Source organism: Telopea speciosissima, chromosome 11, assembly GCF_018873765.1.
Source record: "Telopea speciosissima isolate NSW1024214 ecotype Mountain lineage chromosome 11, Tspe_v1, whole genome shotgun sequence".
Taxonomy (NCBI): domain Eukaryota; kingdom Viridiplantae; phylum Streptophyta; class Magnoliopsida; order Proteales; family Proteaceae; genus Telopea; species Telopea speciosissima.
The window spans coordinates 50,027,933-50,147,304 of record NC_057926.1 but is presented as its reverse complement, the minus strand read 5'-3'; the positions used below and the strand labels follow the sequence as shown (position 1 = coordinate 50,147,304).

General features: G+C 38.0%; 5 protein-coding genes, 1 long non-coding RNA gene, 4 other non-coding genes and 1 pseudogene across 14 annotated transcripts; 8 read left to right on the top strand and 3 right to left on the bottom strand.

Moving 5' to 3' along the window:
- The first annotated feature begins 3,018 nt into the window (after positions 1 to 3,018).
- LOC122646359 (N-alpha-acetyltransferase 40) lies at positions 3,019 to 26,063 on the top strand. Of its 5 annotated transcripts, none has more exons than XR_006330600.1 (9): positions 3,019 to 3,227; positions 3,805 to 3,907; positions 4,663 to 4,742; positions 4,865 to 5,191; positions 5,477 to 5,553; positions 5,654 to 5,696; positions 5,837 to 5,905; positions 7,088 to 7,228; positions 25,972 to 26,063. XR_006330600.1 is itself a non-coding variant. In XM_043839906.1 (8 exons), exons 1-8 carry the CDS (start codon positions 3,165 to 3,167, stop codon positions 7,761 to 7,763), a joined length of 774 nt encoding a protein of 257 aa, XP_043695841.1. In that variant the 5' UTR covers positions 3,019 to 3,164; the 3' UTR covers positions 7,764 to 7,778. The 5 variants fall into 5 exon arrangements, 3 of the variants coding, with proteins under 3 accessions (XP_043695841.1, XP_043695842.1, XP_043695840.1); XR_006330601.1 differs by having other exon boundaries at positions 26,039 to 26,053; XM_043839906.1 differs by lacking the exons at positions 7,088 to 7,228; positions 25,972 to 26,063 and adding an exon at positions 7,752 to 7,778.
- A 5,757-nt stretch (positions 26,064 to 31,820) lies between these two features.
- LOC122645285 lies at positions 31,821 to 34,768 on the bottom strand (annotated as a pseudogene).
- A 7,749-nt stretch (positions 34,769 to 42,517) lies between these two features.
- Positions 42,518 to 42,589, top strand: TRNAC-GCA. Its single transcript has one exon. It is a non-coding gene; the product is annotated as a tRNA-Cys (tRNA).
- A 20-nt stretch (positions 42,590 to 42,609) lies between these two features.
- On the top strand, positions 42,610 to 42,691 carry TRNAS-AGA. Its single transcript has one exon. It is a non-coding gene; the product is annotated as a tRNA-Ser (tRNA).
- Positions 42,692 to 42,912: 221 nt separating this feature from the next.
- On the top strand, positions 42,913 to 43,365 carry LOC122645284. Its single transcript, XM_043838607.1, has one exon. It carries the CDS (start codon positions 42,913 to 42,915, stop codon positions 43,363 to 43,365), a length of 453 nt encoding a protein of 150 aa, XP_043694542.1.
- A 1,671-nt stretch (positions 43,366 to 45,036) lies between these two features.
- On the top strand, positions 45,037 to 45,108 carry TRNAC-GCA. Its single transcript has one exon. It is a non-coding gene; the product is annotated as a tRNA-Cys (tRNA).
- Positions 45,109 to 45,127: 19 nt separating this feature from the next.
- Positions 45,128 to 45,209, top strand: TRNAS-AGA. Its single transcript has one exon. It is a non-coding gene; the product is annotated as a tRNA-Ser (tRNA).
- A 3,500-nt stretch (positions 45,210 to 48,709) lies between these two features.
- On the bottom strand, positions 48,710 to 57,444 carry LOC122646307 (monoacylglycerol lipase-like). The gene is made up of 7 exons (XM_043839837.1): positions 56,434 to 57,444; positions 51,109 to 51,147; positions 50,959 to 51,029; positions 49,687 to 49,751; positions 49,518 to 49,607; positions 49,285 to 49,377; positions 48,710 to 49,160 (listed from the first exon to the last, which is right to left on the bottom strand). The coding sequence occupies exons 1-7, from the start codon at positions 57,126 to 57,128 to the stop codon at positions 48,753 to 48,755; spliced, it is 1,461 nt and encodes a 486-aa protein (XP_043695772.1). The 5' UTR covers positions 57,129 to 57,444; the 3' UTR covers positions 48,710 to 48,752.
- LOC122646308 lies at positions 53,635 to 53,906 on the top strand. Its single transcript, XR_006330590.1, has 2 exons — positions 53,635 to 53,712; positions 53,773 to 53,906. It is a non-coding gene; the product is annotated as an uncharacterized LOC122646308 (long non-coding RNA).
- A 5,105-nt stretch (positions 57,445 to 62,549) lies between the features above and the next one.
- LOC122646477 (annexin D5) lies at positions 62,550 to 92,795 on the top strand. The gene is made up of 7 exons (XM_043840042.1): positions 62,550 to 62,563; positions 66,947 to 67,088; positions 77,194 to 77,339; positions 78,053 to 78,268; positions 91,705 to 91,920; positions 91,990 to 92,079; positions 92,278 to 92,795. The coding sequence occupies exons 2-7, from the start codon at positions 67,013 to 67,015 to the stop codon at positions 92,479 to 92,481; spliced, it is 948 nt and encodes a 315-aa protein (XP_043695977.1). The 5' UTR covers positions 62,550 to 62,563; positions 66,947 to 67,012; the 3' UTR covers positions 92,482 to 92,795.
- Positions 92,796 to 94,574: 1,779 nt separating this feature from the next.
- Positions 94,575 to 95,250, bottom strand: LOC122646430. Its single transcript, XM_043839979.1, has one exon. It carries the CDS (start codon positions 95,063 to 95,065, stop codon positions 94,733 to 94,735), a length of 333 nt encoding a protein of 110 aa, XP_043695914.1. The 5' UTR covers positions 95,066 to 95,250; the 3' UTR covers positions 94,575 to 94,732.
- Positions 95,251 to 119,372: the final 24,122 nt, after the last annotated feature.

The window sequence follows — 119,372 nt, the reverse complement described above, 5'->3', positions numbered from 1 at the left end:
AGCCCGGCTGCCTGGATGTACAAGAGCCAGATCCAATATGTGTTGGGAGGTACGATGTCTTATATTCTGTATAGGGTGTCTCTATAAATATGTAGCGAGTGTTCTTTTTCTATAATGAAATCTGAGAGAAGTGTGAGGACGAGCAGCTGTAACACTAATCTCCATTGATAGTGAAATAGATTTTAACTCATCGTGGACATAGACAATCTTGTCGAACCACGTAAATCCTTGTGTTCATTGTGTGATTGTTATTTGTGATTTCCATTATTTTCTGCATTGTGTTAGGATTCGTTTTCAACAAATATGAGTATGCTATGTGGTACAACACATTCATGGGAATAAATATTTGAAACATTTGATGGTCCTTATTTTAGATCTTGCCTCAAACTTCGATAGATAATCAATCCACTCTATCTTCAATCTATCCCTATCCGCTAGAATTTCATTTAAGGGATGAAAATTTAAAAGGATGGTGGGTCATACAATTAAGATAAGCCGCAATATTTGACATATAACAAATTGAATTAGTGTTGGAAGTGTGTCCATGAATTTGATAATCAAATTGGTTTGCATGATGTTAATGGATTGTTGGTTCTCTTTAGGTGCTAATCTAAAAGATGTTCACAATTTGGGACAAAATTGGGTTTTCTATTTATATGATTGTCATTTAGTGTGTTCTTAGGAATGAAGATTCTAAGATACAAGTGTGAGTATACATGTTGTGCATATATTGAAACGGATTACTTGATAATATTAAATAGACTAATGTCGGAACTCTTAATACTAAGATTCTCATTAGTAGATTGCAATTGGTCCCTTATCCAGAGAGGTCTCTATCGTTGCTATTAGACAATGTGGAATTTGGTGTACCAATGGATGATATATATAATGCGCTAGATCCATGATGTTTGATTGTGAATAAGAGACACTCAACATGGAATCCACTTCTTGTATGGGTTCATATTAAAGAGAGAGAACATCTAATCATATGATTGGACAGAATTCCAAATCCTACGGTAAGCTTTGTAAATAGTTTACAAAAGGTTTAAGATGTTATTAGAATATCATGATTATTTTCTACAATGTTGGAAACTGTATTAGTATCCAACAATGGTTAAGGATCACTGCATAAAGCATTCCACTGGATTATGGTGATGACAATAATTATTTTCATATTTGGAGGTCCATTATGAATTATTGCAAAGTGATCTATGAGGGGAGGTAGCACGTACAACTACAAGAGAGTGAGGAAGTGGGGAAAAAGAATTCAGTTCTGAAATAAAGATCCTATGTCCAAACACAAGATGGGACAAAATGATCACCCGACAGCTATGAAAGGTAAAAATTCCATCTTAGTTGATACTTAGGCACACACTTCCATTGCTGGCACAGGGGGTCACGCTTGTTAGGAAATAACGATGCAGTAGAATAACGATTTGCAAAAGAAGAAGAGAAAGAGAAAACACACACACAAGACATCGATTTACGTGGTTCACCCCCAAGAAGGTAGGCTACATCCACTGTAGAGCAATAGATTCAAATCCACTATTTCTATGAAGAAATTACAAAACCTCTATCACACCCTCACATCTCTCAAAGCGATAACAATTATATATAGTTGCAATATAGAGAAAACCCTAACCCACAAAAGTACAAAACTGCAGTATGGTTCGGATTATGAACCAACATAGGGCGAATAATATACCAAAAGCACGTTTTGAAGGCGAAACAACACGCCAAAGTATCACAGTACCTTTTGGATTAAAACTGGGATCAGGCTTCACCAATAACAATGCTCCCAAACAAAAAAATTGTTCCCTTATTTGTGTTTTAGAAGGTTATTTGATTGTCAACATTGTTGATGGGTTTGGGCCAAAGATTTACTTTGTTAGATTGTCCAAATAGTCTAACTTTTTTCCAACTCAAAGTCCAAAAGTCCGGATCTAGTCCCCACATGGGGATGGGATGGGGATAGATCTCACTCTCTATGAAGTGTAGGATCCACACGGAGGGTGTGAGATCTATCCCCACTCGTTTCCAAGTGAGGACTGGAGTCCATATCATCTTAATTATGACAGGGTGAATGCCACATGCCACTTGGGAACATGTAGGAAACATTGAAAGGAAAAAAGAAAACTTATTCGTCAGTAATTAAGCCTTTCTGGGCACGTGTAAGACTTGGATCCTCTCCAATGCAGGAGGGTTCCCAATGCACATCATATCCGATAGATAGGCTGGCGTGATCCACGTAGGGATGTGTGCTGGACATTGTTCCATGCTGGAGAGGAGCTACGTCTGTGTAGGTATCGATGGCTCTCCTGGATTCCTGGTTTGCTATTTCGCCAACCCTATTAGGCCCTGTTTGTTTAAATGGGAAGGTAAGGTGGGATTGTTCGAAAGATGTGACCCACATGTTGGTGGGGTTTTGTTGGGGGTGAAAACGTTGAAGTAAAGTTATTTTCTCATAAATAGTAATTAAAGTGGGATTTTAGATCGAATAAGGATAAATAGTAACCTAGTGGAACTTTAGAGAAGATAGTGGTGAGATTTTAAAGTATCATATCAACAGACAAAACATTTAATAATGTTCTCAAACTTTTTGAAAATTTACGATCCAAGATAACCAATCAAAATTGAAATAGAATTTTCAAATTTCAAATGTCAAATGAACATTTTTCCACTGCACCAAAATCCCCTCTGAACAAACGGGTTATAAGGGAGAAAAGCATGACCATCAACCTACACTATCAACGAAGGATGTCACTTTTCTGCCGTTAGATTCGTGACGAAGGGATTTCTTCCCATTACAAATTGCTATTAAAATGCACTAAGGCATTGATTCCAATTTAACGTTGACAAGTGTCCTCTTCACATTCCCGTCACAAGTGGGATCCACTCATTTAATCAAATTCACAGGTGCGAGTGGGAGGCAAAATGATGTATGTGTCATTGTGACTTGTGGCCCCTGGTACGATTTTGTTGTGCGCGCTTCTTTATAAGTCTTTTACACTGGAAGGACTGAATCCACTCTGAGAACTCCTCGCAAGCGTGCTTTGCTCTTTCTCGTTCACCATTTCGATTGTTGTGTCTCCTTAGTTTTCGTTATTGAAGAGCGTGAACGGAGTTTGACCTCAGAAGGCTACAGAGTGATCGGAGTTGCAGCGATGGAGACGAAGAAACTTCACGGCAGCAGCAACAACAAAGACAAGAAGCTGAAACGAAAAGAGGTTTATTTTTCTCTTCCATTTACTCTTCGTTGCCTATTGGTTTGACCTTCGTGTTATTGACTCAGAATTCCGACGATTTAAGCCGAACAGGTTGAAATTGCTTTTTTTTTTTTGGTTTCTCTTCTTTTAATTATTGTGAACTCTTCTTTGCGTGATGCCTAATGATCTGCAACTTTTATTCTGTAAGATTTATTGATGTGTTTGAGGATGTGTGTTTGACTTCTAAATTCTTAGTACTGCTCCTCTTAGGGCTGGTAGATATATAAGAAGCCATATTTACGTTGGTTTTTCTTAGAAAGGTTAATTTTTCTCTTTCTATGGCTTGTGTTACGCTACATTCATAGTTAAATGAAAGCGAAGAAGCTTAGAACTACGTAAATTGATTAATAGGATTACTTCTGTGTCTACCATAATTATGTTTTCTTTAGACGTTTTGGAGGTCTCTTTGTTCCCTCTTTTGTCACTGTTACTCAATGATTTTAGTTGTGTACATTGAACTTGGGGATATATGCATAACAGCTTTTAAGATTTGTTGGATGTTCATGGAGCGAAGTTGTGCTTGCTGTGTTTGGTATAGGTGCTAGAGAAGAAGAGAGTTATTGATGAAATTATAAAATCTGCGTATGCTGAGAAGGATCATCTGGTTTCATTTCAACCCTTTCGGCAGTATGATCGAAACGGTATTGTAGTAGTACCCCATTCTTGTGTAGTTTGAACAAAAGCAGAAACTGATTTTCTTTTTCACTGCACAAATACACTCTTATTGATGAACAATCGTTCGCGCTTTATTGATGAGCAATCATTCGTAGTTTCTCATATGTTTGTTTGTAAACACCCCCCCCCCCCCCAGGGGAAAAAAAAGAAATTCCATATGAATATCAGATGCTGGCCAATTATGTATTTACTATTGTAAAATCAGGATCCTGTCCTTTTTTCTCATGGCTATACAAATTTTTTTTTTTTGTGGGTGGGAGGGGGGGGAGAGCAGGGCCTTATGATTTTCTTCATACTTTTCTTATGCAATTTGATTTTAACAGACAAGTTTTCTTTCTCCAATTTTAATGTTCTAGCAGAAAAAATGAATGTGATAGAATTTCTTTTGATATATGTAGAAGGAACATGCAGTACTGCATTTGGATTGTGGCCACAGAAAGAATTTATCTGTTTATCATCTAATGATCAACGTCTCATAGTACTAAATTCATTGATGTCCACTGAAGAATGGCAATATGAATGTCAAGTGTCACAGAACCTGTCTTGAATTTAAAATAAGAAAAGAACTTTCTTCTGTTTGTCATCTCATGATCAATGTTATGTGTTTTTGTCCATTCCTCTAAGTCTCTAACAAGCTTTGTAGCTCTTCCACATAAAATAATGCACCCTTATAATTTGAAAACAGAATCATTTTCTTAATATTCATTTTTACTGTTACCAGGTCTGTCTGTATACTTGGAATCAGGATCCGGGGAGCACCTATCCTCACACATGAAGCGATATATTCAAAACCTTCTTAAGGTAGATGGAGGCTACTCTGTCTGCTTGTTTCATTGTCCCCTCTTCTTTCCTGGACAATATATGACATTTTCTTCTGTAGTGGCATGCATTATGATACTAATCTGTTAATATAAAATTTGTAGGTCAATATGGAGGGACCATATGGACCAGAATGGCCTACGGAAGAGAAGGTAAAACGCAGGGAAATGGTTGCTCCAGAGGCATGCTATATTTTTGTGCGAGCTCCAAATGTGTGTGCTAGTGAGATACCTCGAAGAGGAGATATGGGAGTAACTAGTACCCATTATATAGGGGAGGGGGACCCTGTTGTAGGTTTTGTACAATACCGCTTTATTGTGGAGGAGGAAGTACCTGTTCTTTATGTTTTTGAACTGCAGCTGGAGCCTCAGGTGCAAGGGAGGGGGTTAGGGAAGTTTTTAATGCAACTGATTGAGCTAATTGCTCGCAAGGTGGTGAATTTTATTTCATTTTTTTTTTTCATTCTTGATTATTAAGTAAATTTAATGAAATTAAATTAGTCTATTCTCTTCACAGTCTCTTCCTTTGGTTGGTGTCATTTCTATAGACTCATTGCTATGATGTGAGATTAATCTATCGTGCTATTTTAGTATGGCCTATTCATAACTCTTTTCTGTATATCAAACATATTCTTAGACATTTCTTCGATTAAAAACTATGATAGTTTCAATGAATGGTGTTTTTTTGTTGGATCTAATGCTTTACATCTATTGTAGAACCACATGGGTGCTGTGATGTTAACTGTACAAAAGGCAAATTCTTTAGCTATGAATTTCTACATGAGTAAGCTAAGGTAAATGCTCAATTAGAAGAAGTAAGCTAAAGTAATGTTTGACTGGGTCTTTGCATATGTACTATTCCTTTGTGGTTGGTTGATGTTCTTGTTAATGCAGATATATTATCTCAACAATTTCACCATCAAGAGTTGATCCACTGGTATGTATCATGTAATTCTTAGCCATACTTTCCACAATATTTGAGTTTGAACATTGTTTCAGCTTATGGTACTGTTGTGTGTGTCTGTGGTGATTTTTTACTTTTTCCTGTTCTGAGCGAGGTCTATTATTTCATTACAGATTGGAGCTGAAAAGAGTTATGAGATTCTTTGTAAAGCATTTGATCATGAAGCCAAAGCCAAATTAGAGGTATTCTTCTGTTCAGTTAGTATTGTATATGCTATATTTCTTAATTTGAGTTTAATTTATGGTAATCTCTTCAATATTTCGGATGTGCATGCACTAAATGCATACAAACACTGGTGCATATATAATGCTGTGGCGTAAGATAGATATTAACTTTTTCTCCCGAAATTGATAAGAGAACCATTGCCTGCTTTTGGATTGTTTCTTAGATATTGCATCTTATTTAGCTCTAACTGTACTCATTCAATGTCAATTTGGTAAAAAAGTTTGCACAATGGAAGGTGCTTCTCCATAATGTGTGATGTCTTAAACAGTGGATATCTTAAACAATGGGATCTTAAACTTTTCATGCTCATGACTTCAGCTTCTTACTCAGACACATTGTCTTGTAGACTAGAGTATTCTATTATTTATATTTAAACTTTAATTTCTTATTTGGTTTTTTGGTGTCCTGGTTACAATGTTAAAACAATTAATGGTACCTCCAAATCTTTATCTGGGCAGAAGTTTCCACAAGGGTTCCTTTTCCACAGGACTCATTGATGGATTCCACCTGGGAAACAAAGCTTATCTTAATCCAATCCTAACCTTTTTACTGTTGCATTTAAATTGATGAAATGGCAAACTATTTTCATCTAAATTTGGTTGTTTCATACCAGAGGCTGCAGCTGCTAGAACCTGTCAAATAGTTTGTCCAGAACTATCTTTCATTATGTTTATAAGAAGGATGTCTTGTCCAATTCAATTGTTTCAGATTTGGTTTCTTTTGAAACATAGTGAACAGTTGCAACCCAGAATGAAATTTATGCACAGGTTCTATGACCCACATAAGCAATGGGTACGATGACATAATGAATCTACCATAGAACAACAGCTGATCACTAATGGAGAGAGGCAGAGACATGACTAATCGTTCACCAAGAAGCTACTCTAAAGATAATCGTTAGAAGATGCAAAGGCAATCTAAGGTAAAAAAGCGGTTGGGAAGCAATGGGTGTCTCCCTGCCAAGCATCATTAGAAAGTGGGCATGTTCTGTTCGGGAGGGTATAGCCTCGTTAGCAGCCATTTGTTTTTGACTCCTAAGTGCTATTTGTATATTCATTTCCTCCTTTAGATAAAGAATAAATATTGAATTATAAACTTGCAACAACTTGCACCTTGAATGCATTGTACTTGGTTAACAGGATTAACAGGCTAATGGTTAATCACACCCAGAAAAGCGACTGTTTTGGAGAATAACGATTATTCTGCTTAATCTTGGAGTTTCACAAGGCTTGCTTTTCACAATACTACTTGATTATATCAACATGGGGCAACTGCTGGTGGTAGTATCTGAAACTTAAAAGCAGATCTAGTTAATTTTTTTCTTCGTGTTCATGATATATTAATTTTTACAGGTGTTTTCTCAGCCTCCCTTTTAAATTTGGAAGGTATAAAATTTTCAGGAAGTAGTCCTTTTATTGCAACATTGGTCCTCTTTGTTTATCTGTTGCTTGTATAAATTCAAACATGTCAGTGTAACCTGTACGGTTTTCTGAGTAGTTCAGGCTTTAATCTCAGAACTGCTTATCTATGTGTTTTATTTTGTTTATTAGAGCTTAACCAAAAAAAAAAAAAAAAAAATTTGTTTATTAGAGGATTTTCATGCAATACTTCTGACCTTGACAGAAGTAACAGAATCAGTTAGTTCATTCCTGAGTAACTTGTGAGATGACTTAAACTATTCTAGTTTAGTAGTTATGGTGTCCAAGGGACCACATGTGGGCTGCGTGTCAATATGTGCACTGGAGCTATCTTTGTTCTAACTTCTAACTGGGGGAGAAAAATAACAAAACTTACCATTATCAGCCTGATTTGTAGCCTTTGGAGGTGGTGCTGTTTGTAGATTGGAGAATCCTCATACCCTCCTTCTGGGCATGGTTGAAAATCTCGCGAAATTTCATATATCTCGACTTGTCCGAGATACGAAACCAATCCGAAACAAAAAAATACAATATTTCGTCGATATATCGTGAGATATCGACGAAATATCGTGGACCTCAAGATATATCGCGAGATATTGAAAAAGTGACAAATAGTGTCACGTGAGGGGCCATTTATATCATATTTCGCAGTTCTTGGTCGATATTTTGACCGCGAGCTGCTGAAACTCTATTTTTTTCTCTTCTTCCTCATTTTTTGCTCTTCTTCTTCCCTTCCAAGCATCATTCAAGCATTGTTGAAGCTCCTTGTAGCCGGGAAGACGTCGGAGGGTCATCTAAGCTCATCATCTAAGCCTATTTTCACTATTTAAGGTAAATTCTATTTCTCTAAAACTATTTTTTTTAAAAATACTTTGTACAAATGTTGTTGGATGTTGATGATATTAATATATGTTAGACATCGGAGGCCGATTTACAGCTTCACAGTGTCGAAATTTTTTTCCCATATGTATTTTTTTTTTTTGGATTTAAAAATTCATTTTCCTACAACTAAAATAGGAAATAATTAGGGGTAATATGACTTAGATGGTAATGAATTAAAAATATGTTAGACACCAATGGACGATCTACGGCTTCACAGTGTCGGATTTATTTTTCTGCTCTTAAATAATTATTTTAATTTTCGAAAATTAAGAAAAATATATAAAAAATTAAAAAAACAGAAATAAATAAGGAAAAATATGAGTTTTAAGTTTAAAAAATAATGAAAAAATATGAAAGTTATTTCTATATGTTTTGAAATGCATTACATGTATATTATGTTTACTAATTTTTGGTTTTGTTGTGTTAGGTCAATACTTATATTAACATTATATATAAAAAATTGGTTTTACTAATGTGAAAAATATAAGGTTTAGGGGAAAAATATTAAATAACTATACAAGTGTATTAGTAATCTAAAAGTGTCAATTGAAGGACATCTACATTAAGTTTTTTAATTATTTGTGTTACTTACATTGCAGTAAACAAGTATCATTATGGCGGATCGTGATAGACAATGTGCGAAGGGCAAGCAAAAGGTGGGGGAAAGTAGTCAACAAAGGTGGCGGAGGGAACAAAGAGAACAGAGGGAACAAGAGAGACCAGCTAGCTAGCATAGGGGTGACATTGCATGGTTACATGGCACTCCCATTGATGGGGATAAGAGAAAATCTATATGTAACTATTGTCACATGCAATTTATGGGAGGTGAGTCTAGTAGACTTAAACAACATCTGACTGGAGGATCCAAAGATGTTGTAGGTTGTCATATGGTCCCTACTGAAGTAGCCAGGGAGATTGGTGATAGTTTGAGGGGAAAGAAGAAGAGGAAGGCTGACAAGCAAAGGATAAGAGAACAACTTAAGGATACAGTGAGGAGTTCGATGGGAGGAGGAAGACGATACAATGATGATGACTCCTCTTCCTCCTCCTCCTCTGATGATGATGATGACATTGCAGTACCTGATGACATACAAACAACAGAGGAGGTTAGGGATTTTAGGTGGACTGTTTCAAGGAGTAGAGCAAGTTTTCAAGATGATCAGCAGAGACAAAGAGTAGGGGGTAGTGGAGGAGCTGGCAGTTTTGGAGGTCCTAGATCTTTAAATCCTTTTAGAAGATCACAAAGTGTGAGGGCAGCCCCAACATCTCCACCAGTACTAGTACCACCATCAACATCTGATCCTAAATTGCATAAGAAGAAAGGAAGCAGTCAACCCAGAATCAAAGGAGCATGGAAGGGGATGAAGGGATTGGTTAAAGAATCAATAGCTAAGTGGATGCTATACCATACCATCCCAGCAAACACTGCACAAGGCCCCCATTATGATACCATGATAGATACCATTGCAGAGGCTGACCCAGGATTCAAGGGCCCCACCCCATATGAGATAATGAATGTTTATCTACCTGAACAAAAGAGTGAGATTGATGAGTACATTAGTGAGATGAGGAATATGTGGGAGACATATGGGGTGACTATAATGGCAGATGGATGGACTGGGCCTACAAGAAAGTCCATCATCAATTTCATGGTTTATTGTGATGGGAGGACAGTGTTCCTCAAATTTGTGGATGCATCCAAAGAGATAAAGGATGCAAAATATATTTACAGATTGTTAAAGGAAGTAGTGGAAAAAAATGTGGGTATTGAGAATATTGTCCGTTATAACAGACAATGGAAGTAACTTTAAGTTGGCGGTGAGAAGATGATGAACAATAGTAAGTACCGGCTCTTCCGGACTCCTGTGCAGCCCATTGCATTGACTTAATGCTAAAAGATATGGGAAAGTTAAAGTTGGTGAAGACGTGGTTGAAAGTGCAAGACAAGTCACCAACTTTGTATACAACCACTCCTATGCACTCAATCTATTGAGGAAAAAATGTGGGGGTGACTTGGTTAGGCCTGGTATCACAAGAATTGCCACCAACTACATTGCCCTCAAAAGCATTAAGACAAAGAAGACCGGGTTGAGAAGCATGTTTGCTTCTGAGGAGTGGTTTGAATGGAAGGGTTCCAAGACTGCAAATGGGAGGGAAGCACAAGCAACGATGTCATTTAAGGACTTCTGGACCAAACTAAGCAAAGTGGTAAAAGTTTTGGAGCCAGTAGTTAAAGTTCTACATGTTGCTGACTCCGCTCTGAAGGGCCCAACCATGCCAGTCCTATATGCTGTAATAGACTTGATGAAAGATAGTGTCTATAGTGTGGCTCCTCGCAGTAGCAAACACTTCTTAGATATCATAAATGCTCGTTGGGAGAATCAACTTATGCATCCACTGCGTAAAGGTGGTGAGTAAATTTGTTTTATGTTTACTAATTCATAGTATTATTATTTACTAATTACCTATGCATTTGACAATAACTCTATTCTATATGTCATATTTCAGCATACTACTTGAACCCTAAGTATCAATATAACAATAGGCTTGGGTTGGAAACTCAACTTATTGATGCTGTGAATATAGTTCAAAATCTCGCGAAATTTCGGCGATATTTTGCCAAATTTCATATATCTCGAGCTGTTCGAGATACGATACCAATCCGAAATGGAAAAATACCATATTTCGACGATATCTCGTGAGATATCGACGAAAGATCGTGGACTCACGATATATCGCGAGATATTGAAAAAGTCACGTGCAATATTTTGAATATTTCGGTCATCTCGTTTCGAAAATTTCGGAAATCTCGGTAATTTCGGTAATCTCGTTTTTAAAATTTCGGAAATCTCGGTCATTTTGGCATTTTACACCCACAGAAAAATACCATATTTTGACGAAATTTCGGTATCTCGGAAATTTCGGTCAGACCGAAACACCGAAACGAAATGAGATTTAGTACCATGGCTGTGAAACAAGTAGTGAAGAAGTTAGAGCCAGATGGTGCACTACAAGCAATTTGCAACAATGAGGTGAGTTCATTTGGAAACTCAACTTATTGATGCTTTCAAAGAAGTAGTGAAGAAGTACTTACTAATTTTCCACATGGGTGTAGATCAAGGTATTTAGGGATGCATTGGGAAGTTTTGGAACTGAGGCTGCGATACAAGGCAGAGCACGTGGTGATGCTAGTAATTCTTTTAAGTTTTAAATTACATATGTATTGAAATTTGAAAGTTGAAACAACATTTGACACGTCTTTTTTGTTGTAAACTTGTAATGCAGCTGAATGGTGGGTGTTGTATGGGGAATCGGCTGAAAACTTAAGAAGAATAGCAATTAAAGTCCTCGCTCAAACATGTTCGCATCTGGTCATGAGAGGAACCGAGTACCTTTCGCACTCATCCACCCAAGAGGCGCAATGATCGGGGTCTCAACGTTTATCTGACATGGTGTATGTGCACTACAACTTGAGGCTGAAACTGTAACACATATGCATGGGACATGAGGGACAGAGGGGCACCATTGATCTAGCTGACATCTTACAAGTTGACTCAGACGATGAGGACCCTATTGTGGATTGGGTGAGGGATAGAGGTGAGCCAGTATTGGATGAGGAGGGAGGTAGGCCCGACCCCATGATAACCGAGATTGGTGCTGATGTGGGCGAGTATATGGGCGACGAGGGTCGGATACATGCGAGGAAGCCTCACCCATTCCATTCCAGCCCACTGGTGGCAATGTTGCGATGATGAAGACTAGTCCTCGATGTAAGTCCTCAATGATGATGATGGTGATCTTGGTGGTGGTAATGTTGGTGGTGGTGATGTTGGTGGTGGTGATGCTGGTGAAGAATTTGACGGCATGCGAGAGCGTTATGTGGTAGGCCAGGAGGCCCAGGATACGACACCTGTAGAGCCACTCCGATTCACTGGAGAGACACAGTTTGATCATGCCACACAAGATACGGACCACGGAGCACGTGCCCCCGCACCCCCACCCTCAAGAGGCCCCCTACATACATACAACAGGAAGCGTAGGGGTCGACAAACACAGTTGCAACCTGATCACACAGACATTGATAACCTATCTAGCTCTGTTGGTGGTTTGAGTATGGGTGATAGGGAGGGAGGACCGATTGGACATTGGTGTGCCCCATCTTTTGACACACATACCACTCCATTGGCATCGGATTATGGTGCATCACAACCTTATGGTGGATATGGATATGGATCATCATCATATGGGCGATTTAGTGGGGTAGGGGACTATAACTACTCCCGATCCCAGGGACATCTTGGATCATCTTTTGTAGATAACATCTTTGCATACCCTAGCGGACCTAGCTACCAACCTCACCAGCCATACATGCAGCCAATGCCATCGCCTCTTGCGCCGGTGCCAACATCATATCACAGTGGATCATCTTCTTCACAGACTGGATCGATTGGTAACCCTAGCTTATATCCTACGATAGGTTACCTACAGTATGTTGATGATTCCATTTACCTGACACTTGTGGATGACTACACTCGTTTCTTCTCCGATTCTATACCGTGGTCCACATATGTCCTTCAAACAGAGAGCAATGGACGTCGACTCCAGCGAGGCATGAGTGGGATTGATCCAGGGAGGCACAGTAACTACTATTAGTAGTTTAGCACTTGTAATTTGTAACTTAAGTTGTGATTTCATTGGTCTATGAACTTGCGAGTCTTGTGACTTTGACACTTTGTGTATTACCTTTAAGGCTGTAAGCATTTGAGCTATTGAGTTTTGAGTTATTGAATATTATGGAGTTTATGAGAATCATGGTACTCATCAATGTGTATTGGCTTTAACTTGATATGTGATGAAGTTAAATACTATTATTAAATATTAACTGCCTAATCTATTGTATTTAACTATTTATAGATTAGGGTCGGCGATTGTATGTCAATCAAGGGTGCAAGCCCAAAACACCAATTTGAATTCATATTTTTGCAATTTTATGGTTTAAATGTGTTTATTAAGCTTAAATAAGGCTGTCCATGAAGTTTCAGGCCTAGATATGGCCAAATACCCCCCGAGATGGACCCTCGAAATATTGCAGAAAAAATGCAATATTTCGGTCATATTTCTCGATATTTCGGGTATCTCGGATATCTCGGTAGGCCCGAGATACCGAGATATCGCGAAATATTAAACCTTGCTTCTGGGAACTCATCTGATGCATGAAATCTAATAGCCGAAACAGAAAATTCATCTTTGTTTTAGAGCTTTTGTAAATATACAGGTAATTTTTGGCTCTTTAATTTAGTCTGTTAGACATAGAATATGGGTTTTAGCACCTTCTCTTTCCAAAAATAACTCAGCTTATCCCAACTAAACGAGATCGGCTACATAGATCCTTGCCCGCCAATCAGCTCTATTCGAGGTCATACTTTTTACAAGGCCTAAGCTATGCATGTCTTTCCTCACCACTTCTCCTAAGGCCATTTTAGGTCTGTCCCTTGCTCTTTTAGTTCCTTCAACCTATATCAAATTACTCCTCTGTACTGGAGCATCCAAAGGCCTCCATTGAACATGGCCGTGCCACCTCAAATGACTTTCTCATAGCTTATCATGTATTGGTGCTACTGAGCTACTCCCAAATCAGCTCTAATATGATAGTTTCCTTACTGTATCCTTCATCTAAGTTTTTCTATTTTGAGTTGCTCCCCTACTGTGATTGAATAAGAATGGATAAAAAATCGTGGGATTGACGTTGGGGGGAGGTAGGGATGGCTATATTTCTAGGAGCGAATTCTAGGAGAATATGAAACGCATGGATACAACTTATGCCTTGGAATGATAGACAATTCCAAATCCGCTTTGTGTACGAACAAGGAAGCTATAAGTAATGCAACTATGAATCTCATGGGGAGTTCGATCATGGCTCGTAGATCAGCTAGGGTGCGAATCCAACAAGCAACACCAACACTTTACTCTGTCCAAGGGTGCGTGTTTTTCAACTTTTTTCTAGGGTGATAGCCGTTCTATATAGCTGATCTACGAGTACCCTTGCCTCTTTCTTCATTTATTTACTGGTTTTTTTCACTTCTTCGGATTCATTCTGCGATGTTAATCCTTCCAACCTCTGTATACTTTTCCCTTTTCCCAAAGCCTTGATGCGCAAGCATATCAAACTGTCCAATCAAAAAAGTTTTGCCACTCATCCATCTCAACATCCTCATCTCTGCTCCAATGAGTTTTACATGATGCTTCTTAATTGTCCAACGTTCTGCACCATACATCATAGCGGTTGTATGACTGTCCTATAAAAATTTCCTTTAAGTTTTAAAGGAATATGCTGATACACAATACTTCGAACGCACCTCTCCACTTCATCCATCTTATTTTAATTCTCAATGAAACATCATCCTCTATATCCTCTTTATTTATGAATGAGCCTAGATACCTAAAGTAAATAAGTAATCACTATGCAGAATCTTTCTCTCATCAATTTTCTCCATCTCATTATCCGTCCTAATGTAACCAAAGTTACACACTATATACTCTGTCTTTGTTCTACCTATCGTAAAATCTTTTGAATCCAATGTTGATCTCCACAACTCCAACTTGGCGTTAATCCCTGCTTTTGTCTCATCCACCAAAACAATATAATCAGCAAAAAGCATACACCAAGGAACCTCATCTTGAATGTCTTTGATTAAATCATCTATGCTAAATGCAAACAAATAAAGGCTTAAAGCTGATCCTTGGTGTAATCCAATTGTAATTGGGAATTCACTAACTTGGCCCTTCACAATTCTTACTCTTGTCACCGTACCATCGTACATATCTTTAATTATATCCACATATTTATTTGAAAAACTTCTCTTCTCTAGTACTTGCCAGATTAACTCTCTAGGGACTTTGTCATAAGCTTTTTCTAGGTCAATAAAGACCATATGGAGACCCTTCTTGCAATCTCTAAATCTTTCCATGACCCTCCTAAGTAAGTAAATAGCTTTTGTCATAGATCTTCTTGGTATAAAACCAAATTCGTTCTCTGTAATAGTAGTTTCTTGTCCCAGGTGGGTTTCAATAACTCTATCTTATAATTTCATAGTATGACTCATTTGGTTTATGCCTCTATAGTTATTGAGCTCTAAATATCATCTTTATTTTTGTAAATCAGAACCACAATGCTTCTCCCCCATTCATCTGGCATTTTCCTTGTGCTCATAACCTTTTTAAACAAAATTGGTCAGCCAGGATTGATAAATACTGAAGAAAAAGAAGAAGAAAATGAAGAAGAAGAAGAAGAAGAAGAAGAAGAAGAGAAGCCGAGAGAGAGGAGGAGGTGAGATTCAGCAGAACTAGGAGAGTTCCACGATATGTGTAACTCTCCTCTCAATCTTCATTATATCAATCACTTAAAGGGCAAAATAGTAAACACCTAAATAAAATAAAAGAAACACCCTACCAACATATTAGACTGAAATACCCTTCTCATTATGATCTCGGTATTAGCTCTCTGCGCTAATACCCAGATCACGATAACACTCCCCCTCAAGCTGGAGCATAGATGTCAATCATGCCCAGCTTGTTACAAATATAATCCACTCTTGTACTTTCCAATGACTTTGTGAACACGTCTGCGAGTTGTTCTCCTATACGGACATGGCCAGGAGAAATCAAACCTTGTTGTAACTTTTCTCGAATGAAATGACAATCAACTTCAATGTGTTTCGTCCTCTCATGAAACACCGGATTTGAAGCAATATGGACAGCAACTTGATTATCACACCTCAGTTTCATTGGAGCACCATCAACAAAGCCAAGTTCAGTCATTAATTGCTTTACCCACATCAACTCACAGGTAACATGTGCCATAGCCCTGTATTCTGACTCTGCACTGGAGCGGGCAACAACTGTCTGTTTTTTACTCTTCCAGGACACCAAATTTCCACCAAGGAAGACACAGTAACCTGTAGTAGATCGTCTATCAACTGGAGATCCTGCCCAGTCAGCATCTGAAAAACCTACTATCTGCCCATGACCATGATCACTGTAGAGAAGACCACGTCCAGGAGCCTTTTTAAGATAGCGTAAAATATGCACAACAACCTCCCAATGAGTTGTCCGAGGAGCATACAGAAACTAACTCACCACACTAACCGGAAAAGCTATATCAGGCCTAGTCATCGTGAGATAATTCAATTTACCAACAAGCATTCGATACTTTTCTGGATTACCTAAAATCTCACCATCCTCTGCAGCAAGTTTTAAGTTAGGATCCATAGGAGTATCTAGAGGATTAGAACCTAGCATTCCTGTCTCTGACAAAAGATCAAGAACGTATTTCCTCTGTGAGAGCAAGATCCCTTTCTTTGATTGAGCAACTTCCACACCCAAAAAATATTTCAGCTTTCCCAAGTCCTTGGTCTGAAATTTCTGCTGCAAGTGTGCCTTCAAACCATCAATTCCAGAAACATCATCTCCTGTGATGACTATATCATCAACATAAACCACAAGAAACAGTTTTCCACCTCCAGAACAGCGGAAAAATACAGAATGATCACTATTACACCGTGTCAACCCAAACTCTAACACAATTTCAGTAAACCTGCCGAACCAAGCTCTAGGGGACTGTTTCAGCCCATAGAGAGATTTCTTCAATTTACACACCAAGCCAGACTCCCCCTGAGCAACAAACCCAGGAGGTTGCTCCATATAAACCTCTTCATGTAAATCACCATGCAAGAATGCATTCTTGACATCAAGCTGATATAAGGGCCAATGATAAAGCAGCAAGAGATATCAAAATACGAACAGAAGTAAGCTTTGCCACGGGTGAAAAGGTATCCAAGTAATCCAAACCATATACTTGGGCATACCCCTTAGCAACCAGACGGGCTTTCAAGCGAGCCAAGGACCCATCAGGATTCACCTTCACCACATACACCCAGCGACAACCAATAGCAGTCTTCCCCGAAGGTAAGGGAACAAGATCCCAAGTCTGATTTTCTTCCAATGCCGATAATTCCTCACCCATAGCAGCCCTCCAACCAGGATTAGACAATGCCTCTGCGACAGACTTAGGAACAGGATGATGCTCAACAATATGTAAACAAGAATGCAAGGTGGAAGACAAACTATCATAAGAAACAAAGTTAGAAATGGGGTGTTGGGTACAAGCCTAACCCTTTTACGACGAGCAATAGGAATATCAAGATCAGAAGAAGGGTCCAAAGGAGGAGGATCATTACCTATCACAGGATCTGCCGGCAAAGTAGGAGATAGCGTAGAAGTCGATGTAGCAGGGGTCCAAGGACATACTTTCCAATGGTGACGTTGATACACACTAGGTTGAGGTGTCGGTAATGAGGTAGCCTGCGAGCATGGTGAACGATGAGACCGAACAACAAGAATAGAATATCATCATCCAAGTCGACACACGACTAGAAAAATGAACGAACGGTGTAGACTCAAAGAAAGATACATCAGCAGTAACAAAATATTTTCGCAAGTCAAAAGAATAGCAACGATAACCCTTTTGAGTGCGAGAATAAACAACAAACATGCACTTGAGAGCCTAAGGATCCAACTTGGAAACTCCTGGACAATGATCACTAATAAAGCAAACACTACCAAACACACGTGGTGGCAAAACAAATAGTAGCTCAGAAGGAAACAATAAAGAAAAAGGAATACTACCATGTAAAACCGAAGAAGGCATACGATTAATGACATAACACGAGGTTAAAACAACATCTGCTCAAAAGGATTTAGGCACTTTCATCTTAAACAAGAGACATCGAGTAACCTCCATCAAATGTCTATTTTTTCTCTCAGCCACACCATTTTGTTGAGGGGTGTAGGCACAAGAGGACTGATGAATAATACCACACTGAGTCATAAAATCAGCAAAAGGAGCAGAGAAATATTCCTTAGCATTATCACTACGAAGAACAAGCAAAGAGTGTGAAAACTGATTATTCACTTCATTCACAAATGCACATAATATAGAAAATAACTCGGAACGATTTTTCATTAAATAGATCCAGGTAACCCTGGAATAATCATCAACAAAAGTTACAAAGTAACGAAAACCTAAAGTGGAAACGACAGGACATGGACCCCAAACATCCAAATGACCTAAAGACAGTGGTTGGTCAAACCGTTTATTGACTCTAGGTGGATAACTCGCACGATGGAGTTTCCCAAATTGACACGACTCACAATTAAAACTAGAAATAGACCGAAAACGACCATCAAGAAGCTTCAAACTCTCCAACGAAGGATGACCCAAACGTCAATGAATCTGCTGGGGTGACGCCACACCGGTACACGCCATAGTTGAAGTGTCCGCAAGTATGTAAAGTCCCCCTGATGCACGACCTCTACCAATCATCCTCTTCAACGAAAGATCCTGAAATACACAAGAGTCAGAAGAAAATGTTACAGAACAGTTATGGGATTTAATAAACCGACTAACAGAGAAAAAGTTAAACGGAAAATCAAGAACATAAAGAACAAAGACAAAGAAAGAGAAGGTGTAACATGGGCGATTACAGATACAGTCACCTTAGCCAGGAACCATTAGCTAAAGTGACACTCGAAGAGGATTGCTGAAAAGAAGAAAGTATACCTAAAACATCAGTCATGTGCTCGGAGGCCCCTGAATCAATGATCCAGGGACGGGAAGAGACAGTCGAAAGGCATGCAGTGGCATTACCTGTCTGAACAAAGGTCGCAGTTGGAGGCTAGGCTGGTGGAGAAATCTGAAACTGTGTTTAACGGGCATATTCATCATCAGACATCTTCACAGTCTTACCCTCAGTCTGTGGAGAAACAGGAGAATCCGCTGTAGCAGAATTGGCAAACTGTTGCTGAGTTGGTTTGCCATGTAGTTTCCAACAGAAACGTTGGATATGTCCTGGACGACCACAATGATGACAAGTGCGCACGGAACCACCAGAAACATCAGAGGTATCCTGAGTACCCAAGGTAGGTGCCTTACTAGAAACACCAGCCCTACCACCACGACCACGGCCACCACCACCACCAGCCCCACTGTTGGGCACACGGTTGGATGGAAAAGAAGCCAGGGCTGAAGTATCACCATCAGTAGTGTGTTCCCGAGAGACACGAAGAACCCTGGAAAAGGTTTTAGACAAAGTGGCTACTTTGTCACCACCAAGAATTTGGGAACGAACAGAGTCAAACTCTTTCCCAAGACCTCCCAAAAAACCCATAACAGCAAGTTGTTCCCGCTAGTTCTGCGTTTGTTCCACATTGGCAGTGATAGGAAGTAAGGAATTAAGCTCTTCATACATTCTCTTAAAATCAGCAAAGTACTGGGTCAAAGTATGACCCTTCCTATCAGCCCTGTAGAACTCTTGGGACAAGTCATAAATACGGGACAGATTGTTTTGTCTAGAATACAAGATATTAAGATACTCCCACAACTCCTTCACTGTGTCAATGTGTGTCACTAGGTCCATAATTTGGTGATCCATAGAATTCGGCATCTGTCCCAATATTCGAGCATCAACTGTCTCCCACGAAGAGTCATTCTCAGGCTTGGTTTCGAATAGATGTTTATGCTGATCACGGCCAGTTAACACTAGGGGAACAATTTTCTTCCACTGCAAAAAATTGGTAACCCCTTCCAACTTCTTCTCGGTAATACGATTTGAAGAGGAAGAAAAAATTTCTGTTGTGACCGACTTTGAACCCTCAACAGGTTTCGGCTCATCATCCATGATTTACTTGATGAAGTGAAGACAAAAGAAACTGAAAAATACTGAAAACAGGGACAGAAGTCGATCAAGACTGAAGAACCTTGATAGAAATCAATAAGGACAGCAAATAACTCCCTCAGATAAAACCTTGAAAAATCTGAAACCAACAGTAGAGACAGCAATCGATCTTCTCAACAAAATCCTGACAAAATCGTCACCTCATCTAATAACTCCTTCGAATAATCCTTAAACAAAAAAGGGAGAGACCTAGTTCTTAATTCATATCATGAACTAGTCTCTAAACCAATCCAGAAAACAGCATAGGGTGCTGCACCCCTTCAAACAGAAAATAGGAGAAGCCGCAAGTGCTGCAAATCTTCAAAAAAATTATTTCTTCAATCGAATGCTGTAAAGAAGGGAACCAATGATCCACGAAGTATGTAACAACCCTTACAGCTCTGATACCATGATAAATACTAAAGAAAAAGAAGGAAGAAAATGAAGAAGAAGAAGCCAAGAGAGAGGAGGAGGCGAGATTCAGTAGAACTGGGGGAGTTCCACGATATGTGTAACTCTCCTCTCAATCTTCATTATATCAATCACTTAAAGGGTAAAATAGTAAACACCTAAATAAAATAAAAGAAACACCCTGCCAACATATTAGACTGAAATACCCTTCTCATTATGATCTCGGTATTAGCTCTCTGCGCTAATACCCAGATCACGATAACAAAGACAAACCACAGATTACTATGCTCTTCCATATTTCTATAGGACCTCATCTGGGCCTTGTATCTTGCCTACTTTCATCCTCCTTAAAGCTTCTTTTACTTCAGGTACCCTAATTTTTCGTATATATCTGCGACATGTGGTTTCTTGATAGGTAATGCAGTCTTCCGGAACACTATTACTCAAAGTTTCTTCAATTAGTAGGCTGCAAAAATAACCTTCCCATCTCTTATGTCCATCCCTTATTAGTACTTTACCATTTCACTTTTAATACATCTAACATGGTTGAGATCTTTACTCTTCCTTTCCCTCCCGTTATATAGATAGCTTTTTCCCCTTCCTTTGTGTTCAGATTGTTATAAAGATCTTCATATTCTTCGCCCTTGTTTTTGCCACAATCTTCTTACCTTCATGTCCGGAAAATTTATACCTTTGTAGATCCTCTACATCCTTAGTCCTTTGTCATTTTCTAAAACTAGCTTTCTTAGTCTTAATGGCAGCTTAAATCTCTTCATCCCACCACCAAGTGTCTCTAGAGGAATGGCGTTGTCCTTTTGATTTGCCGAGGACATCTTTAGCAACCTTCTTAGTACAAGTAGTCATCTCATTCCACATCGTATTAGTGTCTCCCTTAACGTCCTACTTTCCTTGTTTGACCACTTCATCATTAAATGATTTCAAAGTATCTCCTTTAAGCTCCACCTTATCCTAGGGCAAATAAGCTCACCCTCACATCAGCTTTATGTCTGGTGAGGGTCATGAGACACATATCCATGACCAATAATCTATGTTGTATGGTTAGGCTCTCCTCTGGTATAACCTTACAGTCCTTACATAACAATCTATTAGACATTCTAGTTAGGAAGAAATCTATTTGGCTACTATGGTGCTCACTTTTGAGGGTAACTAAATGCTCCTCTCTTTTCAAAGTAAGTGTTAACAATAGATAAATCATAAGCCGCGACAAAATCCAAAACTGGGATCCCAACTCATTCATCTCTCCAAAACCATATCCTCCATGTACACATTCCGACCTTCATAGCCTCTATGCTCTTTCCCAAAATGAACTCAAAACAGGGATACCACAAGTTGATAAAAGAGAGATTATTGTAATCTAAAATATCAGATTTCTATACTCCCTTATAATAATCTTTTCTTCTTGACTAAAACCTTGCACTAATCCATCCACGTGTTCCCAGAATTGTAACTAACTACTTTCATCCAATCCTACATGAGGCGCGTAAGTGCTAATTATATTGACAATCTCTTTCTCCAACACAAGCTTGGTGGATATAATTTTATCTCCCTACTTGTCACCACATCCGGGTGCCAACGCGGCACATCGCTTAGAGAGGATGCCCTAGCTAATCCTTGCTCACTTTTCACTACATCCAAGTCATAGTGTAACGTGTCGCTTATTCTGTCGTGGAACACCCTAGTATAATCTTTATAATATAAGGTTGTAGCATCCAGGTAAAAGGGTTTGGCTAGGGGTTTCTTCCGGTGCCGGCTGCCGACCTGACACACCAACCACCTCCTTTATCCAGGTTTGGGACCGGAAGCAAACACTGGCGGAGTTAGCACCTTCTCTTTTCTTATATAAAATTACTTCATTTGGGGGGGGGGGGGGGGGAGCTAAATATGGTTCTGGGTATCAGGGTTCTTATTATGACCTATTTTAAAAAAAAACCATTAATGCAAATCATTTTTGATCGAAAAAGGAAACCTTTTGGTAATTGTTAGACATAATAGAGTTGAGAATGAAAAACTGTTTGGTAACTACCTATGTGTAAACAATTTTTATAACATTTTTTAAAGAAATAGGGTCAAAGCCCATATATAGTTTAAGTAGTAGGTGAAGAATTTCCCCCTTCATCCATCTTCCTTTCCAAATCTATGACTCAAAACCTTAGCAGAGTGGGAATGGGATTATCGATTCGCGTTTGTAGAGCCTCACATTGGTGCGGGACAGGGTGGAGGGAACTAATTTCACCATAGTCACTAATGCAAACTCGACCTCGAACCAGGGAAACCAGTGGGAGATCGTTTGCAACAGGTTCAATACAGTAAAAGGAATAAAATTAAATAACTGGAAGTTGAAACTCTTCTTTATTGCTATTTTCTGTTTACATATGAAGAAGAACATCAAAGGTTAGGAAAGAAGAAGAAAGGGATATAGAAGGGGGGGGATAGGATCAGCTATCTCAGCCCATCATCCTCTCACCCAGGGTTTCTTACCGACGGTATCTCACCGTTGCCGCATCTCACAGCTTCATCAACAGCTCATTTATCTTCAATCTGTCTCTTTTCTGTTCAGCCACATACATTATTTATAATTAGACAACTCAATCTTAATCTAAGTAAGAAACTAATTTATAAAACCTATAAATTAGAAACTAGACTCTAACTAGGATTCCCAATTGGGATTACAACTCAAATAGGAAACTAAATAAATGCCTAATAATAAAGGTAACACCAAAAACCAACTCTGAGCCAGCACAGTCCATATCAGTCCCCAAACCACTGTTCACGTGAGCAGTATCACGAGGTATCGTTCACGTGAACAGTAACTCTTTTTTTTTGGGGGGGGGGGGGGGGAGTTCTTCATGGTTCGATCTACATCAGGTCACTGCCTTGTTCCTAGTTCTCTGTTAATGAGTGATAGTGTGGCCGTGCTTTATGGGAACTGATTTCACCACCGTGCTTCGATCTACATTAGGTCACTACCTTGTTCCTAGTTTTCTGTTAATGAGCTATAGTGTGGCCGTGCTGTAGGGAAACTGATTTCACCACCGTCAGTCTCTCATAATGGGTTTTCATTAACGATAATGGAGGCAAGGAAAACTTCAGATTTAAATAAGGAAATGAATACAACAACAACAAAATTAAACAACAACAAACTAAGCCTTATCCCAACTTAATGGGGTCGGCTACATCGATCCAAACACTACAAAATAGAGAAAACAAAGATATACTAAAAAGGACAAATGGAAAATGAGGAATAAATAGAAAGATGAAAGATAGTCGAAGGAAAAGGCACTGCCCAATACGTCAGGATAATCTCAGCTAAATGGGGTCAGCGACATGGATCCTTGCCCTCCAATAGGTTCTGTTCGAGGCCATACTTGGGACCAGACCTAGACTATACATGTCCTTCCTCACCACTTCTCCTATGGTCATTTAGGTCTGCCCCTAGCTCTTTTAGCCCCTTCAATCGGAATCATATCACTCCTCCTTACTGGGGCGTCTTTAGGTCTCCGTTGAATATGATCATACCATCTTAAACGACTCTCTTGGAGTTTGCCATTGATCTGGGGCAACTCCCAAGTCCACTCTTATATGTTCATTACGCACTTTATCCTTGTTTTTCCACACATCCAACATAACATCCTCATCTCAACTACACAAAGCTTATCAATATAACACTTCTTAACTGCCCAACATTCTGCCCCATACATCATGGTCGGGTGAACAACAGTCCTATAGAACTTTTCTTTAAGTTTTAGAGGAATACGTCGGTCACACAGCACTCTGGACGCACCTCTCCACTTCATCCAACCCACTTTAATTCTCTATGTAACATCATCCTCTATGTTACCTTCTTTACTTATTATTGATCCTAGATATCTAAAATAGTCACTTTGCGGAAATGAATACAACGAGGTAGAATTCATAGGACCTAGTCTGGGGTTACCAATTAGCTCGAAGACCTCACATCAAGCCATACAATTAAGCCGGAACCAAGGGCAACATTGGATTTAACTCGATAGTCCATCTATTAGCTTTGAGATCTCAAATTTCCCCTCATCAATCGTGGAACTAAGTTGGTGGTAACAGATACCTTTCATCATGATACTAATCATCATTGCCACTCCATGCCACAGATCCCTTATCTGGGTACTCTCTGATTCTACTGTTTCCCACACATTCCTTGACACCAACCATGTTAGCACTCTGTGCAACGGTGCAGGTAACAAGAGGAGGAATATCTTGACCCGCCCCTTCCAAGGTGGGGTTGTAGGAAGAAGAAGAAGAAGAAGTGGAAAGGACGAGAAGGCAAGGGTAGGGTGAGGGTGGCCGTGGAGAGGGGAAGGGGTGGGTTAGGTTAAAAGGGTGGGGGCGGGTGGGGTTGCAAGAGGAGGAAGAAGAAGAACCGGGTGGTGGGTGGCGTTTTAGGAAGAATAAGAAGGGGAAGGGGCGGGTGGGGTAGAAGAGGAAGAAGAAGGGGTGGGGGCTTGCCTTTCTAATAAAAAAAGAAAAAATGACTATTTTACCCTTCAATTTTGAGACTTATGACCACATGCTCATGAAAGTGTCCTCACAAATGATCAAAAATGATTTTTGACCATAATACATAATAGGGTCTTGACTGTATTATGGGTTTTCTATTATTTTGATTTATTTTAAATAGAAATAGGGTCCATAAATGATACCAAACACCTGCAAAAACTTTTTTGTGTCAGAAACAAAAATAAAAATGATACCTAAGAGAGCCTTAGTGTTATGGGATGCACTTAGCAGACAGTACACTAGGAGTCTAGGAGTGCCTCACTGCTAGTTGACACAACTTAGATCCTATGGATCTTGTAATTTCTTTTTGTTATGATTGGGCCAAGACAATGGAAATGGATTTCCTGGGCTATTTACTGGTTATTGATCTTAACTACTCTGTCATGTCTACTCCCCTTCTTTACTAAAATTGCAGTCCATGATCTGTTTTATTCACTTTATTAACAACTTTTGATTCTAGAAGATCCATCATGGTTCTAATTCAGCATGTACTGCCTTTTTCTAGTCTGGTCAATCAAAACCATGTGATCAGCAAAGAACATATACCATGGGGCCTCTTCTTTGCCGTTCGTGCTTTTAATATCAAGGTTGAGTGATGATATGGTTCAATGATATAATATCAAAGTCTTTTCATTGATCATAACTTGGAAAGCCTTAGGTGCATGAACGCAAGGTAACCGACCTGCCTATCTAACCCAATCAGGTGGAAGGAGGGAGTTTGGTTACTGTTCCTCCTGGTTCCCACTTCATTTTGACCAATTTGTAACTTGAAGGACAGAGACTGACAAATGATCCGGTCATGCTGCCCATTAATTAGTGAGAGTTTTCCAATTTTCTCCAACTGCTGTAGTACCAAAACAATTAACTGTATAGTTCTAAAAGTAATCTTCTTGATCTGCCATAGGTGACTAAAATCTTCCCTGATCTATAGGTTTAATTGGGAAAGGTCTCTAATTAATTTTTCCAAGTTTTCTTGTCGTTCATGGCTAGGGTATCTCATGATAGTAATGGACAAGGTGGTCAGAGAAGCACTTTACCTGTTTGCTTTTATGAATAGGGTGTAAGAAGAGGGGATGGGGGATGGGGGATGGGGGATGGGGGGTGGGGGTGGGATCAGGTCAATTCTAGGAGGTTTGAATGGCTTCTAACCTTGAAATATCTTCTAGGATTGCGGTGGCTCCTGCTTTTGAAGAGGATCTTCAACTAAACCTCATCTCTGAGTCCTCATATCTGCTACTCATGGATATTTCAATCATCCGGATCAAATCCATCCACAATTAGTTTTGTAATATTTTTGTCTTTCCTTAGATATATTAATCTAAGTTTTTATTAATGCTGGACTCAACAAAACCTTATCTATAATTGTATTATGGATTGGCCAAGTTTGTGTTGATATGATTAAAATTTAGTTTTCAGATATTTTTGTACAGGTCAACATATTTAATGCTTTATACAGTGTCCTATGAAGATTTGTACAAAAAATGTCCTATAACAATTCTTTTATACATTCACCAATTTTTTTCAGTAGCTCGTATTACAATTCCTAACTTTTATATTTTTCCTCTTACGTTGTGCAGCTTTGTCAAAGCAGTTAACTAATCTATAGGTTTTAGATCCATGCAGCGATGAAACAATTAAATAATTAAGATGGACAGGGTCATATTTAATGAGAATCCATATACATTATCTTACTAATGCCAGGATATTTCCCCGATAAACAAGGTCATAAGATGATTGATTTCAGATCCATATACACATTCACTGCATGCTTGACATTGAAGAGAAAATGTTGCCAAGCATTTCCTCGAAAAACACCTGTAGATCAAAAGGTGAATTACTTATTCACTACTGTATGTGAAGCCTCAGCCCCCTTTCTAATGTGAACCATTTTTAAAATTTTAAACCTTCGTTGTTTAATGAAGAGGGCAGTTTGCTTGGGACACTCTGCTGCCTCGTCTAAACTTTGATTGATGATGACAAAGGTTTTCCTGGCATCATTTCATTAGAGCATATCTCATGAAAGAAGTATCTTTGAACTGTATCATCAGATTGCAAGTTGCATTGTCAAGACATAGATAGCAAAGGGACTTTCTAATCATTAAAGTTCAAGCATCCGTAAGACATTTTCTAGCATTTCTACAACTGTGAGTGTCTTCTCTAGTTCTTGTCCCTGATCTTTAATGGCTTCGACACCCATGGATAAATTGTATCTCAGTAGGAGATACATGACTAGCATTGCAGAGAAAACTGGCTCACAACTTATTTGCATAACATTGTGGGCTCTGTTTGGTTGCAAGGGAAGTGGGAAAGAGGAAGAAAAGTGGAAGGGGAACATTTGCATGTCATTGCAACCAAACAAAATCTACTAATGTAAGAGAGGGCATTGAATATCCTTAACGTACACCTTTCATTATTATTATTTTATATATGTATATATTTTTTTGGGAGTGTTTCCTAGCCTACAAAAGGTAGGAAACACCCAATGAATGAATATCCCCCGAAAGGAATCATTTCAGAGAACAGAGAGGTTTTTTGAGAGGAGAAAAAAAGACACAATTGTAGATATTAAGTTCAACTTCTCTTTTATTGGATAATTAGAAAAGCTTTGTTGAAGTATATAGCCATCTTATTTGACTGAGTCCAGTATCATATAAGGTTGACATGCTCTTTCTTAGGACCATATATAAGTCGCTAAATACATGGAACTGTGATTCTGTTGTCTGCAGGGCTTTCTCCATCCCTCATTCCCTCCTAGGATGAGACAACATATGGCATTAATTAATTAAATCGACAACATCATCACATCAGAGAAATCTCAGTTCAACCATTTGACATATTGAAGAAAATGGATACGAACACGAATTGAATACGGATTCTTTTATCATTAATGGTATATTATAAGTAATTAAACAAGAATTTAAATTAAACATATTGACATTTATGTAATTTCAGATATACACTTCAACATCAACCTTGGTGGAGTAATTTAGAACTTCATCTTCTTTTTCGAATTTATCTTCTCCAGGTCTCTGCTCAACGCAGACATTGAGATTGCAGTGCATGTCTCTTTAGACTCACGACGCCACTCTCCTGTCTCCACTAGGGATGTAAATGGATAGTTGAAAATCCATATTCAATTTTTGACCGTATCCTCTCTGAGAATCCATATTAGAAAAATAGATTTTTGGAAAATATCCAATTCCATTTGAAAGCTTATAGGATGCGAACATAGATACTGCTATATTTGATTCAAATTCGATCCATTTACATTCGTAATTATCCTTGGTTATTTGCTATTGGTCATGTGATAGATATATATATATTTTTTATGGAGGTGATCATGTGATAGACACTTAATCCAATAATGTGATGATATATGTTGTGGCCATGACTTTTGTATGTGGACCGAGTTTCCCTCCACTCACAGTGAGGCGGGAGAGGGTATCGGGAGGGTATTTTGGAACATGCTAAAACCTTAGGAGGGATTTGTGAATCCTAGGATGGTGGGTGAACAGTCCTCTACTGGTGGAGGAAAACTGTCCTTTGTTTGCCATTAAAAAAAAACTAAAAGAAGAAATATTAAATTGCATTATGATTTTTAGCTAGCAGCTTTTGTTTTAAGTATAGGAGGCAATTTTCCTTCACCTACAGTCCCTTGATTGAATGGTTAAGAACCTAGAATGGCGTGTAGTGGGTATCAGCTTATTAGGTAACTAAACAAGGGTATCAGCTTCGTGCTATAGGAGGCAGAACGTTTACGACCATTAATGTAGGAAAATATTTTCCTCAAGTATATAAGTTTGAAAATTAGGTATTGTGGTATTACCCATGTAGACATGAACAGCTTCATTCATAACACAAACTTTAGAAGCCAAAACAAAACAATTTCTTTTATAAAAGGAAGAGGGTTTCCACAAGAGTACTAATTCGGGCTCATGGAAAACCCAATATGAATCATCCAATAGGTTGGAGAGTTTTGGAGGACAGAGAGAGAGAGAGTGTCAGACCGTCATTTATGTGAGAGGACGTACCAAGGAATTTGCACGCGAATCTTTTGCCTTTTATAAAATTTACGGAAAATGACATATAGTCAATACTTACATAAGTCTTTTTTTTTTAAAAAAAAAAAAAACTCTCTGGAGTCATAATGTTCGACTATTTTTTTTTCCTTCAATTTCGTAGGTAAACAGTCCTAACAACTAACTCTATAATTACAGACTATTGCCAATGCACTAATTTCCTAAAAAGATTGTGAATATTTTACTTTGAAGAAGTTTACTTTGGATAAGAACATATACAACTTGTAAGCAGAGAGAGCCAACCAGCTTACGATGGTAACAACAACTTTTTACGTAATGAGTACCTTAATCAATTTCTAAATCTTTCATTAGAACATATAGTATTGCAACTTGAGACTTGCAAGTTGCAACCCTCTTCCTATAATTGTAGAAAATGAAAATCTAAGTTTATATCTTAAGTTGAATTAACTCCACATATCCGCAAATATCTCAAGTTGATGGATGTTGACACGATAGCTATAACACATTGGATCCAACTTGTAATCCTTGATCAGTTCTTTAATAAATGAGTAATGACAGAATTCTCAAACTCTATATATTTTAACAGCCACGTATTGTGTACTTGCTTTGTATTCTAAATTTTGTAGTGGTTCTGTAGACTCTCTCACTTATATTACTTTAAACCCTTGTTTTTTTGGATGTCTATGATACTTTAAACTATATTAAGTTCAGCCAAAATATATGTCACTTGTTTCTTTCTTTTGGTCAGTGAAGAAATCTATAGCTTGCCAATCTTGATCAATTCAAGGACATGAGTCATGGTGATTACTCTAAACATGGATGACTCCCCAACTCAAATGTTCAACTATGATGACTTCGACTAGATTACTTGATTTTAGGCAAATCTTGATCACTCTTTCATACAATGAGAGCAATAAAATGAAAACCCAATACATCTAAATAATGCTTTTCTTTTAACTTTTTGGAAGGAGTTTTATGTAGCTAAGAAGATGGTAAAAAATAAAAATAAAAATAAAAAATCAAAGGATTTATATCAATCTTGATCATTGAAAAAAATGATTATTTATTTTTAGGTTCTTCTAGGCATCACTATTCCTAGTGAATTTCAACACTTCATTATGTGTCACTTGGCAGTACATGAGTTATTCCATGTGATGGAGGATGTCACATATAGATCTCAATGGCCAAATGGCAGTAGATGGATTTTCTTTTCTGTTACTATGCCTAATAGAGTATAACACTTTACTATTTGCCACATGACAGTATATGGATTAAACCATGTGATAGAGGATCCAGCAGCCAAGCATCTTATTGCTACAATTTCAGTTTAAAATGAGTAGAGGAAGTAGCTAAATTTCAAAAGATGCCATTTTGTATTTTATATTCATCTTCATTTGATGCTAATTTTACTAAAACTTTGCATCAAATTCTAAGGATTTTTTTATTTATTTTTTATTTTGGACTAAAATTTGGCCATTGAGATGTATGTGTGGTCCTCTATCACATGAACTAATCAATGTACTGTCAAGTGGCAAATAGTGAAATTTTATACTTCACTTGGCATGGTGATGCCTAAAAGGATCCTAAAAATAAATTTTTTTTTAGTGATCAAGATTGATATAAATGTTTGTCAAAAAAAAAAAAAAAAAAAAAGATTGATATAAATCATTTTTTTTTAACCATCTCCTTAGCTATCATGCGAGGACAAATACGGGAGTAGCTATGAGCTATATGATAGGCCATTCCAAACAATTGCATAAACTCTATCGAAAATATTAAAAGAAAGGACTAAGTTTTCCTCCTCCCATGGAGGACGGTTCACCCCATCCAAGGGTTTTAATATGTTCCAAAATACTTGTCTGATACTCATTCATGAAAAGAGTCAAGATTGACTAAAATCAAGTGATCTAGTAGGAGTCATCATAGTTGAATATTTGACTTGGGGAGTCGGCTCAGGGAAGTCCAGGGAGAATACACATGGCAGCAGAGGATCAAAATCTGGCGATAGCTGGCCATGTGTATTCTCCCGGGAAGCATTATGTGTACACATCACTTTGAATTGTAAATGTCTGAACTTTTGGACTGAACAATTTTTAGACATTTTTAAATTCAACAAAGGGAAGGTAAGGAGTTGGACAACCTTTCCCAAAATGGAAAGTGGAAAATAAAATCACTGTACACTTTTCAAAAAGCAAATATGAAAAAGAGAGAAGCTTCTTAATCTTATCTTTTCTAATAACTTTACTTAACTCATAATATATTCCTGGTTGTCCTTTTTTTATTTTTATTGCAAAGACCCACAAAAAAAAAAGGGAGGGAGAGAGGGAGGGAGAATATACAAAAGGAGAAGTAGTTTTCTGTCTGTGAGTGTGATCTACGCTAACACTCCCCTGTGTTTATCTCTCTCCTCCTCAAAATAAGGGGGGTAGATGTGTCTTTTGGGGAGGAAAGAGATATACTCATGGGAGTATTGGCATAGGCCATACTCTTGGATATGAAACTTTCTCCTATACAAAAGATGTGGAACAAAGCCCGTAAAAATAAACGGTGAATCCTCACAAAATAGAAAATAACCAAACCAAGGAAATAAACAAAGGGAGAGTCAAGGGGCCGAGACCATTGGATATAAACACCTTAGGTCTGGGCATTTTAGACATTTCTAATGGCCTCGTTACCATTGAATATCACATTTTTACATTGGTTACTAATATCAAGCTTGACATCACTGACAACAAGAGGACTTGTTCTCATTTTGTCCTGAATTAAACTTTGAAGCTTGATCTGTTGAGCTTGCACTTGTCAAAATGGTCTGATAGCCCTTAAAATCTTTGACAAGAAGATCCTTTCAATTCCTTTTTAAGTTCTTAGAAACTCGGCCTCTGCTGTAAAAATTGCTTGGACGGGTCTATGATCAGACAACATTGATTCAACTCTACTGTATTGGTTCTGCTTCAATCCCTCCCCGAACCAAAGAATCCGATCGCACCTACAAATCACCTTTGCTCTTGAGTTTTTTTTTGGGTTAAAGATCAGCAAAAGAATATATTAAAAATAAATTACCGTACATGATTAGCGTCCAGGCATACCTAGACAAAAATAAAACTAATTGACTTGAATTCCACCTTTGGCATTGCCATCAGCAGAGAACAAGACAAACTATTTGAATTTATTTTATTTTATTTGAGGCAGAATTTATATCTTATGATCACTTACCATGCAGGAGCTCGCCTTTTTTCACTCTTTTTACCTCGAGCACACCCAAAATATACATTAGAATTGGGATAATATTTGTATGTGGGAGAAAATTGGATCATTCCTTCATGCCAACCTTCAAATACTTGTCCCTCCATGAGCTCCAACCTTAGCTTTATGTCGCATAAATAAAAATTTATGTTAATCTTAGAATAAAAATTATTGAGAGAAAATCTTAAATATTGAATCAATTTATTATATAAATTAAACTACCTGATCATTTTCTAATAATGAATTCCATTCTCTTTTCTCTACAAGAGATCGCGTCATTGGCTCAGGAAGGGATATTCTATAGTTCAAGTCGCCGAGGAAAATTATCCGACTGCATGGGGACCAGACATTATTAGCTAAAAAAAATTAATACTTCATAGAAAGTAAAATAATTTTTTTAATGAATAAATAAATATATTGAACTCCAAAGAAGGGAAAAAAAAAGAAACGAAACTAGTTTAATTATATAAAATTATTTATAATATACTTTTTTCCTTTTCTAATCATCTTATTCACTAATATATGAAAGGTGGCTAGTGAAATAATATAGTTATTATTAGATCACAACCACAAAGATTTCAACAACTACCAACTTTGAAGATGAGTTATTGGCCATTCACTCACAAAAACTATTATAAACTGTTTGTCTCAAAGCAACAATAACTACTATACTTTCTCTTTGAAGGGCAACCACTAATCTTTTAAATGATTATGTATGCATCACTTGCTTTCATAAATCAATTAGGGTATGTTTGGAAGCCAAGAAAAGAAAAAACATAAAAAGACAAAAATCATGATGAAACAATGATTTTTTTTTGTATTTATCTCTCTCCTCAAATTAAAATTTTTTTGAAAATTTTCTTTTCTTGGCTTCCAAACATAGCCTTAAAGGAATTAAAAAACAAAACAAGGGAAGGCAGTTGATGGAAACATGGACGTACTATATATCTAAACTAAAAATAGAACAATGAATGAAGCTTGTTTTATAATTTGAATGAATCGAAATATACTCATGATCTAGAATTGTTTGCGGCAAATCAAGAGATGGACCACGAGGAAATTTTGTTCTAGACAAAATTTCTGTTGCATTAGAGTTTCTATGCTTCTCATCTCCTTCTTTCCCTCCAGAAGCTAGATGACTACACACAAAGCAGAAGCTTGTTTCATGCAAAAAAAATCGAACAGAAACTGAACCCTGCACATGACAAAATAAAAGACTTAGAAAATTGTAAGCAAAGTTCTAAATCTCGATTTCAAGGCCGGTTTCTATGAGGCTCGGATCTCGTTTTAAGCTTTCGACACTTTGTTTTGACCCTGGGCCTCCCTAAGTTGAAACCCATAATCAGAACTTGGGGTTTCGACCATGGATTTCGTTTTGAGAAGACCTAAAACTGAAATAATTCGGAGATTTCGGCCATCAGTTTCGACTGAGATTTAGTTTCATGGTTGTAAGTACTAAATGGAAATTTTTTTTTTTACCCAAAAAAAAAAAAGAAAGGAATTTTTTGAATTACCTTATTTCCTAGGCAACCCATGATACCACAGCCAACACATGACACATTTGGATTGCTGATATATTCACGAAGATCACTTCTAATCCAAACTGATATAAATATTCCAACCATTTGCTTACTTATGATGCACTGAAAGTACCTTGGAACATTGATCTTCATCAAATTACCTTCCTTAACTGCATAAACTCTTTGTTTTTCCTCTACTTCAGATTCTTGTGTATTATCTGAAGAGGGTATTCCCTTGTTTAGAGCTTCTCTAATCAAAGAATTCCATTTCATGGAAATACTACTGTTTTCAGAGCCTAGAACATTCCCAGCACTAAGAGTTACAATTTCTTGAAACCTGAATGAAATAAAAAACATAATTAAGCATCTTCTAATACATGGGTTATTTATATAAACTTAATTTATTTTGATTACCCAAGAACGTAGATGTCACAAGGATTATTGTGTGTATCCAGTAGATCCTCCAAATCCAAATTCTCAGGTGGTTCAGCTCCTCCAATATTCCAAGTATTAACAAACAATCTGAATCAAATGATTTAGAAAACATATATATTAATAAGCAATAATTAAAATCTCTCATACTTCTTTAGTGGTAAAATTAGATAAGGCAATGAAAGCTTACTTGATTCATCCAAAAAAAATGAAAGCTTACTTGTATTTAAGTATATCTTCTTGATCAATGAAAGCTGTCTTTTTGAGGTTGAGAGATCCTTGATTATCTGATGAACTAATTGGAATTTCTAGTGAAGTCTCAGTATTGTTTGGAAAGTCTGCAACAAAATTGTTGCTACCCAATCCCTTCCTTAGGATCTTATTGACAACCAATCTAGGCCAGATGACCTTACAACCACAAAAATTTGAATTAATCACACAGAGAGAGAGAGAGAGAGAGAGAGAGAGAGAGAGAGAGAGAGAGAGAGGTACTTACTTCTCCTTGCCTTCCTTCCATGATCATTGTGCACTAATATGGAGTTAAAGAGAAAAAGAAGATGGCTTACAAGAGTAGATCAAGAGAGGTGCTGACTTCTCTTTGCTTTCCTTCCAAGATCATTGTGCATGCACTGATATGGAGTTCAAGAGGAAAGAATTGAAGATGGGTTATAGGAGGCCAAAAGATAAAAGGAGTAAAGAAAAAATAAATTTTGAAGGAGGGGTTGTGGCCTAGAGTAGGTCATCAAGAGGGAAGGGAAGGGGCAGGGTCCACAAAGCCTTGCATAAGCTAGCTCACATATTACATACAAGTTGTAAGGGGGAAAACAGGAAAAGGTGACATGGAGATCATGCAAGTGGGATTATATTAACTTAGAATTAATAACTGTCATTAAGGGAGAATAGAGATATTGAAACATGGGTCTCTCTCTAAGGTCTTGAATGTTTCTGTTTGTAGGGTGAAGGTTACAATTTGAAGATCTTTTCAAGGTGAGGCAGGTGGGTTGTTGTAGGTCCATATGGCTTAAAAAATTAAGAAATGACCTAAATACAAGACAACTTGTCCAATCAACTTGGTGACTTTGTGGCCATTAAAGTGTTGAAGCTTGGTGGGTAAGTATGGGAGCTAGTTCCAAGATAGGCTTGAGGGTGTCCGTCACATTCATGAGAGGACAATATTTGGTTGCTAAAAGATTAATGATTGAGTGATGGCTACAAACCGTATCTTATCCATGGAAACTTTTAATAGTGAACTTTTGGGTTCAGATTCAAGAAAGAATTTGGCGGCTTTGTTTTTCCAACAAGATTTTGTGGTGGTGATTGATTGATTGATTCTGAAACCACCCTTTTTGGAAGGAATGAAGGATGGTTCCTTGATTAATCTTTTGTGATATGTAGCCCACAGACAAATTAATTCATGCTTCCAGCCAGCCTAAACTTGAACTTCATGAGTCTTCAGGGCCCCAATGTTTCTAAGTAAATGATATGGACTGAATATGTATAAAATGAAACCTACAAAGATGATTTTATGTTAGGTACTCCATCCATACATCATATGCTTCGAAACTGATGGAACGTGTTGAGTCAAGTTCTTTAATTTATTTTATACTAGGTTGGCCTAATCTAGCGCCTATACACTAGAGTGGATCCCATTAGGCACATAACTGATCATCATGCTTCCACAGCCGTCATTCTCGGCGGCTCTCACTCTGGCAGTAGGTACCCATTTCCAAACAGTTCTACTTTGATCCAGGATTTTTGCCCGGAGGCAGGTAGCTCTCTCTTGATAGTTTTCACTCTACTCTAGGTAACCCTTTCTGTGACTTGAACCCGTGACGTGGTGCCCTACTTTGATACCAGATGGTACTAGTCCGATACGCCAAAAGCTCCAAAGCTGATGGAACGCGTTAAATCAAGCTCTTTAACCTATCCCATACTAGACTGGTCCAATCTAACACCTATACACTATAATGGGTTCCACTAGACACATAACATTTTGGTAAGATTGTTTATGTGTTCACGAGATTTGTTTTACTATCAATGGAGATGAGGGTTACAACCGCTCATTCTCATGCCTCTCAGAAATTGATTGCAAAAAAAACTTGTGCTACATTTATAGTGAAAATCTATACAGATAATTTACCCTATGGCTTCTTAACGACTCTTCAGAAAAACCCACTAATGCAAGTGATGGAATACAAGAGATCGTACCCCAACAAAGTCTAGATAGGCAAAATCTGTGGTGGCAATTCGGCATACGGTAGAAATACGGTAGAAGAGGACTGATGCCTCCAATTAAAATATAAGATACCGTATTTGACTTTTGTAATTTCAGTATATAATAGTATAGTTCAGTCGGTTTCATCTACCCTCACAAGCGTCATTGTCCAGGGGGTTTCACTCCTTTTGTCTTAAATATGAAAGAAGAGGAGAATTGGCATTAATTAATTGAAAGGATAATTAATCATATCATGAATCCACTGGTAATTGGAGCGTCACTATATCTCTTTCCATCTAAATTAAGGTCAGATTTGGTATGATCTCTATTTTAATTTCAGATTGATTTCATGAAATAGTCAACAAATAGACTTTTTGGTTAAAAAATTGAAATTGTTTTGATTGTATCCATATAAAATATTTCAAGAATAAAAACTATATTTGGTAGTTCAATTTCTGAGAATGGATACTCTATATTTCTTTGGGAAGGATGGTGGCGGTGGTGATAGTGGGAGGGGGGGGGGGGGCGGTGACAATGACGGGTAATAGTGGCGATGGGGTGGTGGTGGTAAAGGTGGCGGTGGGGTGGTGGTGGTGAGATCATTAGGAGAAAAAGAAGGGTGATGTTTAATTTTTAATATAAAATTACTACTTTGCCGATCAAATTAATCATGTGCTCATTAAAGAGAAAGAATGAAATCAGATGAAATAAAAATTCTAAAATAGCTCCTCAGCTATTGCAGAATTTTCATTCCACTTGATTTTTATTTCCCTAAAATTAGGTGCAAAATTCAAACCAAACAATTTACGAAATAAAAATCACCCCCCTGAAATTGAAATAGAAATCATACCAAATCAGGCCTAAGTGACTAGGCTTCCATAATTTGTTTCTACAACATTACCGAATATTACTTATATAAAGAGAACAAGAGGGGGGGGGAAATTAAAGGGGGTGAGGGTTGAATAGCATGCATCTTTCCACCTTAAGGGTGTCAAATCCTAGCCTGAACCGTTAAGACTGATCAAAACCGATCAAAAAAACCCGAGATCGAACCGAATCGATCCTTATTGGAATGGTTTTGGATTGAGGTATGACGGGACCAGTTGAAAACCAGACCGCACCAGACCGAGCGATAACAAACTAAAAATCGAACCGAATGAAACCGATAAAAAAATAATGAGTATAAGGTTATGAATAATTGAATTGATTTCAATATTAGTGAGCAAGTTTATGGTTGTAAGAGAAATTGTTATAAATCAATGAGTACGAGGTTATGAAAATAGGGAAATTGATTTGTAACAATGCTTGTTCCATTGATCTTCTTTTTAAGTGTGGAGCTAATAAAATATTTTATGTTGTTGAAAAGAGAAAGAGAAGAAAATAGGCACAAACTGAATCCAACTTGTTTAAAAAACACCCGGTACCGAACCGAATCCAAACCTCTATCAACCCGTTATCATAAACCAAATCGCACCGAAACCGAAACCGAGCCGAAACCGAAAAGTCCTTATTGGTTCGGTTTCGATTTCCCTAAAAGCCACACCGAAACCAAAAAACCGGACCGAACCCAAACCCGAACCAACCGATTGACACCCCTATTTCCACCACATGCTATTAGTATTTGGATAATGTTTTTTCCTTATTATTTGAACTTAATGCCTTTTTGTAGCCCTGTGATAAAGGGAAAAAGATCTCTACTTCGTGGTGTTTCCTACGCCCTCTCATAGGGCACCGTAAGATGATACCTCTGCCCCCTAGGTAGATACCCATACGTGCTCACCCATTAGCCGAGACGCTTGTTTAGAGACCATGCAATCAAGTAGAGATCTCTTGTCTGGTGATAAATTACAAGTTTTCACTTTTCACTTATCCAACTTGTTCTCTAAGTTCCTAGTTCTCCATTACAAATTTGATCTCCATTATAAATTTGACATGTGATCATGGTTCATGATCTCGGTATCGATTGGTTCGGATCGGCCGATACGGATTAGGATCGCCCAAACTTGGACAGATATGATACTTTTGTCCTTGTTTTCTTATTAAAAAAAAATAATTTTTTTAAATTTTTACCCCTGTCCATACAGCTGGACCGGATTGGTATCGGAATCGGTCTTGGCCGATACTGATTCGATCCGGCCAACATCTGCCGATCCGATCCGATACCTCAAACCATGCATGTGATATATCAAAAGAGTTTTTCATCTATACAACAGGTAAAATGCAAAATGATCTTGTTCATGTGACAGCAATATTGTTATGGGCATGTGGAAATTGCTTCAACTAAACAATTATGATTCTCTTTCCATAAATAAAGTATGCACCCATTTAATTTTAAATTAGTAGATACATAGTAGCCTATTCGAAAGGCTCTTAGGTGGTTCATCTGAATTTCCATGTAGCAAATATTTTATGTGAAATGGTTTTCCAAAGGAAATTGTCATTTTCAGTGATTTTGAACTAAAAAATGAAAAGATAATAGTTTAACAAAATATGAACCATCTAATAAAATTCCAATTTTGGAGTCACAAAGTTGAGTTCAAATCTAGTTCTCTAAATGAAATCTCTTTCTCAGGATTGATCATTTTATATCAACTAGATGGAATAGACTTTTCTTAGGAGACCCATTTCAAGCTTTTTCTCTTAAACGAATCAGTCTTTTTCCTCTTTTTTCATTTTTTTTGGCTCTTTATGTCATTTCCCTTATATGAATTCTTCCATTCAATTTAGGGGGTTTTTTTTTTTTTGCCCTTTTTCATATCAGTCCTTTTCCTCTTTTTCATTTTTCCTTTTTGCCCTTTATGTAGTAGTCCCTGAGGAACTTTGGATTTTCCCAACCTGTTTGTTTTAGGTAAGCTTTCGGATTAAATAAATGTCTGACTTTTTCTTTCAACTTAAAATTAAAGGTTGAAAGAAGCTGATCGATGACATGGTTTGTAGATGGGGACTTGGTGAATAGCAGTTGATCTCTCTTTTTCTTCTTCTTTCTTTTTTAAAAAAGTATTAAAGAAGAAAAAAAAAAAGAAAAAAAAGAAAAAAGAAAAATGCCAGGACTACAACAGACAAGGGTTTATAAATTAAGAGCTCTAATTTCTTGTTATAAAGATTAAATATATAATCTAATTTTTGATATCTGAAAACTGATGCACTCTTTTAATCATGTTAAATACGTACCAAGAATTGCAAATAAAACTGCTTATGTACCATTCCTTTTAGGAAAATTTACAAAACGAATAGGTTTGACTTTGTTTTACACTTATTTTTTTTGTAAATCCTTTTGTTTTGTAATACTTTTGTAGAGAAAGAGAATACTACCTAGTCATATGCAGAGAATCGTTATCCCCTCTAATTCGCTGTCCTCTCCAATTCCTCACATAGAAGCAAAAATGACCAACCTACCCCCTGCCCGAACACACTACCCAAGGTGGGGTTGGGTGGACATTTTCGCTCCTATGTGAGGAATTGGAAAAAATTGGAGTGGGCAGCGAATTAGAGGTGATAATTATTCCATATGCAGTGCGCGACCCCTGTGCCTAGACACAGGGCAGCATAAAATGACCGACACACTCCCATAGAAAGGTGGAAATTTCTGAGGACGCAGCGGTCATTTCAAGCGGCCCAATATCTGAGTGTAGGCCGGGGCTGTGCACCGTACACAACCTAGTAGCGATCTTTCTCCCTATTTTGTAATTATAGTTTTCAAATATAATCTTTTTTTATCTTTTCAAATCAGAGAAATTTGGTTACAAAGTAAAGTATAATTTAGACATTGATTTGATTTCACTTTCCTTCTCTTTATTTTCCCAGGAACCAATGGAGCCAAAGTGTACCAAACTATGAGAATGCTGCAAGATTCTGCTTCTCCTCCAAATCTTGTTAGTGCTTGAAGAATATGTTTTCTATCAATCCTCCATAATCCTGATTTGATGATGTGAGATTCAACTTAGAATCTAAATATAAACACAAATTAAGGGGAACCAACCAGGCAGTAGAACTTTTAATGTATTTCCTTCCAAATAATTGAAGGGTCCTTTGGTGATGACTTTGTTGTTCTTTACAAAGCTGCAAATTGTACAATAGAATGCTGATGATTATACAAAACCAAGATGGGTTTCTGAGTTTCAGAATTTTATAATCTTTCTTTACATTTAAAACAAACAATAGAAGGTAGGTTTGTGAAAGAATTTATATTAAATTTCATATGGCTAAAGAGTCATTCTAATATTCTATTATGATAATTAATAACTACATGTGGGTGCATGCCCATTTCTTTTATTTGTTGTTTTCTTGATGCAGAGAGAAAGGATTTTTGGGACCGCTAAAGTCTCAATAGCCTCCTCTTAAACAGATTCAGGTCACAGTGAAGAGTGATAAAATAAGATATCATTTCAAAGAATTGAACTTCTATCTTGTTATCTTCTTCTTGTTCAGGACAAATAACAAGTGGATATATACTAAAAAGCAATAATACAATGTTACTGATTTCCTGGATATGTGTGGTACTCAATGAGGTATAAGAGACACCACTCTACAGTGTATTTTTGAAGAACTGTATAAATTTGTAATAGATTCTTTAACAGAACTCTTGGATTTTAATGTTTCTATTGCACTTCCAACTATTAAATTGTTAATATATATATATATACCAAGAGTGGTCTATTTTGTAAGTGCAACTTGAAACCTACTACAAGTGTAAATTTCCCACTTGTCAATAAACTGTGCTATGATCAAATATTGAAGTGGAAATATCACTACTTCCCCTTGCAACCAAGTTGCTTCAATGATCTCTCTCTCTCCCCCTCCGGCTATGATGTATGGTGTGACATCTAAGAGATGGCATAGTATCGGTTCGCTTAGGAGATCGTTGAGGTATCCCCACTAAGAGATGCCTTAATAACAAGGGGTTTGGGAGATAAATGAAAGAGTGCAAATTTAATCCCACATCGGTTAAGGAGAGAGATTGTGAGTTATTGATAAAGAATAGTTTCCTCTACTTGATATAACATGTTTTAAAGTCTTGAGGCCCATTGGATTAAAACGGACAATTTCATGTCAAGAGACGAGCTGAGAAACTATGAAGGATAGAAAAAATAATGATTATATTAGGGCTGATTTCAAAATAGCTCCGATATTCAAACTTTTGTTGATCTTTCATCTCCCTATTTCCTTCTCGGGGCATTTGTATAGCTTTTGCTTTCTTTGTAAATAAGTTTTTCATTCACCAAAACAAATGTTATATTCATCCTTCCCTATTGTTGAAATCATTTTCCTCCAACTTTAGACTTTTATCAACTCTTGCTCTCAAAATTATATATTTTTTTTGTCTTAGCCTGAGAAACAAAAACTGAAAAAGAAGATAAAAGACAATTTTTACAAAGGTCATATACATTTGGAAACCTAGCTCCTTTGGAAAATCTGGCCTAAAACTAGGCCTGTAAACGGATCGGATTCGGCTTGGATACGGATCGGATGTAATTGGATTCGGATATTTCCTGGTCGAATACAGATACCTCTAAACGGATTCGGATGGATTCAGATGCGGATCGAATTCGGATTTTCGACCATCTGTTTACACCTCTGCCTTGTGTAACCCGAACCTTCCTCCCCCTAGTGGATACAATTCACTCTCAATCCATAGTTTTAGATTATGATTCTCTTCTCCTCATATTCTAGAACCTGTTGAATCTTCAAAAACCCTCAAGATCATTATTTACTTAATTTTTTATAATTAAATATTCGGATTCAGATTTTTATCGAAGTATTCGGATTTTTTTCCGGATCCTAATTGAATACGGATGCCCCTAAACGGATACGGATGCGGATCAAATTCAAAATTTTCGATTATCCATTTACAGCCCCCTACCTAAAACCTTTTAAAGAGTAACTAGAAATTTCATTACCTCTCCCACACCTCACCTCTAATGAAGTGTTAGTTTAAGTGTTAATGGTGCCTACTTTATAACCAATGAGGTTATAGAAGAAATATATTGAGCACTACCAAACACCTCAACTACAAAAGCCTTTCTCGGTGGATTTATTAGTACTAGTAATAGTAATAGCAACAGCAACAGCAACAACAGTATCAACGGGGGTCCATAGCTCAGTGGTAGAGCATTTGACTGCAGATCAAGAGGTCACCGGTTCGAACCCGGTTGGGCCCTATTAAATATTTCAATATGAAGTGGACGTGCCGGAGTGGTTATCGGGCATGACTAGAAATCATGTGGGCTCTGCCCGCGCAGGTTCGAATCCTGCCGTTCACGTATTTCCTTACTTTGTGATTTTCGCTTTTGCGTTTTAAAGTTTAAACTTAACCTAGCTAGCTAGTATTTGATTCACAATATTATTTTTATGCTTTAGACATCTACAGGAAGATCTGAGCACCCCAGTTTAGTAGATTTTTTTTTTGGTAAGGTTCCAGTTTAGTAGATTATTAACTGGAAATCCTGAAAAGGGGGATATTTACTTCAACAAAATAGCGAAAATGTTCAGTACCCAGGTCTTGGATGGTTTCAGAGGTGTGTGTCGCAATTTGGATTCTCTTTTCACTTTTGAATTTGCTTATGGGATCGGATGGAATTATGATCTGGCTGCTGAAGCTATTGCCGCTAAATCTGCTATGATCCTTGCTATCACCCTGAACCTCAACAAAATTATCATTGAGAGCGACAACCTGTTAATCAAGCAACTCCTGAGCAGATCTTCGAACGCAATTCCTTGGAGGATCGCTCCCATTTTGAATGACTGTTTCAATATGCTTCACATGTTTGAGGACATCAGATTCAGCCATGTCCTAAGGGAAGGAAATGCTGTGGCGGATTCACTTGTGTCATTTGCGTCTACTACACAAGATTCCAACTTTTGGTTTTCCCCTCCCCCTTCTATCTCCCCCTTACTGTATGCTGACTCTTTTGGAACTTTGTTCCTTCGTCAATAATTTCTTTTTATCAAAAAATAAAAAATATGAATGATTCTTGAATATTTGTAAAATAAAAATTTTTAACTAACTAAAATGAGACATGTTGATTACTAATAATATTAAAAAAGGGCGTACCCAGTGCATAAGGCTCCTGCCATTGTGAAGTCTAAGAAGGGTCATAATGTACGCAGTCTTACTTCTATTTTCGCAAAGAGATTGTTTCCAGACTCAAACCCGTGACCACTTGGTCACATTGGAGCAACATTACCGTTGCACCAAAGCCCGCCCTCAATTACTAATAGTATCAAGTTAACCAAGAAATCAAACTTTCATAAAAAATTAAAAAAAAAAAAAAACTACAATTTTGGCTAGTGTTCAAACACTAATCAGAGAGGGCACTGTAGCTTACGTGTGAGACAGTCTTACCCAATTCCACTCCTTGGCTCCAAGCTCTTTGCAACTTGGACTCTACTTGGACTCCTCAACTGTATGCGTGTATCACATTCTTCTATCCAATAAAGATAACCTTCACCAAAAAAAAAAATGTAGTTTAAGCTTAAGCACTAATTGTAGAATGTAGGGGAGCACTCTTCGTGCTCAATCTTTCAAATTTATAGTTGATTTGACAATAGCTTCAATACTTAATTTGGAGTTGATCTTTCTTCTCCCTATTTTCTTCTTGGATAATTTGTATAGCTTTTGCTTTCTTTGTAAATAAGTTTCAGTCTTGTACATTTGGAAACCTAGCTCCTTTGGGAAATCAGGCCTAAAACTTTTAAAGAGTAACTAGAAATTCCAAGTAGTGTTAGTTTTAGTGTTAATGGTGCCTACTTTATATCCAATGAGGTTATAGAAGGAACATATTTAGCACTACAAAACACCTCAACTACAATTTGGCTCTTCTCTAGCCGTGGCGGGAGCTGGAAGGTCCAGCCCAACAAAACAAAGGTGGTTTTGGTCATTTCACAGGAGGGATCCACGGACATTTCAGAAGTGGGACCCAAGTGGGACCCCTATTAAAAGACCAACACCTCTGTTTTAGAGACCACTCTTCGTGCTCCATCCATTAATAATCTTTCAAATTTAGAGTTGATTTGACAATAGCTCCGATACTTAATTTGGAGTTGATCTTTCCTCGTCCTATTTCCATCTTGGGTCATTTGTATAGCTTTTGCTTTCTTTGTAAATAATTTTGGTTTTGTATATTTGGAAACCAAGCTCTTTTGGGAAATCTGACCTAAAACCTTTTAAAGAGTAACTAGAAATTCCGAGTATAGTTAATTTTAGTGTTAATGGTGCCTACTACCTACTTTATAGCCAATGAGATTCTAGAAGGAATATATTTAACACTACAAAACACCTCAACTACAATTTGGCTCTCCTCCAGTAGTGGCGTGGAGTTGGAGGGTCCAACCCAATAAAACAAGGATGGTTTTGGTCATTTCATAGGTGGGACCCTTATTAAATGACCAACCCCCCTTATTTCTAGGTGTTTTTGTTGGACTGGACCTTCTAGCTCCCGCCATGGCAGAGCCAAATCCCCTCAACTAGCATCTCAATTAAGTCTTATAGAGTACCAATCACGGTACTATCAATATGTGACATAACATAAAAATCAAAACATAACCAAGAGCCTTTCTCGGTGGATTTATTAGTACTAGTAGAAGCAACAGCAACACCAATATCAATGGGGTCATAGCTCAGTGGTAGAGCATTTGACTGCAGTTCAAGAGGTCGCCGGTTCGAACCCGGTTGGGCCCTGTTAAATATTTAAATTAAAGTGGACGTGCCGGAGTGGTTATCGGGCATGACTAGAAATCATGTGGGCTCTGCCCGCGCAGGTTCGAATCCTGCCGTTCACGCTTTTTCCACCCTTTGTGATTTTCGCTTTTGCGTTTTGACTTTTGAGAATATCCATCCCCTCGAAACCTCTCCTCCATTTCCCCCTCTACGATTTTACCAACGGCCCTTGTGGGCCCATTCTCGTTTGTCCATTCCCTCTCTGACCCAGCCCTCCACCCTTTCCTTTTGTGGCTGACCCAGCTTGGTCTATTGGACCAGGTCACTCTTGCCTCTCGGTCCATTTGGGTCTTAACTCCAATTGTGGGTTCAACCCCCATGCAAATCAGCCTATTTACCCCCGGGTCGTCTCTTCTAGTTTTTTGACATCGTAATCCCAGTTCCCCTCCTTTCCCTAACAAACGTCCCTATATTACCTACTCTATGCCTGGCCCAGAGGAAAATTCGCTTCTTAACTTGAATATCAGAAATCTTGCTCTCTATAGCAAGGTTAGAGACCCAGGACAGAGAACCTTTGTTGAGTCTGATTTGATCGTAGTTGGATAGCCAAGTTTCTATTTTTTTTCTCCTTTTAGTGAGCAATTTTTGTTTGGGCTCTTGCCTTTTTGTCTTGCCCTTGCCTTTTGGTAGGGCTTAGTAAAGATTTGATACATTAAGGTTCAAGACTTGAAGTAATTAAGTGAAGTAGTACCTAACTCTAGAGCTAAAACACAAACAAATGAGCTCAGAAGCTACGACATTAACCACTAGTGAGTAGTGAATAAGTAGAGATGAGTTAATATGATGGACAAAAACACTGCAATTAGATGGTTGGAATGCATTAAGTCAACCAACTAATCACATTATTTGGATACTAAAACACGTTACTTATTGTGCCCTACAATGAATCAAGCCAACAATATCTTATGGTTCCGGACAATGTTCCTTCATGGTAGGAAGTCACTACCTAATCCTACCCCGGCCCGGATTGGATTGACAAAACATATTTATAATAATCCAATCTCTATATCAATTTTTTTAAACCTAACCTAGCTAGCTTTAATAATAATATGCTCTAGAGGAAGTTCTAAGCACCCCAGTTTACTAGAGTATTAACAAGAAATCCTGAAAAGGGGGATATTTACTTTAATAAAATAGCCAAAATGTTCATAAACAAAGCCTAAGGTTATTGCACTTGAATATTTGTGAAAAAAAATAAAATTAACTGACTAAAATGAGACCTGTTGATTACTAATAATATAAAAAAAGGGCGTAACTAGTGCATGAGGCTCCCACCACTACGAGGTCTGGGGAGGGTCATAATGTACACAGCCACCCCTGCTTTCACAGAGAAGCTGTTTCTAGAGTTGAACCCGTGACCACTTTGTCACAAAGGAGCAACCTTACCGTTGCACCAAAGCCCACCCTCATTTACTAATAATATCAAGTTAACCAAAATTCAAATTTTCATAAAAAAAAAAACACTATAATTGTGGCAAGTGTTCAAACACTAATCAAAGAGAGTACTGTAGTTTAAGCTCACAATTACAGAGATTACACTAAAATGCTCAAGCACTAATTGTAGAATATAGGGGACCACTATTCGTGCTCCATCCATTAGTAATCTTTCAAATTTATAGTTTCTGAGTGGTTCTCTAGTGGTAGGAGTAGAATTTATTTGTTTAAATTGAAGGGAATAGAGAAAAAGGAAACAAAAAAAGCACTTATTAAAAGATGAAAACTAATTCAATTTGAGAATGGTTAGAAGTTAAACAATTTCTTATCATTATAACCTATTTTCTATTGGTACTTTTGCATTGGACACTGTAATGTGAAAAGGTACAGAACAGGACCTTATGGGATTTGGTGTGGGAACCAACTTAAATGACATGTTTCACACTCTAAAGCTAACTGGAGCATGAGGGATATTATCAAATTATGACTAAGTATGGATGTTAATATCAATTCAAACCTAATAGTTCACAGCTAGTTTGCACAAAAGAACAACAAATATTTCTCATTTTTAATTTGGTTTTGTTTTTAATTAGGCTTTATCTGGAGGGTGTTCCTGTCCTATTTAAGCTGAGTGCTTAATAATTAAGATAGGATCTAGCTTTAATTATCATGTTAGATTCCAAACACTACAGGAAATTCCCATGGTTCACTAGAGTTGAAGTGCTACAAATTTATCTACTTCCAACTCATATTGATCAATGTAGTTGGTTCTGGGAGATTTAAAGATAAAGGTAGATAATTGTCGTATGTAAATTCTCTACACCTAATTCAGCATAAAATTAGATAACCTTTTGCAATTTGGACCTCAAAGATCATGTCAAAACCCTAAGAAGTCATGATTACTTGAGCTTAATCAACCTCATTTTGTTGGGTTTGGTGTCTTTTATGTTGACCGGTTGATGGGTTTGGTTCAATGGTTCGATATATTGGATTATCCATTAGGGTCTTCTAATGAGGAAAGTGAAGAGACACCAAGCTAGAGAGAGTGGAAGGGTTGGAATCTTCCAAAAGGTGAAGTCTTTCAAAAGAGGAAGAGAAGTCCTATAGAAGGAGAGAAGTGTCTACCAAGAGGAGAGGGGTAGTGAAAATCCAAGTAGTGAAAAGCCAAAATGTGAGGAATGGGGATAAGAGAAGGATGTCCAAGGGAGCTTGGGTTTGAGAATCAAAACACAAAGGTCATACCATTTCTCTCTTGATTCTTAGTTGAAGATTAGCTCTCATTCCATGGACATAGATGGTTTTACAGAACCACGTATTCGAGTATGTGCATATTTTATTATTCGTGCTCATTGTTCCTGTACCTATGTTTTTATATGCCATACACAATTTTGTGTATTAAACCCTGTTGTTCCGTGGAATTTTTGACTTTTCATGAGGGCAAGGTGGTCATTTCCACAAGACAGGGTAGTTTCTGTGTCTAGGCATGGGAGCCACGCTAGGCACCTAACCGATTAGCGTTCTCTCGCCCATTAATATAATAATACAATAACAATATGGCCAGGTACTCTCTCTCTCATATGAATATATTAATATATTGATATTAATTATCTTTACCATTTGGGCCTGTAAAGGGGCCTTCAAGCTTCCATCGGTAATTCAGGTAAAAATAATAAACTCTTAGGTGGATATGGGCCAAATAAGTGAATAACATAAAAAGAGTTCTTAAGGTTCCCCTTGGTCACCATGTCTACAGATTCACGATGTCGTGAATCGTGATTGATATGGAATTCCAAATTGCAGTCAGACATTGATGCGAGTGTATCATTAGATTTGAATTTGCAACTTCAAGAACAGATTTTCCAGATTCCAATGGTGACATTGCTTGGAAATCAAATATAAAATTTTAATTGTTAAGAAAACTAATCAACCAGTGAAGTCGATTTTCCCGCTTAAATCATTATCATTAATTAATTAATTAATTAAGTGTTTGTGTCTACCACATACAAGGCAGAAATTGCAAACTAATCATATATACAACGTTAACCACCTTGAGCTCAATTGGACAATCTTTAAGATGGCAATCTAGCAAAATAATTGCATGCGACAGTGGTAATTTTGCCATCTTTAGTCAAGTTATCGTTGTGCCATTCATTCCCTTCATGCTCTCTACCTTAAACCTTCACTCTAGAATTCAACCAGTCGATGATGTAGTTAGCAATATCATCTCGTTCAGGCTCAAAAAGGAGATCATGTAAGAATCCTTCGTACAATTTGATCGATTTGTCAGTTGACGAGGCTTCTTCGTACAATTTTAGTGAGGCTTCAGGATCAGTAAGAGTATCAGCAGTGCCATGGAGAACTAGAAATGGTACACTTAGTTTTCTCAAGTTCTGCTGCAAATAGGCTGTGATTCGGAGAATCTCTGAGCCAGTCCTGATCCTCATTGAACCAGTGTAAACAAGTGGGTCTGAGTACTTGGTTACTAGAGCCTCAGGGTCGCGAGATACTGGCATTCCCTTCTTGTTTGCACCACTGAATTGATACTTAGGTAATAAAAATGAGAAAATAGGAGCCAGCACCTACCACCAAAGGAAATAATGAATTAGTAGTTGCGAGTCATAAACGTGACTGTTAGAAAATGTTCGAGTTTCGCATTATAAATAGGACTCCTGGCCTGCAGAGGCAGATGGAGAAAATTCTTACCCCAAAGACTGGATGGGATGCCTGAACTCGTAGGGCTGGTGAAGTCAAAACCACACCTTCTATGAGGGCTTCACTCTTTGGGTCCAACAATGCCTTCCGTTTTCCATGAAAATGAGCATTAAATACGAGTAAATATTAGGTTAAAATCAGAAATATATGGTCCTCCCCTACTCGGTTCTTTTATTTGTGATAAAGACTGTCCATTGAAGGTCATTCATCGGAACAGATCTTACCTTTAAGACAATGGCTGCACCTGTTGAATGTCCAAAGCAAAAACATGGAAGACCGGGATTTTCTGCAGTGACCTTCTCCACAAATGCTTTCTGAAAATATCTAAAAGTATTGAGCTCAGTCATAAACAGACAGTCCTCTTGTAAATACACTTTGTAAGAGAGAATATACCATGTCGCTAACAGCATAATCAAGAGAATGTACATAGCCATGCAGCCCATCACTTCCACCGTGCCCTGAGAAAGAAGAAAGCAGAGCTCTTTATCAAGCAATTAGTGTTATAACTACATCTAGAAGATAGAATGTATTTACACACTAACAGAAATTCAAAAACATGATCATGCACATTAAGTTTTACCAGCTCAACCTATCAGAATTGATTCAGGTTTGACTAGTGATATACATAGAAAATACATAAACATGTGGAGGGGTGACATGAAAGTTCGAGTAGCTAAATAGGGCCCCTACCATGAAATGCATTTGGGATATTAAGCCTTCTACTCACTTCCAACCAGATGAATCATCCCAACCGACCCACCACTGTGAGGCTTTTACAACTAACCATCCACCCAAGTGGGTTGTTGCTGTTCAATCGACCCGAACTATAAAAAGAACAGTGACGGACAGGGGTAGGTAATCACATTTATTAATCTTACCGTATTTCACTCTCACTTTACTATTGCCCGGATATGACTTTACCATCAAAGATTAACCACGAGTTAAGCTCGGGTTTATCAATCCATTATCTATTCCTCTTTACAGGTCGTCCACATCAGCCCGGTCGGAATCTAGCGGCAACAGCTAGCATAAGCCTAGAATATGCTAACTTCTTTCTTTACAAACTATGCTAGTATTGGAGTGAATAACTTCTCAAGAGAAACCATCTAACAGTTCTAACCTAATGTTTTAAAAGCCTGGTAATCAGGTTCTTCAGCCCCCTTTGGACATCTACCTCCTAAGTTACTAATTCTGGTTTTATTGCTATTATGATGTTCTGCTGCAACCTGTCATTGATCCTACTATAGAGTGGTTCTTAGCTGAACCCCATCTACATTAAGAACCTTGTGAGTCATTTTTTTTAGCAGATGCTCTCTCTCTCTCTCTCTCTCTCTCTCTCTCTATATATATATATATATATATATATATATATATATGCAATATTTGCAGTAACTAAGCAGACTGGACTAGATGGTGTTTTCAACTAATAGATTTGATTTTGGAGTTCAACTCAGAACGAACTGGTGAAGTTACTATTGCATATCAATCAACATAGGTAAGTGTAAGATTACATAATGAGGTGCATGGGTCAAGAAATAAAGATTTAAATATAACTAGGATAATGAGAATAACAGTTTGTGTCTGGCCAAGAAGTGTGACAGAGAAATCAAAATTCATCAACAAAGTGGAGACCCAGAAATTCATTTAAATTTGATGCAAACTTACCAATCCAATCCATTCCATAAACTTTAAAGCCATTGGCATTAAGCTGTTTTGCAAAGTCACTGTATCTGCCACTGTTTCAGAAGGTATGTCAAGTTTAGTTATCCATTTCTAATAACTTTGGAGCTTGGAGAGAAGAAGACCTACACATACCTGTGCTCATTCAGGCCATGTAAAATAATAGCAATTCCCCTGCCGAATTTAAACATGTACATTAGTAGCCAGATTTAGTGGGTTGCAGCTAAGAAGCATCGAGTCCACTGAATTAGATGAACCTGAAATTTGGATCGCAAAGTACTTTTCCTTGGGGCATAGTAAAGAGCATAACATTTTTTATTTTTGCCCTTTCAGGTTAAGCTTAAACATATTTAAGGAACTCATGAACTGAAAGCTAAAAAGGAAATTAACATATCTTGTGCCCTTAAATCCACAAGCACTGGCGGAGGACCAAGAAACCACCTGACCTCCTACATCTGTAATCTACAAATAAAGATGCATTGATAAATAAACCCCATAGTAGGTAATTTTCCACAACTCAACAAAGACACATGATTCTAGGGACTACATACAATTGACAGAATAAATAATAATTTGAATTTATGGTGGCACTTTAGCTCTAACTTGTAGAAAAACACCAATTCTGATTTAATCAAAGCAGACCCAACATTAAGGTCTCTCCACTCCTTTCTTTTAAACCGTTGAAGTTATGATTAGGTCTCATCTCTGAATCTACTCCATTACTTCTGTTCACTTACTTCCATCACAAAGGAACACAGTAACTAATTCTTTCTCCATCAGGTTTAGCCACAGCAAAGTTCTAATTATCAATGCCTTCCTCAAAATAAGCATGTAATTCCTTATGTACTCGGGCAAACAACTATATGGAAATAAGATACACTTTAACCTCCACACAACTCAACAACTCAGTAAGCCTTATACCAACCATATGGTGTTGGCTTTGCGAATTATGTTTGACCATCCACTCAATTTAAGGTGGAATCTCAAGTAAACTCAAAATCCGGAGTCTTTCCCTACCCGCATCAACCTAGTGATATTCAGCCTTATTGTGTCATAACACTTCCATGTTGCATTGTCTCATTCCTTCCATCTAGCATTCATCGGTTGTCATTGCACATAGCTGAATCAGCTCCACTGACTCCCTCATCATCCCACACATGGATCCACTGAGATCCACTGAATGAATCCATTTCTGGTTCTATCCTTCTTAGCCTTGCTACTCAATATCTCAGCATTTTTATCGGAGCTGCACTAATTTCATGCATATGTTTATTTATTACAAAGCATTGAGATCTATAAAGCTTTCATGCTCTTACATGTAGTTCCCTACAAGACCATTAGATTTCATTTGGATATGACATGAAAAAGAGGCTAACCAATGCAAAAGTGTCATTTGAGGAAGGGATAAGAATCTGTACCACCTTGAAATACCATAAGCTGATGAATGATGTTTAGGTTATACAAGGCCTCTGTGATTCCTAGTGCAGACACCATAGTTCATGCAAAAGAAGAACATCCGTAATGTTCTACAACTACAAAGAGTGGTGTGTTATTTAAGAGTTGCAACACATTGTCTGTTGAATCTTCCTAAGAGGGAAATCTTTCAAATTCTGAAGGGTCATAGTTACTTAATAATATGATGAGTGCAAAAAAAAAGGGATAAATTTAAAAAGCTCTGCAGAACTTTCAGAAATGCTTTAGATCTTGCAAAAATAATGTAATTTTTGGTTGAGGAATATAAAATCAGAGATTGCTTCAGTCTGAAAAAGGATACAGTTATTTTCTTTCAAGTAATAATATCAGAAGGCTTGCAGATGCTTCTGCAGCTTCTAAGGTTGTACCCTCAGATTATGAGTTCATATGCCTTACTTTTATGGCACAGTCAAATAGGTAGTGTGGAACAAATCTGATTTTTCGCTAGTGAATTGGTCAGATAGCACTACTTTTGCTTCCCTTAGTCAGATAGGACTATATATGTAGTTGTAACAATCTAAATACTCAGGACATGCTGGATTCTCTTAGCAGATGGGAGAAGGCTCTACTTGGGAAATTAATCTGTGGAAAGAAAGCTCCTCAGAGATTATTAAAGTATTGGATGGGTCAACTTGTACATTCTCAAAGGTGGTCTTAGTTCTCTTGTTACGATTGGCATAGGTGGATATTCTGTGATGAATAAGCCAATACTCTGAAGGCGTACCCTGAATGACCTAAACATGAGAATCAGCATTAACAAAAGAAGAGAGACTAGCCCACACCACAGAAAAACAGAAAGGTTTGCTCCATTAATTATATCTGATTTTCAATATTCTGAAGCTGTACCTGAATGACCTAAACATGAAATAAGCAATAAAAATGAAGAAAGCCATACCCACCAAAAAAAAGAAAAAAACAAAGGAGCTGAAAATCAGCAATGATTAATCTATAACAGAGAAGGAAATTATACAACATTAAGTAACATTTTTTTGGTTTCATACATGAATGACTGACAGATTTATATAACCATGGAAATTAAAGATGCAAGAAAATAGAGTTAAAGATACAAAACTAAGAGGAGTCAGCCAATCATTGAAGGTAACAGAAAATGAGGTGGGCAGAAACATGCTGATGGAGAGGAGATAAGAAAGAAAGGGTGGGGGTTGGGAAGAGTGATGTTTTACCTAGTTGTAGCCAATGCCACATTGGATTGTAGTATGGTTGCCAGTACAAAGCACAAAAGAAGAAAGTGGATAAATCAAGCATGTGAGACCTGGAAAGATGCAGTTTTCCATTTTACAACTTTCTTAAAGACCCTCAAAAAAGTTGTTTTGCACTCAAACATAACACCAACAGTTGAAAGGTCAGTCTGACCGAATATCCTCTTAAGTTAGATGTTATGATTCCAGCATTTTATTAGTTAATAAAAGAAAATTGAGAAATCCTTACATGCAAAGAAGGTAAGCTGGCCTAAACTCGGCTTGCAAAATGGAAGAAATGATGCAAACATCGCTAATCGAAGAGATTGAAGAAAAAAAAAAAAGAAGCCTGGAATGTTATTTTCATTTAAATATTCCATTGTTAAGTGCCAGAAAACCACCAACAGAGTTCATGGTTCATGGGGAAAGATGCATCTGAATTATCAGAAGCTTTCCCTGCTGTCTCACCCATTTCTGCCATTTGAGCATTGGATAGATGGGGAGCCCCCTAAATCGGCCAGATGTCAAATCTAGTGGCCTACCACAACTATGTGGCCCAACATGTAGGCGTTTTCCCTTATTTAATTTTTATGGTCCCTGTTCTTCACTTAGAGTTAACTTCTTAAAAAAACTATTAAGCATTGTTCAGACACATGACCATGACGATTTGACTGAAAAATGATAATTAACCCCCTTTTCAAACCATGCTTAATGCATTGCTCTGGCATGTGTAAAAATGTAGATCGGAATGAAAACTATATGATTCAAACAACATGTTGAGTCACCAATAGACCTTGCCATGCAGCAGATAAGCTGAGACAGCAGGAAGGGCTTCCAACCATGGTGCAGACAGAGGATGCTTACTCATTTAACAAAAATTAACAACATTAATAGCTGGCCCAAACTCATATCCACCAACTTCGATGAAGACATGCAAAAAACATGAATTTGGTTGAACGAATTCTATAGCTATTGTCTTCAACATAGTTTTTAGTGATGACTACAATGAACAAAATGAATTGTTATGACAGTTTTAACTGCACACACTAAACAAGTACTGAATTTTCATGATGTGCATGATGTCAATATTTCTTAATAATCTAATTTGTCTACCACTAGCAGATTAAGAGAAATGCCTCAACAGAGATTTTCCCAGGGTAGGAATTTATAATGTAAATTTTTGTTAAACAACTTGCTACCTAATTTTGGTTTATTCCAAACAACTTGCTTCCTACCCTCGAATAAATCAGTATCTAGAAAGGAGCCTGAAAAGGGTCAAGTATTAAGTATCTTAGTGAACAGTTTCATCATGCTAGACATCTAGACCTCAGGTAAACAATATGGAGTTAAACAACTCTCAAGAATTTGTTCATATGCTTGGATCTACTTGTGTAGCCAAAAATCAGTTCTATTATTCTTGAATGGTCCCTGAAATTCAAAGGGGTCAAATTGGTGGCACTGAACCAGCAAAGCTCATATACTGAGCACTGTCATACGAATAAATAGTTTCATAACAGGAATTGGTATATGTAAAGTACAAAGAAAAAAATTTTAGAACTAGTAACAGGTGGAAATTTTAAAGGAAAATGGAATTAGGTATATTGAATATCACCCATGGTCCCTTACTCCCTGTCGAAATTTTTTTTTATCAACTTATGATTTCAATTGTTTTTGTATTACTTGAACAAACTATGGACCACTGTTACCAAGCAGCTCAGCTTCAGTGCTTGAAATGGATAGCAAAATACTGAAGGTTTTATCTGTAAACTTAAGAGCCTGCAAAAAGGAACAAATCAATAACACTAATGCTGATAGTACAAAAATCATACATCAATATAAATATACGCATAGAAACTAGTCCCACCATGTCAGATTTCATTTGGAACAAAGATAAAACAAAAATCTTTTGCCGACAGAAAAATCTGTTCACATTGAGAAATGAATTAATGGTGTTGCTAGTTGCTACCTCATCACAATAAAATGATACCAGAAAAGTAGACTATACGATTCATGGATAATCTCATCCAACGGTGATGCAAGATTGCATGCTTTCCTCTGACACTATACCGTGACCTTTGCCACTATGATACCAGTACCATCAGAATTCAGAAGAAAACAAAGAGGTTTACCCACCAAAATATTATAATAAAAAAGAAAGAGGAAGAAGAGAACTAATACTTAAACCATTTTTAGTTACTGATTATAAGAGAGTTTTTTTTCCATTGACATGTGTGTTCAGACACGTAGGTAAAGACAGGGCCCATATGGGATGGAAAAAATACCAAGACAAAAGCCACAATCATAGCCCATGCAGTGGAAAGAAATGCCGATTGAAAGAGAGATGTATAATATCATTAAAAATTTTCATCAAGCTTTTCTTATAAATTATATATACATTAATGCCATAAACAGGAATGTAGGTAGGAGAATTTGCTTCCAAGGATATTTCAGAATTCAGACTTGAATCAAAGTTTTAACCGCTCTAGAAAAAAGCAAACATTATCAATTCCAGACAAAACCAGCGAAATTTTTAATTCATATTCCTCTGAACTGCAATTTTCAAGTTTAGACTTCAGAGACAACTGAAGCCGGAGAATAGAAACAGCTATGAGCCTACCAACTGTTCTGTGCTTGCATTATAATGAGGGAAATGGAATCTCCTCATAAATGTGCCACCAAATCCATAAATGAGGTTAGCAGATAAGGCAAACAATCCTAATTTTACTACATTCCTCCAAAATAACAGAAGTAATAAATACATAAGACGAATTAAAAAAAAATGACTTACTTGATCTTAATGAAAACAGGTGTCCACATTTGCGTGAATAGCGTTTCACCTCTCGAAGTAACAAAGAGGAAAATTTCTCTAGCTGAGGTACTGTCCTTGTCCTGAGTTGCGCGCCTGATTGCAAGCGCTCTCCTTGCGGCCACCTCCTGATCCGTCAAAGCCGCTGAATTGCTCTTCCGAGGAACCATTGCCGCAGGGACACGCAACACCGTAGTCTTCCTGAGACTACTAATTTCTTGCTTCTCATCCTTTGGTGATTTCTCCGCCGATGCCGTCACCCCACAGCGTCTCCGCCCTCGGAATGGCACGATCAAGAGCATCACAAACGCATTAATCAGCATTACTAGACTCTTCAACACCCGCAGCGATAACAAAGCATTTACGCGTCCGCTCGCTCCAGATGTGAGGAGCAACGATAACGAAGCGTCGGTCATCTTCCCCGTCGGTTCCATCGTCAATGACCTTCCTCTCAACGAATGAGATAACCTGACCTCAAATTTCCTATTTACGGGGAGCTTCTTCGCTTTATCCTTACCATAAAACCGCTTCAAAGAAACAATCGAGAATTCAGCTCCTTTTGCCGATTTCTTCCCGACGGAGAGCCTTCTCGCTCTCTCCTTACAATGGAATCGGTTCCACGAAACAATATAAAGCTCTGATTCTTTCACCGGCAACGTTGGTCCTAAGCAGAGCATGTGATGAGAAGAATCGCCACTTGCAGGGCGAATGAAATCAATTAAAAAGACAAAAGAAGGAAATCTTCGGAGAAAACTCCGCTAATTATAGAGAACCTAAGAATGGAAAAAAAGTTCACCCAAACTCCGGAAAAGCAGCGAAGAATTGTAGATGATTCAACAGAATTTATTTAATTAAAACATCGAAGGATAAGATTAAAATGAAGAAATGTGAGAGCTTAAAACTAAGTTTTGCAGGACATTCAATGGTGGAGAGAGCGAAAGGTTACAGAGATTCCGCCAAATAAGGAAACTGGAAATAGCTTAAATTAGGGTTTTATTCTCTCTTTGCTTCTTCTACTACTATTCAGGAATTTGAAGAACGAAACGCGTCTCAGAGATCTCGTTCTTTCTGGTTATCTGCAGAGGGAGTAGGTTTATATACGGTTGAGCTGCCCTCGCCGCTCTTCAGCTAATCCTTATATTAACCGGGCGATTAAGGGAGTGCCGCGTGGCGAAGTGTGAGAAGAGAAGACACGTGGCTAAATGTGGCGACATGGCCTCTTCTAACGTTCTACTAATTTTTTGAGGCTCCTTGTCGTTTTGCTTGAATGTGGGTCCTCGAGACTTACACGTGTCGTGTGTTTATTGGTACATTTCTGTAAGGGTTTTAGAAGATTGACACGTAGATAGCGACAGGTTATTTCTCTTTCGTGTTTCTTAATATCTCCTCGATTGAGGTGCTACAGTGCTCAAGTGCCAACGTGGCGCAATTGGTAATAAAATGGTGGACCACACTGAAAACGGCATGGGACAATTGTACGGCTGCAATTGTGTCATTGTCATTACTATGCTTGCATTGGCAGGATTGCGAGAAATTTAGGAAAGTTAGGTGTCACAAGTTTCGGTGACATTAATTAGGATTGGGAATTTTACCCAAAAAAAAGAAAAAAAAGGATTGGAAAGAGTTTCACCCAAAAAAACAGAAATTTTTGGGCAAATGTTTCCTTTCCTGTAGGGGGCATGGTTCCAACTTCTAAGTGTCGTTATCGTATGTCGTATTGTATCAGACGTTCAATATCCATTTTGTATCTTGTCAATGCCGATACCGTTCCAATATCATATCAGTGATAAGGTACGAACAAGGAGTAAATCGATAAAAAAACTATTTTTAAAGGAGGATCAGTGGCACATTTGTCTAATACAATTGATCCTTGCTAATACCAATTCCTTACCATATTGGTTTTCAAGTTGATCAATACCTATTCTGATGCCGTATACTAAAACCATGGTAGTGGGAGATCGTGTGCAAAAACATCAACTGAGGTGTCATTTCACATTTCATGGGGTATGGGCACCACACCAACCTTTATCACCCCCAGTACTACTGGGGTGATGTGTGCATCGTGCGGTGCAGCACTGCCCATGTGTGCATGATGGGACCCACTGTGCACACATGGACGGTATTGTGCCGCACGATGCGCACAACACCCCCAATAGTACTAGGGGCGATGATTTTCTGCACCACACTGTCCCATAAAAGCTATTTTCCCTTAAGTATTTCACCATTTTTTTTGGGGGAAAATTTTCATACACGGCAGTGCATGTGCACGGTTGTGCTTTCAACCGTTGGATGAACATAATCGTGCTTTGTACATGATTCCTCATACCCATCCAATGGTTGAAGGCATGGTCGTGCACTATACACGACCATGCATGAAAACTTTTGCCTTTTTTTTATGGAATAAAAATTTATTGGTTAAAACCTTTAGAGGTGAGTACACGAAACCTATTTTACCACTTGGCATGTGGTGCACGCACTCATCTCATATTTCATCTTCTATCTAACCATAAAAAAATGGTTTTAAATGTGTTATTTTTGTTTTTGAAAAAAGCTTGCTACATTTTCCTTGTATAGATTCTTTTATACCTTTCTCACATAATAAAGAGTGAGATTGACACTAACATTTCCCTATCTTATTTTTATTATGTGAGCCTTATATGAGCCCTACATAGATAATATCATTTTTCAGTCCCTCATTGGTTGTAGTGTGCAAATTCCTTTTTACACTACATTTGTTGGAAGCTCTCTCACTTTTTTCTCTGTGGCTAAAGAAAATTATGTTAATGACAAGAAAGGAAGAACCCATAGCTTTTGAAGCACAAAGCTCATACAAACAGAGTGTGTATGGAGTTATATTATCTTACATGTATTGAGAGGGCCTTCTTTGCCGAGGAGTAAGCTATGTTGTTGATGCCAAGTGTAAAATGCCGTGAATGACCACGTACACTTCTAGGGGAGGAGATTTGCCAGTGGCCTATAGGTAATAAACAACTTCTTGATTGTTGGATTCCACCAAAACTTGAAAAAAACATTGAAATTTGTGTGTACAAAGACTTTGTTTGGATGGACTTTTCTTTGATAATTTTTGTTTGGATGGACAAAGCTTTGCCCATGAGGACTTATGAAAGGCTATCCAATTGTGAAATTGAAAGAATCAGTATCCCTCTGTGGGGCAAAGTGCTTGGCAGAGTTCCTGATGTGCAGATTGTGAGATATCAAATGGGTGGAAGAAAGTGTCCAGTAGAGTATGATTCTAAGTTATGTTTCCATGGTTTATAAGCTCATATACCCACTCTATATTGCAGTTTGGAGGAGTGGATGTTTTACCCTTAATCCTTAGAGGGTAGGAACCCAATTTTCATATATCTTCACTTTTTATATATCCAGTTTCAAATTAACCTTCCATAATAATCCAGCCATAACCATTTTCCTCTCTTCAAGAATACTTTTCCATGCCTAAGAAGGTTGGGAGCCTTGTTTAGTTTTCAGAAAATCACAGAGGAAAAGTAACGAGCTTATGTTCTTAATTCGAATGGTTATCCGATCTAATTAGACATTAAAGATATATAGGGCAACGATGGACCGGGCATGAGAGGATGCGGCGAAGGTATGTAGCGACATACGTAGGGAATGGAAGCACCTTAGTCGGGGGATAAGAGTCCCGTCCCTTACTGCTCCATGGGGGTGCTACGAGCCTCGCTTTCCATGCTGCTCCCCCTGCCAGTGCTATGGCTCCCTCTCATTGTCTGGTTGTGTTGCGGTTGCACCAACACGAGGGCCAATGAGGGCACATGTAAGGGGATATGATGGAATGAGATTTTTAATGACTGGGGGCTGAATAGTAAATTCACATGAACCTGTGTATGGGTTTAAGAACCACATGACCGATTAGCGTTCTTTTTCCCAAATATATATTAGTGAGATGTGGTGTCCACATTGATACTCTATTTTCTATTCTGACACATGTGGGCCCCATGTAGATGATATCATTCTCTATACATGCATGGATATACATGGGTGCATGCCAATACACAAGGGATATTTGATTGAATCAAACTTTCGAAATTTGAACATTCTAATCTGCTGTCCTTTCTATCTAATATTCCAAACAACTATTCAAACAAAAAAACTATTCAACCATAATAGTGTCTTTTCTATCTAATATTTGAAATGGACAAAACAACTATTCACCATGCCAACAACTTGATCAAAAAAACAACTATTCACACGGCATAATAGGTGTCTTGTGAGATTTGCGACAAGAATATTTTACCCATAAATAAATAACAATTTAGGGAAAAAGAAGCACATGAAGTTGGAATGCAGATTCCAACGTCCACCCTCTCGCATAATGAGATGTGGGGCCCACATTGATACTAACTTTCCTTTTCTAACTCATATGGCTCCATGTAGATAATACCATTTTCTACACTGTCATTGGTGTGATGTGCAAATTCCTCGATCCGCACTAGCATTGTGGTCGAGGAACTCTCTCCCATTGATTTAATAATAAACGCTACTTTTATAGAATAGCCTGTCTTGATAAGCTTACTAGGACGTCTCAAATATCTACCACATTACGGGTTGGATGTAGCCTATATTTGTGGACAAGTTAAACCTAAAATCTTCTGCTCACATGTAAAATTTTAGCCAAACCAAAGTTAGACAAGTCAGGAAATCAAGATTTTAAATTTTTTTTTTTTTGGGTAGAAAGAGATTTGAAATTCAAGACTAGAGGAGAGTGCTTAGTAGACTGGTAGTGGTTGAAGTACCATAAGCATGCAATTAAATATATGGGTATTTATTTTCCCAACAAAATATATATGGGTAACAAAGATCATGTATTATCTAAAAGCGAGCAAACTTTATCCATTATACTTTCCATTTCAAGCTTAAGTTGTAGCGAGACTCAATTTTAGATCCTGGGAGCTTTGTTTATGAAGAAAATCCTACAGCAATCGTAGAGTTGATGGTATCGATGGGCTTTGAGCTACCAAAGCGGAGAGATAGATGTTGAGCTTTTTCTTCATGGATCAAAACGACTCTCGTTAGCGCTACTTAGGCTTAGTGCGATGAAACTGGGATTTTCTCTAGATCCATCGTTAAACAAACGAAACGAACAGAGATGACAAGAAACTCAACCTATTGTTCAAGTTCAATGATATCCAACAGTCAGAATTACCGCATTATTATTCCACATGCATAACGGTGGATTGACCCCGTTAATAAGTTATCAAAGCAAAACCACTTAAATGAATGAGTGACTTAATATATGTCTCTATCGTTTTAAATTCCATCTTTACTTAGACGCTTTTTTTTTATAAACATCTTCAGTTGATGCTTGCTAATGATTCGATTTTTGTTTTTTTGGTCGATGTCAATGATTCGATTAAGAAGCTTTAGAAGGGTTATCTAGCATTTATTTAGTTTAGCGGGTTTATAATTTTATTTTCTTGTTCACTGGGTGTTGGTAAACGAAATAATGGAGATTTTTTTTTTTTTAAATAACAAGCATCTTGATTAGCTCAGCAAAATTCAGTGTATAGATTTGAATCAATTAGGATTGGTCTACCAATATTAATTACTATTAATTATTAAGGGAAGAATTAGGGTTATGTTATCTAGCGCCTTTAGTGCCTGAAATATTGACCCTTAGTCAAGCCTTCCCCTCTGTTCTCTTCCGATATGTGGAGCGAGAAGCGAACTCTTTATTAGCTGATCTTCTTGCAGCCGGTGCTGCAGGGCTAAGACTCCCGTGTTTGGTGGATCACTCCACCTCCCTTCATTGTAAATCCCTCTTTGTTATCCAGAAGGAGTTTCTCCTTTTCTCCTTCTCTTCGTTTGCTTAATGAAAGTTTCCTTTTGACAAAAAAATAATAATAATAATAATTATTGGGGGAAGAGAAGGCTGTCAGCGTGGCGCCTATGTTCAGAGTTTAGATATAGGAAGGGCAAAATGGCCGCGCCACCCCTTAGAAATGAAAAATCCCATCCTAATAAGATGCAGAATAGGCCCTCATTGGCCGCGTGTGTCCATATGTTTTTCACATAGGTATCATGCTTGACAGCTTGACCCAAACTCAAGTGCACAATACAAGAGAGAGAGAGAGAGAGAGAGAGAGAGAGAGAGAGATTCTCAATGACATTTAGTTAAGAGAAAAATTCTTGACAAAAAAAAAAGTGATAAAATTCATAAGAAATGTGACTTCTCCAAGTATAGATATAAAGACAGTTTTTCTCCACCCATAAATGACAGTTCGATCATGCATTATTCTAGGGTTCACAAATCCTAATAGAATTTTAGTATTTTCCAAAAAGACCCTCGTGATCCCATTCACCGTGGATAGATGGAAACTTGGTCCTAGATATAATGTTTGGAGGAATGATTGAAAAAGAAAAATTCTTGAAATAATAGGGTATGTTATGGGTACAATAGGATAAAACACCTATCCATGATGAGTTCAATGATAAAGATGGGACACCAAAATTGACACATAATTTGATAATTTATCTTACAGATTCTCTAGTTTTTTTGTTAAAAAATTAAATGTCAAATCATTTTGTATATAGCATGACAATAAATATAGGGTGTTTACCAAAAAAAAAAAAAAAAACAAAAAAACAATAAATATACCTTTTTTTTGGGTAATGAACAATAAATATAGGGTCTTTGCAAAGGTTCTTACAATAAATTAAATTGTTTTTTTTAATTTTTTTTTATGGGAGAGATTTATGTGTTGCCTTGTTTATGTTGCAATCTTATATGTCAAATGTCAAGTCAATAATAAAAATAACAAAATAATATATTTAATGAGAAAAGAAAAAGAAATTCACATATTTAATGAGGAAAGAGAGGAGAGAATGTGAAACGAAAAGACACATTGACAACGTACTTTATTTAAGCACTTGCAAGCCTAAAATCATTGGAAGTCTGAATCTGATCAAACCATCCAGTAGAAGAGGACGATTTTTTGACTGAGTATTCATCAAAACCTCAGGTTTTGGAGATGAAGCAAAGAAGGGAATAGAAGGTTGCATTTGGATTGGCTTGAAGAAGAACAAACCCTAGAGTGCACAGTCCTCTCCCCTAAACGTTATATATGAAGCGATTGGAAAACCAAACGAGACAAATAGGTAGGTGTCGAAAGCAGGTTTTGTAAATTTGAAAGATTTTAAAGATATAGTTGTAATAAACAAGAGGGGAGGGTTCCCTCTGACTTCTGTGTGCAGTTTTCAGGCGAAGGAAGGACTTGGATCCTGTCAATCCGGGCAGCGTGTAGTACTTGTGCAGCGCCTGGGATTGACAGGGCGCTTTTACCACCTTACCCCTGCTCGGGCAGGGGGTTGGGCAGGTGGTAAGGCGGTCAAAGCACCTTGTCAATCCCAAGCGCTACACACTGCACGTTGCCCAGATTGACAGGATCTTTTTCCGCAAAGGAGGGGGGATATTAAGGTTGAGGAAGGGGGAACAGTAATAAGGGTGAGAATGTGCAATTTCAATTTTATTTTGGCATCTTTGGGGATCTTTCCCCCCAAACAAGAAAATTGAAAAATCTGTCCAATTAAAATTAAGGGTAAATTACACTTGTTATTCTCAACATTTAATTTGTGAAACTAGAAATTAGAACCCTCATGTTTTAGAAACTATAGTTACCCTCTTCAAGTTTTTTGAGACTAAATTAAGGCCCTTATGTTAGACTGATATTAGTTTTTTGGGAGAGGGTTCTCTCAACAAGTGGTGTAGAGGAGCGAACCAATGAAGTGTGGCAAAATGGTATCCTACATTGGAAGGCAGCGTGATCATTTCATATGAGGTAGAGAGTGATAGACAGAGATGCTAGTGTACCCTACCCTAGCTGCTCAAAAAACCTTTTCCGCATTTTTTTAAAGAATATAGGTTGTATTTGATTATTGGTAACATTTCGACACTTACTTTATTTCAGGAGAGAGAACAAAAAAATGAGAAACACACGTGATAGTATCAATCCATTTTTATACTTGTACAAAGTGAGCTGGGCTTTCAGAGTAGAAATTAAGAAACATGCACCATTTTATATCACGCTATGGCTCTCTCTCTCCTACGGTGAAATCGTCTCTTCTATTGGTTATCAAAAGATGCTCTTTTTTATTGGATAGGAAGAAGTGGAGAGGGCTCTTTGAGGAAGCAACATAGAGGAATGTACCAATGAGGTGTGGCAAAATGGTATTCCACATTAGAAGGTAATTGGGTCATTTCATTTGACAAAAAGAGATATAGCCAAAGAGGTGCTACCATACCCCTGTCCCATGGGTCTTTATCGCTCACACCTAGACCCAGAGGAGGGGAGTGGTGGAAGAAATGATTACCACACCCCTATAAAAGACGGAAATGACCGTCCACCCTGATGCAGTGTTGCTTCCGCGTACACTCCCATTGACAATATGCATAAGGGCATGCTCCCCCCACACGCATAGAATTGACCACTTCAATCAATTCTGAGCCCCAATTTTTCACACCATCAAAATGTCGTTTTTTTTTTTTTGGGCAAAGATGAAAGAGTTGTTGGGCCTGATGACTTGCACTTATCCGTATGGACTGAACGCAAAGATAGCATCATAGCAATCGCAATCTTCACCTTTTTAGAATTCAAATTTAAAAGAAGGGTAAAGTACACGTACCCCCCTATGATGCACCCAATATTTCTCGTACCCCCTAAACGGTTCAATATTCCATGTACCACCTTTCAATATTCCACGTACCACCCCTGTTTTACACCCCAAATGCCAGATAGGTCCAATCCGTTAAATACCACCGTTAGATGCCAAAATTTTTGCCATTTTACCTTTTGCTCCATTTTCTCAAATCTAAAAAGACTTAATTACCCTCACTTATTTGTTGCCCTAAACTAATTGAAAATTACCATTTTACCCTTTGTTTTATTTTTATAAATGAAAAGATCTAATTGCCCTCATTTATGTATTACCCTAACCTAATTTGAAAAGACTATTTTACCCCTAAATATTTGTTCCTAAAAACCCCAAAATACCCTCATCTTCCCCAAATCATCATCTTCTTTTACATACCCACCACCACCGCCACCACCACCACCACCACCGCCACCCACCATTAACACCATCACCAACCCAACCCCTTCATTCTTCTCGTTCTTCTTCCCCCCCCCCCCAAAGCCAATGACGATTACACGAATCATTGTCTCTCTCAATTCAAGCACATATGGAGTTCCCAAAATCGACCAAGAATTAGTGAAGGAAACCGTTAAACAAGTGACGATGTCTCCTACACATTTTGTGTCCCTTAGATTTCAGAAGAAGGAAATAGAAGATCCAGAAGTCATCATCGCTTGGAAATAGATGGAAGATCTTGAAGACATAATTCCTATTTCAGTACAGACCAATACAAGCCCCACATCATGAGTTGCAGATGCAGATGGGTGGAATCCTTCAAAATTCATCAACGAGATCAACTCTCCAAAGAAGCGAAAAAAAATTCTCAGGAAAGAAAAACAAGCATCGACAGAGCGATAATGATGGTGCGATTGGGGGAACAGATCACAATTCCAAACAGGTACTGAAAACCTTTGCTTCTTTAGAGAACATGCAGAAGAAGGCTACACCCACTTTGAAGACATCCACGAAAATCATACTAGTAGATCTCAATTCGAAATAGTTTCAAATTCTACACTGGATTTTCAACTTTGAGAAAGAGTTTTGAGTCCTTCGTCTGTTGTTAAATGATGAAAATGGGTTGATCCAATGCCCTATCTGATGTTAAATGATGCAGAAAAAGAAATTTGAATATTTCTTTGTTTGGGAAGGTGGTATGAGATTGGGTTTAAGGGATTTTGGTTCTCTGTTCTCTAGCACATTGAGTGGGAGAAGAACGAGAAGAATGAAGGGGTTGGGTTGGTGATGGTGTTAATGGTGGGTGGTGGTGGCGGTGGCGGTGGTGGGTATGTAAAAGAAGATGATGATTTGGGGAAGATGAGGGCATTTTGGGGTTTTTAGGAACAAATATTTAGGGGTAAAATAGTCTTTTCAAATTAGGTTAGGGTAATACATAAATGAGGGCAATTAGGTCTTTTCATTTACAAAAATAAAACAAAGAGTAAAATGGTCATTTTCAATTAGTTTAGGGCAACAAATAAGTGAGGGTAATTAAGTATTTTTAGATTTAAGAAAATAGAGCAAAAGGTAAATGATCAAAATTTTGGCATCCAACGGTGGTGTTTAATGGATTAGACCTATCTGGCATTTGAGGTGTAAAACACGAGTGATAGGTGGAATATTGAAGGATGATACGTGGAATATTGAGCCGCTTAGGGGGTACAAGGAATATTGGGTGCATTATAGGGGGTACGTGTATTTTAACCTTAAAAGAAAGCCAGGCAGGCAGGCAGGCAGCTCACAAATTCTCAAATCCGAAATATTGGTGGTTGTTGCAATTTGCAGCGGGCGTTTATATTGACATAGAGGGAGCGGGAGCGAGAGCCAGAGAGGGGGTTCTTCGTTGTTTCTGTATAATAGGTTGCTGCAGTAAAGTTTTTGGAGAAATTAGAAGGAGATGTCGACTCTAAATGTTCCTCCTATGCCTCCTCCGCCCCGAGATGACGCCATTAAACTTAAAGCTGCTTTCAAGGGTAATCTCTCTCCATCTCTCTGCTTAATTTAATTGTGTATACTTCCTTTACGCTGCTTCAAAGTAGGTGTATCTCTAGGGTAAGAATTGTTATTCGATTATGTGAGAAACGGGTTATCTGCTTCCTATAATCATGTATATTTGTTGACACCCAAAAAAAAAAAAAAAACATGTTTATTTGATTTGTTTAACAGCTTATGAAACACGCTTCTTGCCAAGTTGGGGTGTCTTTTGTTTTGTTTTGTTTTTTTAATTACCTTTTTTAGTCTGGAAAGTTGGATTTCTACTTTCATTATTTCTGTTTGCTACCAGTAGTAGTATTTTTATTTTTTTATTATGCATGTATTAATTGTGCCCATTGTGGATAACATAGGAGTTTAGGAATTTGGGTTGCTTGAAGGTGTCCTCCATCTTGCCTTTAACTGGTACCCGTATGTAATGGTTACGTTCCAGAGAGGGGGAAGATAATGGAAGATGGGGTTGCAGAAGGGGAAAGGGAAGGGGATAAAGCTGCTTCGAGGACAGTGACCTCCTAGAAACAAAGATAGAGAAGAGAGATTTCATATAAAATATCTTGATTCCTTTACAACCGATCCACCTACATTATATAAAGCCATATCTAACGAAAATACCCATCTACCCCTAACAGACTAACCCAACGATAACCTATTTCTAGCAAATTACCCATCTACCCCCAACACAATAACCCCCACCTATGATCGTATCATTGCCTACCCCTTTAGAGAACCTTGTCCTCAAGGTTTAGCTACATACAACGCCGCAAGTATAGCTTCCCACGATCAAACACTAAACGTACTCCAACCGGCAGCTGAGTGATAGCATTCAAGGGGTTGTGGTATCGGCCTGGATCAAAAGGCTTAATGAACGCGTTCAGCTCGGCATTAGCACAAACAAGTGGTGGGAAGGAAGCTGGATGCAACTCAAAGTTGATGCGAAAAGACCATCTACCACACAAGGCCACAAAGCAATATGAGAGGAAATTGAGAACCGAGTCCTCAAACCAATATGAAAACCATCTGCTCCACTCCAAATTTCCACACCTGGCGTGCATATCAATTAAAGCCGTCAAGACCACAATATCATTAGATAAGAGTGAGGAATGATGAACAGATACGTAATTTTGGGCCCATCGAGACCTCTCAACGGAACCCAGCTTCGTGCAAGACTTCAAGATAGCAATAATGGTCACTCTGTTTGGTGCTACTGCCACTGACCCCAACAATATCATATCCTCAAATGTGTGCAATGCTCGTTCTGGTTCTCCATTCAATGCAAACCTAGAAATCAAAGTATTTCATGAGACGACATCTCTTACAAGCATTTCATCAAACAGTTTGGTTGCTTCGTTGCAGTTGCAGCACACACCATACAGATGGAGGAACGAGTTTTGTCCGGAGAGATCACTTGAGAAACCCATCTTCTCAGTGATCTCGCTTGTGATGTGCTCTGTTGGCTGTGCCGAATGAAGCAATTCCAAGGTTTCGCTGATCTAAGTTGCAGCGACTTAGTTTTGCTGATCCACGTTGCAGCGGACTTGTTGAGCTCGGAGCACTGTTGGTTGGCATACGAAGCAGTTAGTCGAAGCAAGGAGCAGAACGATCATAATGGATCGTCGCTGATGGATTTGTGGCAGAGATTCTGTTGTTCTAACTTGACGGCCATTTAAGCGCAGTTGTTCCATGGCTAAAATAGCCCCAGTCCGAGGTGGAAATATTTGTGGCCATGGTCGGACTGCGAATACGACTAACAGGGGCACATAATGCATTTGGAGAAATGGGAAGAAATAGAAATTGGAATCCATGGCGTCCATATAGTCCGGACCTTCTGATGCAGCACCAAGTGCCCACACCCGTAGGAAGAAGAAGAAGAAGTCCTGACACTAGGACTTAGTTTGGGAGCCATAGTTTAGGTTTTCATTATGGTATTTTCCATTCCATACTTAGTTTATTTTCTGTTTTTTAATTGAACCGGTTCAAATTGGTTGCACCCAATTGGTTTAATTGGTTCAATTTAAGTTATTTAGTTAAGTGTCTTTTAGTTTAAGTTAGTAGAGGGTCAATTAGGTCTTTTCAGTATTCTAAGTTATTAGCTTTTAATTATAGCTTTTCCCTTCCATGATTTATGAAGGAAGGATTTAATTTGTATTAGGATTTGGCCATTGGCCTTATTATAAATAAAGGTAAATCGTGGGAGGCTCCCACACAGTTGAATATTTGAAAAAAAACAGAATTGTTGGCTGCCGATTGTTGCTTCTATTGCTCTTTGGAGTGTTTGCCTTGTGGTTCTATCAAGGAAGAAGGGTAGGTGGATCTCTTGTGACTCTTTACGCCGTGACGGCTGGGAGGTTCTTCTTTGAAGGTGGTTCTATCCTTCAACCCTGTTCAAGCTGCTGGCAGTGGATTTTTGCTGCAACTTGTTCACCAATTTCTTCTTCTAATCCTCTAATTCGCCCCCCCAATCGATCCCCTTTATTTTTGTGTTTGAATTCCATTAAACCCTAGATCTTGCTGCCCAGCCATATTTGACCATCAGAATTTCTTCAAATTCAAACCACAGCCTCCATACTACATCCCCTCCATTCGATCCAACTTGCAGCCCCATTCTCCCACTCCAACCCTAGTTTGCCTTGTCTTTGTGAAATCCAAAAAAACCCTAAATTCCAGAATTAGTACTTTCAGCCAATAAAAACCTCCCATGTTTGGATCGAACCTTCCCCTCGCTACCTGAAAAATTCGATCCCAACCCTAGCCCTAAACTTCCATTAGAAACCCTAATTTCACTCTAAATTCTAAATCCCAAAACCCGAAACCCTAACCCTAATTTTTTGAAATTCAATTTTTTAGTTAAACATCATCCAAACCTACATTAATAGCTTCTCCTAGACCTGCCCATCAATACCCTATAAGATTCATCTCCATATTCATAAACCTAACCCTAGTAATGTAGTCCTAGAATAGGAATTAATCCCACTAGGAACCAAGTAGAACCAAGCTTAGGGTAAGCCTGCTGTTTAGGGCTGATTAGGGGCTATTTTAGGGCAAAATTAGGGTTTAGGATGGGAATTTGGGAATGGGATTTATAGGGTTTTAATCTGCAGGTTTAGAGGGTCATTATGATATAAAAATATCTGGATTTGGTTAGGTTTCAAAATTCTGCAGATTTAGGGTTAGGGTTTTGGGTTTTTAAATTAAGAAAATAGCCAAAACTAGGGTTTTTAATGGGGTTTAGGGCTAGGCTTGGGATCGAGTTTAGGGCACTATGGGAGGGAGGTTCGATCCTAATATGGGCCTGTTTTGATGGTCCGAAGTGGGAGATCTGTAATTTTAGGGTTTGATGGCTAATGGAACTTTTACAGAAATTACGGTTGGAGTGATGGGAAGGGGCAGCAACTTGGGTCGAGTAGGGATGGTGTTGAGGGAGGCTATGGTCGAATTTGGATGGCTTCTCGATAGGTAAGCAGATCTGGACAGAACCGAGATTCAGATCGGGCGAGAATGTAGCAGTCTAGGGTTTATGAGAAATAGGACAGAAAAGAAAGAGGATCGATTGGGGAAGGAAAGAAAGGATAAAACAGAAAATTAAAACCCAAACTTACACTGGATTCCTCCGGCAGCAGCTTGGATTGTTGAAGGATGAAACCACCTTCAAATAGGGATCCTCCCACCGTCACGGCGTAAGGAGTCGCAGGATTCCACCCACCCTTCCACCTTGATAAGCCCACAAGGATGCACACACTCTTGGAGAGCTACAATGGCAGCCAACAAGCAAAAGCTTTTTCATTAATCAAATTCGTGTTCCGGCTTTGCCCTTACAACCTTATATAAAAGACTCAAAAATAGACTTCTACTCTAAAAAAGAAAGGCCTAACCCAATCCCTAACCTATTAGATAACTTAAACTGATTAGGAAACTAAAATAGACTCAAAATAGAGTCCTAATGACTTAAAAACAACTTAAACTATTTAAAATAAAGAAGATTCCCTACTAGCCAATAGGATATAAGAACCTCTTAGCCAATAGGATCACTTCAAAATTAGACCAATTGAACCAATGGATGCAACCAATTCTAAACCGGTTCAATCTAAAAATAGGAAAATAAACTAAGTATTGGGCTAATCCGTATGCAACCTATATGCCCCTAGTTTAGGCTCATTAAAGTGGCCTAATACATAAAAACCCTGGGAACAAAGGCCCAACATGTATATAACCAACCCTAGGCCTTTTCTAAAAAATAAGCCTATTTGGTGATCATTGCATCACCTAGATTTGACCTAAAACTACATTTTTGTCCTACGAGTAATCAGGATTCTTTGTTATTAGATCTTGATAATTGGCCTCTAGTAGGATCTCTCCTATCTAGAGCTACATTACCTTCGCTGGTCCAACAGCTGAGATGCCGGCAATTGGATGCGCGCAGAAGTGGTGGTGGCAACGGTGGCGGCAGAAGGTTCCAGTCCCCAGCTCTCCCTATCCCTGTCGTATTGACGAACATCTTTAAGGCATCTATAGCCTGCGCATCAGCAACACCTTTGCCGAACACAATCAGAGGCTGCTCAGCGCTTAGGTTCAAGATCGTTGATAGACCGGTGAGGCCATGAACGCAACCAAAACCTGTGACGGTGAGGAGAAAATCAACAAAGGGAACAGGGGAGGGAGTGAGATGAACGGATTGGAGGTCGACTCGATCGGTATGAGGGTGGCCTGCAGTAACAACGCTGGAACCAAGATCTGATGCCATGATCGCTGAAACAACTGGGTTTTGGTTCATGACAGCAGGGATCGAAGAAGGAAGCGGCTCGGCTTCAGGGGCTGGACTCTCCATAGAGCTCGTGATTGGTGGATCTTCATGGTCCTTGGTTTCTTCCTCTCCAAACGCCTGGTTCTTCTCCGTCAATGTTGCCGGGACCTCGGCTCTCACAGGCAACCCAGAGAAGGTTACCAAGCCAACTGGACAAGGTGGAGGGGCTAAGGCAGCGTAAGCAGGGAAGAGACAGCGAAGCTTAGCATCAATGGAGTCGAGGAACAAGTGGAGCTTGGTCAGGGACTGCTGCACCGTCGCTGTCTCCTCATTCTTGCTGTAGCGAGTTCCCTCCTTGGCTGTGGAGGAAGATCTCTCAATGAAGGCACCAATGTAATGGTTACGTTACAGAGAGGGGGAAGATAATGGAAGATGGGGTTGCAGAAGGGGAAAGGGAAGGGGATAAAGCTGCTTCGAGGGCAGCAACCTCCTATAAACAAAGATAGAGGAGAGATTTCATATAAAATTGCTTGATTCCTTTACAATCGATCCTCCTACATTATATAAGCCATATCTAACGAAAATACCCATCTACCCCTAACATGCTAATTACCCATCTACCCCTAACAGACTAACCCAACGATAACCTATTTCTAGCAAATTACCCATCTACCCCCAACACAATAACCCCCACCTATGATCGTATCACCATAAGATTATTTTAAGTTTCTGAACTTATCCTCCACAATACACAAGTGTCCTCGATTTCCAAACTTATTCATTCACGTCTCACTTAATGCCTATGTAGATGGACTTGATGGATCCATGGTTTGCCAAACTGTTGTAACAATCACAACCTTAGGTTGATAGCGACGAATGCACAAAGAGACAAGCAATTCACATGGTTCTGCTTGAAACCTATGTCCAAGAGCAAAGACAATAAAAGATAATGCATCTAGCTCCCAAGAACAGTTATCACAGTAATGGATGTCTGAAAAGAGTCTGATGTGTGGTTATACCTAAGTGGAATCTTAAACCATGAACAGACTAGAAGGTCCATTGCATATTATTATGAAAATTTTTGAAAAAGAATCTGCGTTAGAGAGTAGGTAATACTGTTGGGGCTCCCTTTTGCAAGAAATTGACGGGTAATAAAGAACACTAAGATGTCCCAACTTCCGATAATTGATGAAACTTGTGTGGGGGAACTGGAGTAGAATTGGAAATTCTGACCTTGGCATTGAAAATTGAACTGAGTGTTAAGACAGGTTCTTGTACATGTTAGTTACAAAATATCACCTGTTTGTTCAATCCAACGAGTGCATGATTGTGTTGGAACCAACCTTCTATAGGTTAACCACTAAATAAGAACTTTAAATTTTGGATCAGCCGAGAAAGTTAATGAGATCACTTACAATGGGAAACTCATGATGTTCTTAGTTACTTAAGGTCAGGTAGCTTTAGCCTACCCCCCCACTGTGCCTCCTTAGAGAGGTGGGGAGGAAGCCGAAGAAAAGGAAAAAGAGCTGAATCCTTCTAATAGGACATGTTGTGGCATAAGAATATTTCAGGGCATTAGTTGGAATGTGCAAAACTCAACTATGGACCTACAAATACAGATTACTACATTTCATAAGTGAATTATACAGACAGTTGCTTAGTCAGACCAAGATATTGTCTTCTTCATAAATTCTTTTACCTTCTAGGCAGTTCAAGGCCTGCCTTCCATTATTTTGCGATTGTACATTAACTAAGTGTCCATTTGGATCCTTGGAGTTTTAACTCGTTATTTTAGGTTGTATGCATAACAAATTAGCATTAGCTTTAGTTGTGGCTGGCAGTTTAGATCTTATTAATGATAGGCAAATCTTATGTTTGATGGGAGTTGAAACTTGAAACATCCACTAATTTGACAGAGATTTGAATTATCCAATCAAATGATCAATCAAGTTGGATGTATAGAACGTCTGAACTTCCCATGATGCCTTTACATGTTAAGTGATTATCCATAAAACTGCACCAATCGTTGCCAGTTTGGAATTTGGATTTCCAAGATCCAAAATGAGCCTAAGAGGAACTATGTTTTTTACGTTTTCCATTTAATATATTCAGTTTCTGAATAAGTATTATTAATCCTCCAAGTGATTGCTTTGGAACCAAGACAATTTATGGGTAGAATCACTGATTGCCATAGTGCTTCTTGTTGTGTGAAATTGTGGATTGTACACAGGTAAAGTTGTTGGTTCTGAACATTAACAAATCATGTTACAAAGACTAAGTTGTGAATACTTTTAACTGTAATCATCTGTTGCAAGTACTAAACACAATTCATTGTAAATGCAATGAGAAATAGAACACAGAACTCTCATTTGATGTTTTAATTTCATCTGCTTCCTCTTCTTGACCCAAATTTGAAGTTCAGGTTCTTTATATCTATGGCCTTCATGTCACTTAGAATCATTATAAGTCTTGGAGGGGATACCAATGAACTGCTAAGAGCTTAAAAAAATTAGAAATTGAATACACTTAAATGTCCATTTCCTACTTAATATCTTGATATAATAATTCTGTTACATGAGTAAAGTTTGAATGAGGCAACCTAGCTTGGCTTGCTCTTAAGCTTGACTATGATTCAAGAACTTGGTTGAAACCACTGGTTTTGACCGAGATATCTCGGTTTCCCAAGAAACCGAAATGAAACTTGGTACGAGTCAGGTTCGACCATATATTGCACATTTCAGTAGTTTCGGCCGAGAAATACCAAGTTTCGACCAATTTTGACCAGTCTAGTTTCAACCATATAAAGAATAGGTGAACTATGTGTATCTTGTGCTCGATTAAGCAATCTTGGAAAATTGTTTTGATGAACTGTCAGTAAACTAAAGAAGAAAGAAGAGATCGAAAGAAAGAACTTCGTATTTTGTAACTCTCTAGGAGTAAGAGAGACTTCTTCTAGCTAACCCTTGATCATGACAACTGCAAAATGGGTCAGTCAACCTGGCAATGTGAAATTCTCTAGTCCAGAGGGACCACCCTGGTAACATTTTCATCAGCTGTATGCTTTGCTTTGCATTATGAAATTAGAGATCGAATAGTTGCACCTAACAAATATAGAATGAATAGAAAAGCCTTTCCTAAATGAGTTTCCTTCCATTTCCTCTTAGACCCAGCCACTGCCCTTGTCCCTTGTTTTGTTTAGTAAAGGGGGTCACCCTAAACCAGAGGAAACATGAAAGTATACTGCAAAGGATGATTTGACTATGACAAACTTTCCACCTCTATTCCTGATCTTTGGCAAGGCTTCTGTCTAACCCGGAAATCGCATGTTTCAGACCTGGTCCGAAACTTGTCAGTTTATGCTTGTAGAATGTCTTTCCCAGCACTAGCATTCGCATAACTCAGATGCGTTGGTACATTGATCTTCTTCTCAAGGTATGGGGGAAACCAACAGCATTAGATGGGGTACGCTTTAGGCTGGGGCTTGCGATTTTCACCCCGGTTACTGCTAAGGGAAGGGCTGCACCCGAAGGCACACTCCATTTGAAAGATTTGGGAATCTTCCTGTTCACCATTTAATAATACTGAGTAAAATATATATTGATTAGAATGATTTTGATGGATCCATTGCAAGATATGAGAATATGGTTGGGTCCTGGGGGAGGGACTTGGGAGTGAAAACTACTATGATTTGCTTGTTCCTGAAAATATTTTATTACCTAGACGTCATAGAGAAATGATAACTTTATTCAATTTTAAGAATGGAAATGCTGATCTACTCTCCCTCTGTGAATGACATCGGCCTCAGCTATGAATCAACTCAAATATATGTTTTAAATTTTGAGTTATGAGCCAAGTCTCAGGTTTTCCTTTGGCTTGTTGACCAAGCTTGAGCTCATGATTTAGCTTTTCTAGCTAAAGGAGTCTTAGCTGATCTGGGAAAGGCTCAGCTGAGCTTGATTCATTTACACCCCTCATGACATTAGGATGCTGATGTATATTTTAACATAGCCATAAAAACGGAAATCGGCTTTCCATGCAATCACTTATCTGATAATCTAGTTTTTGAAAATTATTGATTATTATTGACTCCTGCAAAATATTGAAATGAGACAGAAGAAGGAAGGAATTCTGCATGAAATAATTTGTACCTTAATTTGGTACAGAGTAATTCTTCAAAAGTCATGGACTGACTGGTTGGACTTCATTTTGAGACCCTAGCTAATGGAAATTAGGTTTCTCTGATACTTTATATGCATGAAAGCTGGATTTAACAAGTGATATTGTTAGTTTAACCAGGCCAACAAAACAACCTTGCATATAGAGTTGAGTCCAATTGTTGTTAGCCCTCTGTTCAGAGTTGGCCTGAGTTCCATAGTGGGTGTTACCCGCCAACTGAACAGTACTACAGATAAAAACTTTTTAGCTTATAGACTCTAAATAGTTTCACTAGATCACAAGGGTATAGATATGGTGTAATAAATTCATGTGGTGTCTGAGATGAAAATTTGTTTTTTTTCTTGTGATCTGTTTACCAAGGGCCCATTGATTGGTGCAATGGTAAAAAGCTTCGGCTGCCAGCAGGAAGATGATCATTCGAGTCTTGAGAGCAGACACTTTATGAAAAAAAGATAAATAAATAAAAATAAAAATATTAGAGGTAAGTAACTCGGGACCGTTTCGATTTCACCTCTCTCAAGACCCTATGAAAGTGGGACCTGCACCGGGTTATCCCTACAGTGCTTATCTCCCAATTAGACTTGCTCTAGCATGAGATAGAGGCTGAATCAAATATCTTTATATAACTGCTCTTTAAGAAGAAAAAGAGGGCACTAGATCATCTGAGAATGCTGATTAGGTGCAGGAATTTCTACTTGGTGTGACCGATATGGTCATGCTCACTGTTGAAGTGTATGCATCGAGCATATAGGAGTCTAGGCTATCTTGATTAGCAAAGCTGTCCTCCCCCCCCCCCCCCTCTGTAAAACCTCTATTTCAGAATACAACCAAAGACTCTTAATCCTACTAGGAATCACAAAATAGAAACATAGTTAAAAAAAGGAAACCATACTAGGACTAGGACTAGAAAAATAAAGGAAGACACATAGGAGAGGTAGGTATCTCAATTAGAATAAGGAATATTCTAATCGAGATAGCCTAGACTCCTATATGCTTGATGTATACACTTCAACTCTTAGTAATCTCTTGCATGAAGGTGAAATAGATATCTTTTGAATTTATAAACTGTGAAATGATTTACCGGATTCTCCTTGATTAATTGAAAACTTGGGATTTAATTTTGTCCCAACAAAGTAGTTATGACCTGTCTGCTTTTTGATAATGTTTTTCAGGATTTGGCTGTGACACTGCGGCAGTTATCAATATTCTCTCCCATCGTGATGCAATGCAGCGATCTTACATCCAACAAGAGTATAGAATAATGTATTCTGATGACTTGATGAAACGGCTGTCTTCAGAGCTTAGTGGTGATGTCAAGGTATCTATAGACGTCATCTTTGCCAATTTTTTGTGGGGAAGAACTTGTAATGCGTATTGTTTTCTGTTGATTACTAATAAGAAAAAGTTTCAGAACAGGGTAAATGATTACCTTGCGACTAGGTTTTGTAGCTTTGGATTCAAGTATCTGTCCCGAGTCAAATTTGTCATCCCATTAAATCAAAGGATACAGGGAATCATGGGCCCACAAATAGGGTACAGATCATTGATACACCATACAGAATAATTATATATAATGTCTCCGTGGGAGAGAAAATTGATATTCTTGATACATTCATTATTTATATTTAAAATGAAAAAATTTAGCTGCAAATGCAGCAACTATGAGCTTGCAATTTGATATCCAGGACTCAAAACGTGATTGTGTACTGAAAATCTAAATGGTGTACGATAGTGGCCTTATAATAATGCCATTCCATAGTTTATGCTAGGTGGTGCATGTTCTGTTGTCAAAACAATGGACGTGTAATGCATCCAGAATAGATTCAGTGAAAAGAAGGGTATGGATTTGGGGGATATGGTGTGTATTCCACACCCATACTCAGGTGTTGTTGTCTCCAACATGAGTGGTATTTTGCTGAAATGAATTGTCCAAATGTATTGGAGTTAGTAGTGTCTCAAAATAAGAATCTAAAATATTGGATTTTGAATTTTGGGTGTATGTTCATTTAATTGATCTATTGCCTATCTCAGAAAGCAGTTTCACTTTGGATGCATCATCCAGCGGGGCGTGATGCAGTTATACTGAGGCAGTCATTTACGGGGAACATTGATCTGGACGCTGTGACTGAAATAATATGTTCTCGTACCCCTTCTATGATACAACAATTTAAACAGGCTTACCATGCAATGTTTGGTGGGTACCTTGAGCATGATATTGAAAATCACGCCTCAGGTGATCACAAAAAGGTCATTCTCTCTCTCTCTCTCTCCCCTTCTACAAAAGGATTCACATGCACACGTATTCTTTTTTTAGTTCATAAATTGTAGATGTTTTGTTGATGACCAGCCTCTTTCATGAATAGTCGATCAAATTGAATTAATTACCTCTGCCATTATCAAATATGCTGCATGGGCATTTGTTTTTGGTAAATTGATTCTTTCACATGGTTTGTCCTTTTTTTATTTTGTTATTTTTAAACACATTTGGGAGGTGTTAAAGAAGTGAAGTGTCTCAAGTAGGTATGTTGATGCATTGTTGTCAAGGTGTCGCCAAGGAGACAATGTGTTTTTTGGAATGCAAGGTGTGCTCTCGCCTTATTTTTTTGACTTTTTTGTGTGTGTGTGTTGTAGAATAATGCTTTTCTGACTGTTTGATAGATGTATGTACACAGTTATGGTACATGGAAGCATGCTAATATAAAAAAAAATAATAAAGAAAAAAAAAAGGAAAGAAAAGAAGAGGGGAAAAGAGTGGATGTGAAAGAAGAAGTGGAGCTGGACGGAGAGACCCTCTTGGTTGCATGCAGCCAAGATCTGCGACCGTCGACCAGTGCCAGGTCTGCTCTTCTCTTCTGTCTTTTTTTACCCCTTTTCTTCTTCTTCCAACTTATTTATTTATTTTTGTTTATATTCCGTCTTATTTTCTTCTTCTACGGTTCCGATTTCTGAGTTTGTTTTTCCCACTTTCTTCTTCTTCTCTGGTTCTTCTGCTGCCTTCGTCTCCTCTGTTTCAAATCTCTCCTATTATTTTTTTTTTAATTTCTTCTTCTTAATCTTCAATTCTGATTACTGTCATCCCCCCTTTTCTCTTCTTTTCTGTTTCGACTTCTGTTTTCCCCCAGCTTCTCGTCTTCTGCAGTGCTTCTTTTTTTTTTTTTTTAAATGGAAAAAAGATTATATTACTAAGCAAAAAGATTACAAAGAAAGAAGAGGACAATCCACATAGTTACACCATTTAAAGTCTATACTAGTAAAGTTTTCAGTAGCATCAGCTAGATCAAAGTAGCTATTAACAAGATTCCAAGGAAGACGTAGAGAGTTTGTAGGATGAAATAGATTGCCAAGATCTTTGTTGCAAAACCAAGCTTGATTGATCCTAATGTTTGCCTTCATAGCACAATTCCATCCTTGAAGAAGTCCATAGAGCTCAGCTTCCTTTGCATCCTTTGTTGGAAGGCTACCTGCATCTTTTAGAACACCCTGGCCATCTATCAAAATGTAAAAAGTCCAACTTGTTATTCTAAGGTCTGGTTCATATATGCCTGCGCCAATTAAACCAGGAAATTGCATTTTAAGATTAGCAGCTATTGAAAGAAGGTTTGGAAGGTGTGTGCTTTGTGATGATACCAAGTCAGGTATAGATTTGAAAGGAGGATGAACGTTCATATCAGAAGTCCATTTCAACACATCTCGAAGGACCATCATAGGGTCAGCCTTAGAAGCTCCTAAAATAACTTTGTTCCTTACACTCCAAATTAAATAACTGTAATAATAAAAACTGAAAAAAACCAAATCATAGATTGTTTGTCAAAGGTATTAGAGCCTAGGATGGAAGCACAAAGATGAGTAAATGAGGGGGTGGAGAGATGCTTAGTTCTCAATCCGATGGGGCCAGAAGTCCAGATACGCTTAGTCCAATCACATGATAAGAAAAAATGCCAAATTGATTCATCATTAAAACCACAGAAAACATATGTAGTCTCGACGGGCATCCATTTCGAAAGATAAGCTCTGACAGGTAGTCCTGCATGTAAGACACGCCAAAAGAAAATTTTAAATCGTGGATGAATATTAATTTTCCAAAAACATTTCCGCCACTTGGATAATATGGGGCAGGGGGAGATAGTTTTGGTAAAGAATTTGGCAGCGAGCTTGGTTGAAAATTTTAAATTGTAAATTTGCACTTTGCTAGAATGGTCTTGATATCTCATGTCTGATTCTTTTATTCCGGAAAAGGAGTATCACCATAATAATGTGTAGGAGATTCCTTCCTTTATGAGTGCTGAAGGCTAAATTGTTACAGGTCAAGTTTTGAGCAAATGTTTTTACAACTGTTACCAAAATTAAACTCTGCTTGTCATTGTAACGAGCGTTGTTTATTATACTTAAGAGGAAAACTGTCCAAAATTTTGATGTTTACAGCTTGATTCCCTGTTCTATTAGGTATGCATCAATTGCTTGATTCTGTATGTTGTAATTATCCTGGATATTAGTTGAGCAAATTATTCTATCAATGAGCTTATACGTTTTTATGTTTTGGAAAAGTTCTTTTCCCCTGCTTTTCCCTCGTCATAGCCTTCATTTGAAAATTGCTGAATTATCATGATGAAGCCACCACTTATTATTTAAGTGGCTTTAGTATAGGACTATAGGTATAGCAGTCAGTGAGCGAGTATAAGAGATTCTGAGAAGGCAAATACTGTACAATTAAGAACTGGTAGATTAGTCTTATATTTAAATGATTTGGAGGCTTTTGGAGCAGATAAGTGGGATTCTATTAGAACTTAGAAGATCAAATTCAGGAAAATTTACTTCAGTATGCAAGCCAGGTTTACCTCGAGAAGCTTTTTGCTTGCTGGCCATTTGTAGTATCCTTTAGATTAATCATCATATTAATTACATTATCGGCTCTTTAAAAGTGTGAAAACTGATTATTATTGATTAGTTATCCCAAGGACGTTGTAACTGTTTTCCATGGTATGATGGACATAATTTCTGAAGGATGTGCCTATTGCTCATGTGGTTACTGGGTATATTGTTAGAGTTACTAGTAGTTATGTTCTAAGGGTAGTTTGGGAACTAGCCTGTTAACTAGTTGCCCTGTTTTGTAATTTCTATCTTTTTCCCTTTTTTACTGTTTACCTCCTTAGGGAGGTGTATATAATTCCTTTACTTCTACTAATGAATCAATATAGCTGTGGAGAGACATCTCTCACACACACAAGTTACAACCGAAATATTATTCCTCCATTCTCTTGTTCTCTTCTTCTTCTCTTCTTCTTCTCCATCTTCTTCTCCTTCACTTACCTATATTCCCAACCTAAAAACCAACTTGGTATCAAAGCCAAAAGGTTGGAGAGTCGTATCACCACTCTTTTCCTCATTTTTTTCCCTCTCTTTGAAAGCCTTTGAGTTCTAGGATTTCAAAGAAGAGGTTCATATGTAAATCCTTTGCTGAAGTAATATGACATAGGTTTTCTACAACCTATTTGGTGATTGAAGATGGTCCTTGAGATAGTGTGGAGCTCCTTGGAAGTTATTTTCAAGTAAACCAAGCAGCAGCCTGGTGTTCGCCGATTCAAGGTTGCGAGACCATCTCGAGTCCTTCTTTCGATATCTTTTTGGAGCTTGGAATAGCTCAATAGAATCGTACAAGGGTCCCTTCTATGCTCCAAGTGTGCCTCCTTGATGAATGAAGGTATTGTTTAAGCATAGCTCAGTTTCGTTGAAACTGTTCTGATGCCCAGATTTCTGCCAGTTCAAGGTTGAATCCATGGCTCAGCTTCATTTCAGCATGGGTTTGACTGTTGGACCAGCCCACTAGGATCGTACAGGGGTCCTATTTATTGTGCTTGTGGTCCTCTTTGATGGATGAGAGCATCTTTTGAGCCCACCTCAGTTTCGTGGTGACAGATTTTCTGCCCAGGCAAGCCCGATAATGCTGTATCGTCCTTGTTCTTGCATTTAGGGTATGTTGGGCTTCTTGTCTGGTTGAGAAGTGATTATGAATATCTGTATGTGAGTATTGGAGCTTGTTTAAGCTGCTTTTTCTTATTGGGGAGTGTGGGAGTGAAGCTTTTTTCTTGCTGGAATCTCTGTTTTGTGTATTGGGATAATTTATGTGGGTTGAGTGTGCACTCCCCCTTGCTGGCTGTTATCTGTTTATGGTCAAGTGCTATTTCCCATACACTATGGCTGATACACCTACATCTGAACTTGGTTCCGCTACCTCATAGCCTCTCCCCATAGCTCCTCCAGTTGTCTATGAGAATGTGCCTACACAGATTTCCTTTGTGAAACTTGATGGCACTAACTATTTGGATTGGTCACACTCCGTAAGGCTTTCACTAAGAAGCAAACGGAAACTTGGCTATATTACCGGTACCATTACGGCTCCTGAGCCTACCTCACCTACTTATGAACAATGGGAAGCCGACAATTCTACAGTCATGACATTGCTGATTTTCTCTATGAGCCCTGAGATTGGACGGATGTTTATAAGAAAGGAGACTGCCAAGGCCATCTGGGACAGTGTTTCACAAACTTATGATCGGGTGGGTGACTCTGCCAAGGTCTACCAGCTTCACCAAAAGATCAACTCCATGTGACAAGGTGATAGGACCATTTCTGAGTACTATAATGCCTTTCTTGCCCTCTTGGAGGAATATGATCACTACAGAGATCTTCACTTGAAGGACCCAGAGGATGAAGCTAAGGTCTACCGAACTCTTGAAAAAGAGCGTGTCTTTACCTTACTTGGTGGTCTGAATCCTGACTATGAGCCTATTAGACTTCAGATCTTAGGCCTGTCTCGCTTCCCATCTCTTAGTGAGGTCTGTAGTTACTTACAGAGTGAGGAGACTAGACGTGTTGCTATGGAGCCAGCTTCTGTATCTTCTCTTAAGAGGTCAGCCCTCAACTCCAGTTCTTCTAGCGACACCCGTGGAGGTGGTTGTGGCCCGGGGCCTAGCCGAGAGGTAGCCACACAGTAGAGACAGTGGGTGCCAATAGTATTGGTCGGGACCGTTTTAAATGTGACCATTGTGGGAGAACTGGACACACCAAGGATCGGTGTTGGTCTCTTCATGGTCGTCCTCCTAGCACACGTAGTCGTGGTGGCCATAGAGGGGGAGCCCGAGCTCACTCTGTGATGACTGAGGCAGATACTATACCGGATGACACCACCTTTATGGAGACAGTGGTTCGACGGGTCATGTCACAGCTTAGCACATCTTCTACACCTTCTGTAGCTAGCTCCTCATCATCCTCGGCCTTACAGGTCTCTACTTCAGCCTCTACTGTAGCCCAGTCTTGGGTCATTGACTCTGGTGCTACTGACCATATGACTGGTACGTCCCATAATTATGATTCCTATACCATTTGCTCTGGTAAGGATAAGGTTAGAATAGCTGATGGCTCCCTATCCTCCATCTCTGGTAAGGGTAGTATTCTTGTAACCTCGTCTATTTCTATTTCTTCTGTTCTTCATGTTCCTAACCTTACAGTTAATCTCTTATCTGTGAGTCACTTGACAAAATCTTTGAATTGCTCCGTCACATTTTTTCCTTTTTACTGTTTTTTTTTCAGGATTTGGTGACGAAGAGGATTATTGGTAGAGGACGTGAAGAGCAAGGCCTTTTATTTTTTGACCCTTTTTTGCCCACAGCTCAGTCTTATGTGTGTGGTCATACTGCGAGTAGTTCTGTGGAGTCTGTTATGTTATGGCATCGGCATCTTGGCCATCCATCTTTTGTTGTAATGAGGAAACAATTGCCTCACTTATTTTCTTCTGTTGTTTCTTCTCATGTTTTTCAATGTGAACCATGCATGTTTGCCAAACATTGTCGTTCTTCTTATCCATATCATGGTAATAGAACTGTTGCTCCTTTTCATCTTGTGCACACTGATGTTTGGGGACCTTCTCCTACTACCTCTTTATTTGGTTGTCGTTATTTTGTGTCCTTTATTGATGATTTCTCTCGTGCTACTTGGACTGTTTTGATGAAACATAAAAGCGATGTTTGTGATGCGTTTAAAACCTTCTATCAGATGATTCTTACTCAGTTTGACACCCGAATCAAAGTTGTTCGATTTGATAAAGGGGGGAAATACATGTTTAGTGGTCTCCAAAACTTCTTTACTGATAATGGCATTCTCCATCAGCTAGCGTGTGTTGACACTCCCCAACAAAATGGGGTTGCTGAGAGGAAGAATCGCCATTTATTGGAGGTCACCTGAAGTCTTGTTTGGTATGCATGTCCCCAAAACCTTTTGGTCCGCTGCTCTTCTCACTGCTTCTTTCCTCATCAATCGCATGCCTACCAAACTTCTTGACTACAAATCTCCCTTGGGCATTTTATCTCCCAAAGTTTCAGCTTTCTCTCTTCCCCCTAAGGTCTTTGGTTGTGTTTGTTATGTGCATGTAAACAAATCTGCCCGCACTAAACTTGATCCCAAAGCTCTCAAGTGGCTCTTCCTTGGGTACTCTTCTACTACCAAGGGCTACAAGTGCTATCATCCTTCTTCTCGCCGGTGTCTTATCTCAAAGGATGTCACCTTTCTTGAATCTCTTCCTTTCTTTGCCCCTTCTCAGCATCCTCTTCAGGGGGAGAAGTGTGGAAGTGAACAGGCTACTGATTTTCTTCATTCTCTTCTTCCTATCTCTCCTTTTATGTTTGACATTGGTACACACAGGACTGTGAATGTGGTTAATACTAGTGATCAATCTCAATCAGATGTGAACACAGAATTGGTGGTTGAAAGTGGTCCTAGTAAGGAGAAGGATTACTACATTACATACAGAAAGGGTGAAGGCGTACATAATCAAAGAAAGCAAACCTACCAAGAGTCCTCTTTGGATCCAGATCCACATCTTGAGCTTCATCACTCTCAGTCAGGTGACATCCCTTCTCCTCCTTGTGATTTAGACCTTCCTATTGCTGTTAGAAAAGGGAAAAGAGCTTGCACTAATCATATAGCCCAGTTTATTTCCTATGATGCTCTTTCTCCCACAAGTATGGCCTTTATTATTGCTCTTTCTACAACTTCTATTCCCAGGAATGTCATCGATGCTATGTCTGACCCAAAGTGGAGACAAGCTATGTCTGAGGAGATGATGGCCCTTGAGAAGAATGGTACTTGGCAATTGGTGGACCTTCTTAAGGGGCGTGTCCCAGTTGGCTGCAGATGGGTCTATACACTCAAATATAAATCTGATGGCAGTGTCGAAAGATACAAAGCAAGGTTGGTTGCCAAGGGATACAGTCAAGTCTATGGGATTGACTATCAGTAGACGTTTGCTCCTGTGGCCAAGCACAATTCTATAAGAGTCCTCTTATCCTTGGCGGCTAATAATGATTGGCCTTTATACCAGTTAGATGTGAAGAATGCTTTCCTTCACGGTGACTTGGAAGAAGAGGTGTACATGCAAACCCCTCCTGGCTTCAAAATGCCTTCAGCTGAAGGGAAAGTGTGCCTTCTCAAGAAAGCACTATATGGTCTCAAACAATCTCCCAAGGCATGGTTTGAGCGCTTCCGACAAGCTATTCTGAGAAATGGGTATTCCCAGAGTCAAGCTGATCACACTCTCTTTACCAAACGGGGCCATGGTACTATCACAGCCCTCATTGTTTATGTTGACGATATTGTGGTCACAGGGGATGATGTAACTGAAATAAGTAAACTGGAAAACTACCTAGCACAACAGTTTGAAATCAAAGATCTGGGTCCCTTGCAGTACTTCTTAGGGATTGAAGTATCAAGAACCAGGAAAGGAATCAACATATGTCAACGGAAGTTTGTCCTTGATTTGTTGACAGAGACAGGGATGTCAGGCTGTAAACCAGCAAATTCTCCCATTGAGCAGAATCATAAATTGGGAGAAGATTGTGGTTCTCCTTTGGTTGATGCGGGAAAGTACCAACGGCTAGTGGGGAAACTTATCTATCTTGCTATGACTCGCCCAGGATATCTCCTATGCAGTGGGAGTGGTGAGCCAATTCATGCATGCTCCCAAGAGTGGCCACTTAGATGCTGTGTACCGCATTATTAGGTATTTGAAGTCTTCTCTAGGGAAAGGACTGTTATATGCCAAACACAATCACTCGAGAGTGGAAGGCTTCACTGATGCTGATTGGGCTGGCTCCATTACAGCACAGAAGATCTACCTCTGACTATTGTACCTTTGTGGGAGGTAATTTGGTTGCTTAGAGAAGCAAAAAACAGCATGTTGTAGCCAGATCAAGTGCAGAAGCAGAATTTCGAGCTATGACTCATGGTGTTTGTGAACTCATATGGTTGAAAAGGCTTGTTCAGGCTGGGATTTGCTCGAAGGCCTATGAGACTCTCTGTGACAACAAGGCTCTTGTCGATGTGCCCATAATCCGGTTCAACATGACCGAACCAAGCACATTGGGGTTGATAGGCACTTCATCAAGGAGAAGATTGATTTTGGCCACATTTGTACTCCGTTTGTGCGGTGGTGATCAGGTGGCGGACATCTTGATAAAAGCTCTTGCTTTTCCTCGATTTAGTACACTCTTAAGCAAGTGGGAATGCATGATATATATTCTCCAGCTTGAGGGGGAGTGTTAGAGTTACTAGTAGTTATGTTCTAAGGGTAGTTTGGGAACTAGTCTGTTAACTAGTTGCCCTGTTTTGTAATTTCTATCTTTTTCCCTTTTTTACTGTTTACCTCCTTAGGGAGGTGTATGTAATTCCTTTACTTCTACTAATGAATCTGATGCAGATTCATCATCAAATAGGGCTTGTTTCATTGGGAATAAGTGTAGGGTTGGGATATATATATGTTGGGCCTTTGTTCCCAAGGGTTTTCTATGTATTAGGCCACTTTAGTGGGCCTGAAATGGGGGTATATAGGTTGCATACGGGATTAGCCCAATACTTTGTTTTTATTTTGTGTTTTTAATTGAACCGGTTTAAATTGGTTGCATCCAATTGGTTCAATTGGTCTAATTTAAGTGAAGTGATCCTATTGGCTAAGAGGTTCTTATATCCTATTGGCTACTAGGGAATCTTCTTTATTTTAAGTGGTTTAAGTTGTTTTAAGTCATTAGGACTCTATTTTGAGTCTATTTGGGTTTCCTAGTCAGTTTAAGTTGCCTAATAGGTTAGGGATAAGGTTAGGCCATTCCTTTTTAGTGTCTAAGTCTATTTTTGAGTCTTCTATATAAGTTTGTAAGGGAGGCCAGCATTAAACACGAATTTGATTAATAAAAACTCAGCTTTATGCTTGTTGCCTTTGTTGCTGCCTTTGCTCCATCGTGAGTGTGCCTTGTGAGTAATATCAAGGTTGCCTTGTGAGTAATATCAAGGTGAAGGGATTGGTGGATCTCCAATCGACTCCTTGCATTGTGAAGATCGGGAGGGCTGCTACTTATCTCCTTGCATCTTGTAGATCGGGAGACCCCATTGTTCATCTTCAAAGTTGCTACCATTGAAGATCTCTGCAAATCCAGTAAGTTTCAATCTCAGATTTGATTTCAAACCTTCTTCTTCTAATCTGTCCAGCCATTCCCCTTCATTAGACCTAGTACAAACTCCCCTCCATCCATCAAACCTAACCTCCATTAAAACCCTAAATCCAATTCTGCCCTAAATTGCAGAATTTTAAAACCTTCCCAAACCCTAACTTCTTTATACCAAAATAACCCCTAGACCTGCCCATTAATACCCTATAAACCTCTTTCCTAAAATCTGCCCCTAAACCTAGATCTTACAAACAGTCCATTTTCATAAGGCATCCTACCCAAAACCCTAGAATTCCAACCTCAACCAAATTTGATCCAACTTGTACCATTAGACTCATAAAATTCTGCACATCATTACCAAATAAAACCCTAAGTTGAAACCCTAACCATAACCCTAATTCTGCCCTAATTAGCCTAAGCTGTCCCAATCGGCCAGCCTTGTTAAGAGATCCTATTACCCTGGTTCCTAGTGGGATTACTCCTACCTAGGACTACATTAAATTGGTATCGAGCTATGGCGGAGGAAGCTCCAACCAAGCCTTGAAAGACCCACCTCCCTTCGTTTTCAAGACCCAAGTTCGTCTACCCAATGGGAGCACAGCCATCTTAGTTGTTGATGAGAGGAGACGTAACAACATTATTTCACAATCTGTGGTGGATATGTTGTCCCAATCGGGAGAGATTTGCATCGAGCCTACAGGTAAAGTCGTGTTGAATTTGGGTGTTCTTCATATCATGATGGTGCTTGGTGTAAGCGGTACCATCTCCAAGGATCTTTATTGCGATAGGTTGCAATTGGTTGGGACGACAAGGTTGGATTGAACCGGAAAACAACTTGTGTGTCCTACCGATCGACAACGCGTCTATACCATTTGTTTACTCTAAAAGGATTACAACCAAAGGTGACCACATCGATTGTACAGCCACAAGGACTGCCGAACATGTCAACTCAACGCAAGTGACATCGATTGTGTTTGAAGTGTCACCTATGGCAGATGCACTAACAAAAGATTCTACTAAAGCGGTTCAAGAACCTATAGCTAAAGAAATTCAAGTAGACCAAGCTGCACCAGAGTTGAGATCATGGTTGAGAAGCTTGGCCATCAAATTGATGTGGAGGTCCAACACACAATGGTAGAAGAAACTATCAAGAGGGCAAAGTAGACAAGGTGAGGACATGGAAGATGAAGTGGTGATTGACAACACTCCACAAGAAATCATTGACATCCAAGATGTTGTTCTTGAAGAGGTCGAGCACATAGAGTTTGTTATGCCACTATGGTTCTTTGAAGAGAACGCTCCACGCATTGAAGACTTTATCCCCAATGTTCCGCTTCACCAAAATTCTGTTTGGGGATGGTCAAAGCGGCTGATCACATGTTGATTCCCCCTCATCACTACAAAATTCGAGGGCCAATTTTTTCAAGTTGGGGAGAGTTGATGCAGATTCATCATCAAATAGGGCTTGTTTCATTGGGAATAAGTGTAGGGTTGGGATATATATATATGTTGGGCCTTTGTTCCCAAGGGTTTTCTATGTATTAGGCCACTTTAGTGGGCCTGAAATGGGGGTATATAGGTTGCATACGGGATTAGCCCAATACTTTGTTTTTATTTTGTGTTTTTAATTGAACCGGTTTAAATTGGTTGCATCCAATTGGTTCAATTGGTCTAATTTAAGTGAAGTGATCCTATTGGCTAAGAGGTTCTTATATCCTATTGGCTACTAGGGAATCTTCTTTATTTTAAGTGGTTTAAGTTGTTTTAAGTCATTAGGACTCTATTTTGAGTCTATTTGGGTTTCCTAGTCAGTTTAAGTTGCCTAATAGGTTAGGGATAAGGTTAGGCCATTCCTTTTTAGTGTCTAAGTCTATTTTTGAGTCTTCTATATAAGTTTGTAAGGGAGGCCAGCATTAAACACGAATTTGATTAATAAAAACTCAGCTTTATGCTTGTTGCCTTTGTTGCTGCCTTTGCTCCATCGTGAGTGTGCCTTGTGAGTAATATCAAGGTTGCCTTGTGAGTAATATCAAGGTGAAGGGATTGGTGGATCTCCAATCGACTCCTTGCATTGTGAAGATCGGGGGGGGCTGCTACTTATCTCCTTGCATCTTGTAGATCGGGAGACCCCATTGTTCATCTTCAAAGTTGCTACCATTGAAGATCTCTGCAAATCCAGTAAGTTTCAATCTCAGATTTGATTTCAAACCTTCTTCTTCTAATCTGTCCAGCCATTCCCCTTCATTAGACCTAGTACAAACTCCCCTCCATCCATCAAACCCTAACCTCCATTAAAACCCTAAATCCAATTCTGCCCTAAATTGCAGAATTTTAAAACCTTCCCAAACCCTAACTTCTTTATACCAAAATAACCCCCTAGACCTGCCCATTAATACCCTATAAACCTCTTTCCTAAAATCTGCCCCTAAACCCTAGATCTTACAAACAGTCCATTTTCATAAGGCATCCTACCCAAAACCCTAGAATTCCAACCTCAACCAAATTTGATCCAACTTGTACCATTAGACTCATAAAATTCTGCACATCATTACCAAATAAAACCCTAAGTTGAAACCCTAACCATAACCCTAATTCTGCCCTAATTAGCCTAAGCTGTCCCAATCGGCCAGCCTTGTTAAGAGATCCTATTACCCTGGTTCCTAGTGGGATTACTCCTACCTAGGACTACATTAGAATCAATATAGCTGTGGAGAGACATCTCTCACACACACAAGTTACAACCGAAATATTATTCCTCCATTCTCTTGTTCTCTTCTTCTTCTCTTCTTCTTCTCCATCTTCTTCTCCATCTTCTTCTCCATCTTCTTCTCCTTCACTTACCTATATTCCCAACCTAAAAACCAACTTATATTAGTGGCGGCTTCTCAATGGCAAATTTCAATTTTCATGTTATTTTAATAATTTCTAACTATTTTCATATTTTTCTCCCTAAGAAGATGCCAAGCCACATATAACTAATTATTGTTTCCCAGGTATGAGTCAGAAGCTTGGAATTTCTTGATCTCAAGCTCAAGATAACATTCCACTTAATTTCTTTATGTTCTAAACTTTCTAATAATTGGAATCCTTTATGTGGATGGGAATGGCATCCTTACCCCAGGGTTATAGTTACTGAAGGAAGTTGTTCAAATATTCAGTGAATCCACCTTGGGATTCCATGGCATGTAATCTATCTGATTTCATCCTGTCTGATATGCATCCATGGGGCTGCCTGTCATTTTATCAGTGCCAAGAAGAAGTTGAAATCTGCAGATGGTTATTTTTCCATTTAGGTCAATTAAGTCCACCAAATGGTTCTGCGGAGCACATGAATTTAAGTATCGCACTGTATTGTTTCATATCGGCCGATAAGTATCGGTATCGTAGGGTTTCGATACGATACAATGAGATACGTCTTTTTTTTTTTGGGAAAAAAAGTATATCGATTAGTATCGCATTGTATTGGCCGATATGGTGCGATACAATACGTTCCGATACTCTCGATAAAATTAATTTAGGGGTTGGAAAAAAATTTTAAAGTATCGGTATGTATCGCATTGTATCGGCCAATATAGCTTGATACATTGCGATACGCACATTAAAAGGCACATGTGACTTTAGAATTGTGATTCTAGAAACCAGAAAGCATTAACAACACCTGGATGGACAAGTTTTCACCCAAAACTTCAATTTTGTGACATCTTTCAAATTTCATGCTTGGGGCTTTGATTCCTTGCTGAAAAAGAAATCAAATCAAGGAAACAAACTGAAATATTGCTCATTTATATTGTTTTTTGCTCCAAAAGTGCATTTCTATGTGTATCTTTACCATTTCCATGCGTATCTGTAGCGTGTGATACGTATCTCCGATACGATACGAATATATGATACAATACATCTCTTAAAATACCCCACCGATACGTATGCGATACCGATACTTGAAAACCTTGGTGGAGCCCCAGCTTCTCCTTCATCTTCACCACCACCCTGGACCCCAAAGAACTTATTTCACATGTTTGTGTGTTTATAAAATATTCCAAGGCTGTAATCAATTGTTAAGTCGTCAAAATTGCACTGTTGCTGCACTGTCAGTTTGGATTATTTTCCTTCTAAAGTATGGTTAGAAAGAGTAAATGGATTTTTTTTGGTAATTTCCTATAATTTCTGCACATTGATGTAAATTCTGTTCTGCAGATGCTGCTTGCATACGTAACTAAGCCACGTTATGAAGGTCCAGAGGTTGATCAGACCTTTACGGAGAAGGATGCCAAGGCTTTATATAAAGCTGGAGAGAAGAAATTTGGAACTGATGAGAAAACATTCATTCAAATTTTCAGTGAACGGAGCAGAGCACAGTTGGCTGCTATTAATTCTGCTTACCATAGCATGTATGGGAAGTCACTGAAAAAGGTAAACATCATTAATGGTGCCCAATTTGTATACTTGCTGTGAGTATTAAACAGGTTTTACCTCTTACAGGCAATAAAGAGCGAAACATCAGGAAAATTTGAGTATGCTCTTTTGACAATCCTACAATGTGCTGAAAATCCTGCAAAGTATTTTACAAAGGTATCCTCCTACATTTTCCCTTTGTGTGGGGATAGGTATCTAATTTTCACCTCTTAATGTGGCACTGCTGTATTACTTTTGGCAGATAGCAAGTATGTTTCTGTTTTCATGCCTTTATAGAATTTTATTTGCTAATCTCTATATGCCACCAAAAATGCAATTTACGAAGGCGTTCTATCACCCTGAAAACTTTTGCAGGTGCTACATAAAGCAATGAAAGGCATGGGAACTGATGAAAGGACACTAACAAGGGTAGTTGTCACAAGGACTGAGATTGATATGCAGTATATAAAGGCCGAGTACCAGAAGAAATACAAGAAGACATTGGCTGATGCAATTCACTCGGAGATTTCGGGTCATTACAGAGCCTTTCTTCTTAATCTTTTGGGTCCCAATGCTTAGTAAAACATTGTAGAGTAAAGATTATAGAGCATCCTGGGAATTTGTGCACATCTATGTGGAAATAACATGTTGTATATTGGGAGTGTCATGCATTAGTCTTTGGTCATGCTGAATTATCATTTCTTATTTTATCTTAACTACTTGACTTGCTTGACAACTATGTAATAATCTTTTGTATGTGTAGTGTTTGTAATCATCTCTTGTATGTATGATGATGAAACTAAACTTCAATATATTGTTGTAAATTCTGTCCGCATTTATCTGTGTGATGGTTTGTTATTTGAATTCTGATGAGTCTTTAGTGATGCAACAGAGTTAAAAGGCAATAGGTTCAACTGCAGCTCCATGCCAAATATGTAGGATATAGCCATTGAGGCACTGAGCTATGACTTGTTCTTGTCAGATGAATGTGAAAATCACTTTACATGTGCTAGCTTTGGTAAAAAATTCTCTTCTATCTCTCTCTCCAAGATAATCAACTGGAGCCTGGAAATCCTTCACCTACTCTGGTTGGTGATGGCGCGCCATTCTTTTTTGTTGCATACTGGTGGTACTCCAAGCAAGGACCATTGTAAGTATGTTGTAATATCTGTTCTGTGGAGTGGTGAGGAAAAAGCTCTAGGGCTAGTACCAACTTACCACCTCTGCAACATGGTCCCGTCTGGAATGTTTGGCTGCAGGGTGCCAGATGAAAAGGAGTGATTCAGTTCAAATATGATTTTTAGGGATTTTGATATGCAAGCTGGAGTTGACCCCTCACTACCATGGGGTCATAACAAAGAACCTTATAGAAGTCTGCCATGAAAATGCTTCTTTTGGATGGACTTCTTTTGTGAGTATATTGGATGTTAGACATAGCTATGTTGTGGACAGATTGGATCTGAGAACAGAGATACCCATTGTTTCCCCTGGTATCATCAGCCATCAAAGTCTTCTGTTAATTGTATCCCAGAAAATAGTTCTTCGTTTCCTCTCTGGTTTCTTCATTTGACCCAACATCTTTTCTTTCTCTGGTGTGGTCTTTTTCCTGCGCACGTCTTGGTGTGCTTGCAGACGCCATCCTTTATTGGCTTCTCATCACATCTTGGATCCATTAAAAGTTAGTCGTAAAGGAGAGGATGCCAAAGTCCTTAAAAGCATTCATATCAGACTACTCAGATCCGATGTGGGATAATTGCTTTCGCATGAAACATCGATGCTTAGAGAGTGTAGTCACTGAAACTGATCATTCTACATCTCGTCCTTGTGGTGACGAATCCATGATTCTCGGTTCAGATGGGTGGGGAAGGGTTTGCTATTCACGTTAAATAGTGATGTCTTCCTGATTGTGTACATTTTGCTTCTATTAAAAACCAGTCTTCTATAATTGGCTCCGATTACTTGTGACAAAAACATCTCCTAAGTGGGGTAAGCAACAAAGATGAACCCTAGAGGAGCCCACTATAGATTTTGTATGCAAAAGATCCAAAATCAAAGTTACTAGTTTTGGCTTTTCAAATATTACCGATGTTCACTGTTCACAGCAAAACTGTCTAAAGTCATTTAATTTGAAGAGACAATGTGTCCCTTTCTTTCAACAGCTTTTGTTCAGTGCGCCAAAAGAAACAGTAACTTTTTCTAATTAAGCAAACAACACCATCAATGGAACAGAGTACTTGATGAACTATTTGGTACAAAATGTTATAATTAAAGCACCATGATGGAAAAACGAATCTGCTTGGTATTTAATGTCATAATAATAATCGAACAACAATCCCTGATCTATGCTTAGTGGTGTTGACAAATGAGCCCAAAGATCGTCAGCAACAGACCTACCAGGGCCACAGCCTAGTGCTAATGTGGAACCGCTTACAAGCTATTCACTGAAATTACTCACAGGAGTCAAGTCAATGGACCATCCTTTTGTCTTGAGTGGCATCTTGTGGGTCTCCTTGTCTGTTCTCTGCACTATTATTGAATGGTACAATACCTTCTTCATCTTCCCCATAGATGTGATTATGGGTGAAGAAGCATGAACTCTTAAGTCTTAAATCAATCACAAATTAGAACAAGTAGGCTATAATATGAAAATAGGCTTACCCAAATACTTGAAATTAAGTAAAAGTTAGACTTGCATGATTGATGTTCAATTAGCCCCTTTACATTATTATAGTACGGACTACTTACTGTTAATGGCTAGTAGCAGAGCTTTGTCAAGCTAGGAACAAGACAACTAAGAAACATGTAAAGTATTAGCTTTGTGGGTGAGGAGCTACAAGGGAGAATTTGAAGGTTGAGAAGCATTGGAGGAAGAAGTAGAGGAAGAGGAAGACAAGATCTTCTTGAGAAGATGGATGATGGAACCAGCGATGCAAATGGCAGGATCAGGTTGGGCTGTCTCCAAAAACATGGCATGGACCCTCAGAGCAACCTCAACGCCCACACCAAGCCTTGCTTGCTCATCCTTGATGGCTTCTTCGCAGAGGCCACAAACCCATATGCCACCGAACCTCTCCTTCACCCATCCTATGTAGTCCACTGTGCACTCCTCCCACATCCCACAACATCCACACTCTGCCCTCTTCACCACTTCTCCAGTAGCCATCTCCCCTTCTTCTCCTACTTCTCCTTCTCTCTTATCCACTTCTTCATCACCTCTTCTCCCACTCTCTTCATTGTCTTTGGGCTCCAGTGTTCTGATTTCAGAGCTTCAGACTTTTAATAAGTGCCTATTTCCTACTCTCACCTTTTTAACGTAATTATATATAATGTGACAAGTTCACAGCAACAGTCACTATAGACAGAGAGAGAGGAAAAATATATATTTATGGGCATTTTTGGTTTCTTGTTTTTTAAACAGTACTTTATTTTTCTATTCTTTTTGTTATTTTCATGTTTAGAGAAGTATAAAGAAGGCTCCCAAAAAGTTGAGGCAAAATTGGTAATAGCTACACATTGCTGGAAAACTTTGATCTCTTAAATCAACAGATCAAATTGACACACACTCAGTCAAATAATTGGTCCTAAATAAATTAAAATTCTTTACTTATTGGTTATATAAATTTGTTTAAGAACAGTGGTTTTCAGAAATTTATTTAGTTGATGGAAGGTTAAGGTTAGTTTAGTCAACTTAAGAGGATGATTAACAGCTTTTAGAGCCAAAGGGGAAGCTTATATTTCTTTAACTTTTAGATACCCAGAAAGTCCACAACATATCAGAGAATCCATAGTACTCTTATTGTCGTACATGTGACTTAACAGAATGTGGTTCAAATTGTCAACAGGGGAGCCGGTTCGGTTGGACCGGAAAAGTGTGAAACCGACCACTTACAGTTGTGGGTCATGTATTGGCTTGATTAGAAAGAACATGGATTTAGTACGATAAGTTTGTAAAACCTAACACGATGCAGAGAAGAATGAAAATCGCAAACACAATCACACAATACGCACAAAGATTTACATGGTTCAGCAAGGTTGCCTACGTCCACGGTGAGATGAGATCTGTTTCATTATCAATGGAGAATAGAGTTACATTTGCTCATTCCTCACACCTCTCTCAGATTTTCAATACAGAGAAAGAACTCTCGCTATAAATTTATAGTGAAACCCTATACAAAAAATTTACCGAAATACCCCTGAAGGTTCCACACTCCATCATCAGAAGTCAAGACACCAAAACCTCAACAAAGTTAGCCAGTTGGGAACTTTGGACATAAATTTGGGTTGGTTTTGCAGTCTACTCACCAGTGAAACCACATATCTAACCTTTTTTACTGGTTCATATCCGGTTCAATTCTTCTGAACCATTAGAACAAACATTCCAGTAGAATTGTTGACTAGTCTTCAACTAAAGGTACATATCTCACAATTTTTTATAAGTTAAATGGAGGGTCAGGAAACCATGGTTTGATAGAACAAATCTATGTGCTATTACAATGCCCTTAAATAGAGATGAATTGAAGTCTCTGAGTTACAGTTACTTATTAGAAGAAAACAAAATAAATTTCAAATGGGTTGGTGGGATTCGGACATTCTGTACACAGGCATACATAGGAGCAGTTCTCTGAGATTTAAGATGATATGATGGATTATGTAAATACAAGTTCAAAGTGGGGCTAATGAGAATCCAATCCAATGGTTTAAAAAAAGCTACACCCACATTGGATGCTTTCCCATCACTGATCATAGCCTCCCAACCACCAAACAAATAAAAATAAGCAAGAAAGAGATCTTTAATGTCTTAGTGGACAGGTGGACCCTGTGGATTTGATCATTCAGTAAGTTCCAAAACCAAAGAAACTAGTTAATAAATCAAAATAATCAATTTTCAATTCTTGAACATTATAATTGAGGAGATCCTGAAAAGTATGTGATAATTACCCAAAGACCAGAAAATAACCAAATCCATTGTCTTGTAATTTTCAAATTTGTTGTTTCAAGGGACACCATGAAATGAGATGCCATGAAACATACCATCATTCCTTCTATCTCTCAAGCACACAAAACTATAAAGTACCAAAAAATTGCAGAGTTTGAACACTGTTGATTTCAGTTGCAGATAGTGGTCCAGGTTTCCTAAGAACATGAATTCTTAGTAAACAAAAATGAGAAGGGTTTCTTAGTATAACCACTGTAAGATGCTTACTAGCCCAGTAAAATGATTTGAGATTTCCTTTTAAAAAAGTTATCTTTAGGAAGAAAAGACCCTGATTTGATGGAACTTTTCTAAGAAGCAATTTAACAAACACATGGGGACAAAATAGAAAGACAAAAATAGTTAAGAAAGTCTAAGTTGCATTGAGTAAGAAATCGAGCAGTCACTGAATATAGTAATTTGTAGTTATCAACATGAACAATTTCTATCAGTTGCAGATAGTGATTTAGTTTTCTTTGGCATAAAAGTCTAGTGGCCCTACAATGATTAAAATTTCCTTTAAATAAGCTGTTTCTAGTAAGAAAAAGCCCATGATTTTGATGGATTTTTGTTGAGAAGCAATTTAACAAACAAATAGGGACAAGGCAGAAGGACAAAACTAGTTATGAACTTTAAATAGCATTGAGTAATTAAGTGTCTACGCCCATGCAAGAAAATGATAATACAAACTCAAAAAACTTTGGGAAGAATCAATTTAAGATTAATGTTAAAGCATTGCAATCATAGAGAGAAATAAAAAACAAAGAAGAAGAATTATGTGGTTCGACGAGGCCTATCACGATCCTATATAATTCAACACTCCCTCTCAAGTTAGAGCATGAATGTCATGGATACCTAACTTACGAAGAAGAAAAGAACACTACTCATGAGTAAAGATTTTAGTAAAAATATGTCACCTATTGGTTGGATGAAACATAAATTATTTGAATTTGTTGAGTGAGAAGCTTTTCATGAATCAAATAATAGTCAACCTCGATAAGTTGTTCATTCTTGGAAGATTGGATATGTTGCAATGTGTACGACTGCCTCATTGTCACTATATAAATCTATAGGCTCTGAAAGTAGCACTCCTAAGCCTTTGAGGGGATAACATACTCAAGTCAACTCACAAGTCTTAGCAACCATAGCTATGGTTTTAAAAGAATCGGAGCGGTGAATCGGCTGATACTGATCTTGATTTCCACCACTCCTAGTCGTTGCTTCTTGAAACTGAATCAGTTCTGAATCAATTGATTCCTAGTCATTTTCTTTATAATCCATCTTGAATTGAACCGATTCATGGGCCGATTCTCAATTTCTAAACCGATTTGATTTTCATTATAAAATAGCTTAGATTCCTAATTCCTGAAACGATTCAAGCCGATTCGTATCGAAATCCTCTTTGACCGATTCTGTCTCCAATTCTGAATTTTAAAACCTTGGCCATAGCTCTATATTTGGATTCAAAAGAAGATCCTTAACTGTTTCATGCTGTTCCAAGAGATAGGACAAGATCCAATAAAGAGACAAGCTAGTTCGATATTTTCTTAGTTAAGTTTTGGCATTTTGGATCCTGTTAATGGGGAATTAGGATTGACATAAGACTTAAAAAGACCATTCATAACAGTCCGGTCCTACATATTGCAATGAAAAAAAGGAAGAGATAGTATATATGAAAGGACCTTTCTGAGGTTGTTTGGGATTTGTAAATATGAGGAAGAGATCCCATAAAAAAAAAAAGTATACTTAGAAGAGATCGGAAAGGGGACCATATGGGGAGGGGGTGAAATGAAATGATTGAGGGAGAGGCATGTGAAATAGATAGTAAATCACATGACACTGGAGAACAACTAACAAGATGAGAAAGGAGAGAGAGAGAGAGAGAGAGAGAGAGAGGGGGGGGGTGGCTCGAGACACTTTTGGATCTTTTGCAGACTCTTTATCCTTTTAGGTTTTTATCCATGTATATGAAAATCACGAGAGAATATCTGTGTAGTGGGACCCTATGGAGGAATGAACATTGCCTCCCTGATTTCTGTACTCCAATGGGTCCCATATGAATTGCTCCTTATACCCCCAACAAAAATACGAATTGGGCTCCTCTCCAGGGAGTCCAGCACGCCTAGGGAGCATCCAATCGTTGAGCTGTACTGCATATATTTTTAGGTATGCATCGAGATGTGTGCGGCACGGCCCAACTTTTGGATGCTCCCTGGGCACACCCTGGGTGCTGGTCTCCCTGGAGAGGAGCCTGATCCAATACGCGAATGGTTTTCCCCTCCCCTTCTCTTTTTTTTTTTCTGTCTCTCTCCAATGGTTTTGGAAATCAGGAATAAGATTGATGAATTGGCCGATTTGGATCGAAATTGGTCATGATCCGTAGGATGATTCATGCCAAAGAATACTAAAATCGGTGGGTGTTCAGATCTGTGAACCAATTTTAGGGTTCTTGGGACAGATTTCGGCCAATTTGATCCCCAATTCTGTGTTTTAAAATGTTGTTTCTCCCGCTTGACTGCTTGAGGAAAGCTGCAGGGCTAGCTGATGATCCAACATGGAGCAATCTTGCTCTTTCAATTGTGGAGATAAGCACATCTTCTGATTAGTAATTCAAATTCAAGTTTAAAATTCATGTGATTAACTTCTTATTAATCGAAGAAAACCATTTTCTCCACTACATCTCTATCTATTGGCCTTTGGGCTTGAAGAATGGAGATTTCCAATCCAAGTGGGACATAACAAATTAGGGTATAAATTGTACACATTGAGTAGCAGTCATACCCATAGTTAGCAAAAAACAGAACGATAAAAAAATAGAGACTTATGGTATAGGTTTTAAATGGAGCAAAAAGTCGAATAGTAAATAAAAAAAAGGGCAAATGAACGAAAACAGATGTTTAGGGTTTTAAGAGCGTAGTTTACAAAAAAAAGGATCCAAAAAAAAAAAAAAAGGTTTCAGCATAAGTAATTGATTCGATATGAGTATATTTTAATTAGAACACGTGTCAAATGAAAATATTATTCTCCCTTATCGGTTTATACTCTATCCATGTGAACTATTTTTGGAATATATATTTTTTTCTTGTCATCTTACTTCTAAAATGAAAATTTTATTAAAATAATGTTATAGTTTTATTTGAATTGGAACCTCATTTAGGATCCTCAGGTACTAATGCTGGTGTGGAGTCTGTTTAGAATTGGGAATCTCACTTCTTTATAAAAGAATTTTCGTTGAACCCTTACTTAGGATACATAGTGGGTTTTTTTTATTTTTTATTTTTTTATTATTTTTTTTATATAGTTTTAAACAAATACAAATGCATTTATTACACATTTAAAACGAGGAAAACAAAAGTACGCATTTTTTTCCATTCATTTGAGAGGTATACAATAAAACGTATTTAAAAAAATAAAAACAAGAACAAAATTTTAAATGGGATTTAAACGCGTTTTTGCTAACAGTGGTCATACCTCAACTCTAAAATTGATTATTTTCTCTTCCCCAATAAACAGTTGATTCTTTTATCTTCCATTCCTTTCCCAATAATGTAAAAAACTATCACTTTTCAGTGATAGTTTTATTTTTTGATCGAAAGTGTACTAGTGGAGTAAATTAATTACTTTATCTTCATCGAAAAAGATTGAACAAAAGAAGTTGAAGGAAAAAGATCCATTAATTTGTTCATGCATCATCCCCTCAGCCTCTTTTCATAAAGATTTTCCTTTTCTCCAAAATAGAGAAATGACTGCTGTGTGTGCTTTACATAACTCTGCACATGGCTGGATACCATGAACTAGAATAAAGATGCAAGACCTATACTAAACCCTATAGAGGTTTAAAAAACACTAACAAAGAAGCTTCTTTTTGGTGGCAAAGGACAGTCAGGCCAACTAGCTTAATTAGCCCAGCGTATTTTACTATGGGTATGGGGGCCTGTGATTTAAGTCTAGAACTGAACTTTAGATATGTTAGCCCAGCTTGGCTTGCTTGTCTTTATATATGGTAATCATATATGCCAAAAGATGAAGAATCAAGTTAATTTTTTTTTTTAATTTAGCCAAAAAGAAATGTGTACCATATTTCTTTAACTTATATTAAATATGTTGTGGGGAGGAATCTGCACACCACACTGATGGGTGTGTTGAAAAAGATACCATCTATATAAGGTAAGGGAAGTAGTTTTCTGTTCGGGAGTGTGGCCTGTGCCAGCACTCCCATGTGTCTTATCTCTCATCCTTAAAAAAAAGGGGGGCAAAAGTGTCTTTTTATATGAGGAGAGAGATGGACTCATGGGAGTGCTGGCCGGCGTAGGCAACAGTACTCCCAGACATAGTTCTTTTTCCCATAAGGTAAATATTTTCTATACAAGTGAGAAAAAAAATGTGAGAGACACTACACACTGACAGCATGACAATCTTTATATACCATTTATTTATCTTGTCATTTTACATTAAATACATTGTGACCAAGTGGTCATGGGTTCGAGTCTAGAAACAGCCTCCTTACAGAAGCAAGGGTATGGCTGCGTACATTGTGACCCTCCCTAGACCCCGCAGTGGTGGGAGCCTCGTGCGTTGGGTAGCCCCTCACTAATTATGCACATTTCTTTATCAGTAATGATGGATAGATAATTTTCTTTGTCTATCTTCAGGAATATATATGCACACTAGATAGGGTACGGATAAAGCTCTTCCAAAAGACAGAACAAAACCTGTAATTCCCTTGAAGCAGTTTCTCGTTGTAGCATTCACACCTATTTCCATTGTTACATACCATTCCTACCCCCACAAGTAGTTGACTTTTTTCTTTAATCAGCATTTTGGTTCTGTTAAACAATATGGGTCGGGCCATGGGCGCCCACTTGGGACAGCCGTGGGACCCATAAACTACTAGGGTTAGAGGAGGAGGGCCACATGGTGGTATCCTCCACCACTTATATATAATGAGTAAGAGAGGGAGGCTGCACACAACAGATTGCCGCAGCCCTCTCTTTCCCCTATCTCACATTCTCTCTCCCTCACTCTCTAGCTCTCGTCCTGCTCTCTGTTTGTGTTTGATCACGTCCTCGTGCGCGTGTGTATCGCTTAGGGATTCCATCTTGTTCCCTTGGATTTGGAGTGTGGAATCTTCATTGGAGAAAACCTAACGAGTCCGTGGATCATTGCGAAACTTGTGACATGAGAGTTCGTGCGGATCGACGCGTAGGACAACCAGATCCTTTCCGCTGTGTGGAAATCAACATCGAGGTAATTTCCATTGGAAAAAAATTTGAGGAAGCAAGCCTACTATGACCATCCTCAAAGCCCATTATCTTAATTGTGTAAGGAGGGTTCATGGATTAATGTGAGGAACCTAAAATGGAGGAAAGAGTGTAAGGAGAAAACATCTTATTTGTGTATTTATTATTTGGGAAAAAGAAGGCTGTTTGGTTGTGCCCCGTACACCCAGACACATGGGTGGCGAAATGACCACCCTGTCGCCCATATTGGATGCTTGGGTATATGCTCCCACAATGCAGGGACCACGCGATCAAGTAGCATTCTCACTCCCTTATTATTTTTGTTCCCTTGTATAACAAAGATTGAAAGTAATGTAACACACCTGGTAAATCATTGATCCGATTGTATAGATTGCATTTGCCATGTTTTGGGCACATTCGTACTCTTAGAAAAAATTCCTGAAAAAGAATATATTGAATGAGAATAAAAAAGGATTCTTTTATCAAGGTCGTAGGCAAAATGAAAGACCATCATATACTAATTAATGTACCCTAGACTACGATTATAATTAAATGCCACAAATAAGATGAAGAGCATGAAATAGTCCATTTCATATGAATAACTCATTAGCCCAAGCCCTTTGTTAGGCCTATTATGAACTAATAGGACCAATATTGGACACAACCCGAAAAAACTGAGGGCTATGACGGGTTATAGTGGCTAGTATCAAGATCAAGATGCCTTCGATAATGTAATGCATCTGTAAATAACTGCATGATTTAAAAACTTGTAATGATTTAGGAACATGTTAAATCTCATTTTATACATAAATATCTCTAGCTAGTGAATAGTTTTGTCTAAAATTATACTAGATATTCAGTCATTTAGAAAATAATTATTTACAATAAAAAGATTGAAAGGAAAAACAAAAGGAGATGTGGGAGATAAAAATGTAAATCAATCTCAATAACATAGGGAAGAGAATTCTCTTTGGGAATCTAAGAAAAGAGTGAAACTCCTCTTAATTATAAGGTGAGAAAGAGTTTAAGTCTTAAGAATTCCTTAATTATCTATTACAAAATGAAATATATGTCTGCCTTATTTCCTATTGTGATTTATTTAATTTACGTATTCCTCTTTGCATTGCTCAAGAGATAGACAACTTAATAGGAAATTCTAAAAGGACAAAGAAGAGTATAATGCCAATATTCAACTTACTAGTTGGTGACAAATTTGCCACCGATTGCTCAAAGTTGATTGGGAATTAAGGAGGTTTTTTATAACAATTTTCCTTTGTTGACTAAACTTATCATAGGATTCTCTTTAATTAAAATCTTTTGAGCTATACAATCTTAAATTTAAACAGTATCTTTCTTCTCTCTTCGGGGACATCAAAAGTGCAGCCTCCTTAAAGTAGATCTCTAAAAGCTCTAAAATTTATATAGATTCACATGCCTTAGATTGTGAAATACAACGATAATATTTCAATGTAAAAATGTTATTGGAATCCTCTTCTAAGTTTTAAGAAAGTCTAAATCCAATATGTAATACTTTCAACCCAAAAGTTACGGATTTACTTGATAATATTAGGAGGCAAGGTAAAAGTATTATTAGATAAATTTTGCTTATCATGAGAATGTCACTGTTTTCTAACCGATATTCTTACAAACAAAGGGTAGACATAAACATAGTTTGATTTGTTCTTTACTTAAGAATGTTGTTATTAAATCATATCATTACAAAAAAATAAGAGCTTTAGAGGCGGTAGAAAACTGCCGCTAAAGCTAAAATTACTGCCACTAAGTTTTTACAGGCGATAATTTCACCCGCCACAAAACCGCTTTAATATATACATCCAAAAGCATTCAATTTTTTTTTTTTTTTTTTTTTCAATCGCTCATGTTTATTTAATTAAAGGCAATTAAAAGTTGGTCTTTTTCTTTTTGTGAGATGAAGGTGCTATGGTATCTTTCGATTTAGGTAGATCATTTTTGTCGACTAGACACTTTCCTTCTTGGTTATTCAACACTTTTATAATAACTTAGCTTATTTTAATGTTTGTTTGTTTGATAAATATCTTTTTCACTAAGAAAAGAGAAAGTAAGAAGAGTAAAATGCTTTCATATAAGATATCAATAAAATAAGTCTCAACTATCATATACATCTTGTTGATTTTACAAACTAGCAATTGCTCTTACACTTATGCATTGTAGATCATTCTAACACTATAGCGAACAAGAAAAATGATGAGAGAACACAAATGATACTAATATCAAATATTGGAGTAAAATGAAAAAAAAAGGGGACATGAATAGTTACCCAAAGGATCTTAATGGCAAGAATTCTTTTTGAAATCCAAATCGTTTATGGATGGTTAATTGAGAAGGAAGGATTTATATAGAGAACTCAATGAACGTGCTTGGTAAAATCTTGGCAGTAGAGAAACATGTATAGAAACTGTATGCAATCTATAGCAAAGAAAAGTGCTTGGTTGATACAATGATAAAATAGGGAATAAATAAATTCACCACCCCAAATTCAATGATATGTTGTATACTATTAGAAAAAAAAAAGAAAATAATGATTCATTATATATTACTAAAAGTAAGATAATTAAGTTTGAATGGAGTGACCCTAATTTTAGGAAAGATTATAGTGGATCTTAACCATTCAAAATTTTTGGGGAAAAGCACCTTCCTTAAAAGTGGAATGATCCTTGAAAAAAAAAAAATTATGCCAAGCATGGAAACAAATAGATTCACCACCCCAAATTAAAGATATGTTGTATACTAGTACAAAAAAAGAAGATAATATATTGCCAAAAAAAGATAATTAAATTTTGAATGGAAATAAACTTAATTTTAGGAAAGATTATAATAGATCCTATCCATTCAAAGTTTTTGGGAAAAAACACATTCCTTAAAAGCGGAATGGTCATTGCAAGAAAAAAAATATTGCAAGCATTGAAATAAATAGATTCACCACCCGAAATTTAATGATATGTTGTATACTATTACGAAAAGAAGAAAATAATGATTCATCATAACATAATTAATTTTGAATGGAAAGAAACCAAATTTTAGGAAAGATTATAATTATCCATTCAAAGGTTTTTGGGAAAAGCACCTTCCTTAAAAGAGGAATGGTCCTTGAAAGAGAAAAAAGCATCGCAAGCATTGAATTAAATAGATTTACCACCCCAAATTTAATGATTAGTCGTATACTATTACAAAAAAAATAAAATAACGATTCATTATATATTGCTAAAAATAAGATAATTAAATTTGAATGGAAAGAAACCTAATTTTAGGAATATATAATGAAACAAATATATTTTTTTCCATAATAGTATACAATATATCATTGAATTTGGGGTGGCTGGGGAATATATTTATTTCCAAGGTTACCATAAAATTTTCTCTTTCAAGGACCATTCTGCTTTAAGGAAGGTGCTTTTCCCTAAAAAAATTTTAATGGATAAGATCTAATATAACCTTTCCTAAATTTAGGTTTCATTCCATTCAAAATTTATTTACCTTATTTTTAGTAATATATAATGAATCATTACTATTATTATTATTATTATTATTTGTAATAGTATACAACATATCATTAAATATGGGGTGGTGAATATATTTATTTCCATGGTTACCATAATTTTTTCTCTTTCAAGGACTATTCCACTTTTAAGGTAGGTGCTTCTCCCCAAAAATTGTGACTGGATAGGGTCTATTATAATCTTTCCAAAAATTAGGTTCCATTCCATTCAAAATTTAATTAATTATTTAATTACTTTAATTTTAGCAATATATAATGAATCATATTTTCTTGTAATAATATACAAATGATGGGGTGATGAATATGTTTATTTCAATTTTTTATCAACCAACCACTGTTAGCATAGAGTTTTTATAAATGTTTCTCTACCACCAAGATTTTACCAAGCACTTTCATTGAGTTCTCTATATAAACCCTTCCTTCTCTATTAACCATCAATAAGCGATTTGGATTTCAGGAAGAGTTCTTCCCATTAAGATCTTTTGGGTAACTATATATGTCTCTTTTTTTTTTTTTTTTCATTTTCCTTGAGTGTTTGATATTAGTATCATTTGTATTCAGTCATCATTTTGGTTGTTCTTTATAATATGAGAATGATCTACAATGCATAAGTGTAAGAGCAAGTGGTAGTTCGTAAAATCAACAAGTTGCATATGATCGATTGTTGAGACTTATTTTATTGATATCAGATATAAAAGTATTTTTACTATTCTTACTTTTTCTTTCATTAGCGAAAAGGATTTATCAAATGAACAAACATTGAAATAAACTAAGTTAGTATAAAAGTGTTGAATAACCAGGAAGGAAAGAGTTGTCCACAAAAACAATCTATCTAAATTGAAAGAAACCATAGCCACATACTCCCTCACCTTCATTTCATAAAAAGAAAAGATCAACTTTTAATTGCCTCTAATTAAAGAAACATGAGCGATTGAAAAAAAAATTTAAGGCTTTTGGACAGACAATTTAATAGCGCTTTTGTGGCGGATGACATTATCGCCTTTAAAAACCTGGTGACAGTAATTTTACCTTTAGTGGCGGTTTTCTACCACCTCTAAAGCTCTTATTTCTTATAGTGATATGGTACTATATGACAACATTCTTAAGTAAAGACCAAATCAAAATATGTTTATATATACCCTTCATTTTTAAGAATATTGGTAAGATATCGGTGTCATTCTTATAATAAGCAAAATTTATCTAATAATATTTTCATCTCGCCTCCTAATATTATTAAGTAAATCCCTAACTTTGGGGTTGAAAGTATTACATAATAGATTTAGATTTTCTTAAAACTCAGAAGAAGGAATCCAATAACATTTATATATTGAAATGTTATCACTGTATTTCACAATCCAAGGCATGTGAATCCTTATAAATTTCTTTTCCCAATGTTATTAAGATTGATTTACATTTTTATCTCTCACTGCTTTAATTTTTTCTTTTAATTTTTTTTTATTGTAAATAATTATTTTCTAAATGATTGAATATCTAGAAAGAATTTAGACAAAAACTACTCATTAACCAGAGACAATTATGTATAAAATCAGATTTAACATATTGTTAAATCGTAACATGTTTTTAAATCATGTAGTTATTTAGAGATGCATTGCATTATCTTGACCTTAGTAATGAATGCTCAAGACTGGTCTACCATGCAGCTTGGCTCAATATTGCAAGACAGCTTTGTGGGTATAGTAGGTAAAATGTGACATTAAAGTAGGCATGACACTAGCTACTATAACCCATCATAGCCCTCAGTTTTTTGGGCTCTGTCCAAGATTGGCCCAATTAGGACATAATAGGCCTAACGATAGGATTGGGCTTACCCATGAACCTCATGATGTAAAACATGTGTTATTAATTTGAAATGGTATATTTGATGTTGTTCAGCTTATTTTGCAGCATTTAATTATCATCCAAGTCTAGCCTACAATTATTATATGATGGTCTTTCATTTTTCCTACCATCTTGATAAAGAATCCTTGTTTATCAAAATAAAATAAATAAAGAATCCTTTTTTATTCTCATTTAATATATTTTTGTTTAGGAACTATTTCTAAGAGTACGAATGTGCGAAAAGCATGGCAAATGCATTACTAGAGAAGAGATGGAGTATTACTGTTTCCAATGGGTTAAGAAGCACGACCAAAAGACATAGAAAACTATACAATCGGATCAATGATTTACCAGGCATTCGATAACCCTTCCCCTAATCAGGTTGATGTGTCGATCTTGAAGAATTCCTAAAAATCCAAATGGACAAGACACTTTCCTTCTTGGTTACCTCTGCCATTGCCATTGGAAGGATACGGCCAGAAGGTTGTGTTGATCAAACAACCAGAGGGTCTTCTTCTTGTACTTATCTTTGCAAATCTTCAGACGAGTCAAGGAGACCTCTACAAGCTTTCTTGGTATCAGAAGCCCGTTGAGACTGTTCACATCACTTTGGAGTAACCCAGTTCCAAAGCGATTACAAGTTTGTTTTTTTGACTGATATGTGTATGTTCTCTAAATGCCTGCAATAGAATCTCAATCTACAGTATAAGTTTTAGGGATTACAAGTTTTAAGTTGATTGATATGTATACCTTTTGAGACTCCAATGAAGAGATCTTTACAAGGAAAAGAACTTGCCATTGGTTGGTTATAAGGGAATCTCGGAAGGTTCGAGATATTGCTTCCAAATTAAGTTTCGAATAAGTGGATGGTGCCAAAGGTAGTGGCAATGCCATACACAAAAAGGAAGAGACTCAAAGAATGACAGAGGCAAATAGAGATTTTGCACATTCTGTTTTGGCAGTAAACATGTTCTCACCTTGAATCTCACAACCAAAGATCTCAATGTTCACCTAGAAGAAAGTCTCTTTCCCTCGCGAGGATGGAAAGTATGTAGTAAGGCCTCTGCCTCGCTCGCCTAATATTGTTCTTTCTTTGAAGGTTTCTCAAACATGCCCCTAAAAAATGAGATTTTTTTTTGGATGAATGAAAAATATTTAAAGAAGCACAAAAGAACCTTTCCCCCCACAAGAGGGCAAGAAAGAAATAAGTTACCGATGAACAAGCAAGAATTTCCTCAACAAAAATGGATGCCTATAGGGCTCAAACTCCACTTGTTTCCTATGAGGTTCGTTTTGCAAACTCCACTAGTTCTACAAATCACATTAATCATTTTTCATATGTAAGCATTTGGGTGATGTATAGCTTATTTTGGATTGAAATGAAAAACTCAGAATGAAAAACTTCAAATATATAGCTCATCATAGGAAATAGGATCCACATGAGCAAGTAAGGTGGGAATGAGGCCTTTGAAATCAGAGCGCAATGCCTTGAATACATGTATGTTGAAGTCAGCTGTTGCCATGGGCTTACCTGCTGCAACAAGTTAATCTGAGATGGTCTTTGCACATTGCAAAAACTGGGTTATGGACTCATTGGCTTTGTGAGTCAAGTCCTAGAGAGCCATGTGAAGAGATAGTAGATGTGTGCTAGAGGTAGAGCATATGCAAGTTGAAGGGCCTCCCATAATTCTTTGCTTGTGTTCTTACCAACAAGAAGAGGTAATGCTAGGGCTGCAACAGGTCGGGTTGGGCCGGGCTTTATAGAACCCTAGACCAACCCTGATTCCCTTTAGTTGGGTCCAGGCCCGACCCAAACCTAACTTAGGGCCTGAAAAATCCAACCCTGACCCACCCTCAGGGTCGGGCTGGGCTGACCTTGATTGGCCCTGATCATGGGGAGGGGGAAGGAAATGCATGGGCTATAATGGGCCAGGGAGAAAATGATCAATTCTACGTAAAATAACAATATAATAAAATGTATTATATCACTTATTATTTTCATATATAATATATTATATAACAAAATATGAGTGACATTTAAAGTTTATAATATATATATATTATATCAATATATATTTTATACTATAACTTAAAACAGGGTCGGGCCAGGCTGGGCCACGCTTAACCTGGGGCCTCAACCCTGACCCGACCCAACCCTGACTCAGGGGCAGACATTTCCAGCGCTGACCCGCCCTCAGGGCCAAATATCTCAACCTAGACCCTGTTCAGGCTCAGGGCGGGCCAGGGCGGGTTCGGGCCGACATGGCCAAACTTGCACCCCTAGGTAATGCATCCTTAGAAAGGGACACAACAAGAAGGCTGAGAATGGAAGCATCTTGTTAAAGCCATGGTTGGGCAACAAGGGAATCCATAGGGAAAAAGTGAGTGCCGTCGAGGTAACCATAAAGGCTCTGGCCATGCAGATAAGGAATGATTTGTGTGCGCTAGAAAATATAATTTTTTCTTGTGAGCTTGAGAGACAAAAAGTGTTGGGCAGCAGGAAAGGAGCTTGTGGGAGCTATATGAGAGGGAGCAGAGGTTGCAAGAGAGTACTAGGGCCAGGCATAGAAGCGAGAGGAGGAGGACCCAAGGGAGATGGGGTGATTAGAGAGGCAGAAGTAGTGTCCGCAGGGGCAAGAGGAGTAGCCTCGTCTGGAGTCCCACGACACTGTGGTCGTCGGCCTCCATGGATATATCTCGATTGAACTAGAGAAGGAAAAAAAAACTTAAAAAAATCTCTTTGGAGTTTTTAGCACTTGATACCATATTAACTAAGGAATCAATCCATACTCTCAACTGAGAGTTTATTGTATTTATAGAGTGCTAGAATATTACAAAGAATTTCCCTGGTTTAGGAAGGTCCAAAGATGATATGAAAATACAATATATACACAACATAGTAAAGGAAAGATAATATCATCACCAATGGTAGCTCCAGGATAGGAAAGCGCGTGCATGGTATGGAATGTGTGAAATGTGGAAGGTGTGGCTGTGTGAAATATGGAAGGTGTGACTATGTGAACTATGGAAAGTGTAGCTGTGGAGATCTCGCACAAAGCGCATAATCAGGCTAGTTGATATCTTGTGTTGATACATATCACTGTTCATGTGAGGGGGTGATATGTCATAAATGCGTCAACTGCTTTTGTCAGATTCCAAGGGGGGTTTCCTTTATTCACGTGAAACTGCACTCGGGCACTCTCGCACAAAGCGCATAATCAAGCTAGTTGATATCTTGTGTTGATACATATCACTGTTCATGTGAGGGGGTGATATGTCATAAATGCATCAACTGCTTTTGCCAGATTCCAAGGGGGGTTTCCCTTATTCGCGTGAAACTGCACTCGGGCAAAAAAAGTTGAAAAACAAAGAGCAAAGCAAAAGTCTATAAAATAGAAAAAAAAAACCTAACCTAATAAGGAGGCTCCCAAGAGGAGAAAAAAAGAGAAGTTGATACTCTCTGCTTTCTTTCCTCTCCCTCATCTCTATTCCTTCCTCATCCCCATTAGAACCGAATCACAGCCGTGGTCGCACCATACATTCTCTCCTTTTCATTTTTTCTATATCCTTGTGAGCCCTAGCAGCCACCATCTCTTTCCTTACTCTCTCTTCCCAATAATCCCAACCTCGTTGCAATTACCAAAAACCCTAGTTGAGCCTTCACCTCTCATTTTTAGTCATCCTTTCTCTATAATCTCTAAACCCTCTGTGTTTGTTGTAATTGGTGATCGAAGACAGGATTTCCACCATTCAATCAAGTCTGATGGTGGATATACCCTAGAACCACCCCTATGGGTGAACCTTGCAACAAAAAGAGTGAAGAGCTTGAGGTCTCTTACCCAGAGAAGATCTAGGATGGTTGCATCCCAACCCAAGGTCTTCTCCCATATCGGAGTTCAATCACAACTATGGAGGATTTGAAGGGGTCGTGGCACTGCAACTCTATAAGTAAGCCATTGCGATTCTCTCTATTTTTTGTATTTCTTTTTTATCTTTTGTTTTGTTGGTATTAAATATCCCCTCTCTCGTTTGTTTTTCTATTATATTTATCGTGCTCCCCTCGTTTCAATCTATGTTCGCCGGCAATATGGGCATTGATGGGTGACCAGTCACCTTCTCTGAGGAATCTATATGGTTGTTTTCTTCCCCATGGAGGCTGCGGCCTCTCCTTGAAACCCTAAGCCATTCTTCCATAGCGATGAAGCCTTCAATCTAAGGGTTGTAATGCGTTTCGGTTTAGGTCACTTAAATCCATGGGCCGTGGTTCTCAACTGTGGGGTGAGATGTTAAATCTAACATGTGTGATTGGGCATACCCGGAGAGACCGGGCCTATGGCTGGGCCTCTTTAGTGAACAAAAGCTGATAAAGCGGAATCTCGACAAGGTGTTGCAAATGCCAATTTTGGCCCTCAATGGCCCTAATGGTGAGTTATTAGACATCGATAGTAAAAATTCTAGTTATTTTCTATTATGGAGTTATTAATTAATACAGAAAAATAACTAAAATCCTACGCTGACTTTATCTCAAAAAACTTTTTTTTTGTGAGTAATTAATATATTCAACAAAACTGAAGATTCTCCCCCCCCCCCCCCTCTAATAAAAGAGGAAAGAATATAGAGAGTAAAAAGAAAAGGTAAAGAAACCTCCACAAAAAACTAATGGCTTATGCCTACGTTGAATCAAGGGAAATCCGTAGTGGATACAAGAAGAAAGAGAGAGCTCAAGAATTGAAGAGCCGCTTTAAGGAGATAAAAAAATCACCCAATCAAAAGAGGCCAACTAGTAAGGGGTGCTCAGTCAACGGTTAGGTTCACATGTAGGCTTTCTAGGGATTTTGGGTTTTCACAAAATCCTAGTGTAGGTAATCCGAAAATGAATTTAAAGTTGATATATTTGTCCAGCCAGAATTCTGGATTATATTTTGGACAGCTTTGGACTTGGGCTGGGCTTGAGTCCTTTTGAGCTTGGATCCGGGCTGATCTTCCAAGAGTATGAGATCTGGCTAGGTTTGGCCATATGGGTGTGGGAGTGGCCTGCATAAAAAACCTCCTTGATTGAGTTTATTCCCAATCAACTCTTAGCAATTGGTTGCTAATTTGTCACCAACTGATGAGTTGACTATTGATATTATCCTCATCTTTGACCTTTTAGAATTTCCTATTAAGTTGTTTATCTCTTGGACAAAGCAAAGAGGAATACGTAAATAAAATAAATCATAATAGGAAATAAGGTAGACATGTATTTCATTTTGCAATATACAAATAAGGAATTCTTACAAAGTAAACCTTTTCTCACCTTACAATTAAGGGGAGTTTCGCTCTTTTCTTAGATTCTTAAAGAGATTTCTCTTCCCAATATTTTTAGGATTGATTTACATTTTTTATCTCTCACATCTCCTTTCATTTTTCCTTTCAATATTTTGTTGTAAATAATTATTTTATAAATGATTGAATATCTAGTAAAATTTTAGACAAAAACTACTCATTAGCTAGAGATATTTATGTATAAAATCAGATTTAACATATTGGTAAATCGTTACATGTTTTTAAATCATGTAGTTATCTAGAGATGCATTACATTATCTTGACCTTAGTAATGAATGCTCAATAGTGGCCTACCAATCTCTATGGGCGTACCTTGGTTCAATATTGCTAGAATATTGCAACAACTTTATAAGTGTAGCCCATTGCAAAAATGATATACAAGCATATAGTTACATACTCTCAAGCTAGGATTCACTTTAGTAGGTAAAATGAGACATTAAAGGCTAATAATGATACTAGCTACTATAATCCATCATAGCCCCCAGTTTTTTCCAGCTTTGTCCAAGATTGGACCTATTAGGACATAACAGGTCTAACTATGGGCTTGGGTTTGGCCATGAACCTTATGATGTAAAATATGTGTTTTTAATTTGAGATGGACTATTTCGTGCTATTCATCTTATGTGCAGCATTTAATTATCATCCAAGACTGGCGTACAATTAGTATATGATGGTCTTTCATTTTGCCTACTACCTTGATAAAGAATCCTTTTTTTTTTTTTTTTAATCTCATTCAATATATTTTTGTTCAGGAACTTTTTCTAAGAGTACAAATGGGCCAAAAACATGGGAAGTGCATTACTAGAGAAGAGATGGAGTATTACTGTTTCCAACCAGTTAAGAAACACTGCAGAAAAAAAAAATTGGAAAGCTATACAATCGGATCAATGATTTACCAAGTGTGTTACATCAGTTTTGGTCGATAAGCCTTCCCCTATGGTCAGATTGATGTGTGTGGATTCCCTTCCTGATCCAGTGGGGGAAGGAAAGTTGACGCGTATCAAGATCCTCAACAGGCATATGAAGAAGAATGTCTTGAAATACATTCTTGCATGCTCTTGCAATCTTGTGGTGATCAAACAACACTAAGGTCTCCTTCTTGTAATTATCTTTGGCAATCTTCAGAGTAGCCCTCTTCAAGCTTTCTTGGGATGAGAACATCGCTTTGGAATAAAATTGATCTTCTCGAACAGGAATTCTTTTCGCTTGCTGCACAGTGCAAACTGTGTTATTGCTCAAGATAATTGTGCTTGAAGGGATGTAGGCAATGAGGAAACCCCTCTCATTTCTTATTATCAAAGTACATCAAGGACCTCAAAGGAGATTGCCTCAAGAAAGGATCCTCTTGACACAAGGAATCGGTTGATTGTATAGTTTCCTTGTTTATTTGTAACACCTATTTACATTGTAATTCTCTCCATATTTCTGTTTAAAGGAGAGAATCGTGGGCAAGAAAAATCATAATAGTGAATTACCTTGTTGCTAAAGACGTAGGTTCTGAGAGAACCAAACCACGTTAATCTCTTGTGTCATCTCTCTCTCTCTCTCTCTCTCTCTTTACCCTATTCTCTATTTTGTTAACAGATTCTTATGGATTGGTCTAGTATGTAGGCTTGTACTAGTAGTTCTCCCGCATTTTCTAATAAATTGATAGGGAAGTCTTTTCACATGGGTGGAGAGATAGACTCATGACAGTGCTGGTGTAGGCTACATTCCTAGACAGAGTTCTTTTTCCTAAATTGATATTACCTATAAAAAAAAAGAAGCCCATCTTGTAATAACCAGAGAGCGGCAGTTAACATTTTAAGAAAATATGATGACAAAACAAAAGCCTTTAAAGGTTCGGTTTCTTTTTCACCTTTTCACCTAAAATGGAAAAAAAAAAAAAATTTGTTCTCTAAGATAGGATTTCTGATTCAAAATCCTTGTAGAAACAGTTTTATTGTGTCTAGTTGGATCATTCTTGTCTATTTTTTTTCTATTATCTCTCCCCCCCTCCCCCAATTAGTGGCCTCTTCCATCGGGTTAGGCCTCTTTTCTTCATTTTTCTTCCCTCTTAGTGGGTATCCTTGTAATTTCGCATTCTGTTGAATATATTATCGATTCAACCCCCCCAAAAAAAAAAACAAGAAAGGATTTCCCACTATTTATTCTGACATAAAAATAAGAAAAACTATAAAAATTTCCATAGAATATTAATACTTGTAAATGTCATTTTCAAGTAAAATTGGGTCCAGCCCAGCAAAAACAGGGGGGGGGGGGATGGTCATTTCACAGGGGGGCCTACTTGGGTCCCACCTGTGAAATGACCAAAACCCCCTTGTTTTGCTGGGCTGGACCCTCCAGCTCCCACCACGGCTGGAGGAGGGCCAACATGTCTCGTGGCTTATATCTAATGCGACCATTGGGGACAAATTGGCTACTGTTGTCCTATTTGGGTAACCATGAGTAATGAAGAAATGTTTATATTTTGGCATCTATTAATCCCTATATATTCATTTAAGCTAATGAATGGAGAATGAGGACGTACATCTATTTCAATTTAAAAAAAAAAACTAAAATTAATAAGAGAAATGAGTTCACTTGTCTATAATAATCAAGGTCATATATATTGCCCTTATTTAAAAAAAAAAAAAAAAGGGTCTTTGATATTGCCATATATATCCTCCTTTTAACTCCCCAGAGAAATAAGACTTTCACACCCTCAATCACTCGCATAGCATTCGAAAAACTGCACCATTCTCCATCATTCTCTATCATGCTGATAGGTTTTCTCTTTGACTACCTGCACATAAAAGTTGTTTGTTTTTGTTTCTCAAGAACATTCCAAGAGAAATCTCCGATACGATACGAAAGACAGATGATCATTCCAAAGAGTAGAGGTATACAACCTCGCTGCATATTTTGCCAGGTAACAGAACCTTGATAATGCTCAGCCCAACTTAAAACCTACTTCTAATAACAAATAAAATAATTATCATTCCCACAAGATGCCACAGCAAACCCTAGAAGAGATCACTTCCAACATATTACATAATACCTAATTAACAGGAGTGATAATCATCAACAATGCTCTTCTCAAATTATAACTTGTATCCTAACTACATTTGTTTAGAACTTTTTTTTTTTTATTTTATTTTTATGGAATCCTATCAAATACAGAATTTCTTGGGGGTAGATGTGTTCTTTCACAACTTCATATTGAAGTTTCCAATCCAAATGCTTAATCTGTTATATGAAGAGGCTCAATTATATTGGAATATGAATCATCTAAGTTCCTAAAGTTAGTTAATTTGAGATTAATCAGCAAATCTTTGCTTTGATTATTGATAATTGTTGGTGCTTACCTAATGTACAATTTTCATTTTTACAGCAAATCTTTGCTTTGATTCAGGTCATTAAGCTGCCAAGTCAACAGGAAGCTGATAAATACATATGGAACATTACTCAATTTGGTGCTTTTACTGTTAAATTAGCATGGGAGAATTTTAGAGATCTCCAGATGGAACCTCCATGGGTGACAACTGTATGGAATAAATGATTGTTGCCTCTACAATCAGTGTTTGCTCGGCTTGCAGGCGGTTGAGATTTGTAGAACGGTAATGGCGGTTTTCGGTGAGGGATGGTACAAGTTAATTCTATTATGGAGTTTTTCTCTTGGTGGAAATAGAAAGCTAGAGTTGTTCCTCTAAATCAGGTATGGAAGACTCTCTTTGTGTTGGTTTCTCACAAAATTTGGTGGGAGCGGAATTCAAGGAGGTATGACGGAAGATATAGTCCAGTTGCATCATAGTTTTGCCTGCCACCGTAGATGGTATAGTAGGATGGATAGCAAAGCCGCCTTTGGTCCTTCGCTTAGTAAGCCCCTCTTCGAGCCTCTACTGAATTCCGCTTGCCCTAGTCCTTAGTAGTGTTGACGAAGGCAACCTTAGTATTAGCCCCTCCTATGGTCATTCTTGAAGTTCGCTGGATTGCGATAGTTATGGGATGGATGAAATTGAATGTAGATGCATGTGCTATAGGAAACCTAGGTTTGGTAGGATGTGGGTAAAATCCTAAGAGACTCTTATGGAAGTCATCAAGGAAGCTTTTCTCATGTTTTTGGAAATAAAACTAATTTTTATGCTGAAATCTCGGCTCTTTGCATTGGCTTACAAATGGCTAAAAGTAAACACATTGAGTTCCTTTCGATTGAACTTTTGAGAGGAATTTTCAGACTTTATTATGAGAGTAGTTCTTTGGGATATTCAAAGAAGACTGCGCTTCAGGTTTTTTGAGTAATTGGCTATCCCTTTCTAATTTTTTTTGTCTATGAATCAGAAACGGTATATACTGAAGGTAATAAGATACAATACTATAAGAGCTAGAAAAAACCATTAAGTCTCTGCTTCACTTTCGGCATGGCCATCAGCAGAGCAAGGACTCAATCAAAGAAGAATACAAATAGACTATGAAAATCTATATATGGGCCTCATTTGCGAATCCCAACTAATATCATGAAGAGCAAAAGAAGGAACACTATCCCAAACAGAAGATATTCTCGTAGCTGTCGCATGCTAGCTTTGTCAATTTTTCCGCTACCACGTTCGCTTCTTGACAGACACGAGAGATTGTCCATGAGATCTCATCCAAATAACTCTTGTAAAACTTCATTTTTGTTGGAAGAACCATGAAATGTTGTGCCTTATGATGCATCTTACTACAACTTGTGAGTCGCATTCAATCCATAGCATATCCACTTTCATCAAATATGCTTGATGTAGCCCTATGAAGAAAGCTGCAAATTCCGCATAAAATTAGTACCCACACCTTCATAGGAGGCAAAACATCGTAAAGGATGACCAGCAGCATCCCCAAAATACCACCAACCCCTAAACAATCTAGATTACCGATGAGCAACCATCAATATTCAGCTTCAACCATCCTATCGGCGGGCAACACCATGAAACCTCCATAATTCTCCTAGTAGGTGGGTTAGATATAGTAACAAGAAACTTTTTTGATATCTGCAGATTAGAAACAGAGGAGATGTAAATCTTGGTTAACTAAGAAAACTCTTGCAGCTCTCTTATGATCGCTTTCACCATTAAACTAGGAGGTCGATGAATATTATCATAACGCCATCTGTTTCTTTCCCTCCATAGTTGAAAAGGCACTAAGATGACCACAACAAACCAAAGTTCATTGCAAGCCACCACTGTTGATTTCTTTCTCCACCACGAGAAATGCTCTTCAAGGTCGTGCTTGGCGCATTGGTCAAGTGCTCACTTGCTGAATGCTTGGTCACGGGTTCAAGTCCTGGAAACAGCCTCTCTGAAAACAGGGGACATTTGACCTTCCCCAGAACCTGCTAAACGTGGGAGCCTTGTGCACTGGGTACGGCCTTTTTAACATCTCTGCCCATACAGCTCCCGAAAATGCACACTCCAAAAATAGATGATGAAAGGATTCAACATTGTTATAACATAGATAACACCTAGAAGCCAATGATATCGCTCTCCTGGTTATCTTATCATCTGTTGGAAAACAACCATGTGCTAGCCTCCATCCAAATATAGCCGTCCGAGGTAGAAAACCATTTTGCCACACAATCCGTGTTTAACCTAGAATGGGATTCTGGATACGCAACTTTTCCCAAGCCAAAGAGACAGAGAAGTTCCTTGATTCAGATAGAGACCACACCCTCCTATCCTCCATGGCAACCAATGGAAGGGGAATGTTTTTTATCTGGTCACATATAGCCCTTAGCTTTGGGGAGGATACATATGGCAGCACCCAACGACTTTCCTCCATGCTGAAGGTGAGGGTTAAATTCAATTCAGATTTGAGGTGGCTGTTGATGGTCCCTTAGATCAGTGTCTTCTTTGTATTGTATAGGGATGGGTATGCATAGAAAGTCTCTTTGTACATTTTTTTTCATATTAATATATCTTTTGATGATCTTTAGCGAAAAAAAGAACTTCCTCTGGGTCTATCAACAACATATGAGACATTCCAAATAGAATCTGACTTGAGGTATCTGGAGTGAATCCAACTAACCTAAATGTTACCCTTCTTCTCAGCAATTTCCCCAGAGCAGCTTCAAGAGGCAAGTTTTATTAACTTCTTTCATGCTTCTCAGACCAAGCCCTCCCACTTTCACAGGGAGACAAACAAATGGCCAAGCCCTCCCTCTTTCATAGGGAGACAAACAAATGGCCAACTGATAGTAAGTAATAATTTATCATTATCACTCCATTTCCATTTTAAAGCACTATAAAAGTCTCAATCTTCTTGGTGATCGAGCCCGAAACCCCATAAACTCCAGTCCCATAGAGATACGTAGGAAGCTTGTATAACTGCTCCAATCAACTTCCTTGCAAACGAAAGAAGCATGTTCTTCCATAATTGAAGCCTTTACCTAAGACTGTCAAGAATAGGGGAACAATAATGCTCAAAAACCATAGAAGGAATAAGAGGGAGATCCAAATAAGAGAAGGGGAAATTGACCAATTTCACAACCCACATTCTTCATAGTCTCTTTAACATCGGTTGGGACTCCAGTGATGAAGATCAA

What these genes read in the sequence shown, in the direction of transcription:
- LOC122646359 (XM_043839905.1), top strand. Translation starts at nt 3,165, where the DNA reads ATGGAGACGAAGAAACTTCACGGCAGCAGCAACAACAAAGACAAGAAG. An exon ending in AGAAGCTGAAACGAAAAGAG is followed by an intron (nt 3,228 to 3,804) that starts GTTTATTTTTCT and finishes TGTTTGGTATAG; the next exon opens with GTGCTAGAGAAGAAGAGAGT. An exon ending in CATCAAGAGTTGATCCACTG is followed by an intron (nt 5,697 to 5,836) that starts GTATGTATCATG and finishes ATTTCATTACAG; the next exon opens with ATTGGAGCTGAAAAGAGTTA.
- LOC122645284 (XM_043838607.1), top strand. Translation starts at nt 42,913, where the DNA reads ATGTTCAGTACCCAGGTCTTGGATGGTTTCAGAGGTGTGTGTCGCAAT.
- LOC122646307 (XM_043839837.1), bottom strand. Translation starts at nt 57,128, where the DNA reads ATGCTCTGCTTAGGACCAACGTTGCCGGTGAAAGAATCAGAGCTTTAT. An exon ending in TTATGGAATGGATTGGATTG is followed by an intron (nt 49,752 to 50,958) that starts GTAAGTTTGCAT and finishes CTTCTTTCTCAG; the next exon opens with GGCACGGTGGAAGTGATGGG. An exon ending in GTGCAGCCATTGTCTTAAAG is followed by an intron (nt 49,378 to 49,517) that starts GTAAGATCTGTT and finishes GGAAAACGGAAG; the next exon opens with GCATTGTTGGACCCAAAGAG.
- LOC122646477 (XM_043840042.1), top strand. Translation starts at nt 67,013, where the DNA reads ATGTCGACTCTAAATGTTCCTCCTATGCCTCCTCCGCCCCGAGATGAC. An exon ending in AGCTTAGTGGTGATGTCAAG is followed by an intron (nt 77,340 to 78,052) that starts GTATCTATAGAC and finishes TGCCTATCTCAG; the next exon opens with AAAGCAGTTTCACTTTGGAT. An exon ending in ATGGGAAGTCACTGAAAAAG is followed by an intron (nt 91,921 to 91,989) that starts GTAAACATCATT and finishes TACCTCTTACAG; the next exon opens with GCAATAAAGAGCGAAACATC.
- LOC122646430 (XM_043839979.1), bottom strand. Translation starts at nt 95,065, where the DNA reads ATGGCTACTGGAGAAGTGGTGAAGAGGGCAGAGTGTGGATGTTGTGGG.